At 39.2% G+C, this 144,179-nt stretch overlaps 1 protein-coding gene across 5 annotated transcripts; it reads right to left on the reverse strand.

Annotated features, from left to right (window-relative positions):
* Window positions 1–41,283: 41,283 nt before the first annotated feature.
* KITLG (KIT ligand) lies at window positions 41,284–97,194 on the reverse strand. Of its 5 annotated transcripts, none has more exons than XM_074574683.1 (10): window positions 96,887–97,194; window positions 71,346–71,459; window positions 62,779–62,841; window positions 57,916–58,095; window positions 55,841–56,003; window positions 54,847–54,942; window positions 48,016–48,125; window positions 47,451–47,527; window positions 47,083–47,166; window positions 41,284–45,836 (listed from the first exon to the last, which is right to left on the reverse strand). In XM_074574683.1, exons 1-9 carry the CDS (start codon window positions 96,899–96,901, stop codon window positions 47,127–47,129), a joined length of 858 nt encoding a protein of 285 aa, XP_074430784.1. In that variant the 5' UTR covers window positions 96,902–97,194; the 3' UTR covers window positions 41,284–45,836; window positions 47,083–47,126. The 5 variants fall into 5 exon arrangements, with proteins under 5 accessions (XP_074430784.1, XP_074430792.1, XP_074430801.1 ...); XM_074574691.1 differs by lacking the exon at window positions 96,887–97,194 and adding an exon at window positions 92,601–93,378; XM_074574700.1 differs by lacking the exon at window positions 54,847–54,942 and having other exon boundaries at window positions 96,887–97,131.
* Window positions 97,195–144,179: the final 46,985 nt, after the last annotated feature.

Here is a 144,179-nt window from a genome sequence, read left to right on the forward strand (position 1 = left end):
ATAAAAACAAATGGCACAATTAGTGATTTTTGCAGTTTGGTGCACACGAAGAAAAAAAATAATTAAATAATCTTGTAATCAATGACACAAACCTACAGTAATATCACTGCCAAATCATCAAAGTAAGTTTCTGCTGGAGGCAAAAAGGTCCTATTCATAACATTCATAAAATGACAACTTCTTCAAAGGAGCACTAGCATATGTGTTAAACCAATAACTTTAGTCTGTGAATACCATTCTAAGTTTCTCACTTGGTAGAATACTGTGTAACAGCAAAATCTAGGCTATTACCACAGAAAAGATGCAAAGCCATTTAGAAGTGGGAGACATTTTTTGATGCTTCAATTAAGTTTATTTTTGTAGCTAAAATGTGACAATAAGAGTCATTGGTTTATAAAACACTTACCCTGATGTGTAAATGGTAGCTGAAGTCCCAACTGCTTTCAAAGCTGATCGACCTTTGTGTAGAGATTTTCCAATGCATCTTTCTTTCTATTATCAACTATTTTCATACATTTCTGTAAGAACATGCAAATTATAGAGATATAGCTTTCAGCAAATAACTCCTTTACAACTCCTCACTGAATTACAAGATAAAAGGAAAACATTCATCATCTAACTTGAATGTCATATGCAGTTACATTTTACTTAGTTATCCCTCTTTTGATGCACTAATTTGTATTTCACTAAGCCATGTCAATATAAAATAAAACTGATTTTTCAGAAAGTCATGCAGTGTTGACTTGAAGACCCCTTTTGGATAAGTTTTAATGAAACTGCTGAAAACATGTGTCTTTTTTCTCATTTGGATTTCAAACAATGGCTTTTGTTATGTCTTCTCCATTAAAACAAAAACCACTTTAGTAGTTGTTTCTTCTCTTCTCTCTAAAAGTATTTGTATACAGTAATCTCTTAATCTTCTTTTGAAAAACTGGACAGACTGAGCTTTTTATTACCCTTCCCATTAATTATGGGGTTTTTTTCAGTACTGGGATTGTTTTTATGTCTGTGTCTTCCCTAAAATAGATGTTTTGAGAACTCTTAAAAAAGTACAGACTAAAGCTAGAAAGAGTATCTCAGCACCTCAACAAGGATATATACAGATGCAAGATACACTTTATTTACGCTATGGTGTAGTGCATGCTAAGGACATATTTTCTGAAAGTGTACTGACAAACTTTCAGGAATTAGAGGCTGGAATATAATTGTTATAATCCCCAATCTGCCCTGTTATATCCCATTTCATTAGTGATATCACATGAATTCTGGGTTAGTCTACTACCAAACTACCTGTGAAGAATCCACAACTTTTCCTTCGAGACAATTTAATCTGAAAATTCTCTTACCTTTGGGAAATTAACCTTTTTGAAGAACTAAGTGTATGCATTACTTGTTAAGGTGCTTCTGCTTTGCTGTATTGAAGGCAACCAATGCATGATGGCCTTTTTCTTATAGCACAAGCCGCAGTTCAAGAATTAGTCTTTAACCATCACAAGGAGTTCATAACAGTGTGGAGGATGTAACAGTGTATTTCCGAGATGAGGAGCAAGAATCAGTTAAAGCCTGGCCTGTCACACAGAAAGACTTGACAGAATAATCACTTCTGTTAAATGGGCTCTACCTGCTTTCTGAAATTCAATCGCAATAAACCTAGAAAACCAGTGTAGATAAACTAAATGCTGGAGAGTATGAAAAATGACAACTGGAGAAAGAAGTGAGGACCAGAAGAGATTTGGGACTGAGATAGGAGATGTAACAGCAGAGTCCTTACAGAGCTAAAGCTCACGGGGAATGCTGTGGAACCCTGGGGCTTTGATGTCTGAATGGAATTGGCTGGGGAAGGGGGATTCTCAAAAGAAAGAGATTTTTCTGACTGCCAACAGACCTGAAACCACCAGTGAAAACAAGAAAATCTTGAAAATGAGATTCACAAGTTTGCAGGAAGCTACATTTCCAAGAGGGAACAGATACAACTGAGACTAGCAGGTGGCTGGGTCACTTAGAACAGCTCTGATTAATCTTAAGTTGGAAAAGTAACTGTGATACTTTGGCTGATTTTTTTTGCAAAAGATCCAACGGTTATTTGAGTCAGTTTTTCCAGGCAACAGAAAATATTACTGTAATATGTAGCGTTTTCTAAGTCCAAATCTGGCGAAGGTGTATCAACTGGCAAGAACTCACCTACCACCCAATCCCCAAACATTGCTCCTCAGAACCTGCGAAATGCAGGCAAAGCTGTTTATGTAGCATCCCAAACCATCCCACAGAAACACGGCTGAGTGTTCCACCTAACAGGAAACTTCTTTCTCACCAGTGATGACACTGTTGGCTCATCTCCAGTGCTTTCTGCTTTTTTACGTTTCGTCTGGCAGAGACAGTAGGAGGAACTCCAGAAAAATTTTGTTGGTTTTTTCTTTGGAGTTGACCTTTATACTTCGGTAATTTCGTATAGCATTTATTCTAATCTATGTCATCATTAATGGAGACAAGCCAAAGGATTTCATACTGATGCCTAACCTAACCTTCCCCGCTTTGTCCCAGAAAAACACCACCAAATGCAGAGTCACAGACAATAAATGGAGGAACTTTCTTGATCGCTAATCTTGCCCCTGCAGTTCTTTGTTCCATAGTTTGAGACATTATTTGCTTGGCAGTTCATTGGTTTAAAGACACTTATGATTGCAGTCCATCTGTGGGAGCTAAGGGACTGACTCAGCAGCACTCCGACTCCAATATTGTTTTGTGTCTGTCTGACTTCTAAGTTGTACCTAGAGGTTTTCTAGTTTCTTTTTAGTGTAAATAGAGTACCAAAACATGTCTCAAGTCTTTGATTATTCCTCCCTTTCCTTCCCTCTTTACTGCTTGTTTGGGAGAACTTACTGTCTTGCGGCTTTAGTCAGCTCTAGGAATCTGCAAGAATTCAGATGATGACTCCTTGTGCTTTTTATTTTTTGGACTTCGTCCCCACATATGGTATGAGAAAATACTAAATTTGCCAAAACTTTGAAGTAGAATTGTCTCACCCTTTTCCTTACACAAGGACAGTAAAAAAACCAAACTGGTGTCTTAAGTTTGGTTTTGCTATAACACAAAATATGAAACCTCCACAAGGTAGTTATTTACAAAGCAAAACCTCAAATCTCCTGGGAAAAGGAGACTGAAATTAAAAGTTTGAAAGAAACCGGAACCTGACAGTTGTGCCCTTGCAAGAGCACATATTTCTCTTCAGCCTTGCTGTCCATTCCAGCAACTTTCAGTAGCTTCCTGGGTTTCCACAAACTCTACACAGTTACCTCTGTGTCTCCTGCCTTCTTTTGCTTCTGAATCTTAACTTTGGACCTACTTGTTGCTTCAGAAAAGCCCCTTTCTCTTTTCAGGAGCAAAACTGTTTATCTCAGTGCTTCATACTCCCATTCTACTCTCTGTCCTTGGCTGCTTGCCCTATGCTGCTATCCAAGCACTTCTCTGCACTTGGTTATGCTCAGCTGCTCTCCAGGGAAGAACAAACTTCTCTTCCCTCTTCCTTTCTAGAAGACACATCATGAAAAACATGGCAGACAGGTCAGGGCACCTCTATCTCTTTTGCCTAGGCACAATCTTGTTACAAAACACACAATTTGCATTTATGTGGTACAGGATTGCATCAGGTGTCACAAACAGGCTGAAAGACCATCGTGGTTGGATCAGGTTTTGGTCACCCTGAAAACAAGAAGGCAGAGCACAGGAAGTAGATTCTAACTGATATTGCTAAAGATGAATATAATCTGGTTGCACAGACATAAGGGGACACAGTCGAAAAGTCTGGGTAAGTAAGGGTAAATATCAACTCAGGGAAGAAGCTTTGTTCCTGTGGCCTGACAGAGATCTATTATCTTGATTTGACTATGTGCTTCATGTTCTTTTTTTTTCACTTAAAAAGTCAACTGTAGTCAGTAGTACAGGTGCAGGAGAGAAGAAAATGTTTATGCTGCTTCAATAAGGGAAGAATGGGTTATGGAATAGCTGGATGAATTGCAAATACTTTGAAGGCCTAACAGAGTAATACAAATGTGTCTAATAAAAGCAAGGAGCTAGTGATTTCTAGGCTAGTCCATTTAATTTCAGTTCCAAACCAAACAAACTTGCTGAAACCAAAAATACAAATATTCTCAAGCAAATAGAATATAACAAGGAGATAAGTAACAACCAAGATGGACTTCTCCAAACATGCTACTTGTTTAAAAAAAATTACTCCTCTGCTTTGACTAAGTAGCAAACTTTTTTGGAAGGGGGGAAATTGGCAGATATTATCTGTCTTGTCCAGTACTACTTAAAAGGCATTCTGATGAGGAAGCTAGGGAAATGGCAACTGAATCAAGCAGTTGCACAACTGATTGGAAACATATATCAAGAGGAACAGTCATTCATGTTTCACCATCAGACTAGCAGCTAAATAAAGCAGGTTTCTATGGGAATCTCTCCTGCACCTATGAGTGTTCAACGCTTCTGTTAGTGATTTGGATGAATGGCTGCATGCGTTTTTGAGGCAAATTTAGAATTCAAGATCATCTTGACAACTCAAAGAAATGGTCTGATAAAAACATGCTGCAATTCAATAAGATAAATGCAGAAATCTATCTTTATAGGGAAATATTTGTCTGTACAAATATAGCTTGAGGGAAGATGCACAAATACTTCAGAGCAGAATGTACAGTTATAGTAAATGACATGCTCAAAATGAGGTAATTCTCTCATATTGTTTCAAAAAGGACTTTGATAAATAAATAAAAGTATTTCCTGTGAAATGCATGAAGTAGGTCTGTGCTATCTGGTGCTATATGACTGAAGTTTAAAAAAAATGATCTGCAGTGAATTCTTGAAAGAAAATTGTATATTTAATTCAGAGAAAAATATGTAGAAGAAAGCAGTAAACAATAGTAATAATGAAAAGATTTCTTTAAAAAATATAAACTACAATAAGAGCAGACACCAATGAAAAGTGTCGAATAAAAAAAAAAAAAAGGAGAGTGAGGTTCAGGGAAGTTCACCTCAAGTTGTTCATTTTCCGTGGCTGCAAGATATTAAAGAAAGATTGGACAAATGTTTGGCATATCTGATTTTATCTTTGGCTGGGGAAGAAGACTTACATGAAGGCGAGGAATAATTAGAGAACTACACTGCTTTCTTTTCCCACGCGCTCCATCAATAAAAAATTGGGTTGGAAAAAAATGTGTGTAAATACCAGGTATTTTCACTAATTGAATCCATTTTGTGCAATGATATTGCAGGTCTTACCCACTTGAGAGCTTATTTTGAAATACTCTGCAAATATTTGAAGATGAAAGGGGAAGCAGTTCTCTAAGTACAGAGTATCACCTACTATCTGGAAGGATTTATACACACAATAGACTGTACTGTCTAATTGAAAATTTGTGATTGTTAATACTTGATCTCAGAGCTCCGATTTGACTACTTAAAGGTTGTTTCTGGATGAACGTGGAATAAATGGGCAGTCATTCTCAAAGGAAACTTTCTGAAATCACTGGGCTCCAGCTAAGCACTCTAGCAAATAGTAATGCTGAACAAACAGGCAATTTTATAATAATTTTAACTTCAAGATAGCTTTTGGATATCAAACTTTTTTGGCTACTATAAACCCAGTTGCCTTTAACATAAATAAGGTGCAGTTAATTAACCTGGTAAGCAGATATCAGCTAGGTCCACTGGAACCGGTCAACGAAAAAAGACAACCATTTCTGATTAGATTCAAAGTCTCATGTGCTGTAAGCAAGCTAAACCTGAAAAAAAAATCTAGCAATTAAAAGAATATAATAATTTTATAGGAGGAAAACAATGAACATATGAAAAAAGCCTGGATTTTGGAAAACAAAGTTTTTAATGTAACGGGGGATCAGGGATTTATTGTTATTGCTCATACCTTCAGGCCTGGTTCTGCTGTCTTCCATTTATGAGTTTTGGCCATTCTAATAAATCCCTTTGTAATAAAAAATGCTTTCTGTTGACCAGTGACTCATATTCCAGTGAGTTTTCCATTTTATAATATCACATTGAAGCCCTTCACAGCCTACTGATTTATTATTAGTTTTTATTTTTGTAAATAATTTTAGTGAAGTATATCATTAATTAAGCCAATATGGCATAAGCATCATTGTTCTATTGCTAATTGTATCACACATGTCTGTAGTGAATATCTTTTGATCTCATCTTTCCCTAAAAACAAGATTCAGTTTAATTCCAAAAATTCTCTTGTGTATTCGTGATTAAACTTTAACTTCTCTACGGTGCAATAAGAACTTAAAAAGTGATATTTAGCATAAATTTTATAGAACAGTGTCTTGTAACATCAGGGAAGCAATAAAAGAGCACTGCTTACAAAGCAATCTATATCTCATTCTTCTACTTAAAAACTCACATGGGGATTGTTAAATAATAATGTATTATTAGGCATTCATCATACTGGATTCCCAGTAGAGACAATTACCCTTTTGTTTCCATTGGAAACCAAATTATTCTTTGTGGTGATGGGTCTTATGCCTTAGCTATGTTCCCATGTCTGATACAATTTTGGAATAACTCAGTTTGCAGCAGAAGTTAGGAAGAGTATGAGTGGCTTTGGCATGACACTACAGTCACTGACTGGGAAGCAAAAGCTTCCTGACCTGCTTCACTGACAGTAGTCAAAATCACTGACACAAACAGCTTGATAACATCTCATAGCTTCTTTTCTGTTTTGTTCTGTCTCTTAATCTTGTTTTTCATACTAATATTTTTGATCAGTCCCTATGCTCTATTTCTGGAAAATAAAAATTGTCTGGGATTTTATTTGACAGTATTGTCAAAACCCAGGATATCCTGCAATCACGGTACCTTGGAAACCAAAGGTGAGATACAAAGTCTTATGACCAACTGTCTGTTCCCTTAGCGCCTGGAGCTACGTATAGTCTGTTACTGTCACGTGGGTTTTGGCCTTGTGGCATGTACAGTCACAGTCACAGAAGGGAAGAGGGATAGGACAACAGAAACAACTGTCTGTTTCCTACGTAAGAAGTGACATGGCACACCTTGGTTGAATGGTTTCTCAGCTTTGCTAGGAAGTGCTCTTGGCTGTGATTTTCTCAAACACATCTGAAGGAGCTGTTCAGCTTTGCACAGAAATATTCATTGAACCAGGGAAAAATTAAGAAAAAAATAGATTAATTGAAGCAGACTTTGGAGTCCAGTTCCTCTCCTTCCCAGGTGAATGCCCTCAGGATTTCACTCTTTCTTCCATTCTCTTGTCTCATGAATATTTAATTCTACTATGTAAAGTGGAACAGCTTAAATGGATGATAATCAGAAACCTAATTTTCACCCAAGATGGTAGATACAATCCAAGTAAATCAGTTCTCTCAGAAATGGGTGTTCTGAAAGTGCAGAAGATAAAAATGTAAATTTTAATAGTTAAATCTACAGAGCGGTGAGGAAGCAGCCCTGGGCAAGATGCTTGCCTACAAAAGTCTTGAGAATTGCTTGTTTGGTGATCTCTCTGGGAGATAGTGATTGACATGTAATAGAGAAAGGAGCAGACCTTTAATCTCAGAATCTCAGAATCACAGAATAGTTCGCATTGGAAGGGATCTTAAAGATCATCTATTTCCAACTCCCCTGCCCTGGGCAGGAACACCTCCCACTAGACCAGGCTGCTCAAAGCCTCATCCAGCCTGGCCTTGAACACTTCCAGGGATGGGGCATTGACAACTTCCCAGGGCAACCTGTTCCAGTGTCTCACCACCCTCACAGTAAAGAATTTCTTCCTGATAGCCAATCTAAATTTCCCCTCTTGCAGTTTGAGGCCATTACCCTGTGTCCTATCATTACACTTGCATCCCATTCTCTTGCATCCCAAGCAATACTGAAGTTAGTGGGTGTACTTTCTCCCATTGGATCTACTGGGGTGCAGTGAGACTGCCTGTAGGATGCACAAGGGAGAAGACAAATGTCCTGTCTCTGAATTATGACCAGGCTTAGACATGAGACAGATGTCTAGTAGAAGGTGAAATACATCACTCCTGATCCCATCCAGAGTCTGAACTTCAGGTTTCTTATTTGCAAAAACTAAGTGTCCTCTGTATTTTGTTGTCTTGAGAATTGGGCAATAAGTGAAAAGTGATTTAGATGGCTTTGATCTTGATATTTACTTCCAACTTTTGCCATTTACATCTTTTGTGGATATAATCCCGTGCCTATGCTGTGTGTTTTACTTTGCTCCAGCTCATGAAACCCAACAGCTCTGTCTGTATGCCTGTAATACATTTTCAAGAGGAGCACCAAATGTGAACTGCTTTGAAACATCCTGCTTATGAGCGTTTTTGATAAATGGCATTTAATTAAACCATTTGTAAGGCAAAAGTACAATTCAAATAAGAAACATATCCGGCTTGTTATATAATTATTTTGTTGTTATATTTATAGAGTTGAAAATTCAGAAACCTGAAAAATGTTTCAAAAAACATTATTGTTATACCAAAAAGGGACACTTGCTTTGACACAGTTGTGTTTGTTATGATATGTGTTGATCATACGGAGTATCATTAGCAACCATAATATTTTGCATAGCTTTGACACCATTACTCCATAAAGAAACTTCTATTTTTTCTCCAAAACTCGCTTCTCTTATAAAGTGAAAGTACAAGGAAAAAAATATAAATATACTAAAGTTTCTTATTAACTTAAGGGCCAGTTTTCAACAATTTTCGCTTATAAGAATTTAGAAATAGGAGTAATGTGAAATAATTATCCCAAATTTCTTTCCTTCTAGGCCTGCCTCTCTTCACCTACTTTGGGAAAAGGGCCAGTAAGGACTGGAAGCACATTTGATCTGTGTTTTGCATGAAAGAAAATGCAGTAGAGGTTTTGGAGCATAGAGCATACAATTTTAAGTTGCTTAGTGAAAATCAGGCTGTGTCATGTTTAAATATGGCCTAAGGGAATTTGGTTGTATTCTGTATAGCTGAAACTGATGTTTCTGAAATTTCTCACACCTCCGCAAGAAGGGAAACCACTGAATAGCCAAACCATTCATATAAATCTTGTTATGGTCAAGTATAATTCCCATCTCTCTCTAATTTAGAGGTAGAACTTGAAGCTGGGTCTCCCACAGACTGAAGGAGTGGCCTTGCCACTAGTTAATGAAACTTTTTATTTTGTATATATGAAGCAATCAGTCATGAAAGTGGAGCAGATCCAATTATGAATTTTATTTTGTATAAAATGCAGATAGAACAAATGACTAAATGTAGGAACTGCTAGAGTCTAAACAGTTTCATAGCTATATGCTGAGCTGCTATAGTCCCTATGGGGCTGCTATAGGCCCGATCCATTCTAGTTGGATTAGCTGTCATCAGCTATCTCATCTCAGAACTCAGTAAGTTCATAAAAATTTTGGCTTCAGTCAATCAGCATCTTTCAACAAAAGTTATTTCACAGGAAAATTCCTGTATCAATTTTAATTATGACAGATTAAGTCTGCTAAAATGTGATACTTGTTTGGTTGACTAAGTGAAATAAGTCAGTATGTTTGGTAGAGATTCAAATTCTGTCCCTGATTATCTATAGGATAATAAGCTACAGGATGTTTATGCAAGTTTGGGCAAAGTTACATGACAGTCCAAGTCAAGGAAGGAAGGGAAGAAGAAAGAAAGAGACAATGAAAAAGACAGTGCAAGAGAGAAAAAGAGAGAAAGACAGAGAAAGAAAGAAAGAAAGAAAGAAAGAAAGAAAGAAAGAAAGAAAGAAAGAAAGAAAGAAAGAAAGAAAGAAAGAAAGAAAGAAAGAAAGAAAGAAAGAAAGAAAGAAAGAAAGAAAGAAAGAAAGAAAGAAAGAAAGAAAGAAAGAAAGAAAGAAAGAAAGAGGGAGGAAGAGAGAGAGGGAGGAGGGAGGGAGGGAAGGAAGGAAGGAAGGAAGGAAGGAAGGAAGGAAGGAAGGAAGGAAGGAAGGAAGGAAGGAAGGAAGGAAGGAAGGAAGGAAGGAAGGAAGGAAGGAAAAGAAAGAAAGAAGGAAAAGAAAGACAGAAGGAAAAGAAAGAGAGAAAGAGAAATATGATGCAAAAGTTTGTATTACTGGCATCAGTTCTAGATAAAGTATGGATTGGTAGGTAAAGCTGAAATTTCATTTCCTAAGAGGTGTGACTAGGGAAGGATCTACATTCACTATGAATGTGGGTTTTTTTCCAAGGGAGAAAGGAAACAGGCTGAAAGAATAATGGTACTTTTGTGGCTTCTCCCTACAGCAAATAGGAGGTTCCTAGAAAGAGGAACAGAAAGAGGTTAGTAGGAAGAAGTTATTTCAGCTGACAATTCAGAAACTCTAACGTGTTCTCAATTGCCCCCCGGAGTAGCTCATCTCTTTTCATTAACAAGAGAAAGAATGTAGCGAGACTTGTCTGAAACTAACCTCTGCATACAGCCACCGAGCACTGTTGTGCAGTGCAGTAATGTATGCATTTGTACACAGTCTTTCTGACTTCTGGAACCCACCACACATTCAAAATGATGCAAATTTTTATAGGAAGAGAATGAGATTTACATTATATTCACTTTCCAGAACAAAAACATCAAGGGAAAAAAAGTATTCTACAGAAATATTCAGGCTCTCCTTCAAACAATACTGCCCTTCCAAAATACAACCAGAGTTGCTTACAGCTTGCCAAAATTGCAAGTGCAGCCTCAGCCTGCACAGGATCCCATGTGGGAACCATGCACAGTTTTGCAGCCTTCCTGTTGGAGCTTGGTAGGGCCAACTGACCAGAAGCTAGTGGGCTGATACGGGCAGCTGGAGGGTAAATGTCTGCCTCTGGCAATATTCTTCCTTCTCGGTTGGCTCATGGCTGCTGAAGTGAAGGGGTGGGTTTCCTTGGTTTAGTGTTTTCACCTATTGAGCCAGCAAAAGCAAACAGATTCATCAAAGACGTGCTATTGGTAATGTAGCATCCCTGGTAGTATACCATAACATCTATTCTTTGTCACGTTATGGGGATGAGTGGGGTTATCACTGATGCATTGCTGTTATCTCCTCCTCTTAATTTAGGAAGAATACTGATTTGGAAGCCTGGCATGTCTAGGTAGCAGTGTCTGAGAAGGCAAAGTTGTATTCTCACAGAATACAACCCAGTAAACAAATCTCATCTGGTTGCTTAAGGCTGAAGCCCAGCAGGACTTCCCTTCTACAAATAGAATATCTAGGTAAGCCCTAAGTAGGATGCTATGACTTGAGACTGGTCAACCTGTTACATCAGTTGGACCACTGACACCGCCTCCACTCACCCGCGCTAGCCTCCCGTGCTGGGCTAAGCCTACAATACAGGCTCTCCCAATTTCAACAGTCTTGGCTCCAGTAGTCGTCATCTTTGTGAGCTCTTGGGAACTGTCCTTCTCAGGACTCAAAATAGCAGGAAGGCTCCCTGCACTATGAAGTCTTTCAAAATATTATGGAAGCCCTGACTGCATGCATTTCAAAGAAATAATGGAAATAATGGCTTCCTTATTGTGGACTTAAGCCCATTTTTTTTAAGATGGTCTCATGTTTGTTCATTCGTCCACACGCTCAGCTGGTGTAAATCAGCTACATGCTTTTGAAATCAGTGGAACTGTGCTGAGTTATAGCGACAAAGAATCAGGCCCTTCACTTCATAAATACAGTTACAAAATCATTTGTTAAAAACAAGGCACCTGAGGATTCTGAGAATTCCCTGTTGGATTTGGCAGAAATATAACCACTTGGCTTGTCTGGTATTAATCTGATTCACAGTCCGGTTAAGAGAGTGTGCCAACGGAATCCTCAAACATAGAGGCCATTTGGCTTTTCTCTCACAATAAAGGTGTGTTTCTTCCTCCTGCTTCTTCTCAAATGGATCCCATCAAGTTTATTCCCATGTTGTAGAATGTCTACCTTTGCTATTATATTTTAAAATTAGCCAGTGTATTAACACACCATTTCAGGACTGAAGCATTTCAGGAAGTAACAAAATAATGAAGCAGATCAACTAAAGGCCATAGGCTGCCAAATCCCAAATTATCATTTGAAATGCTCAGCAACAACCCAACCACGAAAGTGGATAAATAGGTGCTCTCTCTCCCATTTTGACCTGGCAATTCCCTAGGCATATTTAACAGAATTGTGTTGTGGACATCCCATATTGTCTTTACCAAGGCAACAGCTCAGATGCCTCTTGGAGTGGGTTTCCAAACACTGGATAGAAGGAATACAGTGATGGGCCAGTCTGGTAGGTGTGTGTGAGTAACTTGTTTTGCTAATCTTGGATTCTTCTCAAAATGAGTTTATAGATTCTTTTCTTCCTTCCTCCTCCTTCCACCCCCCCACCTCCCCCCCATCTAGAAATACAATGGTAGGAAAGAGTTTATTTCTGACGTAATTAAAATACTTGCAGAGGAAGTAAGAAGTCAAGGTTTATTTCTCTCTTCCACTTGAGGGAGGTCACTTCTCAGTTTCCAGGAGAAGCATCTTCCTTCACTCTCCGAGCATAAGTTCATTGTTAGATCTAGTCATAGATCTGTGCTTAAAAAGATAGCACATGTTTGCCAGGGAATTTAGGTGAATATTTCTGGCTTTCCACAAAGACTTCTCTTTCTAGGTGAATCATATACACTACAAGGAAATAATCTTATCAACATTTCTAGTCAAAATTTGAACTCTTACATTTCTGACTAACTACAGACTAATCAGGCAAGATTGTTAACAAGATACTTACTCTAATCAGATTAAAAGTCCTACTGTTATCTTCTTTAGTCTAAGAAGCCCATTAAAAAAATGAATTACTAACATTATCATTCTCAGTTAAACATGTTTAACTGAAAATTTCCCTCAATTTTATCTTCAGTTTTGATTTAAGTCACTGGAAATTCTTACTAACTCTTCTGATCAGCTAACTACTGTGAATTTCACGTGTAGGCTGATATATTCTCTGTAATTACCATTGACAACTCTTCGGTTGGTACCTAACATCATTGCAAACGTAAGCAAATCTTTTGTCTTTTAGCCCAGCTAATCAGATACTGGAAAGTCTCAAAATACATTTAGATGACATTTTACCATATACTGGAAGTGAGTATTTTATTCTTTTGGATAGCTTTTGTAAATATTAGCTACATAACTTCTACTTCCCATTATAACCAGTCTTTTTCAACACGACATCTGATAGTTGTGTTATGTATTGTTCTGGATATGACCTGACACACTCAAACTATCAGTTATCCATAAGATTTTTTGCATACCCAGTCTAGTGGGGAATAAAATGTTATATGATATTTCAGTGACTCGGTTGCTCTATCAGAAGAAAAGTAGATGATTTTTTTCTCTAACACATTTTGGAAAGGAACATACTTTAATGGTGTTTTAGAAGATCAGCCATATTCATTTGGAGCTAAGCTTATTACTAAGTCAATCTTTTAAATCCTGGCTTCTATGCATCTGATAACAACATAGACATAGCCCTTCAGTATAAACAGTGCTCCTGTTTAGACATACTGATGCACTGAAAGACATGTATGTCTTTCAACTTCTCTTCACAACGTCTCACCCTATTAAAAGTATATGGATTGACCTTATCTATAAATGATTTATTTAATCTTCAAATTAAAACAACGCAGTCATCTTATTTACCTCCCTTGACTTCAACAGTTAGACGAAAAGCACTGGATTGCATACAGAATCTATATGCAGCTTTTTGTAATGTATTATTCAAGAAGTCTGCCATTAGCTACAGTATATATTGCAGTACCAGCTGCTGTTGCAACTTAAACAGGGAACTGCCACTTCTCCACTCTGTGATCAGGAGCACGTGCTGGATCAGTTTATGTAATAAAGGAAGGATCTGGCATCAAGCTTTGCTCAGGTCTCTTCGAGTAGGGCTGTTATAAGCTCAGAAATTCACTATGTGATATGCTTCTCAGCTGAAGTGCAAGGCCTTGATTTCTCCTGTGTATCACAGTCCTGCAGATCAAACTGTCTGGCTCATGGAAGTGACAGAGTAGCTGCGAATGTGAGAGAGAGAGAGAGAAACATTCTACCAGACTGAGAATAGTGCCACAGCATGAATGTTGTCAGATTAATAAGTAGCACAAATGGGAAGGCTGCAGACTTCTAAACCCTTGACATTAGCATCATATTTACATACTGCATTTTATAAAATCAGCCAGACACAAGTGGCTTCTGCTACGCTGTTTTATGCAATGACAACATGCTCATCCTAAAGGATGACTCCTTGACCATTCCCACTTCCTAGCTCTTGGAATGCCTTTCGTAATATGTTGAGGGCTAAAACATCACAAGGGATAAAATATTAGGACCACTTAGCTATCGTGTCCTCCACAGTATTTTTAGAAACAGTTTGGACAATGGATACACAGTTTTGAATGACCCCACTTACATCTAATAGCACTTGTCTCAAATGAACATGTTGCGTGTTCTGAATCTTCAAGGAGGCACATACCTTCCTTTCCATGGAAAGGGAAGGATATAAATGGCTGAAAGGCTCTTTACAGCTATTTACGTCTTTGATCAGATGGCGAGCTGTGTTATACGAGGGTAGGAGATCAGCAGTGGGTGAAGATGAAAGTACTTTTGCAGCAAGGTCAAAAAAGGGAACAACAGCTTGGAGCTGAGAGACAACAGAGACAGAGGAAGAACAGACAAGAAGAAACTCTTCTGTCTCAAACAGGACAAGGTCAAGCAGACCTGTAGCAGGAGTCCTGAGGGTTAAAGGTTCGTAGAAGGGAGGTCTGTGGCAATGCATTTTTGCTTCTCGGAAGTTTAGGAAGATAAAAGAAACTCCATCTCACTGCAAAGAAGAAAGGATGAGGCAAGAGAACACTTAAGGTTCTGACTCTGATGTGGAAAAGGACAACATGCCTAGGTCTCGTATTTTTGTGACACCAAACCAAGTGGAAAGTCCACCAGCCTGAGTACAACCATCATTCAATAACAGCAAGATGCCTCTTTCCAAAGACATGTAACTTAGCATCATTCTAGCAGCATTCCTTATGATCAGGGCATCACAAAATCATGCCACAGGACCTGGTGAAAGAACAACCACCTTGTCTCACAGTATCAAAGGGCACTAAGGTGGGGATTTAGAGGACTCCAAGACTCCATAGGTTCCAAATATTTGCCAATCTAGTCAGACCAGAGCAGTTGTTCTCCCTACTTCTAGCACACAGAAGTCATTCTCACAGATTCACTAAATGGGTAACTCCATAGATGCCCATGCCTGTGTGGGCCTTGGCCTGCAGTCAGAATGACAGTGATGCTGGCAGAGGCTTCCTGACGTAAAGAAATGTCTCTTGTAACAAGCAGGAAGAGACAAGGGAGTGTTTGAGAATGGTGCCTGGCAGGATATGTCTACAAGGCATAAAAGGCCCATCAGGTTTTTCTGTCCTTTCCCAATGGGCAATTTTTCTTGATGGCTTTCATAGAAACCCCACTTCCCACTTATTAAAACTCGTAATTTTAATTCATTATTATGAAGACAGAGGAGAAGGAACCCTTATTTTTATTAACCGCTCTTTGGACACAGGTTACTGTTGTAGGTGAAACTTTATTCCTCAGCTCCCTTGAAAGGCCAAGCAGGGGTGTTGCCTCTATGTGTATGCCATGACTTCCTCTGAGCAAACTCTCCAGATCACAGCCTGAAAAGGGCCTCTGGGCACATAAATCTCAAAGGCTTTGAGAGACTCCAGATGGCCTCAATAGGAAAGGGTGGCTTTTCTTGATGTATTCTCGTTGCACTTTAACTAATGTGTCCTGGCCAGTAAGAAGGCCTGGCCTAAATGTAAATATTCTCTGCTGTTTTCTGTTAGTTTTCCAAGAGGGCAGCCAGTCCTTGAAGTTCTGTTAAGTATGGACTGGTTTTCAAAGCCAACACCATTTGTACTTGCCAAAAGAAAAATATTTTCATCTCGGACAATAAGGAAATATTTCTGCACTTTAAAACATCATGTTTGTTCTCCTGACTTCAGAGAGCTTTTAGCTCCCCAGCTTCCACCTATCCTCCCCACTCTTGGTGGAGTGCAAGAGCCACTGACCTGTGCCTTGACCTGGGCAAGGAGGAGCCCTGCTGCAGCTGGGGAGCATTTCATGTGACCTTCGAGTCATATGAGGAGAACAAGGACAGTGCAGAGATATGTGAGTCTGGGCAGCGAGCACCAAGGGACAGAAGGCTAGCCAGCCCCCACAAGCCTTTGGTACCATGGCAACCAATAGTAAAAAATTCAGAGGAAAGTAGGTGGGATGCTATATTTTAGTCACTTACTTACAAACAAGAGATGTTTTTTGATAAAAGAGAACAGGGAAGACCTGTGTGGGCTGAGCAGCCTTAAAAACTTGTGATGGCAACAGAGGGAAAGCCTCCACAGGCAGATAAGGCAGAGAAGGGAAAGGAAAAACTGTGTCAGAACAAGGAAGCAGAGTTGTTTGGGAGGGGTATGGGGGATTATGGGGCTTGCATGCTGCACATGCATGCGGGAGGGTCTGGGACGAGTGCTGGAAACTACCATACTCATAGAAGCTCCAAGGAGAGTATGTGGATTGAGCAAGGCCATAGCAGGCTGGAAGGAGCTTGCAATCCTCCCTGGATTGCAGGGAGGGAGCAGCAGCACTTGGTGCTGGTCGAACAGAGCAGCTGCCGTGTGGCCATGCTGGGGGAGGGACACATCTCATTCTGCACATTGGGTAAAGTGCAAGACCTTATTTCTAATTTATCTTTTTTTTTTTCTTTTTGTATACTTTTGGTTGCTCACTTGGGAAAGTAACTAAATAAGTCACATGAAAGCTATGCTATTTCGTGATTACAAACACTGTCTTCTGTTAGCATTGGAAGCACATTAATGTGAAGTAGGGTGGATATTTGTTTCAGAACTATCTAGTTATCTGTCTCTAGGATCTTTTTACATTGCCTGGGATTAATAGCAAGGATCATATAAAAATTAGTCATTAAACTTTTTTAACCGAGTTTTAAATTTGAAGATGATATTTTTGCATGCATTTATTTAAATTTATTTCTGCTTTGACTCTTAAAATAAGTGGTTCATTTTTGTGACACTGGTGGCATCTGTTTTTCTAGTCATGATACTTTGTAAGTCTTTTTTAAAAAGTTATATTTGGGACAAACTTCTTCACATTAGGGATGGAGGTCTTTAGTGTGTGATAATTTCATTACTGGAGAGGTGGTCTGTGCCAGTCTTTGTTTGTCTTTCCTCTTTGATCAAGACCAAAATTATTTTGTTTTTAAAAACCCCATATATGCAGCTGTCATGTGTGTCCCATTCTTACAAGCTCTTTAAACTATCTAAAGCACTCTTTTTATCGCAGTATCAAAGTACACAATGTTTGTTGGGCAGCAGGGATGATAACTGGAGTCCCTTTCATAGGGCCATTGTCAGTGAAGAGTATTCCCAGAGTGGTTTTGCAATAAAGTATATAAATTCAGAAAGCAGCTTCCAAAAGTTACTATATTATCTTGACCATGTGTCTGCAAATTGAGAACTAATAGGTTATTCCTTATTATGACAATTCTGGTAACACCAAGTGGGGCTTTCTTCAGCCACGTATGATACAAGAAAAGCATATGGTGTTTTGGTTTTTTTTAATTCTATTTATGGTAATGCAAATATGAGATACTAAAGTATGCAAGCAATCAAGGGAAACTGAAATTAAATATAATGCAAGTACCGTTGATGGCAATTTTATTATATTGCAGTGGTGGACTAACTTGCATTGACAGGCTAACACTGCACTGAGTAACACTTGTGTTCATCACAATAAATCTGAGGTGTAATTCATAAAAGAAATTATCTTTCGGTAGAAATCAAATTACATTAGCACCTCGCCAGAAGAGCCTCTTTTTTTCCCAGATAGCTGCATTAGCGTCTTTAAAATCAGCTTGTTCAGCTTAAATGGAAGCGTGCTTGTACTACTCTTGGATCCTTTAGTGAAATGCACTGGGGAACTGAATGTTGTCAGCCAGGACCTGGACCTGCTTTTAAGCTCTTTGTGTCAGTAACCATGGAATGCTGTGAGGTCAGACAGCACACTTAAATCGGCTTTTATCTCAAACCAGGCTAAATAAGAACAAACAAAAGAAGTATTTATTTACCAAATAGAAACACATGATGCTGTTTGCAAACATCTAGAAATAAAAAGAAGTAACATGCATCTACCTAGTGTTTTAGCTTCAAGGTCCATTCCACCCTGCAGAGGTCAGCTTGGCAGCTGAGAGATGCTTCACAGCCTTCCTGTCTGAAGCCTGTTTTCTAAGCAACCCAACTTTGTCCAACTGCATTCATGGAAGTAGACCCTGGATTTGCTGTTCCTACTTCACAGATATCGTAATTCTCCTGATGAGGTTTAACAGAATGAAAGTTGCCTCTGCAAGACTCAGGATTTTGGGCAAAGTTTCAACTTTCCTGCCACCAGAAAAGTGTCTGCTTTATCTAACCTGGAAAAGTTAATGTCTCTTGGGTATGATCCAGGGCTAACCTTATTTTTCCATACAGCAAATGAAGGATTATTTTCAAGGTGAGCTGAGCGAGCAGCTAAGTCATTCACTATAGGGCAAAAGCATTTCCTGCTTCCTAAGTCAATGACTGGTTTCTCTGCACAATGACCCTGATATTTTCTTGAAACGTATAACCGGACAACCACACATTATACTGACATATACATTATACTAATACTGCAGCTTTTTTCTGACTTTTTATTGAAAGACAGTTTCAACAGACATGTCTTTGGATGGTTGTGGATTTCAAATGTATTTCTTTGAGCAATAGTGTAACACCAGAATAAACTACACACTGTGATAAGTCTGTTAATAAAGTAAGTTTCTAATGAGAAATAATTTGTGCCTCATTCTTCATTTCTGGTTATCTATATAGAACTTTTTAAAGTTATGGTTCAGTTGTCCTTTCAGGCTATGGGAGACACTTTTTGTAACATTGTCAGTGAATTTTTGAAAGACAAGTCAATGAAATATGAGGATTTGCACAGCAAACAACATTAGCCTAGTTCAGACTATGCCTCTATGAAAAAGAAAGGACCATAACATATGAGCAGGTAAGATTTGTAAACATTTTGGTTGCACAAAAAAGGTGACATTATTTGTTTAACTTAAAAGTATCAGCTTGGGTTAGAACCCTTTCTACTTTCACAAGCAATTGATCTTCACATCTATCACAGTGTGCCTGAATGCTTGGCTACAACCCCGCGCTTAGCAGCTTATGCACAAATATGTTGCATAGAAATGAGAAGTGGCAACCTATGCAAAACTTGCATCTACTTTTCCATCTGCTTTTCTTCTAATTTGTGTCTTTTTCCTTCCTTACAAGGTCTGAGCAGATTCTGCAGAACTTCAGGCAGAAAGTAGTTTGCATACGCAGGTGCAAGCAGAATGACACTGGAGAGAAAGAGCTGCAATTCGATTATCTCTCTTAGTTAAATGCTGAGAAAATCTGTGATCTGCGGGGATTACTCAGAATGTCTTAGGAGGCTGTAAAAACCTTACTCTGATAAATGTCGCTTTGAATATACCATCTAACCTTCCTGTGTGAAAAAAAGGTTTTTCTCTCGCGTCCCCCTGCTAAATTCTGGCAAGCTCTTATATTATCTAAAGCCACTAGCATTTCTGCAGCTTCAGGAGACGATCTACAGAATCCCAAGGAATCTATGCTAATGCACCTCCGGGGTTTGGCTAGGTTTTGTGTTCCTTGCAGACTGCTCTGGGGATTGTATACGCTTCGTGCCAGTGTGTTGATGGATGTTTTGTGATGCTATATAAATATTTCCTTACTTTTTCCATTATATTAAACATTACAGGTGGAGAATAGGTATTCCATGTCTCAGCTAGGGTGATTATTGTGACAGGCCTTATCAGAAAGGCCAAGTTGAAAGAGCTGCTTACACTTTAAAATTCACTTCCATTTAGGACACTAAAAAAATGCTGAGAATGCCACATCTACTTATTCTTTGTTTATACACTTCATGGCTGTGCCGCTTTCCCTAAATATTCCATTATTAAAGCGTATGAATGTATGCAGAGAAATCAGTATCACACTACAGGACACAGCTTTGTTATAGCTCATTTTCAGTAGGGTGCCTGGTGTAATAATTTTCAAGTTAAAAAAGGCACTACATTCTATTTCTGTAGGGCCACAAGAACGGGATTTTATAGAGAGCTATTCCCAAGGGCAGGCCTGTGGGAAAAGTTGTAAGAAACTGGCTCCCACCATTGTATTGTCCAGCAGACCAAAAAAAGCAAACAAGCAAGTCTCTTCCTTTTTTTTTAAAGAAACATGTATCATTGTAATTCTGTTATTTAATCTCTATGTATTAAGAGTAATGTGCCTGAATAAAAACCATGCAAATCTTATTGCAGACAGTTGCAGCATGGCCAAAAATGAGATTGCTTTCTCCAAAAAGAAATGATATAACACTGTCCCAATTCATTGTGAAGAGGCCAACAACCTCGGTCCCTTTAAAAATCTTTTTGAGTGGCCTTCTAGTACTTCTTTTAGTTACAGCCTTCTTTTAAAAAGCAGTTCTATTTCAAGATGCCCATTTAATAACGCATCATTCAAAGCTAATGACATTTTGTATTGCAGTAGAATTTTTCACGTCAGGATTTTGAATCAGCTTACAAGTACTTGCTAAAGCAGACTGAGAGATTGTATATTAAATAGATGTGGATGGAAGAAAAAGGAACTTTGAAAGAGATCCGCCATCTCATGTCTTTCCCTAACTTCTGGTTGTGATTATTAGGGCTAGTGAGAAGAAATTTATTTTCTAAAGGTTTTAGATTATTTAAGGGTACCTACATAATGTCTTTCAAAATGCATATTTTCCCATTTACTAGAAAAACATACAAAAGAAGAAGGACAAAGAAAAAATATTGCATTTTTTTCACAGATCACATTATTTATATGTGTTTTTTTATTATGCACTTTTAAAAATAAATACATAAAAACACCACCACCAGAGCCCATGCAGCTATGAAACCTAGAAAGACTTAAATCTGCTTCTTTAGAAGGATTGCCTGGACTAGGAGAAATGCCAATTTATTAAAAAGGCATCAAAACCACAGTCTATGCTGGGGAAAACAATGACAGAAAACATGGCTCAAAGAGAGGCCAGGCTGATCCCCCAGGTACAAATGCCAGTTCATTCCTGTGGAGCAGGCACAGACCTTGGCAGAGGTGGGGCATGGGTCCGAGGGATGTGATTTACCCAGCCTAGAGCTCTGGAGACTGAGCAGGAGCCAGATTTGTGTGCCTTTTACCACACAGTCTGAGGGCTCACGCAAACAGGAAAGATACTGCCCAGCCTCAAATGCTGACAATCTAAGTATGTATAAGAAGGACTAAGCTGAGATCAAAGGATATTTAGAGGTTTTCAAGGGTCTGGGCGCAGCACCACCTCTGCTTTATGCAAGAATTGAGATAAGAAATCTAGTCCAGGAATAAGATTTTGGGACCCAAGCCATAAACAGTGCCAGGGCTCTCCTGAAAGCCAGTTGGCTTAGAATCATAGAATCATAGAATTGTTGAGGTTGGAAGGGACCTTTAAGATCATCGAGTCCAACCTTTAGCCTACCCTGACAAGAGCCACTTCTAAACCATGTCCCTAAGTGCCCCATCTACCCTTTTTTTAAACACCTCCAGGGATGGTGAATCCACCACCTCCCTGGGCAGCCTATTCCAATGTTTAATAACCCTTTCAGTGAAAAAATGTCTCCTAATATCTAATCTAAACCTCCCCTGACGTAACTTGAACCCGTTTCCCCTCGTCCTATCACTTGTCACCAGGGAGAAGAGGTCAGCCCCCATCTCTCTACAACCTCCTTTCAGGTAGTTGTAGAGGGTGATAAGGTCTCCCCTCAGCCTCCTCTTCTCCAGGCCAAACAACCCCAGCTCCCTCAGTCGTTCTTCATAAGGTTTGTCCTCCAGGCCCCTCACCAGCTTTGTAGCCCTTCTCTGGACACGCTCCAACACCTCAATGTCCCTCTTGTAGCGAGGGGCCCAAAACTGAACGCAGTACTCGAGGTGGGGCCTCACCAGTGCCGAGTACAGGGGGATGATCACTTCCCTAGTCCGGCTCACCACACTATTCCTGATACAGGCTAGGATGCTGTTGGCCTTCTTGGCCACCTGGGCACACTGCTGGCTCATATTCAGCCGGCTGTCAACCAACACTCCCAAGTCCTTTTCTGTTGAGCTGCTTTCAAGCCATTCTGCCCCAATCCTGTAGCGCTGCATGGGGTTGTTGTGTCCCAAGTGCAGGACCCGGCATTTGGCCTTCTTGAACCTCATACCATTGGTCTCAGCCCATCGGTCCAGCCTGTCCAGATCCCTCTGCAACCTACCCTCAAGCAGATCAACACGCCTGCCCAGTTTGGCTCACCCACAGGAGCCTTCTGAAGGTACCGAGCTAGGCTGTGGTATGGACGATGGTGGCTTTTTTCATCCCCTTTTTGCCCAAATCCTCTTGGATAGTTTTTACTTCCTTGCTAAGCAGTAAAACCCATGGCTAAATAAGACTAAACGGAGTTGGAAAAACCACCCTTTTCATTATCCAAGTCTGCACAATAATTATTCATTAAAATTAGTTTTTCTATTTAAAGGGAAAACTGTTTTTCATATTCTCTTTGGGCAGTCTCAGAAGACTACTCCTTACGAAAAGATCCCTCAAGCAAAGCAAAACAGTAGACAACAGAAGCCTTTCTTCGAACTTTGGTTTTTATATATAAATGTAATGTTAAAAGTGTAAACGTAAGCAGGAATTGTGACAGATGATGCAAACTGTGTTACACAATGCCAGTGTTTTGGCAAGGTGAGAGACAGGTTCAAAAATCCTCTTCGGAATTTGGACATGTTACCTCCAGCTCAGAACAAGCAGACATCAGGGAAGGAAAGCTGAGAGTAACTTCACTCTCTGGTTTCTCCTCAGGTTCCATCTCATTTAGCACATAATAAATATTTTAGTTCTCTCCTAAATTCTTTTTTGAAACGAACGAGTCAGTTCTTGCTCTGTGACATAGCTCAGGAAGAGCTTTGATCCAGTAATGATTTCGCAGAGTCACTCTGGACAAGATCTGAGTATCCCTGCTCTGCACTGCCTTTAACGCTGCCTCAGCAGGTTCGGAGTCCTCAGCTATCTCTCCTCACCTTTACTCCATACCTCAACAAATGCATCAGCATCCTACCATGCTGTTGGCCTCTGCGGCATTCTCTCTGTTATTTTAGATACTTTCAACAGAAAAATCACAACAAAGTGATAACTCTTTCGTGGTTCAGAGGGGTACCACAGGAGATTCAGAAGACATTCAGAGGAGGGCCGTGGGCCAAGTGTTATTCAGCGTGCACACAGCTTGTGTGCTTCAAAGAGCATCGCCATCTGCAGTGAGAACGTGACCCATGCTGCACAACTTGGCCTGGGCTTCAGGGAATGCTCCCAGGGGACAATGTCACTGACAGCGTAGACATAGTTACAGCCTAGTAAAGTAACATGCGCTCTAAGTGAAAACTACTCCTTAAAAAATTGGGTGCTGTTTCATGGGCAGCTTCAGAGTTTCAGCTGATATGGGTTGCCCACTACAGCACAGCTCAAAATGTCAAAGTCATAGGTTTCAGAAACCAGTTGCTGCAATGCAGGAGAACCCCTATGCCTCAAACACAAACATAGCTCTTTGAAGTCTGAAGCCCTAACCCTGTACTGTGTGTGGCTGGATTAATTGAGGCCAAGAAGAAAATTCTCCAAAATTTTTTAATCTCTTTTATTAATCTCTTGCTTTCACACAAAGGATAGACAGACTGACAGACAGACAGACAGAAAGAGGGGGAAAAGTTAGTTCTGATTGAACTATATAAAGGCATGAAAGAGACAATTTTTTTCAGTGAAACATATCCCATAGGCTAAGGTGAATAATTGCATTTAATACTCCCTTCCCCAGGCATTAATAAAATGGATTTGGGACAGCCTGTTCCCTCTCTCTTTCCCTCTCACTTTCAGCACCGCTGATGTGAAATTTAATCTTTTAAAACTTCTATGGATGTCTATTTCTTAGATTAAACTCAATGTGTATGCGAATATCTGATGGGAGTTCTGAGTATTCTTGTGATTATGAGGAAATTATTTCCGTCTGGCATCCTTAAAATAATAGCTGATATACTCTAACAGGAAGTACATTTTGCATCTCAAATGCAGAGTAACTCAAGCAATTAGTGAAGCGCTGCTAACTTGATAGGCCGAGCTCATGTTAATTGGTACTTCTGTATGTTTCAATGTAAGGTTCATTTAGTGAAAGAGGGTGTCATTTTTCATTAGCACAAAGTGGAGGGTTTTTTTTTAATCAGATAAGACCCTGTGAAAATTAAAGGAGCTTCAACACAATCCTTACACTCCTTCTGAGGAAAATGATCTGATCTAGCTTGTTAGCAAGTAATGCTTGAATAAAAGTTACTTCTATTTGAGATCTAGTTATTTTTAGTCTGCCTGCACTCTAGTCTAAGTTTATACAGCTTCATTCACTCAAGAGAAGTCGTTAAAGGTTTTTTTTTTGAGGGGGATGGGAATGGGAGGGTGGGAACAGTGTAGTAGTAATTCCTTAGTCATTTGTGGGCTTCCTTTCCTACTGAGTAAGATATTTATACTTTCTATCTGTAGTTGTCAGTTTAACACATTATGGATTTGTAGAACAATTTTGTTCATTTAAAAAGGATCCAGTTATGAAAACTGGAAGAATCACCATTTTATAAATTAGAATACATTTATTGTGTTGACATACCTAATCCTTGAGATGAGCAAGGGAAAAAAGAGTTAACAAGCTAAATATATCTGAAGTGGCTACTGCTGGCTGTTCCTCGCAGTATTCCAGAAATGTTCCATATGGAAGGAAGCAGATCTGATATGTTTTTTCAAGAGGGAACCAAAAAATAAGAGGATGAAAATAGACGGCGAATCTTCTGTCATAATTAGAAGCATTTGGTCCCTCAGGTCTGAGAACTAAAGTTTGACACGAGAAAAAGACTAAGTTTCTGAGGGAGGGACAGTAGGGACGAAATGGAGATGACAGTAATACTATCAGTCTAAGACAGGAGAAAAGGTTGTCAGTCAGAATAATGAAAAATGTGAAATCAGTCTTTAACGGTAAGATTTTTGAAGAATAAATATGATTGTGGTTTTTAAGTTGCCTTCATAATTATTTTTTTTTTAGTTTATTTTGTAGTATTTCTCCACTGGAAGGATAGAGATTTAACATTTATGTACAGGGTTTATAAATAACTGAGTAATTCCGTATATGAATGGTCTCCTACAAATAATTGTAATCATTTGCATTAATGCCATATCTTAATCCAATTTCAGTTCCATTGCAAAAAAAGTTTGGTTTTGATTTTCAACAGAAGGCTGTGTGTCATGATCTCAGTTAATGGACCTGGATATTCCTCTTCCACCTAGCCTATCATGGCTCTTTTTCTCTATTTTTTTCCCTGCTTGACCTCTTGATGTCACACACATCTTGCAGCCTAGGGGAAGTCTTGTGAAAACCTACACTCAGACCTTATACCTGCATCCCCCTAGGCTGAAGCTGTATGCCTGCAAGCATGGACATTGCAGCCTGCCAGAGCAGATGGAGGTTGGCTCCTGCCTCACCCAGCCCTCCTCCTCGTTCCTGGGTCCTTGAACCCAGCTCTGCCTGGGAAGGGCCCTTGTGCCTCTGGGACTTATTGGGTTCTCCTAGCAGCCTTCCCCTTACTGACCCGGCTGCTCCTCCACTGTGGAGAGGAGAAGCCTTCTGGGAGCCAGAAAGAGCTAAGTGGAAGGACATAATGGAGGCATTGAATGTTGAACAGCTTGGTAGGGATGAGCAAAGGAGGTGAGGCTAAGGGGAGGAGTGGAGATGTGCAGGACCATGTGGTTAGGGGCAGTAGGAGATAGGGGGGAGGGCTGAGAACACCACCATTGAGGACAGGGCAGAGGATGGTCACTGAAAGCCTGCCAGAAACTTGCTTGTGGAGACTTTTTCAGTATTGCTTGTGGAAGGGGGAATGCTGGGAGCCTGGGGCACACTGTGATTTATGATGCCTGGTGCCCCTACCAGCCAAGAGCTGTGGCGGCTCTCTTCTACCCACTCCTATGACCTGATTGCCATGGAAAGGTTTCCTTTTCTCCCAGCTTTCACTGAGATCAGCGAGAGCCTGAACACCAGCTGAATGGATATTTCTCTCTTTCTGTTTGAAGTCTGCTAACTGTTAAGCTGCCCTGAAATGTACTTTTGATCCTGTAAGCTTAGTGAAGGCAGGAGATAGGGCAGGATTACAGAAAGGCCTTGATTTTCTCTTGATACTTAGGTGTTACCTCACTAAGTAGATTGACAATTTGTACATTCCTTGGTCTACAATCTATCTCACCTATAAATGTACTGGCATTTCAGATTTTGCCATACTTCAGTGCTTGTTGTGGCTTCTAGCAATAGGTGATCTGTACATATTTTGTATTTCAATCAATATATTCTTCTTGCCTGAAAAATTTCAGACTTTAAGTGACAGATGATTTACATGCTGACAAATACATTGAGATATGAATAGAAGGAGTTAAGGTACACAACTCAAAATCTCAAAATCTCTGCTTTGTGTCAGGGTGTGCTTTTCAGAAGTCATGGAGAAGAATGCTATCTGTGGTCTTCAGTGGGTGTTTTTGGTGCTCAGTAACTAAGTGAGGTTTTAAGTATCTAAAGGATGGGTCTTATGATCAGTTAGGATGTAGCAAGTTTAATCACCTTTTAACCCAGATATTGTAATTTCCTATGTCTGTATCTATAGATAAACTGTATCCATAAATGTGTTTCTACTTCACTTCAGTACAAAATAAAATAGTTTAATTAAATCTTTTGTGAAATAAGATTACACCTGAAAATTTTGCTGAAACTTTAATACTAATAACAAGTTAATGATTTTTAAATACATTTACATTATTAAAGCCCAAAATAGGGCCCTGCTACTTTTTTTTTCAATTAGGATGAAAAGTTTATTACATGAAACAGCTATGCTTTTAGTAAAATCTTTATTCACAATATAAACACAGTGTCTTGCTTGCCTAACCAGAGAAATAAAAAAACAGCAAGAAAGTATTTTTCTTGCTCAGAAATACTCAGGTATGCCACCTGAGTAAGCTTCTTGCTGAAAAAGCTTTGACTTTCCTTCTTCCTAGCATCATGTTTTAAATCCAGCTGCCCACTCAGAAACCCACAGCTGGTGCTGATACCGTCACCCCTACACTGTCTCCTAGATTAGATTTGGAAAAAGCTCATGATTAGATGAACAGTAGCGCTTTTTATCTGCGGCTTATTTTATTCTGGGCTTGTTGTGCAGTCATGATGGAATACCAAACTAAATGGAGACTTATGAAAATCCTCATCTGAGTGTTAGTGTCTAACATCTCAGTACTCTGGTATTTCCTTTCAAATTAGTTGTTGTTATAATATCCAAAAGAGCTTAGTTGATCTTTTGTTGAGCCTGATGACATGTGGCTGGGAAACTCACTGGCTGTATGAGTTCCTTTTGGTTCAAGACTTGTGTCATATTGCAGCCGTTTGCTCCCTTCTGCAAAACAAGATGTTGTAAATAAACAGAGACTTCGAAATACTACTCTGAGTCTTGTGTAACATAGTAAAATTGATCAGAATATAAGCTTTGTTATGAGCTCTTGCATGGTAGCTATCCTAAAGTGGTTTTCTCTACAGGCACTCTCTTTGAATATTGGAAACTCCAATAGCTTCCACTGAGAAGGCAGGACATTCACTTTCATATTGAACATATGGAATTTCTGGTATAGAAAAGATAATTTTCCAGTGATTATTCTAGGAAATTTCCACATCACATAAGCTATACATTTGCTCATTTTTTCTTCTTTAGGGATCACTCATCTCAGGCAATTTTGGTCTTGCTACTTGCAAACCAGTAAACAATTTCACTTAGGTCTTCCTTTTCCTTCCACATCACATATCTTAGCACTTGTTTTCAATTTTCACGTGTTTTTGTGTGGTGTATTTTTTTTTACTGACCAATAACTAGTAAGGAATGGAAAGCAAGTTCCACAGAGGTTAAACTCATACAATATAAGTGTAGTATATGAGTAATTTTAAAGTAAGGCAAAACATATATTTTTGTTGTACAGATACAGACTAAAACTTTTCTATGCTTTCTACACTATGATGGGCCAGGAAGGAATGTTTGCTCCTTGGGAAAATTAAGGTAATATTTGGAAAAAAATACAGGCTCTCCAGGATCAGGTTCTGATTCACTGCATGTCCACTCACTGGTCATACACACAGCATAATGCTTCACCACAATGCCACATCAACTCACTCTCTTAAAAGATTGCGAGCCCTTTCTTTTCTCAGTCTCCCTAGTAAATTACAGAAAATTATTTCATGTCTTAGTGCATATGCAAAAGCAAAATCCCAAACCCCACAGAAAATTGACTTCAGCATAAAGCAGATTGTGCGTTGGGTCTGAGCCCCCCAGCTATTCTTCTTAAGCTTCAAGCAAAAGTATTTATTTAGTGAATCATGGCATCATATTCCAACAAATTTCCTATTAAACTGGGGGAATGTAATTACTGCGTGTATTTCATTACCCCACAATTAATGAAGGGCACAGGGCCACACAGTATGAAGCAGAGAGCAACAGGTCCTAAAGAAAAGACGTAGTGTGGTATGGTACCCTTCAGAAAGTGTGAGTATTGTTCTGTATTTGTTCCTGCATCCCATTCGATTTCCAACTTCCTGTCTCCATTGTGTTTTTCATTTGTTCTTCTTCACATCATTTAGGTGTGCCTTCCCCTTGTGGTTATCTTGTCTATATAACTCAGGTGCTACACTTAAAACTCCCACTTCCCACAAAAAAGTACTCTAACCTTCTCTGAAAGGTTAGAATACCTTCTATCACTTTGGTGGTAGAGGTGCTAAATATCGGCAAGTGTTGGACCAGACAATCTCCAGGCATCCCTTCCAATCTACATTCTTATCCTATGGTTTTGATTTGATATTGTGGTTTAAGGATGGACAAGGCAGCATGTACCAGCCAATTCTCCCACTTTGGGGACTAAACTGCACCTTTTATGGGTCAACTACTGGCTCTCGGTTTTTTTATATGTGGTAACACATGCCTGAGAAAATAGATGTTTACTGTCTTCCTGGCTAATCTTTCAGCTTGCTGAATCTACTATAGGAAAAAAAAATCAAAAGCAAAATAATCCACATCCCCCAAGCACTATGCAGTGCCTCTGCCAACAATGGAGAGCTTGTTCTTTCATCCTCTCCTAAAACCCTTTACATGAGACACTTAGCTCTGCCTTTTCTTGCCTTCAGTTGAGACCAGTCCATGTGTCCAGCCTTTGGAAACTGGTGTCTGCACAAGAATGTTTTATGGGGCTGTACATGACCAGATGAAATATGTTCCAGTATGTTCTGCTGTGCTTGTGTGTCTGGATGGGTGTGTGCTGGGGCAGGAGGAGAGGAGAAGGCCACTCACAAAGGGCAAGCTTGCACTTACCTAACACTATCCGAATTTTGAATGCTGGGAGCTGTGTACTTGTGTCTGTGGGTATAGCTTTAAGCTTGAGTTTGACTTTGCATAGGCTGGCAACCTACAGACTATAGACTAACGATGGATACCGAACACGTCCCTCCTTCCTGTGTTGTCACTTAATCCTGCACTTGCTTTCTCCTTATCTCCTTTCTGCACTGGAGCTATTAACAGCTTCCCAAATAATCTCTTCTGCAATAGAAGAAAGCCCTACAGTTTGGGGGATTGTATTCCCGAGAAAAAAGTGAAAAATAAGGAAGTCAGCAAGGCACGTTCTGAATCAGACTACAATCCTAAGAGGCAGTCTCATTAACGGTGCTTGCTGCCAAACGCTGTTTCACTTGCCTTCAGAACTGTCTGCACTAATGACTACCTCCACTTGGAAGTTATTTACATAAAGTATTGTTCTCATGTCACTGCTACAGATAGTAGCTCCTCACTAGGTGAGATGAAAAAGAAGCAGATAGAGCAGGTTGCAAATGAATTCAGAGAAAATTGGGTTTAACATGGTGGTGGGAAGGATGAAGTATTCCTCCCATAATGTCCCCGCTATGCACAAGGGCAAATACGTCACCACTGGGGATGTCCTTACGTGAGACCCTCACAGGTAGGTTTCCACAGTGAAGGTGCTGATCTGTGCTAAGGTAGTCTGTGCTTCACTAGTTCACATCATTTGATGTGTTTACTTGCTTCCCAACCTTTCTTGGTAAACATGGGTGGGTCTATGGGGCGAACAAAGAGGACAACCAGATTCTTGAGGAGAAGTCATAGGAAAGAGGAAATCACAGACCTGCTCAGTGTCTGGGCTGGGCAGTAGTTTTCCATAAACCCTGAAGGAAAAGTGTGATGTCTAACCTTTGCGACTGGCAGTGAAGGACTTTGCACAGCTAGAGATGTCACCTGCCCAGTGGCAGATAAACAAATACATAATAGTCTGAAACGTTGCATCCTCGCCCTTGAATTTAAGTGGCTTGCCAGAAAAAAGGAGACCATTGAAACATGTAATGATACTTAGATGTGATTTAAATTCTGCTCAAAATGAGTATCTTTTGTGCTTTTGACCTGTGACACAGAATTGTCTAGAGACATTTTATCTGAAAAGCAAACCTTATCATATGCACGTCCATTGGTATTATAAGCCACATTTTACAGACAGTTCTAATTAATAGACTTTGAATAATCTAGTGCTCCAAAGGGTGCTAGGCTGATGCTATCATTTGATAGTGAGTGACTCTTCATCTAAGCAAGAAAGAAACTGAGTGTAAAGGCTATGTCTAAAAACATAGATTTCATTGCCGTTTGTTGCTGAAATGCCAGTGGCCCACCGGTCTCATTCCAATATGACTCAGAGAGCTTTTTATTCTCTTTATTGTTTTGATTTTTTGCCCAAAAATGTAAAACTTGATGGCTTTGAATGACTGGAGCCCAAAAGTTGATAGCACTTTTACTTAAATGAACAGATATTTAGAGACATGATTACTATATAACTTATATAATATGCATTTATTGAACGTGGTGGAATGATATATACTAATATTTTGAGAAAGTCCTGTAATAATCAAATACATTAAAAAGTTGGGTGAATAATTAGTTCCCAGGTGATGTATGTTCTCCAGCTTTGTACAAGCTATTTGTCTAATGGCTTTTGATGCTTTTCCATTGCTGGCATTTATATTGCACCAGAAACATGGTTGGGTTGGTGACTTGTTTATCAGTAAAACTAATTTTGTATCAAAGCAGGGTTTAAATTAAAGCAAAAAACCCTCTTCCTCTTTATCTCCATTATGCAGTTAATTTGTACATGATGTTGGACATCCTAACTAAACATGCTTGTATAAAATCTCTTAAACTTAATCCTGTTTCAGAATGGGTTAATTTATTTGGAAGCAGACAGTATTAGCTCAGATTTAGAAGGTCCACTCCTGTATTTAATCAGAAGTAGCTATTCTGGAGCAAGTCCCGTGTAGGCAAACTTTTATTTTCCTTCAGAGACAGAGCTGGAATTTCCTTCTTTCGGGAAATGCTATACTATCTGAAAAACATTTATGTTTTAAAGTCACATACAATTACTATTTTTCAGAAAGCCTAAGGAAAACATCTTCTGAACATTTCTGTTCAATATGTATAATGGGTTCTTAACAGAGAACTTCAGTAGCACATCAACAATTCTATGTTTGGAGAAGCTGTGGCATGGCTGTGGGCGGTCACAGTGACTTCATAGCTGAAAACCAGATCTGAAATAGCTATGTCTAATTTCATCATAACACACTCAAAAAGAGAGCCTCTCAATATATAACATAATTTTGTTGATCAAAGCCACTATATGGTTGAACTCACCTGTTGACTGTTGATTTAGTTGTAGTATTTTCTCATTTGCAAAGTTCCCAACTTGTTTTGTTCTGGACCACTGCTAGTTGTAAGACAAAAATGTTTCCATATTTTGGACAACATTAAGTAATAAAAATAAACAGGAATACCTACTGCTGTGCTCTTCAAAAAGTGATAGAGTCCACAGAAAGTACTCTGACCCAGAAAATATATAAGCAACAGGAGCTAACTCATACCTATGTTGTATCAGAGAAAAGTAAACAGAGGGATTCTGTGCTAGTGTTTTGGTATCTACTGATCAAGCCCAGAGAAGTAATAAATACTTTCATCCTATTTCAAATATCACTTCAAGATACCACTTCAAATACCACTTCAGAAATGTACTGCTAATTTATAGACACTACCTTTCGGATATATTTGAACAAGTTGGAGAGTTCAGAGGAGAGCAGCAAGAGAGGAGAGCAGCAAGAGAGGAGAGCAGCAAGAAAGGAGAGCTTGCTGGAAACATGGCCTGTGAAGGACTGAAGTAAGCCGGGTGGTTTAATCTGGAAAGACCCTAGTTGTTAGACTTCAAATGTATAGAAGGCTTCTGAAGAAAGAAAGGGAACAGCCTGTTCTCCATTCTTTAGGGGGGTAACACAAGGGAAGTAACTGCAAGAGAGCTATAAGTGAGACAGTATATGACACTGTTTTAAGGACAATCTTTTAAGTAAAGATTGATGTCCAGTTGAGTAGACCCAGGGAGACCGTGGGCTCCTTACCACTGGCAGGTAAAAATGACTTGCTTCAGGACTGACAAAGATACCGGTGACTCTGTACTGGGTAGGAAGATGGGTTATTCTTCTAGCCTGTTTTCCTAAAATACCAAAGTAAGAAACTGATCAAGTTTAAAGCTTTACAACATAGTAGGAACTTCTGATAAAACATTTCAGTTCCTATTTCTAGACACATGGGAGAGGAGAAGTTACAGATAGTTGTAAGTAGGAGGAAGAAAACAGATTATCTCTCACAAGCTGAAATGCTCGTGTTTTATTACTAAGAGGCTTATTCATCTTTGTATCTTTGTTATGCTACCTACTTAATATAAGGACATTTATGTATACCCACCTTAACATGCTAAACCTGAGTTAGATCCACAAAAGATTAAATACTAGGTCTTTCAAAAAAATTAGTTAATAGGGTTTTTTTGCTGAAAACACTTCAGTATTTTTTTAAAGCTTCCATTTGACAAAATGTTCTAGATCGTTATTCCTAGAGGTAGGTAGAAAAGGTCAAAAAGAGAGAAATAACCAGAAGTGGATGAAGTTTAAGACCAAAAAAAAAAATGCAACAGATTGTGAAGAAAAAAGAAGACAGGAAAAGCACAATATTCCTTGGAATAAACAATGCAGATATTATGCTTGGATGAACCCTAAATGGAACATTTTTATAGGCAGTAATCAATTTCGTACATGGTAAAGTAAATATTCCCAATAGACAGATAAAATGTAACTCATGTTATTTTTCTAAGGAAAAAACTTGAATCTTTGTCCTCAAGGTTACAGCAGGAAGTAAATTCTGCACATCGCTACTTGCAGCAAACAAACTGTGTGATACAAAGGCTTTTTTTTTCAAACCCAGAGAAGTAATGTTTTTAAAAAGCACTTTAAAACTCCTTTATCTTCCATATCTGTTTCCAGCTGCAACAGCAAGTTGATTTGGCTATTTTTGTCCCACTGGTACTCTGATGTCCTGGCTGTCATTGAGAAACACTGCCTGGAATGAACAAAGTATGCCTCATATAACTGGAAATTAGGCAAGAAGGGAGGGTTTCATCTTCCTGATTATCGTAAATCTAGTACTAGGGAATAACTTCAAAACTGAAGCTTGTGCTTTGATGTTTCTGAAGATCATATGGTACAACCAAGAATCAGCTTTTGTGCTAAGTCAACATGCTTGTTCCCTGGGTGGGTGATTTGCCAGCTCAGTCTGTTGGCACGTTTGCTAGTTTATTTTTAGTAGCAGACTGCAGTCAAACAATTGCCACTGGCTATGATGTGATTTTTTTTTACATTTTCAGGTGTCCATTAGCAGTCCTTTGCTGGATGTTATCCCTCCTTCCAGAGCTGGCAGAATGTATGATGAGAGAGGTCCTCAACCTTTGCAGTGCTGTATCATCTACATCAGTTTCATTTATTAAATAGCAGTGGTTTTTAAAGTGTTTCAAGTTGGCCTGATTGATTGATTTTGCATCAAAATGGGTGAGAAATGCTTACCTGAGATGTTCTGCCAGCTTTGTTCTGAAAGCAGTAACCTCAGGCAGAGGAGCTGTGATAAATGGTGGGAAACTGTAAAACACACAACCTCTAGAGACTTCTCTGCAGATAATTTTTTACTAGATTTGTAGCTTTGATTGATTTCCAGAAATGCTAGGATCCAAAACATGTGTTGAAACAGAAAGAAACTTATAATGAGACTGGAAACAATTCATGAAGAATCAGTCACGAATTAAGTTCAGTTCAGAAATGTATTCAATGGCTTTGAAAGCAAGTTACACACATTACTGATAGAGCAGAGAGGAATCTAAGGTCATAAAAATGGTTGTGAACAGAAGGGATATCTTACACTCTTCAAAGAAAAAAACTTGTGTTTTCTTGTTTTGCTGCCTCCTTCTCGAACAGATTTTTATCTTTGCAAGAAGAGTAACATCTTATCAAGTAGATGTCATGTTCTGATATTTCAAGTGCTTTATTTAATTGCCAAAATCATATGATGGCTGCCTCTGTCTCCTGCAGTTGAACTTTGCCCTTATTAGAGCAATGTTATCACTTTATAGAACCACACAGAAAAGTTTGAAGTGGAAATGAAATTAATTTTTTACATAATGACATTTAATAGTTTTCTGCATAATGAATTTGATTTCCTGTCTCTTTCAGTTCAGATTAAATGAATATTTGCAAGGTCCATTATAAATTGGCAGGGTGAGTTCAGGAATATATGTGTGAAATTCTATGGTTTATATGCAAGGTTTTCATATAATTAACCGGTTAATGTGAATTCATAATTTGCTATGTTCTCTTCTTTTATGTTTATTCTGGCCTTCCGAAGAAGTTATAGAATTCCAGGACCTGGAATTAATATTTTCTAAAAAATAAATGACCTGCAAGCCTCCAAAACCCGATCTCTTGAGGGCAGAGCTGCTGTGCAACATGACTTTTTTCTTTGATGTTGCTTTCTTAATTTTTTGGGTTGCTCGCTTTCATTATATACAGAGTTAGGCAGACTTAGTATAATTTAAAACATCACCATTTTTGTGAAGGCTATTTAACTTTTTGCTACTGTGCTGTTTCTCAGAGTTATTTAATTTTTCTAATTTTAAAAAGGTAGAAAAGTCAAATATTGCAGTTTATTTTTTAAGTCACTGTTATGATATTTAGACATGATATTTACAAAACCATCAGAACAACAATATCAGGCTGCATTTAGTTGTACTGACTTCCCGCATTGTTGGTTATGTTCATATTTTCTTTAGAAATATTCTTTTCTTTTTTTTTTTTTTCTTCTTCTTTTAGTATTGGGGATCAGGCACCTGCCTCCCCATCACTGCATACAGGGAGAACAAAGCATATTCCTCCTGTTACTCAATAGTTTAATTGTTAAAGTATTTGCCTGGGAAGGAGGAAAAATGAAATAAAGGGATTCTCAACCATCTGTTCACCAGGCTGGGAGCAAGGTCATGCTCCTTTCTCCCTTTGAGTCTGAGTTGCTGTGCAAAACATGGTGCAGTGCTCCTGGGACCAGGGCAGAGGAAAGCTAAAGACAGGCACGGCATGGCTTCCCACAGCCTGTGGAGCAGTGCTGCTGGGGCAGGGTAAAGAGGAAGTGGATGCTGTTTGCCCCCCAGGGCCATATGCTTCCCTCTTGGTGTCTGATGGGTCAGAGCATGTAAGCCTGGCTGCTGGATGGCCATAAGGAGGTACAGACGGTGCTGGGCCGGGTGCGTTGCATGTCTTGGATCAGGAAACACACGCTGCTCCTCAGCCTTGGGTCAACACAGCAAGGTTTGGTAACGGACACGTAGTTAGGGGTGGGAAAAGCACAGGCATTGCATCCACTCGTGGTTGGAGAGGCAAGGGTCACAGGAGGTGGTAGGGATACAGCAAAATGAAACCCATCAAAGTGAACTCTGAGCAAGACCAACAAGAGGTTCACCAGACGGAGAGGTTACACTTCAGTCAGTTTGTCAGCTTTAGCAACAGGAACCCTATGACAACCGATTGCACAAACAAGAATCTGATTAACTTGACCAGCTGTTGCTATAGTAAATCTAATGGGTAGATATTTTTAGGGGAAAACAGGGTTAGCATATCTATGCAGCGTAACCTTTTTATTTTTTCTCTCTGAGGAAAAACTCTCAGGGAGTTTCTGTGCTCACCGCCTGCATGCGTACAACTGCGCAGTACACTTTGCAGCCAGACTAGCAGTATCCCAGTTATAGCTGCACCATGCCCATGTCTTGACGGGCCTGGTGACCTCACCCTTCATTAGAGTTACAAATACAGATTAAGCCATCTGGGACAACTTCAGAAGTCCAGTCTTTTGCTAAACAATTTGAAGTGTTTTCTTCCTAAATACTGTCAGATGTTTACTGCCTACATAAAAACTGCTAATGGCAGGGCTGCTAAGTGCAACTGGGATCCATGAGGCTTTAATTGCAGAGTGTGACTCAACAGGACAGCATGGAGAGTCGGGGTGGGGGATGAAGGAGGGACTGGATAGCGACAGGACACAAAGGTGTATGTATGCAAGAGAGGAAACCTGGGGCTTTGGGGAGTTTCCAGTTATGGTCCAGGCTGAAACGCAGAAGACCTGTTTGAGTCACGCAACGCAAAGCCAGATTTTGACTCTCGGTGAAATAACCATGGTGGTCTATATGGAGATTTAGATGGATTCATTACAGGTGCCCCCAGGAATGCGGTAGGTACATTTTATTCTGGCACAATCAGCCATGGAGCAGGAAGGGTGATGCTGCTGAGCTGCTGATGGCTGGGGAGCGCAGTGCAGGGTGGGGCACCCAGCAAGCCTTTTGATCAGCCCATGGGACTTGGCAATCCTGAGGCCCGATCTTTCCAAGGGTTGGATTTATGAAGAGATTCTGCAACGTGCAGCCATTCCTTCAGGGTGTATGATTGAAGTTCATGGTAGTTACCTGTAAAGTTTGCTAAATGCAAACATTGCCTCCTCCCCCATCCCGCTCCCCCCCGCCCCCAAACCTCCCATCCAACCCACTTGCACACAGTACATTACAGGCACATTAATATGACAGCTTAAAACTTTGCTGTGTATCAGTGATTCTATTTGAACAGTAGTGAGTACCCAATTACAGCACATAGCAGTATTGTTCATTTGCACAGCTCTTTGTTTGATCCAAAGGTTAAAGCATTTAAAAAAAATAAATCAAGAAAATACAGCAATTACTGAATGAGGCAATTGGATTCCTCTGGAACAGTATGCAACAAGACTTAACAACAAACTGCCGAGTGGTACCACCATGGTGATGGGATACTTTCTTCTCAACTTCTGGCAAAAGAGTAATTGCCCCAGATAACTCACTGTATTATTCTCAGGGATGCAATTCAAAAGATTTAGATGCTATGTCTCTGCCTTCACTGACTCTATTAATTGGTTTTAAGACACATCCCCATTTTGTCATTTCTAAAGGTGAAGGCTGTTCTGTGTTTTGTTAATGATGACAGCATCGCTGAGAAAAAAGAAGGTCTAAAATATTTAACTTTAAGAACATGACAGATTAAATAACCTGTAGGGTCCTAATAATCATCAATCACAATGTAGGAGATGACAAGGTGAAATTTCTAAGATGACATTTTGTCACTTGGGGTAGTCACTTAAACTGACAAAAGCTATACATTCTGCTCTGCAGCTTCTTTGCTCTAATTGGGCCAATTTTACTATCATGCTATTATCCTGCACAGCAGAACTGGTGACAAACAAAGAAGCTTTTGTGATCTTAGTCGACTATTTTTCCATGAGCTCAAGAAAATATCTTCTTTGCCAAAAAAGAATGAAAATTGTCCCTGTATTTTGTGACTGGCCAGAAGCCCAAGGCTCACGTCTGTCTGGAAAAAGTCTAATCTGTATTTTTAGTTCCTTCTTGCTTATCGTGGGATCTTGCAGAAAGGGGCACAAGTCAGGGGAGCTATAATCGCATTCGGGATTTTTCCTGTTACGTGTTGAAATAACTTTCCTCAGGCTATGGTGGAGGAAAAAGTGGGCTAAAATTCCATTCTGTCACTCTTCACGCTTTTGGCAGTCTGCTTTAATTTAGCCTTATTTTCTACTATGCACCAGCACATAATAATTCCCTTTAAGCATATAACAACATGAAACTTCATTGTGTTAGCGCGTGCTTCAGTGTAGTTATTGGGAAACTTAACCCATTTTAGAAATGTTTGAACTTTGGAAGAAAAATTCTCATCAATGGCTACATGAAGAGGAGTAAGGAAGTGGTTCTATAAGTTGTTAAAGTCGTGTGAAATCTGAAAACAACCCACCTCGTTAAAACTAAAAACATCTTATGTATTACCATTCAGAAACTTTGTGCAAAAATACATTTAGTAACGCGCTTATGTTAACACGGAATAAAATTACACTGGAGTGTAACGTGGAGTGGGCATCTATCCAGCTGATCTAAAATACTGTCATTTTGGGGAAGTGTTAAGCTGTTCAAATGTATTGCTATCAACAAACAGTAGTTTATTTAAATAAGCTTTGTTTTTCTGCATGACAGAAGTAGGAAAATGCCGTTATTAATGCTCTTCATGTCTTGGACAAAGATTGCCTTTGTTTTTGACCATTAAACAAGATGTTTATATTCATTGCTTTGGAGACATAGAAATTGGAAAACCAAAGGTAAGTATTTCTCTCGATCCTTTAGCACATTTAAGTTTCCAGGGTTCAGATTAAGTGGTGGTGATGGTGGTGAGGAGTAGTTAGTCAGCATTACGTAAGGCACCAAAAATTGTCAGACAACCAAAAACTTCATGGTGGTGTCTCTTTGGCTGAACAGTTACATCTGTTTTAACAGACTTTCACTCTTACCCTTTATCCCATCTATGTATGTTACAATTCATAGAATCATAGAATAGTTTGGGTTGGAAGGGAACTTTAAAGGTCATCTAGCCCAGCCCCCCCCTGCAATGAGCTGGGACATCTTCAACAAGATCAGGTGGCTCAGAACCCCGTCCAACTTGACCTTGAATGTTTCCAGGGATGGGGCATCTGCCATCTCTCTGGGCAACCTGTTCCAGTTTCACCACCCTCATTGGAAAAAATTTCTTCTTTATATCTAGGCTGAATCTTCCCTCTTTTAGTTTAAAACCATTACTCCTTGTCTATTGCTATAGGCCCTGCTAAAAAGTCCATTTCCATCTTTCTTATAAGCCCCCTTTAAGTACTAAAGGCCTCAATAAGGTCTCCCAGGAGCCTTCTCTTCTTCAGGCTGCACAACCCCAACTCTCTCAGCCTTTCTTCATAGGAGAGGTTCTCCATCCTTCTGATCATTTTTGGGGCGCTCCTCTGGACCCACTGCAACCAGTCCATGACTTTCCTGTGCTGAGGACTCCAGAACTGGACATGGTACCCCAGGTGGGGTCTCACCAGAGTGGAGTAGAGGGGCAGAATCATCTCACTTGACCCGCTGGCCACGCTTTTTTTTATGCAGCCCAGGATACGGTTGGCTTTCTGGGCTGCGAGCACACCTTGCTGGCTTATGTCCAGCTTTTCCTCCTTCTCGGCAGGGCTGCTTTCAATCCCTTCATCCCCCAGCCTATATTGATACCAGGGGTTGCCCCAACATAGGTGCAGGACCTTGCACTTGGCCTTGTTGAACCCCATGAGGGTCACATGATCCCACTTCTTGAGGTCGTCCAGGTCCCTCTGGGTGGCATCCCGTCCCTCAGGCATGTCAACCCCACCACTCAGCTTGGTGTCGTTGGCAAACGTGCTGACAGTGCATTCAATCCCACTGTCTATGTCATTGATGAAGATATTAAACAGTACTGGTCCCAATATGGACCCCTGAAGGACATTGCTCATCATCAGTCTCCACCTGGGCATTGAGCCAGACTACCAACTGCCAGTTTCTGACTTCAGCAGGAGCTTTTTTGTTAGCTAAGAGTTCTCACACTTCATTTCCAGGTACCCTGCTGTTAATTCTGCCTTCTTGAACTTCCAGGTCAAGTCTGCCTCCTTTTTTTTACATTAAATGCTGCCTTCCACATGAAGCATGGTCATCTCCAACATCTGCAGCTACGTGGTGCTCACCTAGCCCTAGCTGAACCAAATGCCCATTGACCCACCTGAGCCACCAATGCTCCTCCTCAGGGCATGACTTCTACTACACCACCAGTGCAGGGCTCCACGGCTCCATGGCCTTCTTCAAGCCCATCAGCTCTGAATTTCTTGCTGTGTCCACACCAACACCCACAGCTCTCATTCTTGTCCATGCCCTAAATTCTGCTATCCCCAAATCCTGCTTCTCTTTCTCCCAGCCCATTAACCCTGTTCTCTGCTCTTTCTCATTAATCCTTTCTGTACCCCACTCGTATTTGTAAACCCCCTATATCTCCCTACTGCCTTTTTGCCTCTCTTTCTTCCAAGGCTCCTTACCTCTCTCTAAGGCAGGTTGAAAGCCTCAGCAGGTTTATCTGTTCCTCTTAGGCTGGTGTCCTTTCATTGTCTCTCAGAAGTGGAGAGGTTCCAGAGCTCCCTGAGCAGCTCATTTTTTTCCTCCAAATCTCATCCCCTGTCCTGGGCTTCTTACTGAAAAGTCACAATAAGCTATTGAAACCTGGAAGGAAGGATGTTACCCTTACAAGATAAGCTCTGGTCAGAGCTGAAAATCCCTGTTATTGTTGGTAAATGCCACTTACTGCAAAAGATGTGCATCAGCAACATTCAGACTTTTTAGTGGTAAATTAAAATAAAATCCCAATATGTGTCTAATAGCAAGAATGGAATGTTAGAAACTGCCTAAATCAGGGCACAAACAAATTTAAGCTCATTAAGGACCTACAAGAAACTTTTAATTTTGAAGTTGGAATAATTTTTATAATCACAGATATACTATAGATCAGCACAAAAGGCTGATAATGAGGACATATACTTTGGTGGCACAAGACTTCAAAATGCATGATTAAGAAATTAAATGTATTATGAAGGAGTCTGCATCAAGTAGCATATATTCCAGCAGAAAATTCCTCCAGGAGATGACAGAACTTAAAAAAAGGTTTTAGCGGGACCGACACAATGCAATGTACTAATTATTTGGCAGTGCATAATATCTTTATTTAGAACAATAAAGTATATGTATATAATGTAAATTCCAAATTTGAACTGGTATAAAAAAGGATCTGGGAAAACATCTATCTTTAAGAGGACACATATATACATACACATCACATTTTATAAACTTTGTTGATTACCTTCAGTCAGAATGTAACTATGCAAGACTGTGCTGACATTTACATTGAAATAAATGAATTTGCCCATGATACAACCAGCAAACGTCTGTGTCTCTATCACTAAAGAGTCTGAAGTTTCCGCGTTCCATCAATTTGATAACATAATAGCAACATGCCACCATTACTGTAGATCTGCATTTAATAGACAGTTGAATCAGATTCCTGAATTGAAGAATGTCGGATAGTTCTTTAATGTAAATCTAACTTGAAATATCTGTATTTTATATATACAGTTAGCTTTTCAATTTAATAGTTGTATTGTGTGTACTGAACAGTTTCAGCATATTACAGAGAGCAACAGAGAAAACAGAGCTGGTGAAGATCAGAATCTAAAAAATGTGCAGGTTGTACACATAATCCATAGTATAGCACATTTTATAAGCTTACTTATAAAATGACCTTGTGATGAAGTAAGTACCATTAATTTATTCAAGTAAACACACATCTAAAGTAGCACATTGAGATACTCAGTATATCACTATCTGCTTTTTATTGTCACAAGGCCACTATTAATTACATGCAAAGTTCAACTACTCCAAAGAAAACCTAAAAATGTTTGTTTCACACAAAGCCACAGATATCTGAAAAACAAATTTGGTTGACCTTTGTATAAAAAATGCAACACTCACTTTTCCCCAATTTCAATTTTAAGAGAAAGGGCATTCATTTTCTAACTGTGTTAATGCATGGGCTCTGTCTACCTAAAAAGACGACTGAAAAACTGTTCACTCTTCATAAGTTAAATCGCTTAAACTGGATAAAGAAGGAATTAAAGGACTATTTCTGCCACCCCTACTCCCACTAAACAGTAACTTATTTTAATTGATTTCAAAGATGCCTCACAAGCCAGTAGTCTTTCAAAATTTCCTACATCCGAAGTAAGGGCCCCCTCAGTGGGTAGACAAATTGGGCACAGAAACTTTCAAATAATTTCACGATCATATTTCCAAGAGCCGAGTTATCCACTGTATCAACAAACGTCTAGAAGTGTCTTTCTGCTTTGCAAAAATGATTGAGAACACCCAAATTTTGTTCAGATCTCTCAAAAGGTGCAGAGAACAGGAAATCCAGGAGCTCTGACAACAGTTCTTTTACTCTTTGTGTTGAACAATTTTGATGCATATTTAAAGAACAATGTTTGTGATGTGAAGCTGGAATTTTCTTTCTGTTCTCATGTAGCCTTAAATCTGCCCTGCTCCACGGAAGAGATTAAAGTGTTCGACACTACTGGAAAGTGACTTAGCTACTATTTCAAGATGTTACTTTTGGAGGGTGAACATTTTGCAGTAGTCTATCTGGATTTAATGTATGTTTCAATTTACAACTGATATTTTCTATAGTATTGAACAGTAGACTAAAGAGCCTAAAACGTCGTGCATTTTGAACATTAAAGTATAATTCGGGGGACACCAATGTGCAACATTATTGTGTATTCGATTTTCTGGAAAAACACATTTAGGAGAACTAACATTATTATGAACAAAGAACTTGAATAAATATAAGATTTTTTTTTAACTGAATTGGAGAAAAATACTGTAAAGCATCAAATGCATAAGCTTGCTTTGAGAACATATTGTATAGCAACATGAAGTATTTAAGGTTTTTGTAAAATGTGTAAGGATAATTGCTTCCATTTATTGTGGATACGTTTCCATTCTGTCAAAATCAATACACAGTTATTCTCCACATTACCAATAAGGTGCAAATTTCTCATCAATTAGGTCATGCTGACATTTTTTTCAGGCTAACTGTTAAATAAGATTGAAACACAAAGTCTGAGGGCCTTGTGAGTAAAGAACTACACAATGTCAAATGAGACTGAGTTGCAGATGGGTAATTCTGTTGTTTGACTTTTGCAGAGATAAAATTTGGGATGCACTTGCTTTTTAGAAGTTATGAGCAACCTTGATTACTCTTTATTAAGTGGTGAGTGCTCCAGCATCTTCTGAATAAAAATTAAGGCCTAATTCTCACACTAGGCCTCTTTAGATCTAGACTAAGAGAAGTTCCTCAGATGATCATAGAATCATAGAACCATAGAATCTGTTAGGTTGGAAGGGACCATTAAAGGTCATCTAGTCCAACCCCCCTGCAGTAAGCAGGAACATCTTCAACTAGATCAGGTTGCTCAGAACCTCATCAAGCCTGGCCTTGAATGTCTCCAGGGATGGGGCCTCCACCACCTCTCTGGGCAACCTGTGCCAGTGTCTCACCACCCTCATTGTAAAGAACTTCTTCCTAATGTCTAATCTAAACCTACCCTGCTCTAGTTTATAACCATTGCCCCTCGTCCTGTCGCTACATGCCCTTGCAAACAGCCCCTCCCCAGCTTTCTTGTAGGCCCCCTTCAGGTACTGGAATGCTGCTATAAGGTCTCCCTGGAGCCTTCTCTTCTCCAGGCTGAACAACCCCAACTCTCTCAGCCCGTCTTCGTAGGAGAGGTGCTCCAGCCCTCGGATCATCTTCGTGGCCCTCCTCTGGACCCACTCCAACAGGTCCATGATGATGCAAACCCCAAAGCTCAGTTAATGTTAATGGAACTGTGCTAATTTATACCAGCTAAGCAGGGCTTGAGGACCCTTTTCTGACACTCAGAAAGTGCAAAAAGGCCTCAATATAAATAAAAAATATTTCCACATGATCAAATCCTTGGATCAGTGAATTCATGAGAAGTTTCGATATTGATCTCAGTAGGGTCAAAATTCCATGCAGAGTGGCTACATGCACACATGAGCTCTGTCATCAAACATAGTAAGGTTTTGAGGTTTTGAGGTTTTTTCTTTTTGGTAAGTATGAAAGACAAATCAGTTTTACTAATAGTACACACACACACACACACACACACACACGTATATATTATATGTATGTCATATTCCTTTTATGCATGGTTCTCAGAAAATTCATCAGATGATTAAAATTTCCACAAGAATTCTTAAAAAAATGAAGTAACTATACACTTTAAAGACAACTCTAACTTTATGGAAAACTTTAGAAGGGTGGTGGGTTTTTTATTAAGTTTGCAAGTTATTTAAACTAAAACTTGTGCTGACTTGGTCGGTTTGATGACAGACGACAGATTGTCATCAGAAGAGCCACCTTTAGCTTCTGAAGTACAAACCCCTAATACAGATAAATAATTCATACCCATTATCTGGAAAGAGCCAAGACGATAATATGCACAACTACACTTATAACTTTTACCATGTTATTTTTAGGATTTACTTGAAAATGCATGTCTGTAGATCAATCCTGTACAGATTCCATGGATGCTATAACAGCAATAGATGCAGAAGACAAGTGAGAAAAAAAGCCTTTCTGTTTTGTTTTGAGAGAATTAACTTTGAGTGGAGAATGCCAGGATATTAAAGCTTACTAATCACTTAAAACACAATGCAAACATTAATTACAGCTGATGTAAATAAATGCTAAATACATTCTCAGGATCTTTCAGATTTTCTATGCTATACATTTAAAGACAAGGTATCAATGGCATGCATCTTCAGCGTTTAAAATGCCTTTCATGGGTTTGTCTTTATTCTGATGTTTGAACGCAATTCAGACTCCTTACTTTCACTTCCCTTGGCATCGCTGGAAATTTCACCAGTGTTCACACACCCAGCAGTTACTCTTAATGCTTCGAAGCTCCATGAGGTACATTCACCTCCTGTTTACTTTGTCTTCATCCAGTATTTGCTCCTCCTGAACAGAGACCACCAACACTGATGAATTCTTGAAGCTTTCTGGGGTGGGCAAGCAGCCACCTGGCACCCAATAGAGACCACATGTTGCTGTACACACGACCTTTGCCAGGCATAAACACAGCTCCTTATAAGTAAAAGGCTAGAACACGGGGCCATGGAATGATTTTGCTTTCAAGTTTTATATACAACATTGAAGAGTATGTTATCTGTATCCATTTCTGCGTTTTCTGTCAGTTCAGAGAACTCCATCTGAAGACACCAAGGTAAGGTAGAGGACACAGAACTTAAATTAAGGATGCAAAGGTATTTATGACTTTCAATGATTACACATAGTTGGAGGCATTTGAAAGATGCTTTTTGTTCAGGATGTACTTTGTTTGGCAGAGTCAGCTGCAAAAACTAATGCAATTGAAAATCCCCAAATGCCACACAAGGTAGATATTCACATAAGATACAGTCCTGCTAAGTGCACACTCTTCTTATCGTTGTTCAATTCAGTGTTGGTTTCACAGTAACAAACACAAATTGTCCTCATTTCTATATCATGTCTATGGAGTCATGGGCAGCAACAACAGATGCAGACTCAGTCTGTCACTCCAGAAGGAATACGAATGTGCTTAAAGCTGCTTCATTTATGAAGCGAACATGGAACTGTTACCTGCCTGAAGAAAAAAACCAGAAATTACAATTTTGCTGATTAGTTTTCCTCTCTGTATTACTAAACAGTAGAGCTTTTCAAAGACAGATGACATAAACATTTTTTCTTATAATTTTGGAAATGGATAAATTCAATGACACTTGCATAGACATTCCTTTATTCTGAAAGAAAAAAATATTGTTGTAAGATGTATTTTCCTGGTCCAAGAACACACTTGCCTGCAAAAGCTCATTGACATCATCTATGGTGATGAAAAAACTCTCATGGTTTTACAGAACTGTTACATTTGTGCATTTTGGTATCTGGCAATCTCTGGCAGCAAACTTCCCTTTGAAATCGTCTGGACAAGCCAATATCACTCTGAGTTTATTTACATTTTGTAAAAGTCAAACAACTTGTCCACTGCAGAGATGATTTCCCTTCTCAGTGAGCAGATGTTAGCATAAAGCACTTAGAGAGACTGGAAATCTCTCGAGTTGTAGCTAACGAACTCAGCTAACTCACTAGATCACAACGAACACTCTGTAATACACCTGAGAGTGACCGCTACAGGATGACCTGCAAAACCTGGACTGCCTGTTGTACTCTTATGCTGCTCTTTCCACTCATGTTATAAAATGAAGCATTCAGTGCTGCCTGCATCTTCCAGACCCTTGCCAGAGATGCTGTGGTCCTGCAGAGATTCCTGCGGTCAGAAGCCCCTTGCCAGAGACGTGCAATGTTGTGCAGAGGACAGCTGGGAACGAGAAGGCCCACTCGCCTTTGCTGCTCACTCTTACATACGAGAAGATGCAAGAATGATGTACCAGATAAGGCTACAGAGACTGCAAGCTGTGATGAGTAAGCAACAATTAAGAGAAGCTCAGCTCTACTCGGCCTGTTCTCCTACACTCACCAGCTAGTTTAACGATTGTGTTTTTCAGGTCACGCTGCTTTGAAACAGCTGTAGGACAACGGCCGAAGACTTCTCTGTACCGGTTCTCATGCCAAAAAGGAGAAGCAGTAGCCATCCTTCATTTTGGAATTCGGGCATATGTCATTTTGTAACATTCAGGCTAAAAGTCAAACACCTAAATTAATGATACAGGATTAATTACATTAGCTGCTAAGGATCTTAGGGACAAATGAAGCCTACTGATAGCAAGTTTGTTTTGGTTTTTTTTTTCCTAAAATGGACTCTGACTCACTTTATATTTCAGCAGCCAAAAGTTGTTAAGCCTATGGTAAGACTCTCAACTGCAACAACTTACCAGTACACGAAACAGTAACAGTGTTGAGGGAGAAAAAGCAACAGCTACACTTGTAGATGTTCCTTTTCTTTTTGCTGCAACATACTGAAAAAAAAAAAAAGGTATTTTATTACTACAATGCTAGTGTTTCAAGGCAATAGAACTGAATGGTTTATCAGTTAGTTACAATAAAAGGGAACTGAAAGTATTAGAATTTATGTTTCCTACTAGGTCTTCCTAGTTACAGATGAATATTACAAATTTATCAGGGAAGAGGGAGAAAAAAACATATGCCATATATTTAAGAAGACATCTGATGGAGAATGTAACCTGTTTAAATTTCCTTTTAAGGAAAATTCTATAAATGTATATGAAGTGAAACAATATACCTTATCTCATTTTCCTCTTGACAGTCGTGACATTGTGTAGTTTCATCACTTTCTGGTCTGGATTTGGGATGTGTTTTCTAGGCAGAAAATGCATTAAATATAAGTATTCTAAAGCTTTCTTTAACAACTCCCTAAACAATTGTTGTATGTTTCAGTTTGCTTCAGATTTTCAATATCGAAGTCATCTTGCAAAATGTAGGCCAAATCTTGTCCTCTAACATATATCTGCTACTGGTATAATTTACTATCAAAGCCTTTGTACTGTAGGCAGGGGCACAAGGGGCAAAGGCAAAAGAATCCTCTTCTCAAGATAAAATAGGAGAACCAGGAAACTGGGGGAATCCCATGTTTTTAATTTCCAATTAGACAGCTATCATGCTGATAAGATAGGATTTGCACTTTGGTGGTGGAATCCAAGAATTTGACAACATAGATTTATATTAGCATGTCACACAGTTCAGTGAAGATCAAAAGAGATGTCTCGCTTTCAAATGCAGAATGGTTCTGTTCTTCCCGCCTCCCCATAGCTATGAAATGTAGTATCACTAAATGCAGTATTCCTTACCTTCCAGTATATGGCTCCCAAAATAAAGCCAATAAGAAGAGACAGCAATGAAGTCAGTGCTATGCTGATCCCTTGCAGGCTGGAGCTGCTAATGAAGCCAAGTGCCTCTTCTGTAATTACAGATGTTCTTGTTAGTGAAGACAGATTTATAGCAGCAAACTATCTTCAGGGCAACACTACTATTAGCAAGAGCACTTTTATGCACCACGTACCTAACAGCATCCTAAACAGCAGAACAGATACTTCAAAGTGCTGTGTACACGAGGCACACTTCAAACAAAATCTCATAGGAAATTTTTGACCACAAGGATGCTCCTCCTATTTCTGGAACAGCTGCGTTGAATACTTCCAACACTAATTCTCTTTTTGTCATTTGTAGAGAACTTTCTCTTTCCAAAATTTCAAAGTTTGGGGTTTATCAATTTTTAAAGGTCTTATTTTGTAACACAAAGTAATTCTTTGGAAAAGAATATATCTGTCACTTTGTGCCTTTGCTTAAGTTGTATAAGGTGCATCCCACTGACTGCAGATAGACACTTTGCCTTGCCACTAATGAATGACCAACACGAAGTCTCTTGAGGGAGGTTAATTTAACAAAATAAGCTTGACTTCACTTCTAATGTGTGTCTGAAAAGGTCCCACTGACCTCAGTAAGACCAAACCCTTGTACCTTGAAGTCCAGCTGTGTGTTATTTTGTTGCTACCATTTCTTGATATCTTTTTACATTTTACACGGAAGAGCTCCATATGTACATAAGCAATTCTATTCCCTTCACAGGGAGCTATACGCATGCTGAGACTAAAATGTGGCCCTCCAGTTATTTAATCAAGAGCAGGATGTGAAAAGTCCTACAGAGTCACCCTGGGATCCACCTTCTGAAATGCAAAGCGAGCCATAGGAGACTGACAGTTTAGACACCATCCACCCAGTTTTAGTTCATTTCGTGATTTGGTGTCTGCAGCTCGAATGGTGGGTGTATTGTCAGATTACAGGAAAAGAACCAAACTGTAAGCACTGAAAAAGTGTAGGTGATTAGATACAGAAATGAAAATGGACTTATAACACTAAATTTGTGTGACTCATGCAAACAGCAAATGTCTAAGCATGTATGTATGATATACTGGGTCAGGCAATGTGCATTTAGTACATTATTAAACAGCCTCTAAGAAAACACTTTAGTTTAGAAAGGAGCATTCTCATAACTAGCAACTCATTTTCAACTCTCTGAGGTTTTCTGGTTAACATTTTGCAAGCTTTTACACAAATGTTCTTTTTGTCCCTGAAATTCAGCTGTGCTTTCTAGGATCGCAGTAGACAGAACTAAAAAGTAAGAAAAAAAATAGTCTGCATCTTATATGCTCATATACTACATGTATCTCTGTATCTCATACACTGTTTACAAACTCTAGGTTCTGTCTATAGGAGCTTCAATTTTATTTACAACCAGTAGACCCAGCACACTAACAGGAAACATTGGTCAAGCAGAACCAATGCTAGCTTACCATGACAGAAATCTGTCTACAGAGAAGGGAAAGATAGCAGACAAAGTTCTACACAAGTGAACATCATCTGAAGAAGAGAGGCTATCGATTAGTCTGCCTCTGTCTGCTCAGACATTAGAACTAAGAGCAGAAATTAACTGGAGGAGCATATCTTTTCTCAAACTGTCCATCCCAGGCTAGGCAGAGAGGAGGTTTCTTGCAGGACTGACCTTCAGGAAATCTGGACAAATTCAAGCAGGGCAGAGCCAGCCTGAGCATTTAAAAAAAAAAAAATCCTGTCGTTACTTTATCTGAATTGTATTCTCAGAAGAAAAATCCTATATTGCCCTTGTGCTCTAGTCAAGAAAAATGCAACTCTGCTTTGCCTAATACCATTAGCCATTCTTCCCAGTGACAGACCGCTGAGTTATACAACTGAATTATGTAAATACTATGGGGATGGTCATGTTTTCTGGATTATGCCCTGCAAACTTCAGAAAAAATGGAAAAGTGAAATAAAAATCAAAGGAAAAACTCTTCAGGTCATATAGAGCATAATTTATTTGATAACATGTTATGGTAGAGTATGTAACCTCAAACATCCTCTGCCTACTCTGCAATGCTGGGCAGCATGTCATGGCAAGCACGCTAATTTTTATATTAACTTCTAAAGAAATATTCTGTATGCGGGGCGATCAGTGACAGCCCTCATTATACAATTATTTTTCACAAATTTCAGAGCATCTTAGATGACAGAAAAGCTCTCTTTACAATGAAGTATCTAAAAGTGGAAGAGTCTGATTTCTGAGAAGACATGTCCAATGCAGATGCTTTCTATGGAAAACTGAGAGGAATTCATTATTAGCTTTCTACGTGGGGACCTGTAACGCAGGGACCAAGCCTAAATACAGTCAAATTGTGACACCCTTCCCAGCCTACCTTTTAAAAATTGCAACAGATTTTATTTTCATAACTTGATAGTGTGTGAATTAATTTGAAAGTTAAGTAACTCATAATTAACTTAAAAAACAAGCAACAACGGATTATTTAATTCTACTTTCAAGTCTAGAAAAAAGTCTCGAAAGATCTGGAGAGAATGAAATGAGTCATGGCAGGTTTCTTCATGTGCCTTTTATTTATAGTAACATGTAAACCAGAACAGGTTGGAGAATTTTCAGTCTGGAGAACCTCCCAGGAACTGGTGTCCTAATGAAGAAAAGGGAGTTAAGGAAAGCAAGCTGGCTGCCAATAGTTTGATTTTTTTTCCTTCCATAGGGACCTTTTTCTCCGTTAGAAACTTGAGAGCTCTACACAAAAAGAGTCCCACTCCCAGCAGTTGTAAAGGCAGAGTAGGAGAAGGAACAGGAGGAACCAGGTGTATCAGTAACTTTGTGAACTCCCTGGGCAACACCAGAGGAACTCCTGGCTTTGCAGTTAGTTTATTATTCACTTAAAATAGACTCTATCCAGCACGGTGCAAAAGGGGAGTGGAAGAAGGCCAGCATCTCTCAGAGCTCTCACTCTGCACCTTGTGGAAGATTCCCTAAGGAATTGATCTCATCTGATGTTGATTTATGTTTCGTCTTCATGGACATTGGGATATTAAGCTGTGAACAAAATATATTTACATTAAAAGCCACTTAGCCACACAATGAAGTTATTGAGCTGCTCTCTACCTTGAGCCATGTGTGCAGGTTTAGCAACCAATTATGATTCAAGGCACTGGCTCAATTTTTTTGCCGTATATGTCTCGAAGGAATTTTCATTTACCTCTGCTCAGCTCCAACACAATTACCACAAGATCTTATCTATAAAAACGCAGAACAGCTTTCACCTGTTCATTAGAGTTTTTCATTAAGTATAAAGATGAAACAAAGGCACAGAAGGCAACACCAATTGCATTAAAGCCTCGAGTGAACATTTGCACACTGTTGTGCAATTACAGATTTAAACTATGGCATTCTTTGTTTAATTATAAAAGTAGGCCTTCTTCCTAAAAACAGTTATAGAGATGCTTGTGTTTACACATTCTTTGAGCTACTCAGTACTGAATAATAAAGCTAAATTACTGTGTGGAAATTATAGGCAATAATGGAAAAAAGCAACACTGAACTTTCCATGAAAATAAGAATAACACCATGGCATTAAATTGAGTGAGAAGTGTGAGTAACAGCTAGTAAGTTCTAGCTGTTCGAGCTTTAATCATAGCAACATGAGATTCATCTGATGGGGGGTGGGGGGGGAAGATTACTATTTATTGTTTGGTTCAACCACTGAAAGAAGAGATCAGGACTCAAGACTTCTTATCCAGACACTTGTTCTTTGCATAGGAACCATCTTATCTGAGTTCTCTAGACTATGCATGCTATAAAGATGCAGAGAAATATCAATGAGACTGGGACTTAAACAGTTAATTGGAATTTAAATTGGACTGCAGTCATGTAATACAAACAGAAGAAAATAAACCAGCCTAAAAAAAATGTGGGTGGTGGTGTTTTGAGAATTTTATGGGGGAAAAGATGGAGTAGGAACATTCCACAAATCTACATTCAATATTACAAGGATGAAAATAGCACTATTGCCGTACAAAAAAAAAACCAAAAACACCCAGGATAATTGTTCCATTTTACACTTAGTTGGGGTAAGACTTTTGGTGTAGATTTAGTAAAGATTCTAATCTATTATAGTAGTTTAATTTTATTGTCATGTAATAACAGTGAAGTCATGAAATACGCTGCAACATCATGAAAAGTAACAACATAATGAAAAAAAGTATTTTAGCTAATTTATATTACATAGAATTTATATGATAATTATTTCACAAATTACTTTATTAGATGATGCACTTCAGGTTTGTCTCAGTTTAATTTAGAATTAGGAGCAGTTCAAGTCATCTTGACTACAGAGACTTTATTAATAGATTCAAAATTTATTATTAATCTGGAGGGGTTCTTTTGCAAACAGTGAAGGCTTCTAAATGGTCTAGAAACCCTAATTTTAAATAGCTCAATTTAAAACCTTTTAAAATTAAAGACGGTAATTTAAAAAGAAAATACTGCAGTAGTTTGTATCTGGAGATGCTTTTGTCAGGTTTCTCCTCTTCTCCAAATGTTTTCCTTTTTGAAATTTCAATCTAGTGGTGCTGTTCTGAGAACAGTACTGACACCAGGAGACAGGATCCCCTGTGCTGGGGATTCTTCACATGGGAAGTAATAAGGTTTATTCACTGTTGTTCCTTCCAAGAAGGTAGGGATTAAGTAAAAAAGAAAACTTACTCAGCAATAAAGCCAAGACAAAACTAAAATCAGTACTGAAGAGCATTTTCAGGGAGTAAGACAGATGCCAATAAAGATGCCACAAGTCCTTCCCCGCAAAAAAGCTCCAAACAAACAGCTAAAGTGTAACGAGTCAGCAGCCAATGTCCAAGTTAATGTAATTTAAGCTGATTAAGAGTTCAAACTGTCCTCAGCCCAGACATGCAGTCCTCATGTCATTTCTACATAAGGCTGTTAAGTGATATCCAATTTTCCAATAAATTGCTTAAGAGAACGATAATCAGTTAAAACACACCTGTACAGCATATGGCCAGCCAAGCAATTTCTTTGACTTACTGCATTATTTTAATTAGGCTTTTTTCCTACTTGATTATCAGTTCCAGTTTTAAAACAAGATTAATAAACCTGCTTCTGTTCTCCCCCCCAGAGTACAGACACAGGTGCCACACTCCACTGTGCTGCCTGGCATCCCTCCTGTCACTGTACTGGGTCAAAGTCCTTTCATCTGAATGCTCCTGTAATGTATCTGTCTTTCTTTTGGCTCCTTCATCCATTCCCATTGCTTCAGGCTGCAGCTGAATACTCTTCCTCTAACAGTGACAGCAAAAATTATCACATGTTCAGACCTGAGAGAGACAGGTCTGCGCTCTTTAGTCCCCTCATAATTGGCCCTGGGCTCATCACATTATTTGCAGCCAGCTCTGTGACCTCTTGGCACGGATTTTATGGCAGTGAGACTTCTCTTTTCCAGAGAGGCAGGCTGGCAGCCAGGAGCTGAAGGTGGTTTTTGTTCTAACCTTCTACTCGGGGGGTTCTGGGGAATGATGACTTAAGAACTTCTCTTAATTAGAAAGCAATCAGGAAGGGCTTCAAATCTGACAGCAGCTGTGAGGCAACTAAGAGGTAGCACGCATAGTGATAAAACCCTAGAGAATAACTAGATTACACATTCCCTAGAGAAAAAGCATGAGAAGAAACTCAATCTTAGCAGTATCTGTCCCATTGTCAGGAGCTACCGTTGTGCCCACCGGGCTACATCCTGCTGCCTCCTTGTCCATATTTTCTTAAGCACAAGGAATGCCAGCCACACACTTCATCATCACACATTTAGACAACATAGATACTTGTGAAGTGAAAGGGGGAAATTGTAAAAGAGGTACACATTGTCATCCTGATGTGTCTGGGAAACAGGAACAAGGGAAACAGCAACATGGTTAAGCTTTAATCACCATTTCACAAACCTCTAAGGAAAATCCCCTTCTTTTGTTCACATGGAAAGCTCCAGAGAGTATTCACCTTGTTGTACATGATGTCACTAAAAGCCCCTGAAACTTCACTGCTTCTCTTCACCTCAGATTCCTATACCCCTTTTGACCTCATGACGGGTAATGTTGAGGCTCTTACAGCATCAATTCAGGGCTCTATTATCTGTCAGTGACCAGTCGTGTAATACACTGACAAAGACAGATGAGAAACATGGAGATGGCCATGCCAGAGAAAGATTACAAACTGCCAAAACTGTAGTGACTTTGTCCTTGACCTCAAACGAAATCACACTGACTGTGAAGCTGGCCCTACTGTGACTACAGCAAGCAAACACGGGGACTGTCTTCAGGTTTGGTGTCAAGCTTGGGATTGACAGTGCTCTCAAAATGCAACGTACAAGCAACCTCTTTGTCCACATGACTACCCTGGGCCTGATTTTGGACAGCTATTCTGATCGTTTGGAGCAACTTCCTTTTCTGAGAGTTAAAATGAAGTGTTTGGGACAGCCAAGTTTGCTGAGGCCATATGACTAATGAGACCTCATGACAGCCAAAACGAAGAGACCTGCCCTCTCCAAGTTGTAGAGAGCTGTCACATCATTGTAACTTGATAGCATCTCTAAATTTTGATTAGATAAGTTCATTGCATTTCAATATGACAGCTGAGAAACACATGGTACACCATCCGGCACAAGTAACTTCCCATTAATTTGCACAATTAATGACATTCTTTTCCTCTGAGCTCTCATAACAACCAGCTACCAGAACAAAATGGAGACACATATATTAATTCAATCACTTGTACTTACTGTTACTGCTAGTGTTACTGCCAATGCTGTCATTCCTAAGGGAGCTGGCAGCAACAGGAGGAAACAAAAATGTTTTTGTGACAGCGACTCTGGAATCTAAATAGAAAATCAGTGTGTCAGCATTATGTAACTTCAAAATACAGTTCCCTCTATATAAGATGATGGGCTATAGGGCTGCTGTGATTTGGCCATAGGGCTGTTTTAAAAATCTGGCCACAGGGCTGTTTATAAAGTGGATTAAGACCCAAAAGGCAGTCTTATTAAGAGGCAAACATGTCTACACACTGAGCTGCTGCTGAATAGCTATTCTGGAAAAGCAATTGCTTTAAACAAGTTCTTCCACTAAGGCACTGATCTACTAGTTACTACAGGTGTAACTGTGCAACTGGATACGTTGCCCTAATTAAAAAGCTAATAGCTGTCACTAGAGAGAGTAAAATAAAAGATAATACAAACCCTCCATTTACTGGAAGGATGAGAATGAACTGCAGGAGCCTGGCTTGAGCCTGATAAATTTTATAAATGAAGTAAATGTGGCCCTTTTCAGGGGGGGTGGGATGAATATGGAGGTGACTTGAGGCTGCTGCAATTTACAACTTGTCCTAGCTTCCTGTCCTGTCAGTAGTGCAATCTTAGGCTCCTTTACTGCATTATAAAAATTAAATAGAGCATTAATGGAAAATAAGAAGAACAACAATGTAAAAATACAATGCAGGACATATTTTGGATGAAAAGAAACAGAGCAGAGTATTGTGAGGTTATTTGGATTACATTAAGGAATGATGTCACTAGGAATGACAGCACTAGTTTTACTGTCAGATAGAACTCTGACTTAGAACAGAAATACAAGCTTCGGCATTGGTAGTAATTTTAACTGGCAGTAGGAAGGAGACATGGAGATACAGCATCAGATCCTTAGCATCTCTTAAATCAAAGGGAAGTCACCCATTTATATCTACTTAGATTCTGTTCCCCAAAATGAGAGCCATCTTACCATTCTCTGGTGTTTCTACTGTTGAAGGCAGAATGCAGTCATTCTTATCCAACCTGTCTGCAAACTCCTTGTAGACCTCAATAGTACTATTAAAGTGCCTAAAAAAATCCTCAGGAATGAAGCGATCTTCTTTATAAAGGTGACCATTTTCTTTTACAAAATCCTAGGGTAAAATATAGAATTCCGCTTGAAAGAAGGTCAAGAGAGATGCTCATTTCAGCACCCCAACAGATGATCAAAATATCCAAAGATGACACAACAGAGTTTAAGTTTTTAACATGCAGAAGACCAAATTTTCTGTATACAATCTTCATAAAACATACAAGTCCTCTGATCTGAGAACTTCAGATTAGCTTTGCAAATAGAAATAAATTATTAATCCAGTGTTGTAAAATTGCCAAGGAATGAAAGACATTCTCTCATTCTACGCTGAAAATGAAGAAACATTTTTTTTTTTATTTCCCTCATTGAAAAAGTTACCTTGATTTCACATTACTTTGCGATGTTCTACATGATCCTTTTAATCTGAGCACAGGAACACAACATAATCATAGCTATTGTCATAAGAGTACAGGGAAGAGATTACAATAGCTGGGATACACTACTGCACAGAAACAGGCCGAGATCCCTGATAATGTACCTAGAAATAAGAGCAGGACTACAAACAAGGAAGCCCAATTACACTGAGGTCTCACAAACAAGTGTGTTATGCCAGACTAAACAACAAGACTGAGGTCCGTGTTAAGATCATTGATGGTTATCTTTATTTCTTTTTACCTGACTCTGGCTTTCATAACAACTGTTTCATGTGCCAGCAGGTTGAATTTGGCCTGCGGTTACTCTGTACTCCCAAGGAGGACAGTGGTAAGACCAGGGGTTAAATATGTACTAAGGAAAACTTCCTAGTTTTGGCTCCAAAATTCTTTTATATTTAATGCTGAAAGTATTAGACCTCATTCTTCTCTGAGGAAATCAATAGCTAGTTTTTTCTCTGAATTACAGGATATTTACTTCTTCATTCTACAAAATAAAATCCCTCTTCCCCAACCACGTACCAGCTGAGTGCTTCGAATCATCAGGACAAGAATAGAAAAAGAAATATAAAGAAAGAGATACATCAAAGACGGGACAGAATTCAGTTTGAAATGGAAAGGTAGGGAATGCCAAAATACTCTCAGCCATATAATGCCAACATATGGCAATGTTACAAGGTTATGCCATTCTGAATTAGCTTGAGTGTTTCAGTCCATTTGATTCATTCTGGATGTTAAAGAGGTGCAATTACAACAGCTAAGGACTTGACAAAAATAAACGTATATGGTAGATTAAATCCTTGGCCTAAAGAACATGATGGATTTTGCCCATTTTGTTCAGTGGGACAAAACCTTCGACTACAGAACTTTTTTTTTTTATTACTGATAGACTGGTTAGAGCTAAGTAAGGGATTAGAAAGTTTTTTTTTTTTTGCCCCCATCATTTTCACACCAGAAAATCAGACATCTCTTGAGTGAGACTCCTGGAATCCTTCCAGCTGCCGTTGGCATCCATAAACACATGGGAAAAGGACGATATCCTCTAGTCTTTGCTGTATCTTTGTAAAAAAAAGTTTAATAAACCATGGTGAAGCTTTCAGAGCTGTGATACATACTAAAAGTATATTAATAGCTTCAACCACATCATCTTTAAATTTACATTAGGATCACTAGCAAAATGAATAATTTAAGCTGGATGCACAAGGAAGATTTCTGCCAGTTTCAAACAGACCAGAATGAATTAATTATCTTAAGGATGATGGTTACATTTTTGACTACTTAAATAACTGTATACAGGTCATTGTATATACTGTAATTCCTTGTAAGCCACTTTCCTTTGAAACAGGAGATAACGACTAGCCAATGTTAGCACAGTGTACTCAGCTCATTACTAAACAAAGTAGGATTTCAGATGTACAGGAATAGAAATGAGAACAAATCTAATGAAGCTTTGGACATTTTTAAACTATTACTGAGTACTGTGCAACAGAAAGTTTAAATAAAAATATCCAGTATGAAAGTAGGAACTCTGCATAAGATTACCTTATTTTTATCAAAAGCTAGGCATGCCATAAGATCATTAATTATCCTTGTGAGATTATTGATGATTGAATAGTTGCTTAAAACATCAGACATATCTGAAATATCTGAAAATTTCTGGAGAAGATTATGTAGACTCCTTGAAAACTCAGGCACCATCAAATGCAACCAACAGTGATTAGGCTGTCAGAGGATAAAAAGAGAAACAGAGAGGTAGATTAAATATCAGACTTTTGCAAAAACTGGTTAAGCAACTCAATGTGCAAAAGTAGATTAGACTGTCCTTTCCCATTTAAATTATCTTGAAAGTCTAAATTAAAATTCGTCTTCTTTAGTGTGGCCAACTTTCTCTTCAGTCCTTTTGGTAAAATTTCTATTCTCACTCATACTGACATATTTATGATTGTCTGTTAAATGCCCTCCCTTCATTAAATTCTTAATGAATGCTAAGCATCAGTCTGTTGAGAATTTGAGCCTTGAGACATAGTACCACGAACCCTCTTCCACGCTTTCATTAACCGATTTATTTTTTTTAAATAACTATTACTTTAACAATTTTCTTCAGACTCTCTTTGAAACCAATCTCAGTTTTCATTTATTATTCTTACCCTACATGACTCAGTTAACCCCAAAGGTCCTTGATGTAAATCTCTTCTGAGGAAGGTTTCCATAAACATTTTGCGTGAAATTCATGTGTGCTTTTATCCACCTTTAAACTAGTTAGCTCGGTTAACTCCTTCTCTTCGGCTTTTTCACTAAATGCCATTCCTGGGAACAGTTTCTAGATCTAAAAGTCTTTCTTTGCCTGAGTCTTGGTGAATAAAAGAGTTCTACACAGCCTGTTCTGGTATCTGCCGCATCTTTGCCACTGGAATAGAGTTCAAATCCTTTCACTGACACCTAGGCAGTTACTTTGCAGATAAAGTTTGTACAGCTGTCCTTGTGATTGAAACCTGGTCATTCATCTTGCTTCCTTATAGGGAGCCATTAGCTTCCTTTACTTAGATTTACATAACAGTAGTCAAGTAAATAAAAAAGCCACGCAATCCAGGAAAAAAACATAGCCCAATATGGTCAGCAAAAATACGGGTAATGTATTAGTCACACCGCAACATGTACCTGGAAATCCATTCCCAATAAATGCTGAATTTTTAATGGTAAATGTTATGGGAATTTATTCCATATGTGAAGTTATTTTTTAGTGGTAAAAAATGTCTTAGGATCATTAAAGCCTGCCCACTATGAAGATCTTGGCCTGGCAACCCCTAAGTACTCTCAGTACCACTAAATCAGTTTCCAGTTGCTGACCAGTGGATGGGCAGCATCCACTGAATCCATCCATTCCACCTTCTGAAACATACGGGAAAGATTTGGTGTTGTATCTGCTCCTAGGCTTAATCTCACTTTACTCAATTTCTGCCATAAACCTGCAGACAGATTCTTTATTTAAAACCCCCCCACCTTATTCACTACTGTCAATACCATCACTTGGTGACAAATTACTTTCTCGGTGACACAGGTGTTGTTCTGCCTTGATGTGTCAATGTTTTTGATGAGGAAAAACACACTTCACGCTTTTGAACATTACCCACACCGTTAGGCTTCCAGGCTTAGAGAACCAAATGGAAATACATTGTTCGGCTCCACCTGACTTTTCACTTTTGCGTACAACTCTCACACACTGGTAACAAATGGCAGGTCAGTATTATCACCTTTGGTAATTACCTCAAGAATGACTTAAAAAAGAATGAAATAAAATGTGAAATGGATGGCGTTTGTCTCAATTCTGCTTCCCTTTTCTCCCTCAAACACAACAATGGGAGGGGACATGCAGAAGTAAATAAATCACAGAAAGCTTGTTGAAAGGTACTCCGTTCAAGCAGCATGCCTTGTGCCACATCTCATTGCCCTCACCGGACAGACAATATGTTGTCCTCTGCTCTCGTGTAGGAACATGGACACAGAACTTCTGTGCTTCCCTGAACTACAATCTGGAAACCCTTTTCTCTCTGAGGTTTTGTGGGTGTGCATACTCCTCTGGCAGGGACTAGCAAAACCTTGCTGCTTCTCCTAGTGAGCATTTGGTGATTCCAGCAGGGAATCTATTTTGTTGCTCCCATGGTTTAGCATGTGCGTGGGAGTCTCCTCACTGAACCGTTCTGACCTACAAAGCTGTATTTCACGAGAGCTTCAAGTTTTCTTTTCAGTAATATCAAGCTGTGCAATCACTTGTTTCCTCAATAGCTACCAAACACATGGATGAAACTGTTGAAATTGAGAAATGTGATGTTGTTTGCGAGGAGAAATGGGGGCTTATCTCTGCTTTTTTGTGTAAATGTTGACCAAGATTTACGTTTTAGGGCAACCGCACACCTGACTTGCCTTGTACTTCCAGGTAGTCCTCATTTAGCTTTTTCTCTCTACATCTATCTAAAAGTTTCAAGTTTATCTACTTTTCTGAATTCAGTCTCTGCTACTGCCATCTTTGCCTTTTAACCTTCGGGTTAGACTACACAGTTCACTCTATGCGAGACTACTTTTAAAGCCGCTCAGATGCCTTGAGCTAGTGCATAATGCAACAACCCTTGTTTAATGGATCAGGTCAGTCTGTTCCTGTTATATGCACTACACTGGCTTCCCATCTGCTTCGCGTTCACCCTGCCTTCTTACCTTTAGACATCTACATTTGAGACACGCTACCTTGAGTACATTTCCCACCTTATGCACGCACTGAAGACTGAAATCTATTGGAAAAATATTGCAGAGCACCATTTCAATCCTCTCAGAGCTGAACAAAGAGCATTCGCCTTATGCAAAGATGTGGGTCTCCCAGCTTGCAGGGGCCTTGTAGAACCCAGAGCAAAACCTACTTATTCAGCCAGCCTTTGCTGTGGTATGCATAACACAACCTGAAATCCCCAGAGAGGAATTTGGCAAAGTGGGATGTGAATACCGCTGAATACTTCCTCCTGCGAAGGCATGTGGCCAAGAGCTGCACCTTCCATCACCGTGACTGAAAGTGGTGTACAAGCAAAGGGAATACGGAAATCCCAGCTCTAAGCTTCTTTTCTTTCTATTTATTTCTTGGCTGCTCGTTGTAAATGTAAACTGGACCTAAGTTTCTGGATATGATGCAGCAAGATGACATGGCATTTAAACTATAGAAAAGAAACTGTACTGGCAGCCAAAACTGAACCATGGAGTGAGGTAAGAGTCAAGCAGTGAGGACGACCAGGACCCACCGCTCAAGCAGGCTCCCTGGCCTTCTTCATCTGCAGTGCCAACCTCCCCAGGAGTGCAGTGAACAGCCCCGATCCAGCCCAGCTCTGACCCGTCAGCTGCTGGGCTCGTCCCAGAGGCTGGGGAGCAGCGCTCTGGCTATGGCTGCCCTCCACAGACGTGAATCTTATCATATCAGACACCAAAATAACTGAATTTCAAAAAGCACCGCAGCCAGGGGATGGTGGCTGCCAGTCTTACTTCCCTTTTCTCTGGGTACCTGCTATTTTCACAAATGGAATTTTTTCCATAAGTTTTAATTACATTATATAGGATCTTGCGCCTGACTTCCATCGTATTTTTTCTGCAGTTTTTCTGCCTAAGGAATCAAGTTTAAACTGAGTTTCCTAAATTACTCTATGCTCTAGTAAAAGCCTTGAGCTTCTGACAAAACTCATAAGAACACTGCCAGATCTGCCATAATACCTCGTAATCTCACAGTTTAGGGCACTTCACTATCCCTCAGCCTCCTTTTCCTCCAGCCATCTTCTTGTTATTCAGGACTGAGAGAATGTTGCTCCTGCCATCGTTCTCCAATATCAATATGGAATATTGCTAGATTTGCTATGATGTTGTAGGATAGGATGCATTTTTATATATGTATTGCACACAAATTGAATTTTCATAATGAAAACTTTGTACAGACACAAAACAGCTTCTTAGACTTACCAGATGATTTCCAACTACTGATGTATGTCTACAATAATTCATTGTTAACAGGCACAATATTGTTCAGTTTTATTTTCAAACTATTGCTTTTCTTACCTTTTTTCTTTCCTTAAATCTATTGTTTTAATATATTACAGTAGAGCATTCAGCATAATTCCTACTTTCACCTTGTTTCCTTCTCTCCTTTTTCTTGCAGTGTATGCAACATTCAAGAGAGTATTTTCAATACATCATTCTAAACCTATTTTTTTTTAATTAAAGAAAAACATTGAAAGTATGTAGTGGAATAAGCTATAAGATAATATGAAAAAGTTTTTAATACAAAATGTTATAAAATTTTAAAGAACGTAGATGATGCTTATTTGAAAGTATCACTATGTATTAGCTGTGGGATTATATAGAAAGAATAATACAATGCATGTTTGAATGAAATAATGTCCTCACTTTCTAATGGTTTGTTTAGTTACTGGTGCTACCATTTGCTGAACTTGAGGTTCTCTCTATTGGCTCCTCAGTGTTTGTTGTGCTTTAATGGCATTTCCACTGGCTGAAATGAGAAGGACATTCTACACTATATTCCAAAGTACAATTAGAAAGAAACTACTTCCTTAAAAAAGCAACAATTTTCAATTGACAGCATGAAATAATACCGTAGTTTGACTTTTTCCAGAGAAAATGTTAAAAAAATTAAGATGAAAAAACATTTTCCTAAGATTCCTGTAATTAGAAATGTTTTAAGTGACTGCAGGAATCTCTCTATATTTCTTTTAAATGAATACTTTTGAAGCATATGAAAAGTGAAATAACCATTATTTAATTGTAACTTAAGAAGTCATAGGACTAGGTATAAAATGTTATGGCCATCACTGGTTCCAGTGGGCTATTTTACTGGGATTAACTTGAAGTGGTTGTACATACCAGACTATCCATCTTCGGGACATATTTAAGGGTTATCATATAATCATTTGGGAGATTTCCGACCTACAATAAACAGATAATAAAAATGTTATTACTGACTTTGCAAAGTAAGATTTCATTTCGATCACTGTATTCAACAAAACCTATAAAATATTCAAACAAATTTTCAGTAACCTACCATTTAGAGCTTACAGTCAGTTTCCTGTGGAACTGCTACTGACTCTTATTTGGTCACAAGTGAAGCATCTTTCCACACCTCTGTAACATTCCCAGATCTGATGTGATCATGTTTAATGCTACCCCTTCCCAGCAGAATTAAAGTCGGTAATGTGGTGAGGAGAAGCAATCTGAGGTTATTCATTACTGCAGAAACTCCATTGCATTTTCATTTTTTAATGGCATGTCTTGAAGTGTTTATGTGACAATTTGTATGTAACACCAACTACTCCAAACAGCAGAGGACCTAGTAGTTTCTAAGCCTTTTTCCTTCAAATAACTTGCAACTTCAGCAAGCATTTGAACCTAAAGAAATACTTGCCTGCCTTGTGCTTAGTTACATATCAGGTCATAAAAACGCTTGAGCACAACTTCAACTTTGAAGCTGTGCCTATTACTAATGATAAGCAATGTAATTATACCACAACAATGTCCTGGGGCAAAGGAAAGCTTCCACAGACGTAAGCTGAGCACAGCTTTGCAGATGTAGGTGAGTATGGGGCGTGCTGAAGCAAAGACAAGGAGTGGAAGAAGGGTTCTCACTGAATTGTACAATGCAGTATCCCACAGATGGGATCCAACACTACCATGAGACATGGCTGATCATCTAGGGAATGTGCTTAGTGGGGAGATGAAGAGGGAGGCGCTGCCACGATCCACAATCTCTTGAAGTACTTTTTTCAAAAGGTTTACCAATGCTATGATGCTTAGTGATACAGCAAATCTATTTTCTTTTGTATCAGTGAAAGATTCAATTTATATTTCTCATCCTGGTTTGAAATACATTTAGTCAAAAGACAATAAGCACTTACATAATTCCTTTGGTGATCCACAATCTATACTTTGTTCAGCAAAATATTTCTACTTCTTCAGGTTAAAGATCATCCTGTTATGGCTGCTTTTGATTCTGCTGCTATAGCAACCAGCACAGGGATATTTTTTTTTCCTGTGCAGTTTTTAGGTACTATTTTGTTTGACACAACAGAATGTTTTATTTGTTAATTAAAATCTAGTTTCAATTAAAAATTAAAACAGCAATTTCAAAATGTTATGGTTCTAGAAATAATCAAGGACAATACTTATGCACAGTCACTAGTGAATTCCAAACATCTTTTTTATTTACCACGTGGGCTGAGTGACAATCTTGCAGTTCAATGACATCTAGCTTTCTCCTATAGCTTTAAAAACCAAGTTTTATACAAATGATCCTGGTACATTCCTTTCCATAGACCAATTTTCTTTTTTCTTTTTAGTTTTTATATACACATTCCCAAAGCAGCAGTTACAGAAGTGCCACTAAAATTCTCTGTATCAATTTCCATTTACTTGGCATTTTGAGAGTTGATTCAAGAGGCTATAAATACTGAAAAATATTGCAATACATTCTTTCTTTCTTTACAGCATCTGTTTTATTCTAAATCCCTATCCACAATTTTCGTATATTTTTCCTTCCTCTAAAAACACCCTGACATCATGACACATTAATAGGTAATCCAGTTTCTTTTCCAGCTTCCTTTGCATGCCTAGAGAGGTAGGATTAGCCGCACTTTAAGCAGCAAAGATAGCGGAGACGCTACTGTATGTGCAAAAGTTTCCCATGCTCACTCTAGAGGGATTCAGTACTTAGCAATGTCAGCAAAAGCACCATTCTTTAAGAAAGGTCACTGGAAGATTAAATTTGTTCCAAATCAATGAACACTACAAGAATTGATATGCATTATGTATACAATCTACTTTACTGGCATTAGAGCCTGTCAAGCACTTTTCATGCACAGTTAAAAAAATGTAACTGCCCACGAGCTCTTACAGTTTCTCAAACAAAGCCGGAGAATACAGCTCAGCCTCAGATATTTTTCTCCTTGACAGACTGTGAATCAGAAAAGATATTTTTGAATTTACTACTAAAAATGAAGATCGCTGGGGGGGAGGGTGTCAAGCACAAAATATATGCCCTGCCTCAAGACGAAACAACTTGTTAAAGTTTTATTGATTTTTTTATTAAACTCCACATGCCAGATGCTCTGCTGATGGTAAACGATGGAGCTCAAAGTGAGGGAGTTATATTTGTGTCCCAGTTGGACTTCCCAAATCACGCATAGAAAATAGGGTAGAGCCCCCAATGTAAGAGTGAAGGATGTGTTTGTACTAAATCTGTGCATTTTGTACTGTCTTGCTTTCCTGAAATGAATCTTGAAATTTCCTTGAAGACTAACCACCAAGACTCTGATCCAAAACCAACCACTTGATTTTCAACTGCTCAAATGATCCTGAAAGGAATGAAAGGACTCTGCGTATGGTGTCTTTGACTGCTGTGGGTGTCAACAAGGAGCAGAGGACAAGAGGGCTCTGAGCTGCCTGAGCAAAGGGGGATGGAAAGTGACTGTCCCTTGAAACTCTCTGAGTCCCAGAATGGCTTTTTTGGTTCCTGTACTCAACTCCTTGACTACAGTGATAAATCTGAGGGCTACAAAACACCTGCCTGCATGACTTTCCTTGGTTCAGACAAAAGTAACCGTTTTGATGATTATAGAGAACGTCAACTGATAATCTTGGAAAGTAATGTGTGGAACTATAGAACTAAAATAACCCTGCATTGCAATTAATATGCCACAAAAAATGTCTCTGATTTAGTGGGTGTGTGTAGTTGTAGAAATCCTATCAAGGTTTGAGAAGAGGTGAAGAACAGACGTATGTCTTTAAATCCATATGAAACCAACATTAAGTGCTATATTCCCAGTTGCAACAAAATCTCAAAGTGGGGAACGTAAGATTCCTTTTGACATACAGAGGTCTGAATATTTAATACAGCACTGCTAACATTGCATAACCCAAATATACTTTTAAAATATGCTGATGGTCACATAGACGGGGAGATGAAAAAGGGGTGTTGTAAAAGCAATTTGGGTTCCTTACACTACTCTTTCATCACAACAGCGCAACAGAAATTAGATGATTTATCTCTGCAGCTTTGAAAAGAGAGCTACTGCTTTTGGAAATTCTCTTTATTGTGACTGTTCTGAAAATTTTAAGGAGACAAGCATAGATATCATGATTATTATTTTTTTTTACAGACCAAAGATAAAGTAAGTCCTTAAAGTAAAAATTACCATTTACCATTGTCAGTGATTTCTCTTTTACTCCGAGGCATATGATGGGAAAACCATACTTTCCTTCCTGCTACCATTTCTACCCCGCATTTCTCTCTTCCTCATCCCCCTTTCCTACTCTTTAATGTCTCTGCATCTCCCTTCTTTGCATCCTTGGCTTTTTTTTCCTGCAGGAGCTTCCACTTTCTGTCCATCATCTCTGCAATCTACTCTATCTATCTCATCTGCTAATGAAGCAGTTAATAAAATCTTCATCATTTGGCTTACGACAACATGCTAACGATTTCCGTTCACACTTCTTACAGACATAGTGGCAGATTATCTGCAGGATAACAACACTGGATCATTTTTTATAACCCTTTCACTCAGGAGAGTTAGATCCATTTAAAAATAAATATCAAATGTTGCAGAGAGTGTAAAGTACACATTTACAGCAAAGATGCAATGTGAAGACAAAGTGTTTGAAACAGCGTGTCTCCAACAGGCAACCTGATCAGTAAATGCTGACTGTTGTTTGGGCTTCCAACATTCAAAAGAAAAAAATTGCTTTAGAGAAGTAGATCATCATATAAGAAGTGAGTATCTTAGATTTTGTTAATGGATGAAAACAAAATATGCAGGTACATTCTATAGACACTGCACAGCTCAGTGAAAATGCTACTCATATGTAAAGTTGATGTTCATATATACAACAGATTCCCAATTCTTATGCAAAATCAGAGTCACAATTACAGCAATGCAGCTTTCTGACGACTTACTGTGCTAAAAAGAACAATGGGGACAGGCTTTATTGACAGGTGCTGCAATTACAGTTTCATAATACAGAACATTTGTTCATCAAGTAATGTGTTTCCCTCCAGACATCTTCATTAAAAAAGAAGCAGGAGTTCAAGCAATTGGTAATGCAGAATGAATACTCTTTAAATACTTTCATTCTCTATAGGTATGAAATTCTGCTCTTTTAAAGTTCACGCTATTAAAAAACAAACAAACAAGATTATTCTTTGCTTCTTAAAATCATTTTACTTAGGATACATTCTTCATATGACAAAATTATATTGTAAAGATTTGAATAAATTCAATCTTACAGAAAATACAAGTTATTTTTGTATGAACAGATACCTGTATGATTTGGTCTTAATTTGATTAATGCTCTTTGTTATTGATGCTTATTGTTACTGAATCCGCTCTTTCTTTCCGATTCTAGCTTCTGGTATGAGTCTAGTATGATGCTAGTGAAAAGCCAGGTTAACACCACTGAAAGCAAGTTACACCATACATCTGTCCTCAATTTATTACTCAACACAAAGTTGATTGGCAAATGACCCACATTTTCAGGCACTGCACTGTGTGCCTTATTTATTCTCCAACAGCTTAGGCTTAGTAGACATCCCTGGTCTATATTCACAGAAAGAGTTGACTAAGGCATGTTCTTCTCATATTCCTAGAACACAATACAGTCGAGCAGAACACAGCCACAGCCATGCTCAGGGGTTTTCTGCCAGTGATATAAGGGGTTTATGGTACTTTGAACAAGAAGCCCTGAACCAAATAAACAAATAAAGACTAAGATGTACAAAGCTACAGGCAAAAGAGGTTGGTAGGTAACTGTGGCACTGTTTTGCAAGCTGTAGGTGAACTGCAGTAGAGGTAGGAAAGAATAGAGTAGGAAAAAGAAAGAAGAGGGATATGGATTCACGCTGCAAAGAATTCTAGCATGAGATAGGAAGAGGATGAGAATGTACCTGAAGCTCATCAAGGAGCACCCTTCCTGCGGCCACAAACAGAGTAGCAGATACCATGGAAATAATGAGGAGAAGCAAAGAGGGCAAACTCAGCATGTGTTAAGACATCACAGGCAGTGTTAATAGTTAGAGCCTTTGAAGACAAAACCAAGAAGCTTGCCGTTGATAATGAAAAAAAGGAGGAACAGCTTGAAGGAAAAAAGTAGAAGATACAGGGTCAGAGCAGCAAATTAACAGACAGAAGGACAAAATTACAGAAGTTGAAGCCAGAAAAAGACTTTTCAGTAAACTGGATTTTTATCCACCAAGGATTTGAAAGAAAAGTGAATTTTTATGGCGGAGAGCTACAAAAACTTTTTTTTCCTATTACGACAGAAAAAAACCCCAAACATGGAGGTTTGAAAAGTGAACATACAAGGATCTGTGAAGCATCAAGAGCCAAAATGGACACCTTTGTTATAGACCCGAATTGCTGGGGGGAGATGGTGATATACATTTACAGTGAGGAGAAAAGGCACAAAGACTAACATTTTGGGGAGATGAAGAGATCATAATCTGCTTCAGTGGAGGATTCAGGCCATACTGAATCTAAGCTGATGTCTGAGCATTTGTGATGAGACAGCAGGAAAAGAAGCCAATATCCTGAACTAAATGATGGGACTTTTGTACTACTGCCGAACGGCAAGTTTATTGCACATAGATATGGGACTATACTCATGACTGTGGACAAAAGTGTTTAAAGAACATGACAGCGTGGCTGAGAATAAAGCCGTTAGAAACAACTATCATACCACTCCCAGCAAGTGTGATAGAGCTTGTCGATAACATCACAATAACTGTGGGCAATAACTGTACACGTAACATTAGCTTCTGTGAAATCCTCGGTGCTACAATTTGTTCTCAGTGTGAAAGGGGAGGACATTTATTAGACACTGTATGCAGCGCACAAAGTCTTTGGATCAGCGGAGAACTAAGACTTTTAAAGGCCAATAGGATCAATAACGAACCCGACACCCTATGGGTGCTACCTCTAATTTTGAAGATGTAAGTCATCAGAATATCATTCCTTAATTCAATGAGCATATTTTGTTTCAAAAAGGAGAAGTGATACAAAAACATTTAAAGTAATTTATAAGAGTTGAACAGTCTCCTGAACTATATTTTTAAGCAAAATCATGTTAGAGTCTGGATTCTATGTACTAAGACTATACTCCATATAGCATAAAAAAATTGTACTCTTTAGCAAAGTAATGTGATCTGTCAGGATTCTCTGTGAACTTCTCCCTTCCCGTATTCACACTGTCAGCTAGTGATATTTTGTTTTAAAAGTACTGTAAGCCTTATTATATTTTTTTTTCATTTTGTTCTCAATGTCATGTTGTCATGGTGTAGCATTTCAAAAGAGAATAACTAACTTGGAATATAGTCAGTTCAATTGAAACCAAGAGTTCTTATACTAAATTTAAGATACTAAACTTATTTCCATGTTATCCTTTTCAATTCTCAAGTGGCTTTATAGAAATTATTTCCATATGAAAAATCTATGCAAATATTAACACAGACAAAATGGGGATACAGACTTTCCTTAAAACATTCTCAGATGCACAACTCAAGACAGAGAGAATCCAGGTGTCTGGGCTTTGTATTTTCTGCGTCTCTCTGTTATTTCTCCAGCCCAAAATATCTTTAAACTTGCCAGTTGACTTCACCCAAATTTTGCATTTGGTAGTGAGATCTGAAAGGTATGGGTGACAGTCAGAAGAAGGATCGTACAGCATCCTCACTGAGGAGTGGGAGAAGCTCAGTCCTACCCGGCTGAGTCCTACCCTCAGAAGCGCAGGGCAAGCTGGATAGTTGGCAGAGGTTTTCTTCCAGGACAAGCAGCACATACACCGCAATAGTCGCCACACGAAGTCCTTCCCGCCCAGCCAGCAGCCCAAGCAAAAGGGGATACAAATCCGGCAAGATCTCAAAACATTGCTCAGGCAGGGATCGTGCCTAGGGGGACACGGGAGGGAACTAGTGACCACGCTGCATGTGGAGAACTAAGAGGGAATGTGGAGGAGGGTGGGCGTATGGAGACATAGTGCTGCAAAAACTGCAGTTGCTGGACTGGTCTGGAGGAAGGTGTAGGAACATGATATGGAAAGTCACAGTCAAATTAAAGACTAACCTAATTTTTATGATATTAGGTTTCTTTCAGAATTTATTTCAAAAGCAATTCTGATTGCTCAAGCTGCATGCAAATTTTTGTAACCTGCTTTTATACATTCTTGAAGTTTAAGTGGTACTAAAGGGAAAGTTAAAGCATTTTTTCTGAGGATACATAATTGACAAAAAGTTATTGCTAACCCCGTACCAGACAATTTCACCAGCCCTCACGGGATTTCAACAGGTTTAAATCAAAGCTTAATTCTCTTTCAAGAGATGAACTATTATCTTGAATAAACATGCCAACACACCAGAATTCTGCCTAAAAGGACTAATGCACTAAGCATTTGAGTAGGACTATAGAGCACCCCAGAGATTTACACTATGTGCCAATGTATATAACAATGCCCGAAGAAAACAAGTTAAGAACATTACCCTGGCAGAAAATGCAAGGGACTCCAAATTAAGTGTTTGATAAAATTAATGCTGGTTATTGCAACTTTTTTTCCATAATGAAGCCATAATTTTCATCTACATCAATATGTAGATGAAGGTATGCTTGTTAAGTTTCAGTATATATTATTTCTTAAAATCTTTGGTGTTAGATCCTGCACTACTGCAAGTTAGCGTAATCGCTGACCTCAATGGAGTGGAGTAAAATACCAACTGACTTCACACACGGACATGCAGTTTTTCACGTTAATGCACTGCTCAATTAAGTAACAGTTAAAATGTACTTAAATGAATTCAGTTTGTGAGTCCTTCAGACTTAAACTTCTAGGTACAGCAAGTAGAGAGAGAAACAGACAATAAGCGTAGCCCACTCACACCCAAAGACTGTAAGAGCTGTTCAATTGTTATTGCCTTGATTGCTACAATGATGCCTAATACTATTTTTATATATGGCACAAGTTTCCCATGTACCTAAGGTAAAGACTTCTGGTTCATTTCAGTTGTGTTTGCTGCCAGTCTGCTCCACACAAATCAGACACACAAAGACAATAATCTTTCATCTACACAGGAAGCAATCTGATCCCATACAACATTTGAGGAAATCAAGAATTTTGATAATTTTTATGGAAGTCTGGAGGGAGGAAAATACATATGTACCTATGCTCCAGCTTATCAAGAAGGTCAACTCTTCAATGAGCTCTGAAACTATTCTCTAGTCTCTGCAATAAAGATTTTGGTTTTGATCAAGTGACAGACATTGATGGATTTATTTATCCTTTTTTTCATATTCCCCTGGTTCTAATATAGATTTACTAACTTTGCTTAAAAATTTAAGTGCCATTAGCCACTGATTATTGTTTAACATAAAGAATAATTTAAAATAAAAGCTACTTACCAATTTTGCAATGTCATTCACATCATCTGTCACTGGATTCCCGCAGGAACTCTGGGCTTTGACAAGAGGATTAAGTAGGAGTAGTTGAAGACAAAAGCAAGTGATAATCCAAGTCTATTTATTAAATAAAAAAAAAAAAAAAGAAATCCCAAGTAAGTGATCTCCAAATGTGAAGTAAAATATTGTACTGATGTTTTCATATACAAAGTCTAGATGCAACAATACCCTTCAACTTTCATGAGCACATAGTCGTACCATTACAGTATAACATTCACGGCAGGGATCCACAGAAAAGCACTTAATTGATCTTTTCTGGAGGCAAGTGACTTCAGAGTAATAAAGGAAAAAACCTGGTATTGAGCCATCGCTTAGGTGAGTTTCTGCAAAGTTCACAGATATTAAAGAAGAGAATGAGACAAACTTTGCAATATTCTTCATCATAAAGCTAAATACTTGCCATTCACCCGATAAGGTATTTGATAAACCTGTGCCTCTAATGTGATGATGGATGATAAGGAATAAAATGATACCACACCACAGCGAGATAACAGGAGAAAGTTCACAATCACAGCCATTACATTCGGGTACTTTACACTGCAAGCTAAACCACAACTGGACTCTGCCCAAATACTGAGATCTCAAGAAGCAATACGATACGTTTTCTCTAAGTGACGTGCCCTGGCCTCTCAGGGGCGTCAGCCTGGCTTTGGCACTACGTTCCCCTCCTAAATCCTATTAGGAACGGCAATGTAATGTACTCACACAGGCTTGTGAGACTCAGCCAGAAAAGCACCAGATAACTAGCTGCGATGCACCTGGGTGTCTCCTTGGCTACACTGCCTGAACTTCCTCGCCTTCTGTTGTTCCTTGTGCTTCGCTGGTTTCCCACAGAGCCCTGTGCCAAGTTGAAGCTGCAGATCTTTATTTCCAGAATGTTAGAGCATTTAAGTTACGGATAATCAAAAGTTGCCTCGGGTTGTGAAGCTTCTTGTGCCAGCTGTCAGCAGGGGCCGATGATGGTGTACATTCACTGCAAGTATGGAATTTGCCTGTGCAGGCTCCCGAGCCTCCATGAGGGCAGGGCTGAGACCAGAATTTGCTTTTGCACAAACCAAGATGCATCTCAGCCTCATCTGATCCCTGCAGCAGGCAGAGAGCTCCCGTCTCCAGCCCTGCCTTCGAATACTTTCAATTTAAAATCAAAGCAAATCAAACAACATAGACGAGGCTCTTTAGGAAAGCAGAAAGAGAAAATCACAGATTTAAAAGATTAAGTATTATTATAGTAACCTAGAGGGGCTAAGAAAGCATGATAATAAAGAGTGCTCGGGAAACATGACAGAACTGTGCCAGGTACTTTCCCTAGAGCTGTTACATGACAAGTAAATCTCTCTCTTGTACTGTCTCTTAAATCTTATATGTATCTTACATCTCAAGGAAAACTGGTCATTTGCTCTCTTAGAATACGATTTCCTGACTCATTTAGGCAAACGCAGTGTGGGCTGCTACTGCAACAGGCAAACCAGCCTCCTCCCCCTGCCTCTTGCACTGGCGAGATGGTTTAGCCAGCTGTACCAGGCAGGCAACTTCCGTCTTTGTTTTCCTGTGACATTTTTTCAGGCAGACCAGCTTTCTGATCCAGGTAACTGAGACAGCAGAAATGGCCTGTTACTGATGGGACAGGCCAGGACTGCCCGTTTTGGTGGAGCCTGCACTTGGCTTTCCCTAAACTACCTTCAGATGCCACAGGTTCATGATGATGGGTAGACTTACACACAAAGAAATCAAAAATATTCTGTGCAAATTACATATTCAATATGCAGCATGTCTTTTGAGAATGCCTCTTGCTTCGACAAAACTAGCATTCAGAAATACTTTTAATTTACTATTTGTGCAAATAATTATTGAGAATAATTACCTCTGTGAAGAATTGAGAATAAGTTCCTAACTTGAAGTTAGGTACTTAGCAGTCTTTCTTACAAAACATCTGTATCTTATGCTATATGAAACTTTACAGTTTTACATATATGAACAACTCAAGCTCTGGGGAGATGAAACAAAGATGCTACTAGTCTCTGAGAGGACCTTTGAGAGCTCCTTGCAGTGTGTAGGAGCTCCGAGTTGTTTAAGAACTAGCTTTAAGTGGTCAAAGAAACGTCTCCCTCACCTCACATAAGCTCCACAATCACAGAGGAAACCAAAGGGGACCTTAAGTTAACAGACTACTTTCCCACTAGTGATTTTTGGAACAAAATTGTTATAAAAAAGGCAAAAAGTTCATAACAGCTGGTTCCAAAATGGCCTAACTATACTGCTTTCAAGAATTAAAAAACGTAGTTCTACCTTCAGCGTTAAACAGTACACTAGCAGTTAGGCTCGCTGGGGTTCCGGGACATTTCCCTGATGTGTTTTTTGGAGATGGAGTCCATGCCAGAAACTGCCAATTTCTTTACTGGGTTCCTCAATACTGAGTAGTATGTAAAGGAAGATGGGATTTGTTCACTGACTTGTGTCACTGCCATAGGATGATGTTTAACCTAACAGTCTAATAATCAAAAAAGTGACAAAACTTTTTAACTGTAAATACTTTTTTGCCAGATCAGTCGAGCAATATTAATAAAAGCAGCAGCACACTCTAAATAAATCTTGTCCATTTTCATACTTCTGCATCTAAAAAAAACCCATACATCAACCTTAAAATCACTACACACTATAGTATGTATATATGTGTATATGTATATATGTGTATATATGTATAGTGTGTATATATATATGTATATATGTATAGTGTGTATACACTATACTATAATTATGCAAATCAGTAAGAATACACTTTTTTTTCCTATGTAAATAATGGGATTTAAAAATATAGTATTTTTTGTAACTGCTATTAAAAACAAAGGCTTTGTAAATTTTGAGGTGATTTGAGGCTTTTCTTGCTTATTTCTTCCCTGTGTCATCCAACAGGAACTGAAAATCTGCAAAATACTGCTAGTTTCAACACACTTATTATCCAAAATCTTTTAATTATTTGCACTTACAAAATATTTATATTACACATGCCTACAGGCACATTGTATGTAAGGACTGTATAGATCAAAGAGCTAAGCTATTTTTGTGTTACTTACTAATGACGAAACCTGCTGTCTGAACAAAACTTGAACAGACTGAATTAAATCAAGGACAGAACAAAAAGGAAGGTTAAACAACAGCTTTATAAATAGGGATTCCAGTTTTACACTTTACTAACCATAAATGAAAGTTACCCACACAGTACTCACAACAGATTTCCATACATAATTACTTCTAAGCTAAAATGGGATTTCAAAGCTGGCCACAGGATTTAATCACACATCATCTACCAGCTTCAAATTGAAGATATATGGCAGACAGGAGGCAGACCTGTACACAAGAGGGCCTCTTCCTGGTCTTGGCTCAAAAATTATTCAATTGTTTTTACATTCTGAAATCTCTTAAATACTGAATATTTAAGTTGCTTTTGTGAAAGGGGAATAATAATTATTAGACTGGAAAGGATAATTCAAATTAAAGATTTCAAGTACACACTTTTTGGTCATTTTGCACATTATTTTTACGATTCCTTATAAGCCGAAATCTATTTCAGTTAACAGCATTTTAGAGACTTAGCTAGCCATCCAATGTGTTGAAGGCCGTACTTTCAGTTGTAAATCAACGACTTTTTTCATTTATGTTCTTAATTTATGAACTGGAGTGTTGACAAAGGCTGCTGAATGTGTGCTTTAGCATCTTTTTCACAGTATGCTATCAAAACTCCTTAATCACGCTGGTTAATGTTCAGCTAATTCCTTAAATGGAAAGCAGCAAGGGGAATACCATATTGCTAAATAAGCCAAACATTGGAAAGTCTGGACATTTCCAAATATCTAGTTCATACTGATAACAATTCTAATCATAAGCAGGGAGAAATCACCCCCCACACCCCCAAAAAAAAGATAAATAATAAAACGCAAAAAAAAAAAAAAATCATTAAGGACAGGGAGAGCTGGTAACTACACAGATGAGAGAGTTCGTCATTATAAAATTTCTTGCATTCAAATCATGTTAGCCATGGAATTTTTCAGCCCAGTTTCTTGAGCAAATCATCCAATTAACCACAACCAAGTCCCAGCTGTAGTAGGGTTAGCTGACAATGTGGAACAATATTCACCCTGGGCTAGGCTTCCCAAATTTATTTTTCACTTCTGCTAATGCTGGGGTAGGAATATCTCTCATTGTTGGTTCCTCAGGCAGTCTTTGCGTGCTGCTTTGCTGAGGAGCAGCTTGTGAACTTCTGACATAGACAACATTGGCTGGTCAGTCACGGATAACTAACTTAATGTTCATACTTATGCCTTAAAAAGCCTTTTGTAAAAAGATTCAGAGGAAATGAAAGCAGCAAGAAAAGATATTTCTTGACTTTTTTTTTTTTAACCAGAAAACATCCAGAAGCATAAAAGCACAATAAGTCTTTCATATGTCTCCTAATCTGTTTAGTTATGTAGCTGCGCTAGAGATAATTAAAGTCATAGAAGAAGTGTCTTTAACTAATTAAGAAATTTACTGTGATCGTGGAGAAATCTTGAAGTGAAAGAAGAACATTTATACAGAGTGTAATCCAATTCTCATTTTCATGGTGTTCAGTGATACCTTCACCAATGCAAACGACAGTGCTAACTTTAGTCCTCTAAATGGCTGTGCCTAAATAGTACTTAAATGCTAAATATTGATCAAGCCCAAAAAAAGTGAGTTAATTGTGGGAAAAAAGTCACCCAGACATGACCACCTAGTCTGGAAGCAGTGAAGTATTTCGGCAAGCACATTTGGAACTGGAAAGGTCCTTAAACGCTCTCAGGTACCCTGGAGATGACTTCAATGCAGTTGGAGGAACCACTCCCTGATCCCTGAATAACACATAGTTGAAGCATTAAGCCTAGTGTACGCTCATCATTGTCCTGCAAAAGACTGGCTAGTCTAACCAAATATAATAGCCTATCAACTCAGATGCTCACTAATGAGTGACAGATCTGGGTTAAATTTCCTCTAACCAAGCTAATTCCAGCTCACAGGTATCTATATTCCTGTGATATCTACCTTGCAATTACCACTGGAGGCACTGCCCCACCTATGATGGCTTCCTAGCCAGAGGGTCCAAATTGGGGGTACTCTGGTATTCCTGACCCTTATTTTTCAGAACATGTATGCATTTTACACTGGCAAGCCATTATGTAGAAAAAAAAGACATGCTTGCTGCACAGGCATGAGAACATTTATGTGTATCCTCCTCTCGCACATGCTCCTCCATCTGGGCACCCTAACTTCTGGGAAGCTCCCCAGTCAACATGTGAGTTTTCTTGAACAACCTTTTGTCAGTCCATTGAGCAAAACGGAGGCTAACTCCAGCTCAGTGAGTCACCCTGCCGGGCCGAGACACCTAAAAATTTCTGGATCACACCCTACAGGCTTTGTTATGATTACAAAAAGCAGATGCATATTTTTCTAGTGACTTGATACTATTCTTTCTTTTTTTTTAACAATGATGTGTAGTAGGGAGAATGATGATAAAAGTAAACAAAATTCATCAGGGAGCATCGGAGTGATTTATTTGGATTCTGATTTAAACATAGACTACAGAAATGCTGCTCACTTTTTCAAATTAAGTTTTGAGTGGTTTAGATATGAAATATTTGAACAATTATTCAGTTATTTATAAAATGCAGGATGCTCTTCTACCCAGTTCCGCATATAACATTTAAAATACATAATACAAGGGTACTTCATGGGGAAAAGGGGAAGGAAAATAATAAGTTATTGTTACAAATATAAGCAGTGAGAGGTGCCACTGCCCCCTACGTTCACATGAGTTCAATGGGTAACCTGCTTTCACAGCTGTTTAATCTTTTTGTGACATTCTGGATCTGCCTTTCCATGATGTTCCCGCCCATAAAATCTCTTCCCCCTAAACCTTTGAACACTCACTTGCTTTCCCTTGAGGGACTTCTGGAATGCCTAATGACAATTGACAAGAGCAGGATTTTTCAGCTAAATTTCCTTTTGGTGGCAGAATGCTAAATAAAGTGGCGCTTGCCAGACTCCACCAGCCACATAAGCAAAGAAAAAGCCAACTGCTGTATTCAGATGCTTACAGACCTTGTTCCCTTCTAAGGTACACTGTTAATGAATCAAAAATAGCTCTATTCAGGTCAATGGATAAAAATAGTTCCAAACCTGTTAGATGCTAATGTAGAACTACTTTTTCTTCACTACTTTTTTTTCTGCTGAAAGAAGAAACCATTCTCTAGTTCTGCCAAGTTATGCACATCTTTTTCCTGAGACAGAAAAATTTAAGATGCATAGTCTTACTGTGCTGAGAAAATGATAAAACACACTATTCTTTCCCGCCATCCAGATCTTGGGAAAACTAGGAAGCTGCTTAGACTATACGCCAGCTTCATTTCATGCAACCTCAGGCCAGTTGCCATCATCCTCTACCCCTTCCAGCTCTCCTTGACAGATGCAGAAGCAGCAGGCTGCTCCAGCCAACATGCTCCTGTTGCACTGAATAAGGTGCAACCAAACTCCTGCTGTGTTTGGTTTGTGAGTTTCAGCTGGAAACGACAGGAACATGATAAGCAAGAGGAAGTGTAAATTGATATAGAGTTTGCCTTGCAAATCCATGCAATCCAGGTAATTTGTAATTACAACTAAAACCAGTGGGTTTGATGTGTAAATTTATGTATTTATTTTCCATCCCTGTAAGGATACCAATGTGAAATATTTGGTTGTCCTAAAAATGCTGGCTTTGGCTCTTTAAAAATGTTATCTGCTCCATAATAAATTTTGCCCACTCCTTAATCTCACTTGACAGCCAGGGATTCAGGCAGCTTCCATGCATCCCAAATCTGTCCTGGATGACAGCCAGTTTGTTTAGTTCTCAAACACTGGGAAGTGAAGTTACCAAGAGACAGGTAATTATATATGGATGTTGCCTCTGGAGCTTGTGTTAACAACATTCAAATAAATATTTACTGATAGTCATCCATCAGGTGACATTCTAGGTCTGCAAAGAACCAGGAGTTTTATGGACAAAAACGTTTCAATTGTAAGAAAAGTTAAAAATAAAAAAAAAAAACACCAAACATAAATTTTGAAAGAAATCTTCCTGTTAAGTCATAATCAGAGGCTATGAGGACCTTCAGAGGTCCTGCTCTTAGTACAAGTCTTTTTAGGACATACTTAGTGGCAGGAGATCTTTTTTTCCCCTCCTTGTAAAGTTTCATTAAAATCCTCCAGGATTGGTACTGAAATCTTACATTTTTTTATCCCACTTCAGGGTGATAAAGACCAATATTTACTTGTTCTGTTAACAGAGACACTGAGATCCAAAATACCTACACAATCAAAATAGAAATAAGCAGAAGACCAGATTTCAGTTGACTCAACAAAACCTCCCACAAACTCCCAAGAGGAAGTTGTCTTTTTTTTTTTTTTTTTTCTCTTGGGAACTTACGAAAGAGTTTTCTAGCATAAATCCAAAGGCATTTTTAAGTAATTGAAAGGAGAAGGCAAAGCAAGATACAAGATTATCTTGGCAGGAAGGACAAGATTCTCACACTGTATGGAGGTGGATGATTTGACTTCCTCAGGGAATGAAAAGACATTCTCTGAAGTAAAATACTTTAAATTAAAGATCGTTTTTAAAGATTTATTTCAGACGCCTTGCTTGTTTGACAAGTTTGTGCAAAAAAATGCACTATCTTGAATATTCTTTTGAATTATAATGAAAATGCATACAGAGCCACCCTTTTTAATCTTAGACCTTTAAGCACCAGTAAAGGAAATGGATTATGAGCTGTTAAAGAAATTCTGTACTGGATCTTTAATTCTTACCATCTGCTACAAAGTACGTGGAATTTGGGTTGGGAGAACTATTACACTGACAAAATTAAAAAAAAAAAAAAAAGAACAGTGAAAACACCAGCTATTTTGATACTTGGCATATGATAAAACTCATGTACATGTACATGATGAAAATGTCTCTGTCCTCCCTAGTATTTCATTTGTAGTATGAATTAAAACAGGTTAAGTGTATTCTTACTCTTTCATGCACATAAACTTTGCTGAAAAGTAAGTGGTATTATAAATCTGAAGAGTTTTCAGTTCATGCTTGAGTCCGTAGAAAGAGAACCCCAGGAAAAAATATTCTTATCTGAAATTAAGACGTTTCTAGGCATTTTTTTCTTTTTTCCTCTTTTTTTTTCCTTTTCAATCCTATTATACTTTCTTGTAAAAGCAGGGGATGATTTTTGAAATATAAATCACAGACTGGTCAACTTGGTCTTAAACTAAAGACATGTCCTCAGCAAGACACTGTTCTGTTTCTGAACTCTGAATTTCTTTGACAACATCCCTGACAGGTCCTGTATTTTTATAGGGATATAAATTCAGAACTAATTTCTCTGACCTGCTCAATATGAGAGACCTCATTACAAAAGGATAATTGCCAAAGACAGACTAAAACTAGACGCCAGTCCAGTCCAGATGAAGTGTGTTTCATCCACCTACCTTAATTGTATTACATCCTTACAATTACAAGCTTAGATGTGATTAAAGAACAGTTTGGATCCCTCGGATATGCCGACACCAGTATAAGCTTTGACAGTGCCGAAGGATGATATTTTTTCACATCAGTATTGTACTATATATTGTGAGATTATTCATTTCCTGACTTTTTCAAGCTGCTGCCTACATTGGTGGTCTACAGGAGTTTGCATCATGACAAAGACCACGGGATTGAAGTCCAGCAGCTTTCCCTCTGCCATTGTGAAGATCTCATGACCAACATCAGTCAAATGCGGTACTCTGCAGCCCATCCAGAAAGGCTCCGGCATCATTTGCTACTAAGGCAAATGGTATCAGTAACTCAAATTCCAACATACAGGGATAGGTCTGGGCCATCCTCCTCAACAGGCAATCAAAAAACTGGTATTCCTGGAGCATAAATTTCTAGACTGACTTTATTTGCCCTATTCAACAGCAGGTATCAGTTTTCAAAGTCACTGTGGGCTTCAGCTAACTCCTGGGACAAGTAGGCTCCAGTTCTGTTATATCCCACTCCTTTGATGCCACAGACAGCTTACATTTAGAACAGAACTGGATAAAAACAAATAGAAAGAGTGGAGAAGTAAATTGGGAGTGGAGGGAATAATCATAGAATCATAGAATCATTTAGGTTGGAAAAGACCCTTAAGATCATTAAGTCCAACCTTAAACCTAACAGTACCGAGTCCAATCATGTCCCTAAGTGCCGTGTCTATCTACACGTCTTTTAAATACATTCAGGGACAGTGACTCAACCACTTCCCTGGGCAGCCTGTTCCAATGCTTGATAACCCTTTTGGTGAAGAAAGTTTTCCTAACATCCAATCTTAATCTTCCCTGGCGCAACTTGAGGCCATTTCCTCTCAACCTATCACTTGCTACTTGGGAGAAGAGACTGATCCCACCTCACTACAACCTTCTTTCAGGTAGTTGTAGAGAGGGAAAAGGTCGCCCCTCAGCCTCCTTTTCTCCAGACTAAACAACTCCCGTTCCCATAGCTGCTCCTCATAAGACTTGTGCTCTAGACCCCTCACCAGCTTCGTTGCTCTTCTTTGGACTTGTTGCAGCACCTCGATATCTTTCTTGTAGTGAAGGGCTGGAAACCGAACACAGTATTCGAGGTGTGTCTTGAGAAATTGCTCCAGATCTTCACTGTTCCGATGGTTAAAAGCCTTCTTGTACTGTCTAGTTTAAGTGTACTAATAGCAGTTTATACCAATGTGTTCTCATGGCAACACTGCTCTTGTTTATGTAGTTATACTCCCATCTTTCCGGTTGTTCTTGTGACGTATTTATGGAGATCAGCCTTAGTATCTGAGTCTTTGTTATGCCCAATTAAAAAGCCCATCTGACTTCCAGGGCTCCATGACACAGAAGCAACAGAAAACCCCCAAAGCTCATGGGAAATAAACAAAGCACTCCCTTTGTCTCACCTCCTCTCAGATTACAAATTGAATTCACTTACTCTCTATAGTTCCTGAGTTTCACAGGCTCTCCTCTCCAGCAAAGGTAAATAGATTATTACCCTACCTCTTACTGAGCATTGTTGTGGCCATTACAATGGATGCAGTATCCAGCCAGGTGGTTGCTTCTGAAGTGAAGAGGAGCAAACAACTTAAAATCAACACTTTAAGTCATGCAACTTTTAACAGGGAGAGCTCCTCATTAGTCAGAGCAGTTCCTCCCATTGATAAATAACAGCCAACATAAAAGGTATTCCCAATTTATAAACACAAAAGCTGGCTTCTCTGGATATATTCCAGACAGTAGCACCTGCATCAGCTTAAAAAGGCTTGGAGCAGGAAATCACAATGCGCCAGAACTGAGAAGTTTTCACTTTGATCCCCCAAAACCTCCGTTGATAACTGTTCCAATTATGATTATTTTTCTCATGTAAAATGTTGGTGAGGAAAGTGTTGGTGAGAACCAGATATTTAGCTGAGCCTGTGGTTGAAGTTTTCAGCACCAACTACATTGATGAAAGAAGGTCATTCTGCTTTTCAGCTATTTTAAAACTTGGATCTTTTGAGAAGCACTTAAGGGATATTTTAGGTTTCCTTCCATCACCAGTAGTGACACCTAGAATTATGAACGTAAGGAATAAAAGCTGTTACTCATTCTTTTGGAATTCAAGAAATACTTTTATAAGCACTATCCTAAACCTACATGATTACCCTGGAGCATTTAACAGGCATGAAAAATATTCTTCACACACTGCTCTACTGTAGGACGAAAGATTGCCATTACACAACTCAGCTGCAGAAAGGGGCCAGGTCATGATCTTCTATAACTTTATTTTCTGCTCCTTCTCACTATTTTTCATTTCATCAAGAAATCCACTATACTGGACACAATATCTATTAATGATGTACCTGTATACCATTGATGATTTAGAAATGTGGCTTTACAGACTTAACGCAGTGTTTTACAAGCATCTTGTGTACAAAACCCTATGCTAAGTCAATAGAAGACCTAGCATGCGCCATAAGTGAATATTCAGAGGAAAATTTACAATAATAGTGCCTAGTTTGTTAGAAACAGTTTGAGTTTTAAAACTTTTTTTTTCTGGCCCCATCAACAGCCACTGCAGATGTTTTAACAATAATCTAGAGTCAATTTTTGCAAAAACTGCAGGAGGTTTCTGGAAGAGAACTTTTCAGGGGAAAAGATTAAAAGCATCTACAGGCAAGCCGTTCAAATGCCAGCACACCAAAAAAAACCAGCAAAAGTGAAAAATGACACCTGCATCTTCTGGCTTTGGTGCTAACTTTTCATCTTCCTTTATCAGGAGATGCAGGAGAAACCCTAAGGACTTTGAGTGTGTTGAATTTAAACCTTACCTTTCAAAAATTTGGAGCAGAAGACTTCACATTTGTCAATAATCAAACCAAGTTTCAACGAGCCCCTCAGAAGCAACATTGCTAGGCTGAAGTTCTTCCTAGACCTATTTAAAACTATTCATTTTCCGTAGATCTAGATTTTGTACTTTTTCTTACCACTGTACCTGACAAGCCGAACTGTGAGTATTAATAGTGCGCCAGGAAATATTTGTGAGAATCATGCAAGTTTACCTCAGCTGTTTCCAAACAGCACAGAGTAAAGAAACCACCAGATTTAAATCATTTTCTTACTGGGGAAAAAACCCCAAGGACATTTAGAAGGAATCTATGGTTTTTTGTGAAAAGAATATTTATCCAAAGTGATAGACTGATGGATGAGATTAATCTCAAATGCCTTGAAGTTACAGCTTGTGGGACTGCAGACAAATCAGGTAACTGACACATCAAATTAGAAACTAATCTTCACAACATTTAAGTATGCTTGCAAGACAATGTAAGCACTGGGCAGGCAATAAGCCATTTACCTCAGCGAGCTGGAATTACAAATACGTTATGTCTTGCCTTAAAGCAATTAACGTGGTACATTAGTAAGAAGAAATCAACTAAGTTTTTTTAAGTTTTCCATCTAAATTGAAAATATTACCATATGTCAAAAATACCTAAGTGATTATTATTCCAACTGCACATCAAGCGAACATCAATTCCTTTTTCAAGATTTACTAAAATGCATTGTGCCATTGTTAATTTTAAAAGTTTTTTCTGAAATTATTTTCATGAGACATATGCATTTATTTTTTTTTTCAAGAAAGCAAATTGCCAGTAAGGCCATTTTAAGGAAATTGAAACAATGTATAAGGTTTTTCCAGGACAATGTGAGTTGCAGATGGCAAAAAATGGTACAGTACTCATCAAAATGCTTCCTGTAACGTAAAAAGCCCGCGACAGCATTACTGCATCAGAAACTCAAGTATATTTTGAGTTCCTATGCACCCCTAAAAGGGGAGGACATACTTTTAAGCGCCTTTTCCCTTTGATACTGAAGTACTGGACAAGAGTATCTTTCGGGGATGGTCCATGGAAAATACACTGTCTTTCAATGGTTAAAACTATGCAACATGTCAGCATTGAAAATAATTTTATGAGTTCTAACCATTCATACTCAAGTGCTGAAAGAAAGATCTTTCTGTATAAATGTCTCAGCTGTCATTACTTTCACATGTAACTGGAGTTCAGCTACAATATATTTCAAAGGGTTTTCCTTTTCTCAAAACTAAAGGCTGAATTGTTACAGATGGTAATTTTGGCAGATGGTTGTATATGAAATTGAGTTTATAATTAGGCCAAATCTGACTCGTGCAATTAAGGCAATGAAGATTTGGAAAATAAGAAGTGTCAGATCGGTACATGATCACTCTGGTAGCCACAGAAAACGGAAGAAACCCGGTCATTCACATTCACAGAATATAATGCCTATTTGAAAATTTCTTCTTAATTGCATGAATTACAAGATAAGCAACCTCTCATGCTCAGAGTGTAAACTAAAGTAACCATGGCTTTTTACCTACTTAAGTGTATAACCCTTTTTTCTTCATTCGAGGTTAATGAGATGGTCTGAAGCAATCTAAGGGCTCCCTGCTGCTGAGCGAGGGCTCTCAGTGTCTCCTTCTCTGTGGCTTCCCTCCCTCTGACATTCACCCGACCCCTCTGCAAGTCAGTAAATTCACAGTGACTAGCCAATTCAGCTCACAGACAGAAAACTAATCCCTGAGGAATGAGTGGAGGAGGAGAAGAGATATGCAAGGATGAGAAGACTAGGACTACCTCTTTCAGTGGAAGTGACCTCTTGGGCTCACTCTGACATTTATCAAGCTGCTTTTCAAGCTGTATTATACCTAGTGTCAAAAAGCTTTCCAGACTGGTAATTGTGTGTGAAGGTAGCATTGCCTGTTTTAGCATCTTCTGACTTTCAGATGTGTTAAATATTTCTTTGCTCTTGTACCAAGAAAAGATCAGTAATGTCCAGTAATCATTCTTTCTACTACTTCTTGCGTATCACTCAGTATTTCTTGCCCTCTGCTTTCAGTCCCCCTTCATATGCACATTGGTTCCATATAATACTTTTGCGTACTTTAGGACCACTATTTCTGTTATATTCTTTTTTCTGATGGGGCAACCAGGACTTTTTTCAAGATGACTGACTATCACCATCATAAAAGCATTACAGTTTTTATGTTTCTCTTTCTGCTGTACTGCATCCCAATATGTTGGCTAATTTGTTCTACCACAGGTACAGCACAGCGATTTTTCATCGATTTTTCCCGAACAAGTGTTGCCACAAGAACACTAAAAAATGAGCTTGTAAGTAGTTTTTATAACTAATGAAAACTGCTGTTATTAATGTCGTTACGATTAGTTCAAAACATTCCTTCCAAAATGCATCCCTCTTGCTCTTCAACACCATGAACTCCACTTGCCATCATGCCATCTGTTCTCCTATCTTCTCTAAACCTTTACAAAGTTCCTCAGAATCTCTTTTAATTTCAATTAACCTGAGTAATTTATGTAACTTGCACATGTTGTCATCAATCTGTGAACCCTTTTACCAGATTGAACTATACGAGGCTGCTGACAATTAGAGAACATTACCTCTTAGGTTTTTGCCATGTTACAAATTAATGATGTATTCCTACACTTTGCTTTCTGTCCCTAAATCATTTTTTCCTCAAACTATTACGATAAGGGAGATACAATATGGGACTATTTCATTTACTTCTTCGACTTTTTCTTTTTTAATCTAAATAAGTAATTTCAATGCTTTTGCTTTATTCATCAATTTTGAAACACAAAGAATTTTAGTACATTGAAAGCATTTCTTTTACAGGAGCTGGGCTTTTCTATTCCTTTCATTGAACTCTATTAATATAGAGTTCCCACCTTCCTTCTACTGACTGATTTAAATAGAGCAAGATCTGCTGACAACACAACAATAGAGGCAAGCTGTTAAGAAAAACTCTTTTTTAAACTCTGGACATATTCATTAACTCTAAAGGCAAGAATTAAGAGTTAATACATTAAGAGTTACTATATATTTAAGAAAATGAAGGGAACACCATGATCCCTTGTTGTTATCAAGTTATGAGCACTACTGTAAAGCTAATCCAAGTTATAATTTATACTCTGCCCCAAACTTTAGACCTGTCCACACAAACTGTAATTCTAATATCCTGGTGGTTTTGGAGTGGGTTTAGGGGTTTTGTTTTGATTTTTTGTTTGTTTTGGGGTTTGATTGGGATCTTTATAGGCTAATGACTACAAACACCATCAAAGTGTTTCTAGTACTTCAGTCTTTGTCCACAATTCTCCTACATTTCCAGGAAGAAGAGGCACATTCCCATGTTGTATTTCAACGTGCAGGTTGTCTCAGCTTAGAGCAAAGAGACACGGGATACACCCCAGCTAATTCCATTGTCACGGAATTGTGACCACAGAATTAATACAAATGTCATTCAAATGCTGCCTCAATTTTTTTGCTTCCGTTATGCTAACTGGAGAGAACTGTAAAAATCTAGTCTTAAACCTGAAGCTTCACTGGCGACTTTCCTTAAAAATTGCAGAAATTGTGGGGTAAACATACCAAAAGAAGCAGCTGAGTCTGTCAGTTTGTGGCTTGGTAAAACTAAGGAGATGCAGATACAACTGGAAGAAAAACAATCTGAGAAAAAAATCTCCCTAAGTCTGCACAATTTTGGATAAATATAAAAACCTATTAAATACAGATGCTTATAAAATGTAATTCTAAAGACATCAGTAATGCAACCCTTTGAATTCAGTAAATAGGTATCTTCACAACATTTGCAACGATGCGACAGAATGCAACCCTTTGGGAAAACACCTACCTTACCTTAATTTTACTGATGATTTTCATAGGCGTTACTTATAAACACCACAGTTGTAAATTGTATGCATTGCATTTACTTCCTACAGAGCTTTACATTTAGTCAAAAGTACTCATATGAATGAGAAAGAACCACAGTTGTCAGTAGTGAAACTATTCTTCTGATACATGTTCTACAGCATGTTCATTACAGATGTGCTGATAAGAGAAACTCATGCAAATATTGACACAATATAATATGGTTTCTAAGGTGATGTATACACCTGGTTCTCACAAGTTTCCTAGGATTGCTTTTCTTAAAGAGGACACGTTAAGTTGCCTTGCCTATCATGAAATTTCTTTGGCTTCCGTAATTAATCTCACAGAAAATATATACCATCATTGAGAAGATTAGTGCAAATCCTCTCAGAATATATATACTTTTCAATGTCTACACTCTAAAATTCCAGTAAGATGTTAGGTATTTTCATAAGCAATGCAGTTTCTTAGCAAGTTTACTTAAGTGACACTTGTCAACTTGTAAAGGAAAAAAAATCCTTCCCAGTTTCATAGGAATTGTGCCATTTGCTCTGAAATAAGTAATGGAGCATGTATGTTAAGAAGAAGAATCTACCATAGTGAATAATGCCAAAAAGCACATCATAGTTTGACAATTAGCACTTTAAACAGGTACAAATTCAACAGTAACTGAAATAACGTTCTTGGACGCAAAGCAAGAGGGACTTGTTTCAATAGGAATAAACCAGTAGGCTGAAATCAGATTAACTTCACGTATGTCTCAGACCATTTGTAAATGTCAACAACATTCTGTTACAGTGGGAAATGGCCAAAAGCACTGTAGACAATCTGACTATTATCGACAAATGTCTACTTGATCCCGAAAACCTGTGTGTGAGAAGAGATTTTTTCTAAATGTGCTGAGGAGAAAGAGAAGAAAGACAGGGAAATCACTCCAGTTGATTTAAAGAATGTTTTAGGCCAGTATTTTTTAAAGGCCAAATGAAAGCACAGAATTAAATATTTCTAACACGGTTAGGTAACAAAGATGAGAGATACAGCAGAAAGCAATAACAATACTTCTAAAAGGATTTCCTTTGATCTCAATAAGTATCTGACTCTTGCAAAAAAAAAAAAAAAGGCAAGAGTTTTCTTCGTGTATTAAGAAAATTACTGAAGTTACAGAGGGAAGGGTATTGTCACTTCTAGAAATGGCAGACCAGGTTTTCCAGAGGGCTCTTCATAACTTTATTAATAGCTTATGAGTGTCATCATATAAATAAACAACATATTCCACAGAACAGTGGATTCGTTCTAATCCTGAGATGCTTACTTTTTACAGGCAAGACGAAATACAAAAAAACCAGGTTATTCAGAGGATTAATATTTGAAGTGGGCCTCAAAAAGATTGTGGGAAATAAAAATGGCCACCAGACAGGCTACTACAAAAATTGTAGAAAACTTTCAACAGAGATGAAGCTTAGATTTTGTGGAAGGAAACAGCATGGTGACGGAGACACCTTCAGTATTTTGGATGCCAGAAATGCTGAAGTTTAATTGCCAGAGGTGAGGATGCTGACCTAAACATAGCAGCAGCCGGGAAAGGTACACAAAAAAATGAAGGCTGCCCTGTTAGTTTTCTGTCTGAAAAGGAGAAACTTGTAGGATCAACGATCATTTTTAGATGTGGACTTGAGATATGAAGATAGAAAATGAAAAAATCCAGAAATCTTGGTCACAGACGTGGGGTGGAAGAAAATCTTCCCGCATTTGTGGCAGAAGAAAACTGATGGAGGATTATGAACACCACCCTGCTTGGGAACAGAGCCTAATTTTTTTTAAAAGCAAGATTTTCACTGGATTTAGTAGCCTGAAAAGAGGGTTTTCACTACCCAGCTTTGCTCTGTTAAAGGAACAAATACTGAAGAAATTTATCAAAACAGTTTGGAACCGACTATGATTATGGCCAGAATTTTTAAAGGACACGGATTTAGAGAATGCATGGCAAATCTAGGGCACATCCTTTGCCAGGGATTATAATACAGAAGATCAAAGCAGCTTCAGTGACAGTGTTTAAACTTACAGTTTATAAATAAGGTTCATATTTCCTTGAAAATAAAGAATGCAATACCCATCAGAACCATTTAAACTGGTGTCAAATACAGCACTGATAGTTTTTGGTATTAGAATAGAAATGCAATCCACGCGCTGCAGAACCACAGCAATTTGAAAAAGACAGCAATTACAAATATTGGAGATATTATTTTTTCCTCCTTTTTTTATTTTAAAATAACCACTAAAAAGCTCTGTTTATTCAGGAACATATTTTTAAATCCAAACGAAAGAGAGTGCCAAGCAGTGTTACACAAGCTTCCTAAATGTGTTTGGTTGACTAATGTTCCTATTCCTGCATGCTTCAAAGTAGTAAAAGAAAAACAAATCTCAAGAAGAACTGACTTTCAGATCTATATCAGTGTAAAGACATAATGCATAATATTGTCTGCTCACCATTTAATATAAAAGACAAATTTTGCTGAGTGCACTTAATAACGAGCAAATGGAGGCTGGAAATTAGAGGGCTGGCTCTTAGGACTTCTTAACAATAAACCATGTTTAAATTTCAACCTCCCTAAATTTCTAAGCACTTATTTTCATTTAGTGAATTATTTTGCATATATGCAGCATATTATTAAATTAAATATATCATGCCTGACTCCTTACTGCCTCACTTCAGTCCATTACTGTAGTTAGACCACAAAAGTCAGCCCCTTGATACCCTACTCCCATTTTATACAATTATGAAATCTCCATAAACAGAGAGGAATTTTTTGGATCAACATGAAATGGAGGAACAAACTTCCCTACCCACTTTAAAACCTCCACATTTACGGGCACGTTCCAAAAACACACTTTAAAATAATGACCCTTGTATATCAGTGCATTACTCCGCGTTTTCAGTATGTGCTGTAGACATCGTTAAGTTCATTCTTTTGCCTGGGAGCAGCTCTTAGAAAAAGAGTTGCTGTATGATTTACAGACTTCATTTTCTGCTCTAAACGGAAATAAGACTGTCAGGACATGCACAACGTAGTTTTACAGTCTGACTTACATTGCCAGAATAACTTTTTTCCAAAAATAATTGGAGGTCATGTGTCACTAAACAGCTCAAAGAATCCATCCAGCGATGACAAACCTTTATTCTGAGGAGGTTCTGTTGTACTGTCCTCTGCCTTACTTCTTTCATGAAGTATGGTATAAATTCACCGACAGATTATGTCTCTACTGTAAAAGAAATAGCCACCGTCGGCAGGTACTTCTGCAGATGTGTTACTCTAGGCTGAAACTGAACATCCTCAGGGCTCAGCTGTGCCCACATTAAATACACATTTTCAAACGTCTCGGGCAGAAGGCTTGCACACCATGCTTAGGACCTTGATTCTGCACAAACAGAGGTTGGGCATCCAAATAAAGAACACTGGATATGAACAGCTGGTTTTACACAGTGTGTGTTCCTCTGTATGCACGTGGACACTGATTCAATGAGGCGAGATATTTGGATTTCTTCCCACGTATGTAATAAAAATTAAAAAGTGACGTTCATTTAGGAGGGAAAACACTGGAAGGCTATCAGTACAAGTGATCCTGCCTACATCAAGTAGAGAGATTCCAGCCAAAGCAGATGCAGGTGCAATGATACTGCATAGACATAATGTATTCCTAAAGCTATTTAGGGTGCTTCTAAAAACTTCTTAAGGTACTTCTAAAGAAGAGATGGTAGACAGAACTGGACTACACTTATCCTTGGCCTTAGCTGTCAGTGAACTGATGCCCCTGGAACGTAACGTCAGCAGAACAAACGAAAGGCAGAAGACCAGCTTATTGTCACTGAGACTGTTAATGTGATTGCACTGAAGCCAGGTTTGGTCACATGGGATGGCCATGCCTGGAAATACCAAGCTACAAGAACAGATAGGCCTGGCAGACTGATGTTCTCAGATTCTGATATGCAAACACCTAAATCTTTCTGAATGGAGGTTCAGAGGTTGGCATGATTCGCAATCTGTGAATTTGGACTTGGGGCCTGAAATACAGTCCCCTCTACATTCCTAGTTCATGTGTCAGCCACCCTCAAGATTGAACAAATAAACCTGACAGCTCACTTAATTTGGTCTTAAAGTATGATTTAACTCAGGGGCATTAAAATCTTAATCTGCATAGACCCAGTTCAGATTTGGAGCAACACTGAAATTACACTTCAGATTCAAAGTCTGGACTTGATTTTTTTCTTTTCTTTTCTTCCCTCTGGCACAATGCATAATTACTTACACAAAGCAGAACAGCTTCAACAAGACAGACTGGATGGTTAGACCCTTCTTGGAGACCTAAGTTCCTACCCAAGAACAGATGTGAACCTGTGTCTCTCTCACTCCAGTGAGTATGCTCAGGTAAATTCTTTTAGATTAGCCTTTTTCTGTCCGGCCTGAATCAAGGTTGTTTGCAAACGCAGAGGTAATCTCTGTAGACCATGCACTCATCCTCTTGTGACAGCCCAGCTTAAACCTGCAGGCTTTGCAGAACAACAGACTGAGATGAAGTGGGCAACCCACCCCTGCCCCAGCCCATGGCTGCCAGCACACTTCCCTCTCCAACTTCCCAGCTCTGCTGCCCAAAATCAGCGAGAAGCCAGTCAAGGTGGAGGAGTACCAAGATACCCAGCCTGACTCCTAGAAACTTTTCACTGGAACATTGAGAAATACCTTGCGAATGGCTGCTACAAAGAGGCACCAAATCACAGGGAGGAGAAGAGGTAGCTCTTGAGGCTGGGGCTAAATATCACCTCAAGGGTCGTTCCTGAACCTGATCTTCTCCATCCAGTAGGTTTTGCAGCAAAAATGAAGAAAAAGAAAAATAACCAAATGCTTCAGTCCCTGCATGCTTACAAGGGCTCTTTAACAGCAGTGAAGGTTTGGGGCCAGCAGATATATGAAAGGTGGGTCTACAGCAGACCTGCTTGGGAGAGCCTTCCAGGAGCCCTGACTGCTGGCAACGAGCACTTGTTGGCCCTGCAAGGGGGAGCCTGCGCTCAATCCTCCCAGCCTGCACCACCTGGTCTCACTTCTAGCAGTGGTTACACTGGTGACGGAATAGCTGGAGGCTCAGGAATTACCCACTTTGCAAAACCATGTGCTCCAAAGCCTGGCTGCAAAGCAGTGAGTACCACAAGAGCCTCCTTCAGGCGATACCTGCAGTGACATCTTAGACCTGATGCTATTTTCGCCGTGCACCTAAACATAAGTCTGCTCTGCGCAGCAATGATAACGCAAAAATATGTATAAAGCAGAAAATTCCTAAGCAGATTTAAAATGGTTATGACATCCATCTACATTGTATAATTTAAATATTATTTAAACAGATACAACAACCAATCGTTCACCCAGTGGTTATTAGATAACAATAGGAAATTAGAGGCTAATTTATTTCCTACATTATAGTGAACCAAAGTGTTCATTAATCTGAACTCCTAAACTGGCTTTTATTTAGACATACAGTAGAAATAATGCGTTCAATAGCGTATCTACTTTCGTTGACCTCAGACACTATACATGCTACCGGCTTTAATCAAATAAAATACTTAACACTATTTTTGTTTTCTCTGTTTGTAACTGTAATGTATTTCCAATTTTCATTCTCTTACTAATAAATGTCACATGCTATTTACATTTGTCAATAACTAAAGCCATCCAGCAAAGAAATCAATATTTTACGTGCTCCCCGCAGTCAGTTATTTCAGCATCGCTAATATTTACGAACGTCGGTTTTGCAGGTTTACATATGACTCAGTATGCAATGCAAACATGGGCCAGTCAAGAAAAATAAAGAGACATACTACCCCTCTCCACTCACCTTACATTCGTCCATCTCCTTTTTCCACAGGGAGAAAAAAAAAACAAAAACAAAAACAAACCAAAAAACAAGCGGATTTGCAGTGTGTTTAAAAGGCTGACTAACCTCAGGTTTGGCATACCAAAGACCAGGGCGAGAACAAACACTTTCGTTTTCATCTGTCAGCTCCCACACCACTCAAATGCAATTGCGTAGGGAGATTTTTCCTGCCTTGCTTCAAATAAATGGGTGTTGTGTTTACATACTGCATACTGAGCATTGCCCATCCGAAGCCAAGGGCTGCATCTTGCCAACTCTTAACTTTCGTACAATATGGCGATTACATGAGCCAGCATACCATTAAGTCACAGAACAAAACTTGGGAGAATGGCACTGTCAGCTTGCAGAACTGTACCTGAACGACTGACATGCGGTGCACAAAAGGAGAAACTGGATTTCAGTGCGACGGCAGAACTGGGTCAGAAGCAGGCTGGGTTAGCGGCCGCAATTTAAACTACAAAGCCAAGTGCCGCATAGTTCACGGAGATAAAAACTTACAGGAGCACAATACAAGCAGGCGCACACAAAAAAAGAAAAAAAAAAAAAAAAGATCACTAAACATGCCTTACAAAACGCTCCCCCACCCTAGAGTCTTCCAGGTCATCTGCTGTTTATTCTCCATACAAGACTTTATTCCAGGATGTTCTTTCCAGCTGCAGTACTTGCAAACTGCCCTCCCCTAAACAGAGTCAATCCCAGGGGAGAAAAGAAAGAGACCTTGGTCTATTACTCACTGTGAACAACAAAACATCTTTCTGGCTCCAGCAAGTTCTCTTTTTCTATCTGATGAGCAGCAGATCTATGCCTACCATGAGCTCCAAATGTCTTCCAGTGCCTAGCATTCATCTTTTTGCAGAATGAGCAAGAAAGATTGGAGAGCGGAGCACACTATTTCCCTAAAAATAATGACTCTGCAAGCTCGCACCAATGTATTAGGTATCTGCTTTGCGTTTCTGATTTAGCCTGCCAATATAAGAGCAGGGTGGACGATTTGTGTACTAATTCTTTTTCCAGGTACCGTTCCATAATAATTTCTACAGAGGCTCCTGCTTCAATGACACAAATGTACTACGCATAGGACAACCTAAGAAGGTCATTTAACTACCAGCAATAGTGTACACATTCAGAGGTAAAAAGCCAAGCTCAGATCTAAGATCCTTCTAACACTGAGGTTTCTAAGAGGTTGTGCTCCTAACCCACTGCTGAAGATCAAGTGTCTGAACCAAGTAGCTGTGATACCTTAACATCAGCAGCCTTCTCAGCTAGCCCCATGGGTGACCCCTCCTTGCAGCATATTTCTTAGTAATTTAATCCTATTTAGATTGTCTTCAAATCAAAGAACTGGCAAATCAGAGATCCGCTACATGTTTTTGCAAGATTGTATCGCACTAGCACCACTCACCCGGTTTTATTCAAAATGTAAAAGGCTGTCCAGACACCAGTGGTATTTTATTTGTTGTAATATTAGCACGCAAAATTACATCAACTCACTTCTGATAACAGTTTTAATTACTAAGTACATAAGCCTGCAAATCCTCTCATACAAGTAATCCTTCAATACGATTAATTCATCGAAACAGCCCTGTTGAAAAAGGATTTGTATGACTGGGCCCTAAATGTTTAATCACTTTTTAAAAGGCTTTATTACTTAAAAAAGTATAGCCAGAAGCTGTTGGTATGTTTAAAACAGGGGGTTATATATTTATCAAACTGTATAGTTTCAGAAAGAATCCTTCTAGGACTGCCACTGTTGGGGAGGACGCTTCTGCAGTTCCTGTGGTTTCTCAGGTTAAGACTGATTTAAATAAACTGACCAACCTGCTCCCTTCCAGCCTAGCGTTCAGCACGACTCTTCTCTTTCAGCACTGTGGTTGCTCTGACGTATGACTCAGCTGCTCCTTCAGCTGCACTAGTTATATATTATCCCTGTGTAATATCACCTCAAACATCAAAACCCCTGATTTATTTTAAGCACTATCCAGGTGTTACTAAGTGTTTTCAGGGCTCGGTGATGTAGTGGTTCTCACTTTCTGTACTATGTCTATTGCAGAATATTTTGTTATGAGAAATGTTAACTTCTTTCCTGGCTTCCCAATCCTGTTCTTTTCACTACGCCACTTACCAGTCTAGACAATGGCAAAAGCAGCCACAGGAGAGCATAAAGATTAAAATTTACTTTAATGTGCCAAGTGCCCCAATGTGCTTAAGTCCTCCTTCTTGTACCCGCTTCCCTTGCTCTCTCTTTGCACACAGGTCTTCACGGTTTTAGTGGAAAGTCTTTCTTGAAGTATCTCCTGCGCTGATCCCCTCGAAATGATTAATGGTTTGGTATCACATTTGTTTGCTAATCCTTAAAATGAAGGAAACAATCCTTTGGAGAGCTAGGAGTCTGTCACTGTCTCCAAAAAGCAGGAAGCATAACTGCTTGAAGGCTGACAGATGCTTCACCACCATGACAAGAAGCTGTTCCACAGGCTACAGCTCGTGAGCCCCTGAGTCAAGCCATATGGTCCTGAATGCCAGGACTGCCTGTCTTTCCCAGTTTATTGGGAGAGGGATTATTCCTGCTTTGCTCTGAATTTGCAAAAGTACTCTGTTGGTTTTAGAAGTTTACAGTTCGTATGAAATAAAATGCTTGACCGCTTGTACTAATAAATCCTCATTTGCTTGCTGAACACTTCTTTCTTCTCTGAAGAAACAGCCCTACATGTGGGCTAGGATAACATCTTGTGGCTTTATTGCTATCCACTCCGAAGTTAAATGAATGCATATAACTAAGCACACATAAATATAGCTCTTAGGCTTTAAGAGACACTTCCCAACTAGTAATCTATTCAGCGTATTTGGCCAAGCTTGTATATAGGGTCTGAAACAACAGCTTTGAGGTGCAAGGCATCTTTAGTCATCTAAAGGGAAGAACAGCAATGGATATACACTGTCAGAATTCGGAACTGATCATTTAACACAATACCTCACTGTACTGCAGCATCACAAAAAATAAATCTCCAAGTTATAACTCCTTAAGCATGGGTACACCCTCCAGTGCTATGACCAGCTGAGATTCAAGTATTTCAGAAAGCGAGTCTTTCTAATTCCTGCCGTCTCTTGAAAAACTATTTAACTGCCCAGAAGACTTCAGTAAGGCCTTTCCCTTTTTTTTTTTTTCAAAATATATTTTTTTGTCTTTTCCAACCACTGTATGCTGAAGTGCATTCAGGCTACTGGCGTGTGGGCAACCCAGCAATCGCCAAGAAATAGACGAAGGCAAAAAAGTATCTTGCTTCTAACCAAGAAGCGGAGGGGAAGGCAAAAGCCCCCAGCGCAGGACCAGCGGTGTGCGTGTCCGTGCATTGTTCTCCCTCAGAGCTCAGTCTCGGCACCAATCGCCCTGGTCAGCCAGGATGGAGGGGACCGGCACCTTGCAAAAGTCAAGCCTTAAACTTTTTAGAGACGGCTGCTTCTTGTTACGAGATGTTTTTTCCACTCGTGTCTGTCCCCATCCTTTTTTTTTAAAAAAAAAACCAACAAAACACCAAAAAAACCGCGCAGCGTAGCCATTGCAATCTCTACAGAATTTGGTGAAATAATGGCAGGGACCCCCACAACGGTACAGAGCGGCTCTTCACGGCGGGGTGAGGGAGGGCGAGGGGCGGAATGCCGGGGGCTACCCGCAACACCGACCCGGCGCCGCACGCCGGAGCGGCTTGAATGGAGGCACAGAGCGCAGCAGCCACGGACGGCACTGCTGCCTCCGATGGTTTCGTGTTTGCCCACTCCGCTCGTCGGTGTAACACAGGCAACTGATTTATTAAGGCAATTTTTCCAAGTGCCTTCTGAGATCTCCCACGGCTCAGCCGCCGATCCTGCCGCTTGCCGTAACTTTTCCACGGGCTGGCGGGCGCCGAGGGCAAGACCGAACGGTAATTTTTGTGTACCCCCACCCCCAATCCCCAATCCCCCTCCCCCAAATCGCTCATTCAGCGGCAGCAGTTCCCATCCCGGGCGCCCCTCACCTCTCGGCTCCCGTGGGAGCCGCCGCCGCCCGCGGACACCCCCACGGGACGCGGGTGCGCACCCCGCGCCCGGCGACCGCCCCGAGCCGCGCATCCCCCTCCGTTCCAGCAGCCCCCTTCCCCCGTTCCGCGGGGGGACCTTCCCCACGGGGGAGCCGCGGTCCTGCCCTGCGCCGGCAGGTATGTCCGGTCGCCCCCGGCCTCCCCTCGCCCCCGCCGCCCGCCCTCACTCACTTGTGCCTTCTTCATAAGGAACGGCAGCGCTGCAGTCCAGCCCAGCCGGCTGTGTGCAAACTCCCTTCAGCGGAACTGTAGCTCCAGCATAATGCAGCAGAGGATAGTCCACGCATTGGGGTTGCCCACGGCCAGCCCCGCGCTGCCTCTGCTTGCCCCGCTCCCCCCGCCGCCGCCGCTCTGCGCGCCCCGCTGCTCCCCCCCGCCTTCTCCCCACGGCCTCAGCGCCCGCACTGACTGAAGCCACCGCCGGCGCCCGGCCAGGTCTTTTATATCCCCGATCTGCCTCCAGCAGCGGCGGCGGCAGCGGCGGCAGCGGCAGCCCAGGCAAGACACGCCTTTCCCCGCCCTCCCTCCTGGAGGACCGGGAGCCCAGGCAGACCCCGCGGGGAGGGGGAAACCCGAGTGAGTAAACTTAGGGGAAGTTGGAGGCAGGAACGAGCCGAGCCTGCCCCTTCCCAGCGCGGTAGGGAAGGAGCGCGCCCGACGCGGGACCGCGGGCTGGCCGCCGCCGCCGTGGGGAGCGGCGGGCGGGGATGCGGGGGGGGGATGCCGGAGGGGATACGGGTCGGGGCGCGGTCGGTACCGGCCCCCGGCGTTGGGAGGGTGACAGAGGGCTTCTCCCGCCCGATGCCCCGGGGGCTCGGTCGTGACCGAAAGAGGCGACCCCAGCCGACCGGGACGGGGCGGGAGTCTCCGGCCCCCTCCCCGGTGGGCTCCGGCGACTTGCCAGGGAAGCCTCCTGCCGCCGCCGCAGCGAGGTCAGTTAGGGGGCCGGCGCTGAGCCAAGCCCTTGGACTGGGTCCCTCCCCACCCACCCACGCCGGTGAGAAAGGGGGGGGGGGGGAGTCCCTCCCGCCGGGTCCCGCCGCCGGGGCGCCGCCTCGTCCCCCGGCGGTGAAGGCAGCGGGCTCGGAGGGCTGGCGGCGGGCTCGGAGGGCTGGCAGCGCTCCCGGCAAGTGCGCGGTATTGTCAGCGCAGCACCTCGCTGCGGCGCGCACAGCCCGGAGGCAGCGCCGGGTTCTGCGATTTCCATTTCGGCGCTGCCTTTCCATAACCGGCCAACACAAGTCAGGCACCGGAATAAGCATTTCAGCTAGAGCTTGGAAACTCCTTTTACCTGCGCTGCAGCCACAGAAAAGTTGTTGAGCAGTGCCTCCTAATGCCTGCGTAAAGGTGATCCTGCGGGTCTTTTAACATGCTGTTACAGTTTGCATATTGTGTAAATAATGGATTGGTGTTGGGTGTGGAAAAACGATGCGACTTTTACTGCGTGGAGTCCTGCTGCCAAATCCATCCCAGCAGTAGTGACAGAATTTGAGTCCTCTTCAGAGAAGACAGCTGTCAGGTTAGCACAGAATAATCTTGTGTGTGCATTAAATGGAAACAAGAGCAGTTTATGGAACTAGCATTTCTGAGACAGCAATCTTTGGTGATGATGAAGCAGCACGTTAACACGGAATGAAGAAAGAATAGTCTGCCCAAGTCACTGGTCATTTCCTAAGCGAGATTAGATGTGCTCAGAGTACACAGTAGGATATTTCATTCGAAATGTTTATCTAATTTTAACCTAGGACTAATGGTACGTTTTCAGAAGACTAAGTTTCTGCCAAAGTAAAAATGAGCTGTTCAGATACAGAAAGATTTTTAACTCATCCCCAACTCTACTATATATTGGGGTTTCAATGTAGGGCAGGTAAACATCTAATCTCTTTGTGCCTCTGCATCCAATCCAGAAAAATGGTCCGATAATTTTCTTTTGCAGGATAACACTGCTGATGAATTAATTACAGCTTTTTGCATTTCTTGATTATTACCATACTGAATTACCTTGGACTTCTTGTGTTACCCTCTGAGCTTTGTTAGACCATTTTATTTGCATACTGTAATAGTCTCTTCCTCTAAAAGGTTATGATTCAAGCAATAGACAAGCAGTGAAAGGGAGGAAGCCTGTAACAATAAAAAAAATCAAGGACCACACTCACTGAAAGGATATTCTTTTATATCACCTAGCGGTGATCAACCAAAGCTGCTTCCACAGGCTACGCATTTAGCAAGGGCCAGGAAATTAAAATGCTATGGCATATTTCCTCCTTAGAACAGATGAGACGTTTAGTCTCCCGGGGAGAAGCCCTGGAAAGTGTGAAAGAGCAGTCTGTCGTAGCAGTTACTTACCTTATGGAAAACACTTCTGGTCTTTCTCTACCTTGAGCTCCATCACAGTCCATCGTTAGTCATGACAGGGAAGCTTTAGTGGACGCCCTGTGTCCCATTACCTTACTGATAGTCGTGCAGAGACAATAAGACTCTTGGGCCTAATTAGGTTTCTTTGCCACCCTGGCATCATGCATCTTTTCTCTCCATCCCCCAATCTGAGTTCTTGAACCTGCCCTTGTGTTTAACCAAGCCCAGCTACAGTGGAATACCCTTTTCATCTCTTTCTTTACCCTGGCAATTTGCAAGTGTATTACTGCTGACATGGGCCTCAGTATGGTTTGGGAAGTCTTTTCTATGAAATTCAGAATTTAATAATTTAAACTCATTAATAATTTATGTCCATAACACATCGGAAGGCGTGGTTTTATTAGTCTTGCCCGTTTCTAGCATCCAACTTTTCATTTACCAGGTGAGAACTGGTTAGCCATAGGCCGTTAGCACATTGAGTGGTAGGTTTCTAAAGCACAACTGCAAACCACATTCAGCCTTTTATGGCCTACCTCATTTGCATTTCTAAATGCTTGAGGGTGAATCCAGGCTGCTGTCATAGTTCTGTGAAAACCTGTTTCTTCACCACAGAGCTATGGAAAATAGTGTTGGTCATCCCAGCTCTTCACAGGATTTGGTTCCACCCACTCAGCAGGATTGTCCTTCACCGGGAGTTCTGTTCTGTGTACATGGAAATGGCAACAATTGAAGCATAAATGACGCCTTTCCAGTCTAGTGTGAATCGAAGAGTCTCACCATCTTTTGCAGGTGAGAAATGGCTGTTACGTGCTGTTTGTTCTGGAATTTTACAGAATATCTGTTGTGCTTTCTATAGCTCCAGTGACAAGAATGACCCTGTTCAGCGTGTCAATAGCTTGGCTGCTGGCTGTAACAGCCGGAATTCGGGAATATGCTGAATCAGATCCATTCTCTGAGGCTGCTGGGTTAAAAAGTGCGCTGCAGCAGCTTGGAAAATGGAAAAAATTCTCCAATGAAACCATGTAAGCTGTGAAGGCCAACACCAGTGTGTATATAACAGAAAGATAACACACTGATCCCATCTGAATGTGTGGAGGCCTTTGCTGGCACAGAGGCCCAATCTATACCATTAGCTCAGTTAACTCCACGTCCCTTCATCTGTTTTGTGGACATAGAGTAACAGATACAAGCTTTCTTAACCTACTTCAGGCAGATAGAAATAAAAAATGGAATTAAAACTGAAGTATATACAACCAAGAAACTGGAAAGGTGCCCTCAATCTTCCTTAGGTTTAAGAAGTACTTGATGGCAGAGGAATCGCTTCTCTACAGAAGAAAAAAAAACCCTTGCAAACTTGCAAGATCTACAGAAAATTACATTAATTACTTTGATATTGAGGAAGCACAATGAAATAACTAACTTTTTAGGAGATCTTCCCTGTCTCTGATACCACAAAATGTATTAGGTGTTATTCCATGACTGAGAACTCATATATTCAAATCTCGTAGCCCAACCACAACTGAGTATTAATACTTTAATATTGGATCAAAGTATGTATTTTGAATTTCTAATTGAGATTTCTTATGCTTAACAGTTATCAAAGTGACTGTTGGTTTCTTTAAAGCACCATACATCCTTTGTGCTTTGTACAAATGACAGGGAGAACTTTTGTGGTTATTCAGTGTTACTGATCAGCAAGTAAGTGAATGACTCAATCAAGACTTAGGTCCACACGGACACGTACACCACTACGGAGCTACTTTTATTTCCTTCAGCACCGTAAGAGCACAAGATTCAGCTGCATTTTTTTCACTCACATGATCTGGCTCTAAAGATTCATTTGCCAAAAGCAGTTTCTGTGTAACTGTTCCGTTCTTCATAATATATTAGTACTGACTGGGATTTTAGGGATAATGATGTTATTATATGATAAAATCACTAACTGTCCAGTTAATTTGGCACACTGATTGGCAGACCAGCCGGGGGTAAATGAAATATTCTCGATAAATAGAGATACCTCCAAATTAAAAAAAAAAATATTTATTGCATTGAAATTCAATTATTTATTGAAGTGACAGTATGAGTAACTTAGTACCTTATTATGATGCTTCCTTAAAAACAGCCAGGTGGCTTCAAATTATTGGAAATCTGTTCAAGAAGTGCCAGTGAAGGAGGCCAGAGTTGCACGATTGTGTGTGAGATTCGTTTTCACAGAAGGAGCTATGGATACAAGCAGGTGGACAAAGCTGGAGTGTAGTCTTTGTTTTCCCTGGAGGGAAAGTGGGCTTTGTTCATCTGACTACCATGCTGGTCTGAAATCCTAATGGAGAGAAGGAATAACAGATTTTTACTGAAAGCCTAAAACTGCTTCTGACTATTGGTGTCTTTGCTTGTTTACTTTGCTGCAAAATAGCAGTTTTGTTCCCATTAGGATTTTACAGCAGGATACTTAGCATGCGAAAGATACTTCATTTTACTACGGAAACTTTTTGGGAAGGAAGACAAGCCTAAAATAGGAAGTTGCACTGATGCTGTTAAAACTCGATCAGAGCCTGTAAAAATATAGTTGTAGCTGCTAAAAAGTAAACGTCCGTTTCTTGACTTAGATGAAGGCTTCGTGCTACTCTTCTTTCAATATACAACAGTTTTAAAGCAGTCTGAAATGAACATCTGAAGATCTCATTGGCATGAGGGAATTCTCAGCTAGAAAAAAAACGGTTCATGGAGAACATAACTTGGGAACAACTGATGCTGCTGGAGGTCTGTGATCCTTGGCAATCCCACTTTGGCTTCTGATGACCCTCCAGATGTTAACAGACATTAATAGACATGTGAGGCTCCTTGAAACTCTTGTAAAGTTTTGCAGCCACTAAGGTTCCAAGAAGATCAGAGGACAGCAGCAATTCAAAGGATTTTTTTGGTCCTAAGTCACTTTTTTTTTCCCCATGTGTGCTAAGAGGAGTCTCATTCATCTGGGATTGCACTCAAAAACATTACATGTGCTTTTGAGGAACTAGTCACATGTGTGATCTTGAAAGTTATTCAGCTGTCCAGATCAGGGAGACCTGCTGGAGTACACTGCAATTGCTCTGATGGCATGCCTCTGTTTCCTTCTATGGTGAGGGAAATTGCAGGGATGAATGGTGCCCATCCAGCTCTGGTCTTGGCATTCGGTCAGAAAGAGACCACCAGAGTACGTATTGGGATGGACAAATTGGCTGTTTTCCAGGCCTCGAGTTTGCATGTAACCATGGTACACCGTGCTGTGGTAGTTGCTAGTGGCTGTGTTCAACAGTGTTCAGCATGGCTCAATTTACCAGAGTCCAAACAACACCTTTGTCCTGTTTCTGAAACGATGGAATACCCAACCTGCAAGGACAACTTATTTGCAGAGGATTGTCTACTGGGTTTGGTTGGAGGATTGGAGAGCGGTGCTCAGCTCTCTGTTTGACTGATGCAGTTAGAAGTGCAAACTCTGAATTTTCCTGAAGTCTGACAGCCATCTACCGTGGAGTGCCCCCTAAGATGTTAGACAGCCATCTACCGTGGAGTGCCCCCTAAGATGTTAGACGACAAAAGAGCTTTTATCCTACAGATACTGATTTCTTCAAGATACTGTAGTTGATTTGACTTCTCGGGATGGAATTCTATCCCCGCATTTACAGTAGGGGATATTTGAGTATCCACAGGCTTCCAGTCATGAAGGAATAGGGAGATTTGTCATTAGTTCATAAACAGGAATAGCAGAGGCACTGGCATGACTACTCAAAAGTACTAGAGCTCACGCTTCCAAGGAGCGTATTCACAGACACTGTAAAACACACTGCCTACAGTGTTACAAAGAATTATAGTTACTGTATTAAATCATCATTGTTTCCCCAACATTCATATGATTTTTTAACTTTCCTCCCATTTTGCCCTGTTTTCCACTTTGAGAGAAGAGACAACAATTATACAGTACAGTCAGCAGGTCAGGCAATGTTGGAGGTAGGCAGACTCAAGCTGATACGTCCTCTTGGACACCTACAGTGTTACTAGGTGTTTTTTACAGTACAAAACAACCCCTGCTTATTATGTCTAAAATTCAGTTGTTTACCTGTCATGAGATCGGTTTGTGTGGCCTAATACATTAATTATAGTTACATAAGCTCAAAAAAACCCATGTTATTTTGCTTGTACAATTCCATTTCCAAGGGAAATAACATAGTTTATCATTTTGACCGTACTTAAGTAGCTATTGTTATATTCATATTTTCATTCCAGTAATTTAGAGGTGATAAATGTATGAGAAATAAATACCTCTGTTCCCAGATTTGTTGCCTACATCTCTCGATTTGCATTAGTCTGTGTCATCCTAGTGACAGTAATTACAACCCTAGGGAGTTTCATGATAAAATGGGTTCATTCGAGAACAAAAAGCTGTGTAAGTGGGATTGGATATAAATATTCACTGTTTACAGGGAAAACTGAGACTATTCCTGTTCAATGAAAAATGGAAAAATCGTGATTTTTTTGTTTTTATTTTCTTGTATAGTGCATTTTGTCTGAAGAAAGGGAGACGTACAGTATTAGGTACAGTGGCTTTAAAGCCATATTCTGTCATCAATTTTTCTTTGTTTGATGAAGTCTGGTTGCATTAGGAGTGTAGGAAGGACTAAAAGGTAGGTAGGAGTAAAAGGACTTCCCAGGCTGAGCCCCCTGACATCAAGAGAAACCGTATCATTCAGTCCTTTTGAAGGTTTATCCATCTCCAGCATAAAATGCGTTATGCTGGTCTTCTATGGGAATGTTGGTTTAGAATTGGACTCGCTTCATGGTTGGAAACCTTCTTTTAATTTGAAGCATAATATATTCTTTGTTAATTTACACGTGTTTATTCTTGGGCCAAAGTTATCCTTTACCATAAATAGCTCTTTCCTTACCCTGATGCTTTTTGATCCTCCTGCCCGACCTACTGGCAATATGTACACTAATAAAACAGAGACGAAGCACGGGCTCAAGTGCTGGCATGCGATGGTCTCTGGAGTTTAATTTTTAGCACTCGGTTTGGCACAGTTTTCGTCCAGCCAGCTTGTGTTCGCCAGATCTGAGCTCAACCAGAGGAAGAGTACAAGCCAGGATCCGTTTCCAGTAGGCAGTTCTCCTCTGTTCTGGGCAGGAAGAGAGCTGAGCTGTGTGGATGCAAGCCATCCTCTGCCACTTACCCTGGGGCCAGAGAATGGGTCCAGGCCTAAGGCTGTGGTTTGGGTTGCCTGTTTTAATGCACACACTAAAAATATTATTTGCAAGTTATATTGGAAAAAAAAAAGTTTGGTAAAACAGGTGTTCAGGAAATCCCCAACCGCAGCACCTGTGCAGTAAAAGTCAACTTTAATTCTGGAATTTCCTCCCTTTTGAGGTTTGGAAATGCAATCAAAGCATTTTATTAACATGAAAAAAAGTGAGAATGCAGAAATGGCCTCATGCTAAAGTATTCTCTCCTGGACTAGAAGGTCCTCTGCTGTTGGAGCTCACCGAGGGAGTGATATCTCACTGTGCCAACAAGAGGTTATGGTGCACTGAGAAACTGTCGACTCTTGTTATCCCTATGTATTGCTGCAAGGAAACACTCAGATAAAGCTTTTAAACTGCTGAAGACGGGAGGATGGGGAGACCAGGCAGTGAGTCCAGACCTTTTGCAGAAGACCTGGATTTGTTTTAGATATCCCTTTAAGGATAAAGATAGAGGAAAGGTAGGAAGTTAATGATTTTTCCCCATTTGAAAGGACTCAGTGTGACTAGGTTGTTTTCGGTACAGTGTAGAGGCAGGCCCTGTTCAGAACCGGAGTCCCAGTTAGAATGCTGAGAAATGTTTGAAATTAGTTTTGTGCCATAGTTTAGATCCCCCCAGCTGACTGTTCGGTTTACTTTACTACGTGTTTACTTGCATAAGAAAATATAGAATTAAACTATTTTGCTTTGATTTTCAGTTTTGTTAAGACGGCAGTACTAATCCACGCACAAGCCCTGAGCTCTGACAGGGTAGATAATCAAGAAACTTGAAGATGAGATTTCCCCCCCACCTCCCAGCTTTGGAAATAATCCAAAATGGAGAGTGGTGACACAAACATAAGCCTGAGTCATTCCTCAGACTGGTCTCACGTGGGATTAAGCACTACATTGCACTTCTACTGGACGCGAAAAAAGTGCCACCTGTATGGTGAAAGAATGATGTATTTTCCTGTTCTTTTTACTGAAGATTTTGTAAACAGTAGCAATTTTCATTTAATATATGCAATCTATTAAGTCATTCACTAACGTTAAAGAGTAGTTATAAAATGGAAATGTAGTTCAGTCTGCTTTCATTTATGAAGTAATATGAATTCAAAGTATTGTTTTTTGAAGGGCAGATTCATGTGACAGCTCTTTCCCCTGAGTTTCCAGCTCTGGAGGACTGTGCTTAATGCCTTTCATTTTCTTTCTGTTTCTCTGCATCATGCAATATTGTCTAACAGTCATCATCCTCAGCTGTTTCAGAAGGATGATTTGCCGTATTTTCTCCCTTAGTCCTAGATTTATCGAATAGTTATTTCAGAAAGCATTAGGAAAGTGAGTGAGAAAGAGAGATAAAATGTAATGCAGATATTTTTGTTATCCATTTAATTTTAGTCTTATTTAAATTTTCTGAAGTTATTCGTCAATTATTGTATTGCTATCAATGTCACAAGCTAACTATGCATCTTGTAAAATATAAATACTTTTTTATTTTAAACAAACTGCCTTTCAATATCATTTAGTTACCTTGTGTTCTTTAATTATTGTAGAATTTACAAAAGAGCGCTTAGTATATCTTGGGTCCTTCATTATTTGTTACATATCTAACACGTATCTGCTTATCTTTTATCTAGACTAACAACTTAACCTTTTTAGTGCCTTTTTATAGGAAAATCGTACCATGACTTAGATAAATTCCATTATCTGTCTTTTGCCATAGCTTACCCTGTTAAAAAGAGGCTGAAAAAAGGCGCGTTTGTTCTGATGGACGGGAGCCGAGCTTACGTAGTGATGCAGACAGCACACTTCAGGCCAGCACTGGAAATGACGTGGTTAAATCTGACAGGAGCCAGCTGCTAAAAATTGCCATCAAACAATTCTGCTGCCCCTAATGGCAGCCTTTCCCCAGGAGCTTTGGCTCTCCGTGCTCGAGTGGCCCTTCCTCCTCCTCTCTTAGACTGGGTCCTTGCCGTCCCCCCTTCCCTGCACGTCCGTTTGTCTGTGTAGGAGGAGGAGGAGTGTATCCTTGCCAACTTCTTGCCTCCTGGCCCTGGCCCTGAAATTGGTTGCTGTTCCCTTGGCAGCGCGTGATCCTGGAGCTCTACAGCTGTACGCTGCAGCTAGTGACAAATAGACAGCTTCGAGCTGCCTGCTTCATCTTCTCTCACACATTTACTTTCTCAACACATTTATTTTCTTTGTAAAACGAAATATTAAATCCAATTGTAAAAAGCAGAAATCACAAATGTGGAAGAGAGCGGTTTTCTTTAGTGCTTGAAATAACACTTTTTCAGTGAAAAGACACTTTGTAAAGGAAATAAAGCAATATCAGCTGGGCTTTTTAATCCTTCAGAGACACTTGTAGCTGTGGAAAAGGTAGATATGGTAGTCGGTCCACCATATACCCTGCAGCGATAGAGAAGTGTTGAGGCACAAGGCCCTCCTAAGTTCTCACCTTTAATAATGGATGAAGAGTTCTGTTAACCCTGGCTTAAGAAACGGTTATTCATTTTGAACACCGGTAAAGAAGGCTTATTTTGGAGAATGGAGAGTCTGCTTTGTGGAAAAGGATAAAAATACCTTGGTTTATTTGGTCTGGTAGGCCAAAGGCTAAGACGTACTTTTCTGTGGAGGTCAAGGAATTAAAGAGGTAAAGCAGGAGCAATAAAGCAGTAATAGTCACACAAGGATGTGTAGATATAAACTGGCCAATAGCTAGCTTAACCTGGAAACAAGCAAACCATACAGGACTGATATTCCGGGTGGACTTTCCCAAAGGAGCAGGGGGAAGAAATCATACCTACATGGAGTTTAGTCAGTGTGTGAAGGGGATGACACGCTGTGCTTGTAGGAGAGAATAGCAAGTGACAAGAACTGGAGACTAAGGCCATCTCTTGCTGGCCTGTCAGAAGAGGGATAGTAATCCTAAGTGTCTGGTCAATGTTAGCGCATGAAATTCTTTAATCTCTGGTTTTCTCAACAAATGAATATCCAAGTATGCCAGGTGTGTGATGCCTCTCTGAAGCGATGAGAAACGTTACCCTCTCAAGCGTTGCCACCAATGTCCTTTATAATGTCCTGTTTGTTCTTTCAGCAATAGAACTGCCTTTACATGATTTTTATGTGGGATGTAGTGGGTGATACAAAGGAGATAAGGACAAAGGGAGTTTTCCCTACCCTGCACAAGGTAGTTGCACATCTCTTCATTACTGTAAGGATCAGTAAGTGTTGTAAGTTCTTCATAAGTCATACGTTACTATGCTGTGAATCAGGAAAAAGATTTCATTACATAGTAAAGGTAAGATACAAATGGAATATCTTATGTTGGAAGGCATTGGGCATATCTGAAACTTGTCATTTTAGAAGACAATAATGCCGACAAGAAGCGATCTTTCAAAACGTGTATGAATGTGTCCATACGTTTATAATAAGAGAGACTGATCCTTTGCTGGTGCTGTGACATAAGCTAGATCCTCAACAGTCTAAAACCCTTCTCTTTCTCCTTTCGTTTTGTCTAGGGGAGATATAACGTGTGTCAGGCTTTGGATGTTTCAGACGTGTTCAAGTATCTTCAGGCAGGACTGCCTACTTCAATGCCCTGAGAGGGTGGAAGGGTACTAGAAGGAAAAAGAACTAAGAATGGTCTTGGAAACTGATCCTATCTGTGACCCAGGGTGGGGAAATTATGGGACAGATTTAGTAATGGGTCTCACCTCTGTTCATTTTACAAAACCTGCACTAACTGTTGGCCAAAGCATGGGATTAAAAAGGACTGCAGTCAGTTTTAAGAAATTTGTTTGCACGATTGCCAGTTTTCCTGGGGTAAGTGGAGTAGTGTAAAAAGGCTGCAAAACTAAATGGATTAAAGCAAAATATATTTATCCTATTGAAAAATTCCTTTAGCCAACTGAAGCTCTTCTTTCAAGCAGTTTTGGCTCCGTATAGGATTTTCTTGTATGGTAAACTAATGGAAAATCCCTTTGCATTTTTCATCTTTTCCCATTTGCTTTTTAAGAGAAATCTAAATGTACAGATACCTGATATTATATATTCTATTCACTGTATGTGGCTCCATGTATTTATTTCTAATTGCTATTTCTGTGGGTGCCACAATAATAAATTAGGTCTTTGGCCAGCTATTCCAGCAATTTCATTTTACTCGGTGGAAATATTCTTGATTTATATACATAGTCACATGATAAGAATTTGACCTTCTGTTTAGTTTTTTGTTATGCTGTATGTACAATAACAATATAATGAACTTGTGCCATTTCAATGGCTGCGCTGACATTAACAAATGGTCCTGGAACATAGCAAAGATTCCTCAGCAAGATAAGATACTATAAATTTAGCTACTGGAGCACTGCAAGTGACGATGCCGAGGTTTGATTTTTAAACAGAATAGCTGCGTTAATCCAATCTCCATTGAATGCACAAAGGAAGAAATCATGGTAATTAGGAAGAGACAAATGGCAGCATTCACTTCTGGAATTCTGGGCCCACATAAGCGTCCAGTAACCACTTTAGGTCTTTAGGTTTCTCTCTTGTCAGAATTATATACAAGGGGAACTTGCATACTGGAAGAAGGCTCCGCTCTGTCTCCAGACATACAGAACATCTACAGGATGAGTGGAAACAGGTTTATAATAATTATACAGGGAGCTGGAGACAGCCTGGTTGCCTAATGCGTTCCATTTTCCTTTTACATTTTTCTTGTATCTGTGTTAAACGTTCTAATACCTCCTCTAAGGCTGCTACAAATCAACAATTTAGCCTAGAAAAATGTGTTTTCCTTTGTCTTACAAAACTCTCTTTGAGTTTGTCTAAATTAGAAACGGCAAAAAATCCATTTTCTTTTCTGGGACTTGTATTCCCAGGAAAACTTTAGCAATCTGCTAAAATACTAACTGAACACGAACAACCTGAGAGTGAATCTGTTCTGCTCTGTAAGAGGTACACGCAGAACTGCAAATGCCCTAAAGCTTTCGGAGCCACGACAGTGGAAGTGGAAGGTGGAAGATGGGTATATTGTCTCTGCTTTCCAGACTCAGCAAAGCACAAGCTTCTCATGGTGGGAAAGAAAAGGAAACAGGATGGACTTGGCTTTCTGGAATGGTGGTGGTGGTGGTGGCTTATTTTCTGCTGTGGAATAGAAGCTGGCCTTAGCTGCTAGCTATTCAAATGAGACCGGCAGCTCAAGCTCAGGTCTGCTTGTATGCTGAAGAACTGAGTTTAGGGGTTTTCCCTGGACATGTCACTTAACTTACAAATCAGAAAATTCTCCACCCACCCCTTCTATCTTTTTTTAAAAAGGATAGGAAGTTCTCTACAGGAAGTGTGACCATTAGACTGTATTGTATGAATGTTCCAGAATTTAATAAATGGTACATATTCTGTGTCTGTTGAAACCACACTTACGTGTCTTTTATTAATTCATTGCACTGAATGTCTAATTATATGTCCATCTACCGTTTCTCCTTTCATTTAGTATGTGGAACAGATGCATAAAGAGATAAAATGTCTGACTAACCAATGCACAACTAAACATTAATTTGGCATTTTCTCAGATTCTTAGTCCTTGCTTTTGCATGCTAAAAATATTTATTAAAAGCAGAACAGCATTGGTTTTAGTATTTCATAGGCTGGAAAATGCATGCCAGAACAGCTGTAATCTCTGCATATGTTTTAAAAAGATAACTCAAGCTTTGTAACTCTGGAGGTTCCTTATATAGTGACACTTTATATTAGAGTTTCTTGAGGGAGCAGAGATAATAAAGATGCTTAGCCTAGAACATAGTTTCCCTGCCTGTGTGTGTATTTATAATATTTAATCCCGTCTCTAAGTATGTATCACTCACTACAAACAAAAAAGTTAAAGTGTGTTAATTATCACACAGATTTATTAGTGTTTTTGAGCTGAGTAAAAACAGAGGAGAAGAGGAAAATAATCACCTTAGAATAGGAATCCCCAGGAAGCTAAGTTAAACCCTGTCATTTTACAAATTTTGGAACAAGCAGCTTTTTTACCACAGTGAGTGTCAAAGAGCAGAATATGATAACATAAAAACACCAAAAGGAATTAATTGCCTTGTATGTTAAATGCAGTTTGAAATGCCTCCCAAGCACAGAAAGGGTGCTCTTTGCAAAAGATCATTCGACCAATGCGTTTTAAGTCTGGCTTGTATGTTGATATTTGTGTCGTTGTTTTTGAATCCTATATTTTGATCCTGGTGTAGAAATTACTTGATTTTTTTAAAAATGCAAAACAATAAAACTCAACATTTTAAAGAATTCTATTGACGGCTTATATTCAGGTGGCCTGAATTCCAGTCCCCAGCCTCATGCTTATCTCAGTTTGTTTATCTGCTAGGAAAGACTCTTTATGTGTGGGGTATAGACCAGCTTAATGTTTGGCCCTGCTTGCTGCTAAATTTGGAATTAGAAACCTCTCAGACAGACAGGAATGGAGTATGGGTATTTGTCCCTATACTTTTCAACTTTTATTCATTGGGAATAAACCCTATGTAACTATTATTTTATTATTCGGCTTCTATTAAGAGTAATAACGTAAACGGGTTTTTTTGTGTTAGATCCTTGAGTTGTGATTAGAAGCCAGTTCTGGTGTAGAAGTAAGTTAAAAACTTACTGTAACTTAGTTATTACTTACGTGCACTGAAATGGGAAAGAAAAGGTGAAAGAAAACACATTTCTTTTGACTTATGTCTATAACACCACTATAATCACCCGAACATACCAGTTGTCCGTATTTAGAAAATAAAGTGTTCTCACATGAATATGCTCTTTAAACTCGGCAGTGATTACAGCACGGGAGCAGAGAAGAAAAGTGAGATTCAGAAACCCTTCTTCTAGATCTGCAAATGTCTTCTTGGGAAGCATTGGGAAAATGATTAAAAGCCTGATTTTAATAGCAAAATTTTATAATAAGGAGCTGCTCATTTTGTTCATACTGTTTTTCAAGATGCTTTATTCATGAGGAATTTTAAATTAAATGGTACCTGCTGAAATTACTTTAAAAGATACTCAGTTAAGGATTAAAAAGAAGCCTAAGTACTTGATGCTGTTCCTGTTGAAAATTTACTTCCTTGACTTTCATGGAAGCAGGATTAGGCTGATAATATTGATTTTGTTTGCTCTAGTGATCAGGTATATCCTTGATTTGATTGACCTTTGGATCAGGTCTTAAGCAGCTTTCAGATCTGCACTAGCTGCAGATCTGGAAAGAGAGCTCTGGAATACCACTCTGCTCTTTTTCATCATCATGGCAAGAGTCAGCAAAACAACACCCCAGAGGTGAATTGTAACTTTTTTAGAAACGGACAAACCTCTTCCCTGAAGTCCCAGAAGAAGCACTTTGTACACGTTAGAATGAAAACAGGGTAATTGGTATCATATTATAAAGTCAGCTTTAGGAAACTCCTGATGTAGTTCTTAGGAACTCCACGCTGCTGAGTCGCTGCTTCTGTCCAAGGGACACCACAGGGCTTCTGAAATCTTTTGAGAACTACTGTGTCAGAGGCATGTGTGATTCCTCTCAAATGACTGTCAAGTCAGGACGCTTACTGGAATTAATGGAATGTCATCCTCAAGCTATGGTGCTCTTTGTGCCTCAGTAGGGAGCTCCTGCATGCACAGCCTGGCTCCCTGTTGCAAACCTCAAGAAACAGTATACCTGTCGTCACAAGAACTGGACTTTAACTGCTTTTTTTCATTGTCTTGATTTATGGTACTTATGAGTTCATTCCCTCTGGCAGAGAATCAAGCAGGGAAATCTGCATCTCCTCTTTCAGGATATATTTCTTTAAAAACACTGTAATCTTTTTCTCCTGGAATTTTACAAAACAGCAGCCAGAACCTCAGCCAGTGTAAATTGGCCTCCTGTACTGACTATGATAGAGCTCTGCTCATTTAAATTCACTGATTATCTGGCCCATGGTTTTTTTTTTAACTTTCAAAAATGCAGAGGGCTTTTTCAGGGACCAAAAAAGCTGTGCTTGACCTTTAAAATTACTTACATACAAGGGAGACATGAAATGCCTGTGTTTGCTCTTAATCCCTTACTGCTTTAAAATTTAAACAAGTGCTTTAAAAATAGGTTAGGCCAACGTTAAGCACTTTGATGGGACTAACAACATTCTCAGGTTTTTTTTCGTTTTTTTTCTGAGACCTTCTCCAATATCATTTTGCCAAGGTTAGAGCTGTAAGTGCTAATCTAACTTTGCTCTGGGGAATAGAGGAAGTCATATACCGAGAATGACATTTTGGTGTTTGTCTTATTACTGTCTAAACGAGGCTGTGAATGAAAAAAATATTAGGGCTCTTGACCTGGAAAAAGATTCACAGATAAATTGCAAGTTTATCTAAACATTCTACTCAACCTGAGAAACAAAACTGCTCTACAACCACGCTGTCTTTCCCTCCCCCAGCTTGCATTCCATCAAGTCTTCCAGTTACAGTCATTTTATCGCACAGATGGCCTTTAGCACCCACCTGTCTTCCTTGACAGCGGCAGTGATAAGCGTCCGAAAATTTTTATTGCCCATTAACACAAATTGAGTTGCCAGACTTGGACATTTGGGGCTTTCCCTTCATTACCTTGTACAGCATTTGAATTGTCTTCCTGGTTTCTAAGTCAACCCTGCTTGGCTAGGATCGGTTGTACCCCAGATTAATTCTGCCTGTGCCTTGTTTCCACAGCACAGGTGGCTCTGCAGCATGATTTCTGCAGTCCAAGAAGCACAGAATCTTATCACACAGTAAGCTAAAGAGAACAGGCAACAAACACCCTTCCAGTTGTTTCAGGAGTAGGTGCCTGGAGCTAGCAGGAGCAAAGGTATCATGGCTTGCTACAGTGGAGTGATTCTCCAGACATTCTCCTCCTTAGACAAGCCCCAAGTGACTTTCCTTGTTCCAGTAACAGGCAGCCATAGCCCTGCTGCTTGCAGGGATGGTCCTGCACTTGTCTGATCACTCACTTCTACCCTTTTCCCTCTGTGCTGGAGGGGGGCCATGCAAATCGTAGGGAGCTCCAGCAGTGGGAGGAGGAACATGAGGCATGGAAGGCCAGGTGATTCCTGGCTATAAGGCCTCCCCCCTTCTTCTCCCCTGCAGATGACCGCATTGCAGCCACACCGGCCCTTTCAGCAGGGTTTGGCCTCCACCCTCCAGAAGGGCAGTGTCAATGGAATATGTCCATTTCCCGTATGAGGTAAATTTTCCTGTTCTGAAGATGAAGGTAGAATTTGGTTTTGCCCATACAGATGAAGTTTCGATCTAGTTTTTTTTACCAACAGAAATTTTACTTTATGTACAGCCAGATGAAAAGACCGTTGACACTCCTGTATTGGATGTAGGTTTCATGTGCCTGAATGCGTTGATTTAGTGCAGTAGTGCGGTTTTGAAACTAAACATCCCCACTTAATGCATGTTGACTTGGCTTTTGGAGATGCTTTTGTGCCTGGTTACTCATTTCCATCTGTGTGAAATTAAACCAGAAGCTTTTCTCCAGGAACTTGCTGATATATTCTAACCCCTAATGGGAGTCCAAAACACTGACCAGTCCTGGAGCAGCTATCAATCACGTGTACGGTGGAGATGTTCAGTTCAAAGCATCAGACCAGACCTAGTCTGAAGGACAAGCCCTGAAATGTACGTAACATGGATGTAGGGGCACCAACAGCTTCAGTGTTCCAGTCTGCTTTTGTTTGCTGTATTATGTGTTAATATAGATGTAGCCTTAGCTGCCTGAAGAAAGATTTATGAGCTTGTAAGACTTTCCATGGAACTAGCTCAGAGCTAGAAGGAGGAAAGGCTAAATAGTCTGTGGTAGATGATGTCTATGGGAACACCTAAAGGCTTATATTTTATAGAGTTTTTTGGTGGGAATGCATGTTTCATGCCATCATTTCCTGGGAAGCAAAAAGCACTCCACTAAACAGATGCATTTTTAGACACTCTTCCTTCACTTCACAATTGGAGCTCTAACTTGGATCAGTTCTTGAACTTGCCAGTGGGCATAAAATGCTCAGAGGCATAGACTTTATGTAACTTTTGAATCTTTTTTACTTGTTCAGCTCAAAGTGATGAAAGTGAAGAAATCCACGCCACAGAATATAAAAGACAATAAGTTTTAAGACAATAATTTTATTGACTGGATAATTAAGGTCTGCTGCTTAGCTCTTGAATAGCTCTCGTGCTTCGCTCCTGAATAGTTATATGAATACTGCCATTTTTCTATCCGTATCTAGAACATAATTTACGTAATATTACACAAACATATTACAAATGTATTAAACATATACAGAACCAACAAATAGAATTTTTCACTTACATTATTTCTCTTATAATATAATTATTTTATAAAATTCTGATTGCATAGCCCATGTAAGATATAATACAAGACCAAAAAAAAAGAAACCCAGATGGGGAAAGAATAGACCTACTTTTAACTTTTTAACTTTTTTTTTCTTGTTTGTTTTGATGTTCTGTTTTGCCCAGTGAATGTATTCCAGATGTTTTCACAGTCTTCACACTTATTTCTCATAGTATGCTATGTATTTAATCAGGCAACATTTGCTGTGTTTGAAAGTTTTTTCTCATTTTGGGTCTGTTTTAAATAATTCACACGAATATATAAACACATATCATATTACATATTGAATAATACATATTATATTATTACATATTATTACATATTATGTATTATATTTATAGGTTGTATATGCTATACATTATACATTATATATTTAATATGTATTTAATATATTTTTAATATAATTTTCATAATTACAGTCTGACATACTGTAATGTCATGTGTCACATATGGCATAAAATGTCAACCAATGACATGACTATAGCCCAGCAAATTGTGTTTCCTCTAAATGGATCTTTTCCATAACAACTACATAGTCATTTCAAAATCACAAGAGAATCACAAGCCTTTTGTAATCTATTTCAATGAAGAAAAATCACACTGTGTCCCTAGAACAGTCAGTCATTTGGGGAAAAGAGATACTTCTCTTGCATGTTCTTCACAGTGTTTGACTTAGCAGCCTGCATTTTTTGTAAAAAGAACAAAAGAACATGAATGCTACCTGTGAATACCTAACTCCCTGGAAGCGAGAGAGATGTATTCCAATGCGTTATTGCTTTCTCTATTTAAACCTTAACTGTGCAGATTTATCCAAAGTAATGTAATATTTGAGTTTATGAAGAAGCTGATGAATTTACTAGTAACACTCTCCATCGCTTGACCGCTCAGTGAAAGCATGAACCTTCATATAAACTCCTTACGGATAAGGCTTTGGTTTTAGGTCATGGTGAATATTTTCCCTTCATTTTGAAGAGAAGCGCTCTTTGATGTTGGTGACACACTTTAGTAAATGTGGTACCAGTATCTGCCAGAACTGGATACGCAGTCTTGAGGGCCACGTGAAGAAGGCGAGTGAAACTGCTGTAGTCCTACTTGTTGCTCATTTTCATTCTCAATAGAGTTCTATCTGAGAGCTAAGACAACTCTTTAATTTTTTAAATTATCGCTACACTAATAGAAGGACTGCAGAGAAATTATGTTATAAGAAAAAGAACTATGTAGCTTTACTTCTAAATTCTAAGTAGAATAGCTTAATGCTTTAATGTTCTTTTATATAGAATTGGTTTTCACATGAACTCATATTTGATAGATTTTGTAAGGCTTTGCGCTTCTAGAAAAGCATTTAGGCAAGGTAATTACTCATAATTAGCATAGAGAAAAAGGAGAAATAGTTACAATCTTGGGACAGAAATGCTGACCTAAGTTTTTGACAAGGCACTGATTCCTGCATTTTTAAATGTCATTAAAGAGCTTAGAAAGGGCAAGGAGTAAGAGTGCTGTGTTTGCCTGTTGCTGACAAGATCAGAAGCCTTCCTTTTCCTAAACAAGCGTTTACAGTACTGCTGTTTACAGTACTGCATATTTTATATTTAAGTGAGATCTGTTAGGCAGAGCAATGACTTTACAGAATATGTTAAGATTTTGCACTTTGAAACATTTTAATTGCTAGACTCATGTACAAAGGAGGTATTAAAAATTTCAGAAAATATTCAACTCCCATAAAATAAATGTGAATGAAAGACTTGTACGTGCCTGTGAAGTAGGCCACATATGACTGAATGATAGTCATGATATACACAAAAAAGTCCCATAATTAACAGTACTGCAGGTACAAACAAAATATAGACTGTTGGATTTTGATGGAGTCAGTGCAATAATTTCGGTGCCAAACATATCCTTCTAGGCCCTCACCCGCCCAGGCTACTCTGAGCAGAAAACTATTCAAGAGAACCCAAGCCACATTATTTAATTTACTGTGCCAGACATTGATTCTGACTGGATCATCTTTCTGCACAAAATGGCAGAAATCCTGAAATGGCAGAAAAACGGCATATCCTTAACATGGCCCAGGTTTGCAGCCTCTACGCAACTCCTGAGTATTTGCCCATCCAAGTTCTTATTCTGCACAGCCAATTTTCTGTAGGATTGGGAGTTACAGGATTCAAACTCGGGCGGTCCTCTGTTGGCCTTCCTTTAACGCCACGCTGCTTCGTCTTTTAGCACTGCTGCTAACTTCTTTCTATTCTCATCCAGCTCTCTTCACCTGCTACTTCTCAATGTCTTAACAATAGCATTTGATTTACCCCATGCGCTTCTGCGGTTCCTTTATACCGATTCTTTCTGATGTGCCTTTTGTCATGTTCCACCTCTTGAATGATTAGTTTCTGCTTCAGTTGTGCCTAATGAAGCAAAAGCCATTCCTCCTCTCTTCTTTGTGTCTCAGACTAATTGTGTGTTTGATAAGGTTTCTTTCAGTAAGTACTTGCTTTCCTTCTTTACTTTCCCCTTCCTGTACCTTCCCAGGAGATCAAAACCACACATTCCTGAGTTAGATTTTATAACATCTGTTTTATTGTTGTTATTTTGTTGCTTTCACTCCTTCCCTTCCTTGCTCTTTTTAGAGTGGTGCTGCAGTATTTTCTGATCAGTCGCATACAAAAGATGGTCCGTTTTCATATTCTCAACAGCTTCCTCTATCTGTTAGTCTCCTCCAAAGCAGTGGCTCCCTAATAATTCCCTCTACCTCCAAGATAAAAAAGTGAGCCTGAGTGTATTGCAATATCCTACTGGAGAGTCTGGGGAAAAAAAGATTCTTCCAAATGAAAGTAGCTATAGTAGTCTCATATCTTGAAAACATACACACTCTTTTTTCTCTTTTATTGTCATTTGTGGACATTCTCCCATTCAGCTTCTCAGCTCTCCCTGTATATCAGATAACATATTTGATACATCTGATATTTTGTACATCTATACAACATATAGCAGTCTAAATTTACAGGAGAGTGCCCTCTCCCATTTGTCCTTGCTTATTCTTCCTGAACATGTCACATTTTTGGCAGCAATATGTCAGTCCTGTAACTGGCTTTTAAATTGCCATTTACACTACTGTCTTCATTATTTATTAAAAACTGATAAACCTTCAATTTATGAATGAGTTTCTCGCTGATACTGATTTTCTCTTAAAGATCTCAAATATGATATTTGAATCTAGGTTATTTGACTCCAAAATTTCTTTCTTTTTGAAAGCATGAAGGTAAAACTCTGAATGCCAGTTTTATTTCTGGAAGCTGCAAATATGAGTGACACTTGGCGTCATTCAGCTTGCAGAGATGGTGAGTTGCTACTCAGCTTGAGTTTGACCTCGAGTTTTTAACAGTGTGTTGTAATGCATACATGTGTATGATGAGAATTGATATACTGGATTGAACCGAAGCCCAGCCAGCCTAGTAGCCTATCTCCAGCGGAAACCACAGAATTACAAAATCATTCAAGTTGGAGGGGACATCATCTCAGTAGCCTCTTCTTAGGTATTGGAAGACCTCTATTAGGTCCATCAGAAGTCTTTTCCAGGACAACAAATACAGAAGTAGAGAGAGCCTACAGTATTACTTGCCTAGAATACTGTCCTGACTTCCAAGAATTTGTGTCTCAGTGCCTAAATTTCTGTGTTGGGGATGATAATTTTTTAATGGCCCTTGATCATTTTGTCTTTCATTAACTGTTTGAAAATTGTGGCAAAAAGTTTCATAGCTGGGCTATGTTACCTTGTTTGTTTTGACCCCAGACAATCACTAGTTTTATTTGATGACTCCTACTTCTGTTGGAAGAAAGAGGGTTCAGTCTATTCAGTGGCCTAATGATGCTCTCTGTTTTCTTCTTAATACTTTTAATCATTGTTTATTTTTCTGACAGTTACTCAGTACTGAGCATAGAAACATCTCCTGTAATCCTTGAACTCATCGCTGTGGGGTCCATGCTGCTCCAGTAGCATTTTTGTTTTCTCTTGTGCAGCACTTCACCTTTATCGTCACAGAATCTTATCTATCATTTTAAAGTCCAGTCACTATGTCTCATGCTTTCCTTCTACACCTCATAGCTGATGCTATCTTTACTATCCTTGAATAATGTAATAGTAGTGGGAAACACTGTCATCTTGCTATTTTCTAAAATTTTAAGCAGCACAGTCTCAGCATGCAGACGTGTAGACCTTCCAGAGATCAAATTAATCCTACCCAATGTTTTCTATCTTTATCCTGTCTTTAATTCATGAGTAAATGTTCTCTTATTCTAAGTCCCCACAAGAGCTTTTGATGAAGCACCTTGTTGGATGCTTTTGGGAAATCCAGGTAGACTGCAGCAGCTTATGTCCCCTATGAACAAGTTTGTTGCCTCCTTCAAAGAATGCCAGGAGGCTTGTAAGGCAAAGCCTCCCTTCCCAATAATGCCTTGAGCTCTTCTGCAGTATATTGTATTTGTTCATATGTCCACTGATTCTGTTCTTTGCTGGAACTACTATCAATTTGTCCAGTGCAGACAATAAGCTTACTAGTCGCTAGCTCATTGGGTCTGTCCTGGAATCCGTTTTAAAAACTAGCATCACATCTGCCACCTTCCAGTCCACAGGCACTCAGTCACTTCTAATTCAAAAGTCGCACATCACACTTACTAGCTGAGCTATTTTATCCTTGAGTTTCTTGGGGAATGACATCAGATCCTGGCTGTTATTATTCATTTTATGTGTTTCCTCCATAGCCCCTTCTACCAACACTTAAGTTTGAGTCAGCTCTTGTAATGAGTTCCCAGTAAAAGAAGGTTTCTGGGCTGAGAGCCTTTTCATGTTCATCCACAGTGAACACAAAAATAGAGGATTGATTTTGTTTCTTTTTTATGGCTCTGTCTTCCCTGGGTGCTCCTTTTAACTTCTGAATATCTGCTAGCTCTTTGGACTCCCTGACAGACTTCCTGTGCCTGACGTTTGAAAAAATATTTATTGTTGTTTTTCACAAACTTTTTTCAAGTGGTCTTCTGGTTTGCCTTACTGTATTTTTATATTTAACCTGCCAAAGTTTCATCTTCTCTAGTTTCCATATTTGGGCACCACTTCAACGTTTTCAGACTTGCCTTCTTGCATTTAGTAATCTTTCTTGCACTGTTGTTTAGCCGTGCTGGCTTCCTTTTGCTTTTCTCAAGTCTTTCATGACAGGAAGTATGCATATCCTTTTTACCTTCAGTATAGTCTCTAAATTGTGCTCATGCTGCTGGCATTTAACTATTTTAGTCAGCTTTTTATCATCTTTTAGCTACCCCTTTTAGCATATTTTTAACAGGCTTCATTATTCTTAGGTAATTCTTTTTGGAGTTGACCACAATCATAATTACTTTTTTATGGGTTTTTTTTTTGTTGTTGTTGCTGCTGCCAATGTTTTAAAGCGTATTGTGGTCACTTTCACAGAGTTGTTTGTTGTCAGTAAATCATGGTAAAGACAGCTGAGTTGAATTGAAGCAGAACATATCTCCAGAGGGTAAAAATACACAAAATTTTTGTCCAGTTTCCTAAGTACCATTATTTCCCCTAAAAGCTTTCCTAGAATTCTTCATTTTGGAATTGACCTTCCCTCTAAGCTCCAGACTGGAGACAGGCTAAATGGTTCTGTGTAGTACAATCTAATGCATCAGTGTCTATCTATTTAAGAGTGTGAGTGAAGTATACAGGCAATTATTTTTAAAATGCTTTAGTATATCTGGTTAGACTCTGTTGCAGAAGCATCCTGCCTATGTCTTGGCACAGTCATATGCTAATAAATGTCAGAAGAGCAGAATAAAACAAGCTGTTTGAACCCTGGGGATTCACCTAATCTGGAGGAATCTTCATGAGACTCTTTAAAACACAATTATAGCCCTTTTGTCTCACAGCATTCAATCAGACTAATTTTATTTTAATATCATTAGTAACATATGTTCAAAATACATAAAATAGAGTGCACATTTTTCAAATGGATTGATTATATCTACCTTTACTCTCTCTTTATAAATCTTCTCTTATTTCCCATAATTGACATGGTGAAATAACCTGCTGAATTTACTCTAGGAAGTACTGTGATATCCACCAAAATAGCAATTTTTACCATTGTCTCTAATTAACCAGAGAACAGATGTGTTAGTAGTGCTGGACAACTCTATTTTTATTATTATGGGATGTGACTCAGTGGTGGCTGAACATACAGTACAGAGTACATCACCTTGTTTTGCTTGATGTTTCTTACAGAATTAATAACCTCTGCTATTTTTCTTTAAAAGGTAAACTGCACAGCTTCGTCTTTCTCCAAAATATGTTCCCAGTGCATGACAGAGCAAAATAAATCCATGTGGGTATGTTAATACTCTCCTAGTCCTATTGCTCTAAAAATTTTCTTTTTCAGCTAATCAAAGTTTTTGATTTTTAACATGTCTTTGATTTTTAACATTTAACATTTAACGTGTCTTCTTCAGCCCAGCTGGAGCCCTTACTTAGATAACACTGTATAGCCCCCCAAAGGGACAAAAAGTAGAGTGTTTATTCTAAATTAAACTGTTTTAAGTGTTTCATTCAGAGCACTTCAGGCAGGAGCATAAGGCTACAACATCACTTTTAAGCCAATCTGTACTGGCACTGCCAGGATCCTACTATTCATGCTCTCCCGCTCCATATTCCACACCTCTCAAGTCAGGACTTGCAGTCGCCTGACTCTGCAAGAAAAAAGTCAGTTCAAAAAGCTACATTGACAGATGGACATTTCACTAAAGTTTGGTTTGGTTTTTTTTTTTTAAAGGAGTTAATTTTCTGCTGGGATGGCTCTCAGATCACTATGGAGTTAGAAAAGAATGGGAACTGGTGGTAAGGCCAGATGAGGAACCAGCAAAACCAGAAGTTTCTGAAGCTATATCTCACATATATAGACTTTGACTTCACTGTTAGCTAGATACTGATGGCAACAGGCATTGGTAGAACCTTCGAGATTGCTTACTGCTATCTTCCAAGTCACCATCTATCCATCCTTAATGACACTCGCTACAAAGGAAGAGAACCTGAAACAACAGAAAATAGCTGGGGTGAACAGGAAAAATATTTGCCTTAGTGACTGTGATAGAAAATTGTATTTTGAAGGGTGGAGAAAGAGGGGTTTTTGCAAAATGAGGAGAGGACTAAACAAGTTTTCAAAAGTACTTTGCTTTCAGTTATGTTTTTTCCTACCTTCTTAATAAAATTGGAATTTTCCCCAATTTCCACATTCTCTCACAACCTTGCTGGAACCGATATACTCACTGAGACACCACAGTTATTTTCCCTGTATCTGCAGTTGGCAGAAGACATTTTTAAATAAATCTGGGTGAAGGGATTGGCACTACAGTGGTTTACACTGCATATTATATTTTTAGGAAAGAAAAAATAAAAACATATTCTTTCAATGAAAGGGCAAGCTCTGAGAAAACCACCGGAAGTTGTGCAATTCAGATGATTATGAAATCTTCACATTTTTGCCTACGATCTCATGTATGTAGCTGCCAAGACTGGAACTCATGTCTTTTTGTGTCACAGTAGGCTAACTCCCTATTTACTGCAATGGCTATCCCACAACTCACTTCAGAAAATGGAGCCAAAGCGGGATTGCATGGTCTACAAATGATGTTAGTTAAGACGGGAAGCTCAGGGAGTAACTACCAAATCTCTCATTTCCTGTCATGTACTATCTTCATAATAACGTATGACAATTCTCTGAGTTTTACTTCAACATATTGCCTGTTGACTTTGTCCCTTCTCTTTTTAGGAAAAAAAAAGCAAAACCAACTTGTTAATTTTTTTATTTTCCTAGTTTCAGGGGCTGGACCACATTGGATCAGAGCATGCTGCAGCTGCAGCTACTTACCACCAGCAGAGCAGTGCTTGAGAGAAGAGTTTACCAAAACTTCTTCCTTCCCACTATTCCCTCACGACAGTCAACACTTATGGAGGCATAGTGCATGTTGCTTCTGCTCTTAGTGGATGATTCCTTTGTCTTTCTTGATGAATGGTGCTTCAGCTGAAGAACTCTCTGGTGACTGAAGAAAAGGACATAAGCTGGTTGCATTCAAAGCACTATGCTCCCTCCTCTGGACTCTCTCCAACAGGTCCATGACCATGTTGGGAGCCCCAGAGCTGGACACAGTACTCCAGGTGGGGTAAATTAATGACGGCAATACAAGGAGTCTGAAGGTGTTAAATGAAGGAAGCTAATGGGGAGATACATTAAAAACCTTCAAATCTCTTAATATGATCATTTGTAGTTTCATTTTGAAAGTGGGGCAAAACTGACAGAAAGAGGAACAATATTTTACGAAACACACAAAGGAATTCTAAATTCTAACAAACATTAAGTTTTCTTAAATTTCAATCAGTTAAAAAAACTACTATTTATTTATTTATTTATTAGGTACTAGATAGTGATCACATTTCTCTCATGTTGTTACTTTAATACCAGTATTTCAATCAGTTAAAAAAACTACTATTTATTTATTTATAAGGTACTAGATAGTGATCACATTTCTCATGTTGTTACTTTAATACCGGTACCCTCACAAGCAATTTCTTTGTCCAGTTCCTCTGAAAAGAAAGAATCGTTTCGGCATCCTGCAATTCTCTGGCCTGGCCAAGCATCCTGCACTAGGGAGCAGGCTGTCCCACAGCAATCCCACTTGTCAGCGGGCGGTGGAGCTGGCTGTTGTCCTCAGTGGTTTCCAAAGAAACCCTTGTCTTCTGTTGGTGGGAGCTGCACACTTGGTTTCAGAGGTTTCATTGGACAGATGTCTGCTGGAGGAGAGGACAAGTGGAGACCTTCCCAGGCAAGGACATGGCAAGTGGGATTTATGCGGCAGGCAGGAGGAATTTGGGAAGCCGCATGGTGGTTTTGAGGAAACGACTGGAAAGGATGGGGGCTGCAGTGCTGATGCATAGAGCTTAGGGCAGACCTGAGAGGTAGGAGCCTGGTAGATTACAAGTGTGACTCCTGACATTGTGGGGAGTGAAAAAGGGGTGAAAGAGGAGAGCTTGGTTCTTGCGAGAAGTATTTTTACAGCCAGCTAATTGTATGACCAGTCTTGCTAGTGCGCTGATCTTGGCTTTTAGTTTGATGATGTCACAGCTAGACATTCATCTCTATCTGTGATGCCTATCGTCATAGACAAAGAGGGATAGAGAGCACTGAAAATGTAATTAACAATGAATGGTGCTGTGCACATAACTAATAAGATGCAGCATTACAAACTGATCACCAGGGTGGGTTGTTTTTTTTCTGATTAAGCTTAAAAGCTTGTTCTTAAATGTCAGTTCTGGATTTCCTAATGTTACTGTAGAATTACATTGACATTAGTTATGTTGTTTTACATAACCATGTTCAAGATATTGGTAATCATATATTTTATTATTTTGTATAACTCACAGAAATACAGAGTCCCGGAGACTGGTGTTGGAGAGATTTGTCATTAAAATTAGGCTGTTAAAACAGCACACTTACTCCACGCATGTGACTTCTGCATATTAGGAACTAATGTTTATTTTAATGTTAAAGCCAATTTTTTACATGCTTTTATAACTGGTGATGTGCAAATTAAATATCTGGTGTGTTAATTGAGTGATGGAAATTTAAAGATAAAATCGTGTAATATATTAACATCTTGTCATTTCCTCTGCCTTTCATGGTTGTTTTGCTATGATTGTAAGCACTTCTGCATGGGGGCTATGGATTGGATCGCGCCCCAGGCTGCGGGGCTGTGTGAGGACAGCCAAGACAGCTCTAAAGAATACCAGCAGCAATCTGGCACAGCACTCAGGGTGGTTAAATCTCTGACATACAGAGCATAGTGGTTTACACTGGATCTTGTGACTGTGGCTAGGTATGTTCTGATTCTTGTTTACAGCTAGCTCATGTATCACATCAATACACTGCCATTTATGTAGTATGTCAGGCTGTTTTTCTGTGTTTATTCCGGACACTTGGACAGCTTGTTGAGATCTATTCGGGTCCTAAGGGGATACACACACACACATATTTAATATTTATCTTGTGCATCATGGCAAAAAAAATAATTCATGTTCCTCTGTGAAATTCTAAGATTATTTAAACCTATATACTCCCCTGAAAATGCTGGGATTAAGATGTAAATTTTATCGTTGGAATCTCTAGGTCTAGGCTTAAGCCTGTTGAATATATTTCAGTGGATATATTTCTACTAGCTTCAAATCGTGTTTGCACCAGTTCTTTGACATACACATGAGAAAGCCCACAGTGTGACATTTCAGAATGAGTATGCATGGCTGGCACAATTACAAGAACATTTATTATTTGTAAACTGAATAGATACAACACAAAAAAATTAGAAGCAGAATGCCAGTTACACAATTTATTTTTTAAGAACAGAATCATACTTTTAAGACCAAAGATCCACCTTTGTTAATAGACTTAGATAGGAATAAAATAGGTCTTTCCTTTCAGATGTGTGCAGATGTCTGAAGTGAATTTTAACAGCTTCTGCCCTTAACTTTCTTTTGGGGAGGGTAGACTGGTAGATTCCTGATGTTGTCAGTGTAGGGAATTACTTCAGTTCCTTCCTCCTAAGACAGGAATGACAAAAATATTATATATAACCTCCAGATATCAGAGGAGAAGGAAGTTACACCTATTAGTAGTGTGAAGAATAATATAATCATCCTTGGCTTTTCCTCCCTGGAAATGACTTCAGGGACAGAAAACTGTAAAAGTACTTAGGACTCTGTGGATCTCTCCTTTGGCCATCTTAGAGATTAAAACAATGTTTAGTTCTACCTCTGTTATCATGCTGCTCACATAGAGCCGTGCATTTTGTAGTAAAACTAAAGAAAACCTTTAAGATGCATACTAGCATTTATTGTATAGCCACCAGAGCTGTGTTGCTAGAACTGAATCGCTTCATTATGGGATTTTATTTAACTCTGGCCAAGAGTACAGCAAAGCAGATTGTGCAACATTCTGTTTTTATGGGTTTTGTATAAACACATTAAATAGATTTTTAATAAGAACTTCACGATACAGTCATTTATTAATAACAAACAGAGAATTTATACTTCTGTTTTCTTAGTGACTTTTAGAAATTCTGATTGTGGGAAATTTGCAAGATTAAACCTGAAAATTCTAATTCTAAACATCACCAGGATTAAGTTGAGTGAGACTCAGGCCGTGCCAGCTCCACTGCAGGCTTTCAGAAAACACGTCTCTTGTGAATGCATATGCTTCTGTCCATTCATTCAAAGCATGGTCCCTTTTCTTTTTTTTTATGTTCTCTAACTTGAAGCCAGGACCATTCCTATCTCTTTCCCACCACTGATTTATCTTTCCAGTCCCATTTTTCTGGCACAGACATCTCTGTTTCCTTCTTTCTGGCTTTCTTCTCATCTACATATCTCTTCCTTACAATTGTCTTCCGCTTATAGTCTTTGTCTCGGAACTCCACGTTATTCCCCATCAACCCTTCTTCAGCTCCTCAGATGACCTTCCTAGTCACCACCACATCTTGCCTTATCCCCCTTGCTTTGAGAGTTGTCTCCCTCTTATTTCCAGGCTCTAAAACCTTCCCATCTCTGTGCCACGCTCCCCCAATTGCAGCTGTAGCTCTCAACATGTCCCAGTGCCAGACTTCCAACAGTCCATAGATCCTGCTTCCAGTTTTCCCTTTTCTACTCACCTAGAGGCTCACAAAAATGTGGGTACTTGCCCAAGCACTCTCCCAGTGGGCACATAATGTGCATCACCTGCTGGTTAAAAATCTGTGTATTTAAAAACTGCATGTGCTTACATTTCCCCCTTGCTTACGTTCCCCTGTATGACGTTCCTGGGCACCGGTCCTTTAGAATTGCCACAGCCTTGACAGGACTGAGTAGCTGGTTGCTGTGCTCACCTGAGATCATCTGTCAAAGTGTCCCTCTGCACTTCTTCCCTGCAGAGTCCAGCTCATTGTGGGTGCCCAGACTACACCTCTTGAATTTAGCCCTGTGCATAATGGTACTTCCCGCATTTTCTTGCTCAAGGGCAGAGTAGTCCAAATTCTCCTCCAGGATGTGGGACACCTGGATTTCACTCCCATCTCTTTCTATGTCCCAGTCTCTGTGGAGCCCTCTGGAGTAAGGCTGTCCTTGCTACTGCACCAGTTGGCTAGCACTAGGCTTGAGCCCGTGGCTTGATTCAATGCATAAACAGTGTGCACAAAGGGAGAATTTGAACTCAAATGCGAGCTGGAATTCTGTGCTAACATGGCAGCCTGGAGGTACCCTCTCAGTCTCTCCTGTTGCATCTGTTCCATTTTGTAGGGAACAATTATCTTTTACAAGGGCAGAGAGGGAAGAAAATGAGTGAGTGAAACAGGGAATGTCTTCCAAACTTGAGTCTGCCAGCTGGAATGGCAGCATATCAAAAAGATCATAATACATATGCAACACAATATAAAAGACTAAAAGACATGACTGTCACAATGGGAGAGCGCCCTCCTTTTTGGATGTTTCAGAATTCAAATTGTTGCAAACAATAGTGCTGCTGCAGAACACTTCCTACAGGTATCAGACAATGCTGTCTAGTGAGGTTTTGAAATACTTTCATTGAGGTTTTCTAAAGCACGATCATCTGTTACTGTTTGTATCAATATCAGAATAATAACTCCACAGACCACAAATCTGTGGTGTTTATTGCCATCTAAAAATGTGTATAAAAGTAAGGAAAACACACCACAGCCTTAAAATCTTCTAATTCAGTCTTTTTGTTTAATCCCACAAGTTTGAAATAGGAAAAGAAAAAGCCACAGTCACATTGACATTGGTCTTCATCTGTGACATTAAAAATTACAATTTATAACACTTTTCACTTTCTTAGTCATAGTGGCTTCCATTGTTCCAGTTCTTTTGGGAATCTGCTCTAAAATGTAATGGTTCTTTATAGTTTTTTTTTCATTATAATGTACTAAAATTATCTTATGTCCTCATATAGACTTAAATTTTGTTTCTGTTCTTAGTAGCTTATGCTCCACTAATGTAAATCAACATAGATACTCTGTTCTCAAATAAACTGCACAGATTTATACTAGCCAAGGTATGGTTTCCAAGCATTTGGACATAAATAATAACTATGAATAACAGTCTTTTTCTCTAAACATATCTTAATAAAGAAAAAATAAGTTCCATCAATTTCTTCTTGTAAGTCTTCCTCCTTTAAGAACTTTAAAAATTCATGGTTCTCTGACCACTTTCCAGTTTGTCCATGTTTTTACTTTTCTGACAGACCTTTTATTCCACATGTAGAGTCACTACAGTGGTGGAGAAAGTAACTTTTACTTCCCTGTAGAGTGATTTGATTTTTCTCTGTGTGAAACCTAAATTGTGCTAGCATTTTTGCTGCCAAATCTCTCACATTTAATTTGTTGAACATGGTGTCTTTCAGACATACAGCACATCTCGACAAGTATCTTGTCTCTATATTTTCTTCTCCAAAATTTATTATAGTTATTTGCATTTAGATCCGATTCTGATAGTTCTAATAAGGCTGGAATGATTGACATTTATTGCAGCAAGTTTGATTGAATATAAGATGATATTCAATGTCAAAAAGTCTAGCAGTCTGTTTCTTGATGTACTTTGTCCATGTTTCTGCTCTTATTCAGGTCTCTATAGTAATCTATTATTCCCAAATGTTTTGGAATTCCTAAGTGAGTATAACCTGTGACATTTGTATTTTAGCTTTTATATATTGCTGGTATTCCAGTAAATGTTATTTGCAGTGAGGTCAAAAGACTGAAAAGGATGTAATACACAAAAGCTAGAGAATTAACAGATATATCATTATATATTTTTATATGTGGTCTTTGCATGTGTAAGACAAAATAATGATATGAATGCCCTTTAACCACTTCTGAGTTGTCCTCCTGAAAGATATAATGAGTCGTCTTAAGGAAAATAGTGACGGATTCCTTTAAGAATATTTTGGTATTGTAGTGAGTTAAATGAATTTAAAATAATTCTTTTTTTTTTTTTATCTGGAACTGTAGAAAACAGAAAGACATCTATAATCAAGTGTTCTGCTTCTGGAAGAGCAGGAGGTGTCTTAATGTACGGCTGAATAACTTTCAGGACACTAGATTAGTAGACAGGAATAAAACCTTTGATGCTGAGAAGCAGCAGCTTGAATTTTATTCAATGGAGATTCACAGTAGGCGTGGGAAATTCAGAATGGCAGATAAAAATATGTATCTGTGTTTAGAGTAGATTGAGCAAGGTAGGTTTCAGAAAATTCAAAAAGAAAGGATGCTTGTTTGAGTAAACAAGTTCAGAGATGAAGAATTGAACAAATCTCTGTGCATTCAAAAAGAAATAAAAACTGTCTTTTCCAAGGTAATTGAAGCCAATGTGCAGTAAAAGAACAAGACTGGTTTAGTAGAGAGCAGTGGTTTCAGCTGGACTAACAAATTTTGTTTAAAATTTTGTTAAAAATTTTGTTTTAAGAATAGCTAAGGTGACAAAGTCAGTGCTCGTAAGTTATGACATTATAGATACAAGTGTTCCTTCGAAATTTAATTCACCCTTCTCTCCCCTTATGACTGCACATTATGACGTAATATACATTTGTAGAACAGTATGCCTTTTTTTGCCTCTGCTGCTTGTCAGGCAGAGGTAAGGGTTTCTGCAATTTTGGCAAGGCAGAGAACAATCCTTTACTGAGGGTATGAAATCCTAAAGTAGTATTAGCATTCCTAAAATTTCATGGAATCGTGTAAGAAATTGTAATTTGTGCTGCAAAAGTAGTTGAGGGCAAAAGTAGTTGAGGGCAAAAGATACTGAAGAATGTGGGTGACTGGCACTGTCAGGCCGGCTGCTTGAGTGGGTGTCACATGGAGACTAAGAATGAAAAGGTGCAACTGTCTGTCCTGTCATCGCTGCTTTTGGTTACTGATGATATCTAACAAAAGGACAAGACTTGATGTAAGCAAAAAAGAGCTTAAAAATTAATGGATTAGCGGATAGTGGGAGATACACTATGAGCAACAAGGGAGCTTTGGCAAAGAATGTAAAGAAAATTCTGCAGAGAAGCAGAAAAAGCCAAACCACAGGTTTAGCACCACAGCTAATGATGACAAAGATTTTCTTAGCATGAATACTGCATCCACACAGATACCCTGAGTGCTTCATCCTCCTTTCTTTCCACCCATTCCCAATGCTGGTCTTCCATCTGCTTTTGGACACACAAAAGGGTTTCTATCAATGAAAGCTGGAAATAGAAAACTGTCTAACTTGCCTCCTACTCAATCTCTCAGGAGGCAGGGGTTAAAATACCAATAGCATAAGTTAGATTGGAAAGTATTCAAGAGTATGTGACATAATCAACAAAGTGTAAATGATGGCAAAGCAGTAAGAAGGCTAAATGGCAAGAAGGACCATTGCTGCACAACCTCAGAAGGTGAACCAGCTTCTTGACATGGAGGGACTGGTTACTAGCCACCATTTGCTTGTCACCATCCCTGGTGACAGATGGAAAAGCTCCAGGAGCAGACAGGCAGAACCTAGAGTGTGAATGTGACTTCTTAGATTATGGTACTGGGAAAGGTTTTGGTTTTCTCAATCAGGAGAGAAATTCTAAGAAAAGGAGCAGAGATAGAGGTCATGCCATGAAGAAAAGGAGGAACACCTTTGACCACAGATTAGCTAAACTTGTGAGGGCCACTTTAAACTAAGATTAGTGGTTTCCAATAACACTACATCAATCAATATTAACTAGGCAAATGTGCAAACATGACTAAGAAGTAGGGGAGCTGTGGATACTCATAATAAGGTAATAGAAGACACTAACTGGGAAATCGTATGAGAATCTGAAATATCCCCAGTGTTCAAGCACCACAGGCAGTAAACAAAAGGATTTGGAGATCTTGATACGTTATTTAATTGACCAAGAAAAAAGACACATGGAATGTCTCACATGACAACAATAACATAAATATGAGTACAGCTTGTTTAAGGACTCTTTATAAGGAAACAGAGGGGAGGTATGTTGCTTCTGAACTATTTTCTCTGAGGTGTAGAATATAGAATCATAGACTGGTTTGGGTTGGAAGGAACCTTTAAATGTCATCTAGCCCAACCCCCCCTGCAATGAGCAGGGACATCTTCAACTAGATCAGGTTGCTCAGAGCCCTGTCCAGCCTGACCTTGAATGTTGCCAGGGATGGGGCATCTACCACCTCTCTGGGCAACATGTGCCAGCGTTTCACCATCCTCACTATAAAAAATTTCTTTCTTATATCTAGTCTGAATCTTCCCTAGTTTAAAACCTTGTCCTCTTGTCCTTAAAACCCTTGTCCTCTTGCAACAGGCCCTCCTAAAAAGTTTGTCCCCATCTTTCCTATAAGCCTCCTTTAAGTTCTGAAAGGCTGCAATAAGGTCTCCCAGGAGCCTTCTCTTCTCCAGATTGAACAACCCCAGCTCTCTCAGCCTTTCTTTATAGAAGAGGTGCTCCATCCTTCTGATCATTTTTGTGGCCGTCCTCTGGACCCACTCCAAAAGGTCCATGTCTTTCCTTTGTTGAGGACTCCAGAGTTGGATGCAGTACTCCAGGTGGGGTCTCAGCAGAGCAGAGCAGAGTAGAGGGGCAGAATCACCTGCCTTGACCTGCTGGCCACGGTTCTTTTGATGCAGCCCAGGATACGGTTGGCTTTCTGGGTTGTGAGCGCCCATTGTAAGCTCATGTCCAGCTTTTCCTCCTTCTCAGCAGGGCTGCTCTCAATCCCTTTATCCCCCAGCCTGTATTGATACCAGAAGTTGCCCTGACCCAGGTGCAGGACCTTGCACTTGGCCTTGTTGAATCTCATGAGTTCTTGAGCTTGTATATATTGAGAAATAGATTGTTGAAAATCTCTGGATATTGATCAATGAAGAGAAAAATTAGCATACTCGTGCCTAGTATGAGGAAGTACTACACATCCACAAATTAAGAAGGTGTTTATTTGTGTGTCTGTGTGTAGCAAACCTAAGACCTAAGACCTAAAACCTAAAGGATGCAGGAAGATTTGTTAATTGTTAGAAATTCCTAAACAATAGGACTGTTTGTTAGCAAAGGAAAATGTATAACTTGAAGATGTTTGCTGTGGCAGGGGCACTTCCTGGAAAATCAGCCTGTGGTAGTATTAGTAAACTAAACAGTCCCAGGAGCACTCGAAGATACAGGGATCCTGTCTCCTTCTCTGTGAAAGGTCCTTGGCATGGTTTTAGTCCAGAGCATGGCTGGAAGTGCTCTTGATATCCATTGGAGTGGAGGCCATTTGGTGACACTAGTCACCCCTGTCCTGAATCCTGTCACAGATTGCCATGGAGTGGGAAACCCCCAATGCATGGCCAGGACTATGGGAAAATATTTCCTGTTGAGGGAAGGGAGGTAAAGGAAGAGGTTGCATGCTTCAGTCAGCCACTTGCTGCTATGAGAAGAGAGAGAGACAGACACACACGAGGAGCATGCTGAGGAAGGACTGGGGTTACAGTCACCGTTGTATGGCATCATCGTAGCAAATAACAACCCTGCCAAGACTGCTGTTTTGGAGAACACACAGTGTGGTTACATCCAGTGCCATTGGAAATCACCCCTGGATGTGGGTGGCTGCTGACAGGATGAATCTTCGAGAGCTGCCCAAACACACTTTGATGGCATCCTTCATGTGTGGACGGTGTGGTCTGTGATTGACTGTCAGTGGCTGGGGACGTGGCATGTTTGGTTAGAAGGAGGAAGAGCCGGGCGGTCCATTTGCACCAGCCCTTCTCCGGCCGGGCCTGAATTTCCGTTTTGGAGCTGGTGGCGAGAAGGGAGTGGGGGGGAGAGGCAGAGGGGAGTGAGGTGTACCTGAAGCTTTCTCCTTCTGCCAGGATGTTGCTGCTTTTCATCTCCTGGCTGCCAGACCTCTTCAATGACTCGTTTACTGGGTGTCCCTGAAGCAAAACTTACATGCCATCAGCTTTTTCAGCTTCTAACAGTATTTACTGCAATGCACTCACCAAAACTCATTTTGAAAGAGTCTCATATATCTACACTGTCCTACTTAACCTGAACCCCTTCTTGAGGAGAACAGAGTACGGAAAGGGCTCCATCTTGGCCTCTGGTCATCCCAGTCTGCAGGTGTTGAGGAAGACCCATCCCTGGTGTCCTCAGTCCTTTCTCATGCCATGTCCGCTAGTCTTACTGTGGAGTGGATGGGGAGAAGACAAATCAGGATTTTAGAAAGTTGTCAGTAAAAGGGGCAGGTGTGTTGTTGTGGGCTGCCTCAATGCAAGTGATGTTGCCCATGCAGCTGTTTGGGCTTTATGTCTTTGGCTTTCTAAATGAGCAGTGGTGTTCCCTGCTTCATCTGCACTTCCACTATAAACAGATCATAGTTCTTACTCAATCCCAGAGACCACCTGGTAGCGCACAAGAATTAAAGACCAGCAAGTCAGGAAGCAGGAAGATTTGTTAATTGTTAGAAATACCTAAACAATGGGACTGTTTTTTATCAAAGGAAAAATTTATGTCATTGACAATTCTCCTAAACAGGTTAGGAGAGAATGTTCTTAAGGATGGTTGGTTCAGCCTTGTGATAGTGGACTGAACTAGACAGTACTTCAGGGTTCCTTGCTCTTGTTTCTTTGATATCGGTTGTCCTATTCTAAATACAATGTATGCAAGAAAAAACATAGATTTGGTCTTTATTTTAGCGTTATTTTATTTACACAGCACCAAAAAGTACTAGCAGGGAGCACCTAAGAACACTGATTCCTTCCAGAAAGACCAAGTCCTTGTGTGACAGCAATATGAAAACTGGCAAAAGGTAATAGAATCATTTGGTATCGAAAAATGTTAGAAAATAAAGGGTAGAAAGATTAATTGAGAAGCAGTCACTATTTGCTATCAATAATAACCAGAGGAAAATATTATGAAACAAAGCTCTGAGTTTTGTTTGCATAACCAAAGCTGGCTGTCATGTTCAGGATTATTAAATGAGAAAAGGCTTTAAAGTATATAACACCAACACCCTTTTTAAACAAGTTCTTGCAGAACCTTTGATAAAGAAGTCAATAAACCTGTATAACCTCTGGACATCTACAATTAGCTAAAATGAAGAAGATCAAATAACTAAAGAGCAACAAAACATTGCAAGTATTTTTATGTATTTGAAAATTAACTCTGTGTTTATTCAGCATATACTTTTGATGCTAGACTATTACTGTTATCATATATCTAACACTTATCCAAGAAGAAAATATGAAAACACAACAGCATTTATTAGCCTCTGCATGTAGTATCTGGAGTAAGGAGCACATAAATCAAAAGGCATTTTTATTTGGAAAACCATTTTTTCAACTCCTTTGGCTTTAATAACCAAAGAAGTAAAAAACTTGTAACATAAGTTTCATGGAAGTATGATATGAATAGGAATAGCTAAAGCTTCATCTGCCTTGTTCAATACAACTCAGTCCCTATCCTGATCTGCAGCAACCTTGCTTTCATTTTTAACTAATTCTTGCTTACTTGAGGAGAAAAAGTCCATAATTAAAATCAGGAATATAGTTTTGTGAGTTGGACAGAGATGACGTAAAGCAACATCAGGGCCTCATTCATGGTACTGAGTAAAGACAAAGCTAGCCTTCAGCTGGAAAGTTCAGTCATGAACACTGTGCGCCTCAGGTCTACAGCCTGCAAGGTTCTCCCTTACATCACTTTTTTTACATACATCTGTGTGGCACATGAGGGCACTTCTCAGTCTATAGCTAGCAGCTAGCATATGGTAAGCCATATTTAATTTTCTTCATAATGATGAGAAATGTATCAAAACAAATGTCAGAGGTGAAAAAGGTCTTTTATTTATGCAGTTTATGAACACTGTAGAAAGAGAAGTGTTTATATTCTAAGAAAGAACTGGATTTAAATTAAAAATATTTTCTGCATACAAGTCTGAGCAGCGTTCACAAAGATATGCTTTAAATAAGACCCTCAAATATAAACATTAATACACTGAACTAATGTGTCGTCTACTACTCTGCCAATGAATATTATCACGATGGAAAGTAGATGGTTCTCCTGCTAGGAAGAGACTAAATCAGAACACTCCAAGTAGGAAGATTAAGAGAGGCATGAACACAGAATGACCTTGAAACTCTGATACATGTGGCTGCTTTCTCACGTCACACAGGGCACTGCAGAGCAGGGCTGTTGGCCTGGAGTGTCGTTCTCTTCATCTTCCACAGTATGTCTGGACTGCAGTACTCTCCCCAAAGCGGGGACTGCGATACCTGACTCTTTTGTGACTGGATTAAGTCAGGGATCTTTCAGCTTCCGCACAAATTCTTTTGATTTGCTGGACAGATAGCCCAGGGAGGTATTTAAGGTCAGCAATGTAAATATCTCCGTTATAAGCTGCTGTAAAAAGAAAGCACGAACAGGCCTATAATGTTAGTTTTTTTCACACTTGTGAATCAGTATACATAAAGTGTAATTCCCATATATTTGGTTTAAAATATGTTGAATGAGTTTCTAGTTACGTTAACTACTGAGTACAGAGCACCATCATTGTCCTTAAGCAAGGAATTTCTGAAGCGCAAAGCCCTGGCCTATGCTTTAAAGCTAAATCCAACCCAAATTTGGTACAAGGTTGAGTCCAGCATATAACCTACTCTCTTATCGAAGGTGACAAACAGAGGAAAATGAGGCAAGAAGCATTGCCCATCTTGAAATATATTTTTCTTGGAAAGCCATTCCTGCTGATCAGCACCTGCTCCCGTTTTGCCTCATACAGAATCACTTTCTCTATTTAAACAATGTGATCTAAGAGAATAACAGCAGATGTTCAGTGAATTACATTTTCTGTCTATTGATAATTTGATTTTAAAAAGGAAACAGGAAATATATTCTTTTGTTTAAAAGAAAAACACTGCTTCACACACACCCCCAATCTTTTTATTCAAATGCCAAAGATTAGGACTCTTTCCCTACAGAAAATAATCTCAAAATATCTGATGCATGCTTTAATTGATTTTTTTTATCTCTCCTTTTCTACTAGGACAGTTGCATGAATGTATTTAAAGACATGCATTTAAAAAGAAGAAAATTTACAGAAAAGAAAATGCTAAGATTAATAGTTAAATAATTTATTAACGGCTTTGTCTTAGAATGAAATGAAAGGAATTGCAGTAGGAATCTGGAAAGCATACCCTTATTGTTTTTATAAAATAAGATTTCCCATTCATTTTAATGGTTTCCTCTCACTAAATGCTTAGCCCTGTATTGCAATGCTTTTAGATGGAGAGAACAAATGACCTAGTCAATTTTGAAATGCATTAGTGACTGCCAGACTCTCATCCCTGCAGAAAATGATATTTCTGTATAGTTGCAATGGAAATCTAAGTACTTTTTCAAGTTTATATCTGAGATAATGCCATACCTACAGAGGCTCTAGACTGGGCTGGATAGGGAAGGGAGCATAATTAAATGTAGGCTTAAAAAGTTAATGGGTTACAGAAATCACTACACAAGTCAATGTACAACAGTGTTGAGCAATGGCTTTTAGAAGATTGTCAATGTGATCTTTTAAAAAAATCTACCTGTGCTAATAACTAACACATCATTAAAAGGTAATTAATTTGCTTTATAGCAAGTAAGAATAATACAGAAAATTCTACTATGTTGGAAATATGTTAAATTAAACTTAGAGACTTTACTGTAGACTTAGCTAAATAAAGTCTCCAGTATGTCTCAACTTGCTGTGTTTAGTGTGATTTTAATGGAGCAGATCAAAAGTATTTTTACAGAAAAGTAATTTGAAAATATCTTTGGTATTTGAAGAGTATAATTTGCATAGTTGTCTTACCTATTTCAACTTAATCAAAAGTGTAAATCTTTGAATACATAGTAATCTAAGCAATAAAGGGTCTGCCATCAGTCTTTGTCGTAAAAATAAAAAAACCACACAAATCCACCTTCTGGGCAATAACATGCTCTCTGTGAGGTAGGAGGCCAAATGAGATGGTAGTCATTACTTTTCAGGATGTCTAATTTTATTTTTATTATTCAGGATAAAACTTCTTTTTCACCTTTGACTGGATATTAAGTGTGTTGGAAGGCTTAATAACCTTGTAGATGAAAGGCTTAATAACTTTGGAAAGAAGATAGCATGTAGAAGAGGTAAGATACAAGTAGCTTGAACTTGTTATTAATGTTCCACAACTTTGTCTAATCCATCATCTTTATCAGAGAGTCATAGTGCCTGCTCCACCTCTACCCCGCTGACCTTTTCCTGTGAAACCATGAAAGTGCTTCTTAAAGAAGGTTGAGGTTCTGACATTTTCCAGCTGTGGAATGGGAAACTGGACAAAGGCCAACAACTCACTTTTGCACAGCTCATTGATGCTACTTGTGTGTTCCCCCCTAAATGTCTTTCTATCCTCCCAACTTCTCCCTGCTTAGTCTTTGTGGAGCCCTTTTTTTGCTCTAAGCACACGTAAAAAATATTTTCCTAGCCGCTTTCATCATATTTATATTTCCTCTCTGTACATCTTATAGTTTTCTTCTCCTATATCATATTGATACATAGCTATCAACATGATGTAGAAGAATGCTCAAATGCTAGCCAAAGCTCTGCACAGGCCACCCTCACTTTGTCAGTCATGTTTCATTTAGTCCTGAAAAGCTGGTTCTTTACTCTGATCAGTTTACGTTGCCAGCCTCCACTGTACAGTTGATCAATTTTTTGGGAAGTGCTTCTATTTTTCTTGGACGGTCACACACACGGGTTGTTTCTTCGAAATTTCTGAATATCCAACTAATTCTTCTTCTTCTCAGTTCACTTCCAAATTATCTTGCTATATGTAAAAAAGGCTAGTCAGACGTTCTGGAATGAGTTGCCAGCATGAAAGTTAGGGGAAAAAATCTATCTCTAGAAGTAGAAACTGTATGAAAAAGCAGCAATGAGTTGAAGAAGAATTTTTTTTTACAGCATAGTTGTGGCCCATAATGGAGTACCGTATTCAGTCTTGTTATACATTTAAAACAATCATTTTAAAATACTGTAAAAATTACAGCAGCAAACCACAAAAAAAAAATTCTAATATCAGAAAACTGCCCTATACTGAGAAGCTCAGTCTGTTCACATTATTAAAAATGAGATGAAGCAATGACTTGATAAGACTTCCCTCACGTGGAAGAGACTGCTTCATGCTATGCCTATGACTGAAACATTAAGTGATGTATTTTCTAAGTAAGAATAAGGCTCATGTTTTTAAAAGATAGTGTAATGAACTACTTAAAATCTTTCCATCTCTTAGAGTTTTTATTGCCAAAACTGAATGCCTTTATCAATTATACTCTGGATAAATGCCAGTTATGATACCTGTAATGGAGATCTGCAGTCTGTAGAACTCATCGATCTAAAAAGATTATATCATTTACTTAATTTTGTAAGTAAAGTAAATATTTCTGTAGGAACTGTATAATGATCTCAAGTATTTATTGCTGATCACTGCAGTTTTCTTTGTGTCCCAGTCATTTCCATGTGACACAATGGTCAAGGTATCATTCTGTTAGAAGACAGACATTAATTCTTCTGCAATTGTGTTTTTCCACATTAGTTTTTTCTTTGCTGTGAAAAGTGTATTTGATAATTTAATTCTAAGAATATGGGCAGGCTTTCTGGTTTTTTTTTTTTTTTCCAAGTGAAGCTATGTACTAATTTACAACAAGACCTTTCCACAGAAACAGTCTGCATTTTCTCACTCTGTGGAAACATGAGAGAGCATATCTTTCGGAGAGAGAGGAATAACCTCCCTAGCATTTACCAGCATGTGCCTCAGGGTAAGAACATTGCATATGGGTAGTTCCTGAAGAGAAACCGATGTGGCACAGGTTCAAACATTGGTGTACCTTGGAATAACTTGTTTGTCTGCTCATGTCTTTGATTTTCTAATTTCAAGAAAGTTTTCAAATGCATTTGTTCAGGAGCGATACGATGGCTACCACACTTACATGAATTTGAAGAGTATAGTATGAAAAACGAGATATAGTATGAAAAATATTTCTGATAAAATAAGAGAACAATTAGTACTTTTTCATGAGTCTGTATCAACTAACCTAATTTAAGAATACCACTTTTGTGTAAAACAGAAAGGAAAAAGAAAGCAACTTTCTCCTTATTCCCATGTAAATCCCACAAAATCCATGCAAAAGTTGGTGTGAGAGCAAGATTTGCTCATCAACCTCCTGTTGCTCAGGTAAGAAGCTTCTGGTAAACAGAAGCATCTTAATTTCTATTTATGAATTTAAAATGCGTTCTGCTATCTTGCAGTGTTTCATTATGGTGGAAATAATAATCAGCTATTCACCTTGAAATCAGAGTTGTGTAAATTTCTGTGGGCTTTTTTTGTTTTTGAACAATACGTTCTGTTTGGGCACCTGGAGCACTCAATTCATATACTTCATCTGTCTGCCTCATTAACTCCTTTTGATTTGTGATTTTTTGAGCTAGAGTATCTTACATCCTTCTGTTGTTGCTAAGCAGTTTCCTTCAGGCTTTTTTCCCTTTTAATGGACTTATGTACTACAGATTCAGGATGTTTGGTGAATTTTTATTTTAAAAGGGTGGTTGGTATTTGCTTACAATTGTGCTTTTAGGTAGCATTAAGGTCTTCACTGAAGTTGCTTGTATCATTCATTTCAATGTTTTCATTAATTAGTGTCCAGGAGATATTCTTTCCAGTCTTGTCTGCTGTAGAATTTTTATCTCTAAAATGATGACCTCTAATATAGTTTCACTTGCCTTATAGCTTAGGGTTTAGGCATTTAATTAGATAAAATAGTTTAGAAATCATAATTTTCTAAAACTGATTTTAAAATACCATGCCGATAACACAGTTTTCAGCATAATACAATAATACTGTTGTTATCCCTAATGCCAACAGAACTTCAGTAGTGTTAGGGAGTACAGCAAAGGTCTAAGTTGGGAAAGCATATCTCTGTGACCCTGCTTCAGATTATTTTTTGATGTAATAATGGCCTTTCAAATGTAAAAAAGTTCCTGGGGAAATTCTACAGATATTGCAAGAGGTGAGAGCTCATGGATTTCTTTGGTTCAATGGACCTAGTTTGTAAAGGTGTAGGGGAAAAAGTTTACTAGGTTGATGGTTCAAGGGAGGCAGTAATATAAGGAATATCTCGCATAGGCCACAGGTTATGTCAAGGCTCCACTGAGCAGATTTGGAAATGCATTTTATAATGATGTTTTGCTTCAATAATCTATATAACTGTATACTGTGTAATAAATACCTCTTTAATTTTTACTTTTTTAACAATTTGGTGTTTGATAAAGTGTTTTGTTGACATTTGAATTCCTATTTATAGGCAAGGAATGAAAGTAAATTGTGATTTCAGCAATTGATTCAAACCAGCAGGAGGGCTTGTTAAAAGCCACTGAGAATATTTTTCCATGATCTGAGAGGGAACACCTGGTTAGTCAAGTCCATCCAAGCCGAGCTTCCCTCATTAAGTAGAAAAAGAAAAAAAGTCTGTGTTAAGCTCTTGTGGACTATTTTAGAAGTATTATTGTTGAAAGTTATTTCTAGTAATGTAGTATAAAACTTCACTTGCCAAAATGTGTATTGTTTAATTTACTTTATTTTTTAATTTGCTTTTTTTGCACTTAGTTAATAATTCTGTTTTCAAATGTAAGCCTTTTAGTGTTAATTGTTTAAATGTCTAAGAGGATATAAGCTTGTTTTATGACATCAGTTTTCAAGTTGTTCATATGCCAATAGTGTAATACTTACAGTTGGCTTACTGTGTAAGCAGTATTTTTTTTTTCTGATACAGCAATGGCAAATCAACAGACCTTTTGATATCTGTCCAGGGCATTACAATGGCTGAACAGATAAGGTGTCCTGTTTAAGAGCCTCACTTGTGAATCTCAACTGCCAAGTATGTCTCCCATGATTAAGATGAGTCATTAAAGCAACTTCCATACAATTTTGTTTTCTTGTCAGTAGAGAAGAAATGGCTGGACTGGAGAGACCTGAGGAAAGATGTGAAGAGAAATGACCGTTGCATTTGGGGACATTTTGCCACTTTAAAAGAGGCATGCTAGTTCTGGCCTGGATGTGAAGTCAGAAAGGCAGATGAAAGCTTTTCCAAAAAGATTGAGCTGCTGAGGTCTAATGAGATGGCTGTGGGAAAGGCACTGATACCATAGGATGATGGTTCATCTTCCTGTCCCATTCAGGAAAACAACTAGGTTTCAGCCCAGTCAGTCTTCAAGGGAACAGCAAATAGTTCCTCTTATCAGTCCTCATCAACTCATTCATTTCCTAGAGGGGCAGGAAAAGCACTAGCAACTGCCAAAACTTTTGGGGCATCCTGGAAAGAAAATTAGGTCTCCAGGGTATAAATGCAAAATCTCAGACTGTTTCAACCAAATTAAGAGATCAGGTTGGCAAAGTAAGGAACATTACCTATGATTATGGATTACAAGTTAATCCATTTTGTAGCACAGGGAATTCTCACCCCACATCTTCGTTACACTTTAGCTTTATTAGTGTTTTAAATTCAAAATTTATTTAACTGTTTTTCTTTTTCATTTTGATCAAAGGACATTAAAATATTTCTCTTAGACAATAGTCATGTGTCTGCATTCCCACGCATACTGGAAGCACTGTCATTACATTCCCATCCAGCAATGCCTCTTCTGTGTTCTCATGTGCCTTAGCTACCATTAGATACATGTCTGCCAATGCTCTGGAAAGCATTTTTCAAACTTCTGCCTTTAAATTATTTTCTACTGTGCCAGTAATAATTCTTATCCTACCTACTCCAATAGGTATCCCATCCTCAGCCCTAGTGTGGGAATGCCTGCTGCTAACAACAGCAGCTATCAGCTGGTACAAATGTGAGTTTAAACATCTGTGAAGTGTAATACAACAAAAACCTTAAGAGAGAGTGGATACCTTTTGAAAAGTTACTAAAGAAGGTATTGCACCTATCTAGGCAATATCTTTAATTGGCTTTTTGAAGTGTATTTATGTAGAGAAATGGAAAGGATAAAATTCTTGCATAGCTTTAAAGAAAAAAAAAAAGTCTTTTATAAGTATACTGTGAAATGCCAAAGGTAACTTGGAAGGAAATTCTTTCTACTTCAGTATCAAGAACTTCATCAAACATTTTCTTGATTATTGTGGCAATTATACCAGTTTACATGTTAACTAGATCTAACTCACCACAAAAAAGATTTATTGTACCCATTTTGACCTGATAAGAAAAATTGGGTGGCACCTAAGTGTAACGCATAGCAAGAAAAAACAGAAATGTGATAGGAAATCTACAGGTAGAGAACTTACATATCTGTGCTGAATAGCATTTTTTTCATTTCAAAACTGACCTCATCTAGGGAAGAATCACTAAAAGCACCACTTAAGTGTTTTAAGAATTTGGGGGGAGTGGGATGAAAAAAAATGTTTTAAAAACAAAGCAGTTTATGTCGGATTAAAAAAAAATCAGATCAACCAGAAATGAAACTTTTCAGTATTTTTAATTTGCCAGATTTCCTCTCCTCATTTTTCCTTCCTAGTTCAATATGAACACATCCTTGAATTCCTCTTTTTTGTTGTGATCTCTGTTCTATCAGTGATAATGCTGATTTCTTCTCTTGTTTAATGTCTGCATGCTCAATTTTAAAGTAAGATAATCAAAACTAGATGTTAATGTTTCTTGCTAAGCCCTTTTTCACTTATTCTTCTCTGTAGTTGTCAATACTGCTGTTCTTGGATTCACATATATTTTTAGTTAAGGTATTTTTTCTTTACTATAGAACTAGGTAGACAAACTTTATAGAAAACAAGTTTTAAAATAATTTATTTCCAGTATCTAAATTTACCTGTGTAACTGCCTGACTCTAATTCTGGTCCTTATGCACTGTTATCATTGCAGTTGCCTCTTGGTCTTATATAAATCCAGTCAAAATGCTATTAACATTATTTTCAAAGCTTACATTCTTCCATGAGTGGCATTATCAGCTCAACATATTTTACAGCATCAGGAATAAGCTTACCATTCTTATTTTGAATGCTCTTCAAAATTTTGATCCTGATTACTGATTAATAAATCTTACATCTTATCAGATTTCCTAGCCCCGCTTCTGTGCAAATCATATTGCTTTGACTATTTGTTACTCAGTTTTCCCTATTTTCCTTATAATTGCTCCACAAGCTTCCTCAAAAAGTTATGTTGCCCTGCTTCACACCAAAGATTATCCAGTTCCTTAATATTATACGCTTGACTGCATCTTAAAAAATATGTTTGCAATTCTGTCAAACAAAGTGTATGTAACTTATCCTTCCATTATTACAGCATTTTATTGAAAGGAGGTTTTGGTAGAAATCTACATTTGTCTAAAAAAACCTCAATAATACATATTTTGCTTTTGCTAGAAATTTGCAGCTTTTCATCAAGAAACTGAACTCTTCCAAATCACCCAAATTTAAGATGAGTATTTCAGAATTTGAATGTCTGCCCATGACTGTCTAAGTAATTACTCTGTACATTGAATAAGGTACAGAAGGCTCCTAAGTTGGATGCAAAATTAAATTGTTTTGACTGGGGTCTATTTGTGTTCTCTTTTCCTCTTCATTGTTGGATGGTTGGCCACTGTCTTCAGAAGGTGGCCCCTGCTTGTATAATCCTCTTGACTTTTGGACATGGCTACCAGTTTTTAAGATCAAGCCACAGAGGAAGATAACTAAGAAACAGCTATCAGTTTTGGAAGTTGATTTAAGACAGTGTGGAGTAGTCTTTCACTGTCCAAAGTATGTTTAAGAGAAAGAAGGGGAAAGTACCAGAAGCAGAAAACTGGATACACAAGTGGGACAGGATCAGATCAGGAATCATTGAGCTACAGGGGCAGAGATCAAAAACACCGTAGGGGACTCTAATCTGAGATCAAAGTGTTTCAAACTGCTGAGGAAACTGAGACAAGGGAAAGCATGTAGGTGTTTTATCTAGGTTTATACACTTACCCTAATGTAGAAGGTGTAGAGATGGTATCCTTATAGAGCCTGGAAGGCTGTTTGCTGTAGCTATCATTTGCCCTGAAGAAGTGAATTATCCCTCTTGGGTTTTCTTATCTTTCTTTTTCTTTTTTTTTTTTTTTTTCCTATGGGTAGTCAGTCGTAGTCTAATGATTGCAGTGTGAGATTGTGTGGTCTTTGCTCTGTGAAGAGTAATTATTAAGACTGTGTTTCACAATATCCCATGTTGGTGGATGGAAACAAAGAATCATCAGATCTAGCACCGTGGAAGGGACTTTAAACTTTAGTGTGGCAGGACCTCAACAGAACGATCTGATGAATACCCCTTTGAGAAAGCAGTATCAAGGCTCGTTTGTCTCTGTATGTGG

The sequence above is a fragment of the Larus michahellis genome, chromosome 1 (assembly GCF_964199755.1).
Source record: "Larus michahellis chromosome 1, bLarMic1.1, whole genome shotgun sequence".
Classification (NCBI taxonomy): Eukaryota; Metazoa; Chordata; class Aves; order Charadriiformes; family Laridae; genus Larus; species Larus michahellis.

Excerpts from the sequence above, each read along its gene's own strand:
- KITLG (XM_074574683.1), bottom strand. Across the intron at positions 58,096-62,778 it reads TCCCGAAGATGGATAGTCTG|CCTAATCACTGTTGGTTGCA; the intron begins GTATGTACAACC and ends ATCCTCTGACAG. Across the intron at positions 47,167-47,450 it reads CAAGAGGAAAATGAGATAAG|TATGTTGCAGCAAAAAGAAA; the intron begins GTATATTGTTTC and ends TTTTTTTTTCAG.